At 43.5% G+C, this 144179-nt stretch overlaps 1 protein-coding gene across 1 annotated transcript; it reads left to right on the top strand.

The window, feature by feature from the left end:
* The first annotated feature begins 52545 nt into the window (after window positions 1–52545).
* LOC138492856 (galactosylgalactosylxylosylprotein 3-beta-glucuronosyltransferase 1-like) lies at window positions 52546–132707 on the top strand. The gene is made up of 4 exons (XM_069620188.1): window positions 52546–52566; window positions 96620–97045; window positions 106954–107247; window positions 121877–132707. The coding sequence occupies exons 1-4, from the start codon at window positions 52546–52548 to the stop codon at window positions 121955–121957; spliced, it is 822 nt and encodes a 273-aa protein (XP_069476289.1). The 3' UTR covers window positions 121958–132707.
* Window positions 132708–144179: the final 11472 nt, after the last annotated feature.

Genomic DNA, 144179 nt, shown 5'->3' with positions numbered 1-144179 from the left:
AAATTATTTATTTGATGTTTTCATCAATTACTTATTTATTACTGACTTGCATTTATGGAATACCATTTTCCCAGCTTAATCTATTAACAACCATAAAATATAAATAACAGTCCTAAAAATGATATCATTAATAATAATGTATAATAATAATTATCAATGTATTATTATTATTATTATTATTAGTAGTAGTAGTAGTAGTAGTAGTAGTAGTAGTAGTATTTTATGTTCCTAGCCTGGCTTCTTTTTATCAACAGAGGTTTTATTTCATGTATGTGCAAAGAAAGAACATACTTTATCACAGTTTCAATGCTGGTGAATTCCAGTGCAGGATGTCCCAAAGAGAAGATGTTATCCCTGATAAGGTGAAGCATGTCTGCTTTATTGGAGCATGACAAGTAAATATGGACTTTGAACAGCTGACGACAAGGCAGGGTTTTACAGGATGGTAAACTGTGCGCTCGTAGCCCTTCCTTTGTTTATCCTTCATATTTTCTGCCTGCCGTCACGTTGTCATACAGCATATACACATATTACAGAAGAGGTAGCGTTTGAAAGGTGTTTGAAGGCTGTGGTTGGTGCTCTCCAAGTACGAGAAAGGATCATGAAATCTTTTATTGTGGGGCACACTGCCTCTCTTTTCGGAAAGGAAAATAAAAGGGGTTCTGCCATAGTAGAATATTATAACAATAGTTAAACTCCCATACAAACCTGAATACAGTTGCAGAAGGACTGTCCATGCAATATACAGACTGTCCATGCAATATACCGTTCTGGTTTTGCTTTTCACGGCATGCAATAGTCTACTACTCTCAAAGAATGCATATTCACTAGTCGCGACATGACATGCCACATTTCCCCCCACAGCCGTTACATTGTGCAATAATAACAGCAAAAATTGAAGCGCTTAGAATCTGGAGGCTTCTGGGATGAAAAGCTATATAATTTATTCATTATTTGCATCTGATTCTAAAGGATCTTTACAAGAAAAATGTCATTATAACACATTTATTTAAAATTGACATATCATTCATACATTCAATTAATAAACTGGTATTAACACTTGGTTAATACCAGTATAACATCGATACGAATAAACAAGTTGTGTCTGTAGTATGCAGACAGAGCAGGAGCAAATACAAATTTCATTCTAAGACTATACATTAAATTGGTTAAAATCTATTAGATCAATGGTTTTTACGTTTAAAAATGATACCTTTCATGTTTCAATTATTGCGCCAGTCCAATCTGTACATACAAAACAGCACCATGATAATATTTAATATACCTTCATTATAACTTCTTAATCATACAAAAACTGGAGGTCTACAACATATTCCATTCACCATTATTTTCTCACAAACCACTCCGAGTTAGGGTATTGCTTTATCTACGCTTGGCCTCATGGCGCCACAGCCATTAGAGGCTGATATGAAGGCTTTCTAAGTCTGAATTGAGGCAATAAATCCAGAATGCATCACTCTTTATGGACTCATATTCACCCAAAAAAAGTCATATAAATATTTCCCATGGTTCGGCATTCCATAAATACATTTTCGCTGGTCTCTGTAACTCCTGGTTTATTACACTTGAGGCACACTCTTTCCCCCAAAGGGATTTTTGAGTGAGCTCCCACAAAACCCAACAGGGGTAGTTGGTTAATATGAAGTCTCAAAATGAGATTACGTACTGCATGGTAAGGGCTTTGTCGAAAAAAGGGTTGTAAACATAAGTACCTGTGTGCCACTCTTGCCACATGTACCAAGGACTTTAGTGTTGCTAGCCGAGTGTATTTGCAGGTCCAATCCGACTGGGCCAACTTATTTACGAACAGGCCTCTACGAGTTTCATATTTGGTTCCCCATTCAAATTTGGGATACCACCCTAGGTCATCGTACAAACCCTTGTGGGGATATTCATCATCGGCAGTTCTCCAGTTTTTCCCACTATCTTCCCCCACAAGTGCGAGCAGTTTCCATCTAGGATTAGAGTTGGCCTTGAGATGCAGGCCACCCTGATGTGTAAGAAATTGTCCCCGCAGGGATACCAAACCCAACTCTAATCTTATGTATTCTACGGAGGCATTCTTCGCCAACCTCAGGACTCCCTTCCAAAAGTAGCCCTCTAATTGGTCGAGCCATCTTAAATATGTCATAGCTATTGCCGCCTGACCATATAGGACCATAGGGCAAAAGCTTTGCTGATATAATGTAAGAATTCCCACCAATGAATAGCCAGCAGTCTGGTGAGCAAACTTCTCTTTCATATTAGCCAGTCTACGTTCCTTAGCCATTTTGGGCTTGATAATATGTTTGTAGGACAGGCTCTGACTCATGTCGAGGCCCATATAAGGATATTTACTCACATATTCAAAGTTACCCAAACTAGTATTAATCTGGAGGTGGTTTATCTTCTTTGTAGAGATCAGCATTATATTAGTTTTTGACACGTTGACAGTCAATTTATTTTTCATGGCAAAATCAACTGTTTTATTACATATTCTTTATTCCACCTAGTGTATGGTTAAATATGACCAAACCATTTGCATAAATCAAACCCAGAATGGGCACCACACTTATTTTTGGGCAACAGCCAGTAGTCTTTGCTAGGGCAGCAGGCAGGTCACTCATATAGAGATTACACAACAGGGGAGCAACGCCACCTCCTTGCTTGACTCCCCTGTTCGGACTCATCCTCCACCCATAGCTGAAGATGACCCAAGAACAATGAAGAAAAGACCTTGCCTGTTACATCCAGCACGGACAATAACCTGTAATTCGAGGACGACAGTCTATCTCCTCTCTTATAAATAGGTAGGAGGATTGACGGTCGCCAGGATTCGGGAATTTGCCACTCCGCACAGACTCTACTAAACAAAGCTTGTAGAAATCGTGCCCACCCATTTGGGTTCTCTTTCAAGACTATACTGGCCAAGCCATTTGGGCTATTGCTCGAAAGCCCTTAAGGTTCTTAATAGTAGCCTTGATGGACTCTATAGAGAATATCAATGGCCACTCGTGAGCACTACGCATTGCCCTTGGCTGGATTTCATCTTTCCCTGCTCTGTCCCGCAACTAGAGCAGCCAGTCTTTTTCCTTTATAGGGGTTAAGGGTTGTCTCATTCTATCCCCTTTCGCACGTGATAGAATCTGCCATAAGGAGCTACTCTTTTTACTTCATAGTGAGACAATTATATCTTGCCAGTGAATGTTTCTGGCTGAGGTACGCTAACGTTTTAGCATTCCTCAATATTCATAAGCTGTATAAATCTACATAAAGAACCTGCTGTTTTTTTTAATTTCACTTTTTATTTCATAACGTGTCTTTGTGGTTTTTCCAAATACCCAAAAAAGAATTCAATATTATTTTTGGGAAAACCAGATAGAAGCTGAGGGGTCACCGATGGCTGAGACAAGATGGTGCCCCACTTCCAGGGCCAAGAACATCTCCCTGGTTGCTCAGAAGTGAGTTGATGTCGACTTTATACAGCGTCAACGGGGGCCCTATCACCCCCAGCCTCCAGCTCATTCGAGATGACATACACCACAGTATCTACATGTAGACTGCCATTCCCCCTTTGCCAGCAGACCTGCACTCTACCACAAGACTCCCACATGGGATATCACCACCCACATCCTGGGTGGTACTTTAGCAAGCCATGGGTGCCCTCATATCCCATGTCCGACATTACATCTCCTTCCGAACCACTCTAGATTACCTCAACAGCCCCAAAGCAAGTTGGTGGTGCCATTGCTAGCTTCTCATATGTGCTGGGCAGAGTGGTCTCAATCAGTGTTTCATTTTGACTCTATTGCATACAGTTTGTGTTCCCACTATGGCACAAAGTGTGTTGTGTTGTCATCCTTCTTTGGGCAATATATTGATTATGAGCAATATCAAAAGTTTAAAGGCATATTAATACACTGTGCACCATGATGTTTAAGGTGATAGCTTAGTGGGTTTAGTACCTGTGACAGGGACCTGTGTTCATGTAACAATATTCTTTTTCTTATATAGCATTTCATGACAGATGTCTTTTGCACAGTAATAACAGTATGTTTATACCCACTTTAATGGGAGTCAATTTATCAACCTCGGAATAATGAAGGTCTTAGTTGGCCCTATTGTGGTGTATGAACCTGCGAAGTGCAGGGTGATCCGTGTCCAGGTCGAACACTGACCTCATGAGCTGTCCTCACAGAAGAACATTCCATATCGCTTCACCAAATCCAAGCAAGGAAAATTCTTCCTTTTCTTTCTCTGAGGTTAATAAAGTGAGTACGTACACTTTGGTGATAGTAACATTTACTATGCTGAACAAGGAGCCTATCCACTCCATAGCATATTAGTTATCAAAACTACCATCATGGGGGGGCGTGGCCTAGAGCGCCAGTGATGCGGTCGCTCTTCTGATGGCCTCCGTGGGAAGCCTGTGGCACCATCTAATTATCACAGGTTCCAGGGGAACCATTTGAAAAATAAATGCCTGCCGCGCATTGGGAATGCTGGGACTTCAGACGGGGCAAAAATTAGCTACTGAAACTCGCTGGCAGCCCAGAGCGGGAGCGAGGAGGCCCGCGGGCCTGCACCTGCATCAATACAAAATGGCGGACGGACCCGAGAGGTCCCTCGGCAGCATCTAAAGAGAGCTGTGAGTGGGGGAGCTCAGTCCGGGTGGCGGCGCAGGAGCGCCCTGGCTGCCCTATAGCCTGCCCACATGACTTCTGGAGGGCATTCGGGACTTCCATCCAGCCGCTCGTCCGGGGCATGAAGAGTGCCTGCTGTGTCTGCCGGGAGAGAGATACACGCCGCGTCCACACGCAGCAGCGGGACTCACGGTACACTCCGCGAGCTGTGGCCGGAAGATTGAGGGGGAGCCTCGGAGGCCCAAGTGGGGTTGCAGTGAAGAACGGGGAATCTTGGGCCCGCAGCAGATGCATTATATTCTCCCAGCCCCCCACTCAAGGGCATATCAACCCCCCCAGAGCGCTCCGATGCTTTAGAGGACATCGAACACCTGGTCACGGAGTGAATCCTTGGTGACGCTCATGGGGGCTGCCTAAAGCAGTGAGGCCCGCTTGGTGGGAATAGATTGGGGGCGGGGACTGCCTGGCTTCCTCCCTTTCGGCGCTGGGCTGCGCCTGGACCTGCATCCATTTCCTGGGGCACCCCTGCCCACAACACAACTGCCCCCACCTGTTCCCCCCCTTTGCAGATCTCCGTCTGGCTGGCCTCCTCTGGTGGGGGCTTCGACAACTCTCGATTTAACTCTCAGAGACTACAGGGCGAGGGCATCTTAGGCCCCACACAGCCAGCAACAGCATCGATTTGTCCACCTTGGTGCGGCCTGGGAGCCCTTGCCCCCCCTTACGATAAGTTCACCCCTGCGCCTGCGGGGGATCAGGCCTTCCTGTGGTCTCCCTGGGGACCCCAACAACATATGAGGGACCCAAAACAAGGCAGCCCCCCCACCTAGCCAACAAATACCCGCCGCATTGGAGGAAGCTTGGCAACCGCACACCACAGGAGGTGAACTACCCTTCTGACCAACGGAGCAAAGTGGACAGCGCCAGGTCCTCCCCTCCACACGCATACCTCCGCCTTAGGGACCACTAAGCTCCCCCCTCCACCGGACAGTGGTAACAATGTCCAGCAAGTCAAATATCCCCAAACACCCAGACATCGCCACAATGTTTCTGTCGGCGGATAAAGGATAGAAGCTTAAGCTGCCTAAACTCACACCTCAGAAGGCCTCGGAGGAGAGGGGCTCCTTGGCCACCAAGGGAGATATCCAAGTCTTTATGCTGGATGTCAAGGCAGAGTTCAGGTCATTCATGTCAGAGTTCACCACAAAATTGGAACAGACTGATCAGCGGGTCACAGAAGCAGAACAGAGACTGGGGGAGATGGAGGACCGTTCTCAAGACCATTCGGTGGCCTTGGTGGAGATTCAACGCTCGATACGAACTCTCCAGGACAAGTGTGAGATCCTTGAATTCAAGCAAGAGGACCTTGAAAATAGGGAACGATGTAACAACCTGTTAATTCGGGGGATCCCATCCTCAGTGCCGGACAGAGACCTGGCGGAATATGTAGGGGACTTCTTTCAATCCCTGCTGCCACAGCTAGACAAATCTCACTTGCTACTGGACCGCACTCGCAGGCTGTGCCCCAGACAGGGGGTGGACTCAGATGCCCCCCCTGATGTGATAACAAGGGTGCACTTCTACACCATGAAATAAGCCATATCAGCAATAGGCCGGTCCCGGTACAAATTCACTTCTCAAGGCTCCCCCTTCAGATATATCAAGATCTTTCCCTCCTTACTCTGCAGAAGAGAAGAGCACTCTGACAACTGACTCTCTTCCTCCGGGATCATCAAGTTCAGTACCGATGACTGTTCCCAACGGCCTTGCAATTCTCCTACAAGGGTACCCTGCGAAGAATTAGTCACCTCGAAGATGCGGAGAAGATCCTACACCCTGGCTCCCCCAGGGGTTCCGAGAATCCGGCACCTGAGGAGGCGGGCAGCGGGACCTCCGACTCCCTGCCGAAACCAAGGCGGGCATCCTGGTTGAGGGTACAAAAGAGCCGGAGGGTGAGGTTACCTACCATGGAAGGGGCGAACCCTGTGAGGCACTGGATCCCGGATTGAGTAGAGCAACTTTGCACAATCTTGAACGGCTCAGGCCTGACTCTGGGGAGCACCCCCTCATTGCGCCCTCGAAGATTATGTGCTGCCCTGGAAGAACTTCGCCGGAACTGATACACAGAACTACAATCACTCGCCGCGGGCTTCCCACGGCCTATGCCCAACTCCAGGGTACATGTCATCAAAGTTTCCTTGGAGCGAAAGGCAGATTTCATTTCCTGCCCCAGCCCGGTTGGCTGAGGGTTTAAATTTGGCCCAGTTGGCCAGGGGGGTTGCCGGATCCAAAATGTCGGCCCCTGTACAGTTAAAGTTTCAGCCTCCAACGTGACATCAAGCCAATTACTCCCTGAAATGTTGCCTAGTCCGCACTTCCTTCAGTCCCCCTGCCGAAATCCCATGGGGGCCTCGGACTCCTCCCTGACTCGTTGAAGGCTGACATTTGTTTCTCTCAACATTAGGGGGCTGAACTCTGCAGCGAAGCGCAAGTCCATCTTGCAGAGACTGCAGGACGAAGAGGCCGCAGTAACCTTCCTACAAGAGACCCATCTACACCTGGCAGACTTTGGGCAGCTCCGAAACAGACACTTCCCACTGCAATTCTTGGCCTCTGGTGGCACCAAAAAAGGGAGGAACAGCAACACTTTTTGCAAGACAGCTGAACCCTCAAAACTTGGAAACTAAGCAATGCCCCGAGGGCCGCTACATAGCAGTTAAGTGCCTGCTGCTGGGACAACTGTACTCGCTCATTTCAGTGTATTCCCCCAACGAAGGACAGGCTACCTTCTATGCGACTTTGGCTGATGCCCTCCCTTCCTTTGTGGAGGGCCAAATCATTATCGGAGGGGATTTTAACGGGGCTCCCGACCCGACTAGGGACAGATCACGCCCTCCTGCCCCCAAAGACTTTAAACTTGATGTCAGCCTTCTCAGCCTTTTCAGGACTTTAGATGTGGTGGACTCATGGCGGGTGCTCCACCCCACCAAAACAGATGTCTCGTTTTACTCCTATGTACACAGGACCTTCTCGAGGATCGACCTTTTACTAGCATCGCCGCATGTATTGGCCTATATCGATGGGGTTTCCATCGGCTCCAAAATTCTATCTGACCATGCTCCTATAATCCAGGCCCTTCGGGCACATGACCCAACCCCAGATCTGCAACGCCGATGGCATTTGTATGACCCCATTCTCAATGAGATGCCACTAAGAGAGGCCTTGCTAAAACAATCCATAATTTCTTCAAAGACAACCCAAATGAAGACACATCCCAAGGGAACACCTGGGGCGCCATGAAGGCGGTAGTGCATGGAGAACAGATTGCGCAGGGAACAGCTTATCATAAGCCCAAACGACAGGCCTGCCTGTCCCTCGAGAAGGTAGTCCAAGAAGATGAAGAAAATCATAAGCAAAAAGGCTGGTGCCCAAAAACCGAGCGAGCACTACATGCCGCCTGGAAAGAGCAAGAAGCCCACTACCCGGAAAGCACGGCACACCTACTGGCGAAATCCAAACAATTTTACTATGCTAGGAACAATAAAGCAAACAAACTTTTGGTGGCAAAGTTGGCCATGGCAAAGAGGAAAAATATGATCACTGGGCTCTGTGACCAACACGGCGTAGTCCAATACGCAGATCAGGAGAAACTGCGGCTAGCATCGGCTCACCTAGCAGAGGTAATGACCGTGCCACCCCGAGACCAAGGCAAGCAACAAGAATACTTGTGGGCTGCAGCATTTCCCCAGCTGAAAGATTCGGTCCGAGAGAGCCTGGATGCCCTGATTTCAGGTGAGTAGGTTGACCCTGTCATCAAGTCCCTCAAGCCCCGAGCTCCTGGCCCAGACGGATACTCTACTAAGTTCTACAAGGTCTTCCGGCCCCAACTAACCCCTTCACTGGTCAACCTCTTTAACTCTTTTGGGGAATCAGGCTCAGTAACCCCTTCCATGCAGGAGTCCATCACCATTCTTTTACTCAAGTGGGGCAAAGACCCCAGGGACAATGCTTCCTATAGACCGATCTCCCTTCTAAACATAGACACAAATATCTACTCCAAAGTCCTTGTTGACCGATTGTCAAACATATTGCCCGAGATAATTAACCCGGACTAAAGTGGCTTCATCAAAAACCGATCCACAGGGTATAATATTTGTAGAGCCCTTAATTTAATTGACATTGCCTCCCAAGACTCACAGAAGCTGGCGCTTCTGGCCCTGGACGCTACCAAAGCGTTTGACAAAGTTGACTGGGCCTTCATGCGCCTGAACTTAGAGGCATTCCGCTTCAGACCGGCCTTCCAAAAAATGGTCCTGGCCAAATATAGATCCCCGAAAACTCTCCTCAGGGTCAATGGCTCCCTTTCCAGCCCGATTTCCTTAACCTGTGGAACCAGGCAAGGATGTCCTTTATCCCCCTTCCTCTTTGCATTGGTTATGGAGCCTTTTGCGCAGAGAATTAGATCAAACACTAGTATTAAGGGCCTGCAAATTGGCCCCTCCAAGCACAAAATAGCTCACTACGCAGATGATGTGCTGCTAAATATCACAGAAATTGACACCTTGCTGAGACAGACTCTCTCTGAAATCGATAGTTTTGGGAGGGTAACAGGCTTCACCATTAATTTTGCTAAATCCATAGCCCTGGGAATTGGCCTGGAACCTGGGGAAAGGGAATCCTTTGACTCTCTCAGGCCTATTCACTGGGAGGAAAAGATGATCCCCTACCTGGGAGTAAACATTCCTGCGAGTCCAAGGGAGGTGTACCGAGTAAACTTCCCCCCACTCTTTAAAGAACTCGAGAGGGACCTGGATCGCTGGTCATCACAAGAGATTACACTTATGGGGCGCATTACAGCCTGTAAAATGAACCTCCTTCCGAGGTTCCTATACGCCTGCTCCTCCCTGCCCATGGCATTCCCACTCCCCGCCTGCAAAGAATGGTGCTTCGGTTCATCTGGAGGGGTAGGAAGGATAGGATTTCCCAAAAAACAATGATGGGCATTGCCAAACTAGGTGGGTTGGGGGTCCATGATCTACGGGTATACCAGATAGCCGCACAGTTGGCTCACACACATGCTTGGTTCATGGCCTCACAGCACACCAGATGGGTGGAGGCTGAACAATCTCTTTTACCCCTCTGCCTTAAGCTTCCTCCCATACATCCCTCCCCCAAAGCGCCGCCGATGGGAGAAACTGCTATCCTCCACTAAACAGACTCTCTGCATATGGGACTGGGCCTTGAAGCGCAGGGGTATTCCCAGGGGCCTGAGTCCATCATCCCCAATCTTCCATAACCCGGCATTCTCCCCTGGGGCCCTGCCCCAAAACTTTAAAAACTGGATTTCGGGGGCCTTGAAACTCTCGGACAACTTTTCGAGGGGGGCCAACTTCACTCCTTCGAGCAATGTAAGGTATCCTTTCAACTCAGGGAAACGGATAGATTTCCCTATGCTCAACTCCTCCATTGGTGCTCCCACCCTATAACCTGACAAGCCACGACACGTACCCCCACTTCCCTGGAATTTACCCTACAGGACTCCCCATTTCCGGGAAAGATCTACACCTTATATAAGCGCCTTCAGGGAGACTTATTGTCCACTAGAGCTCCGTATATGTCACTGTGGGAGGCAGACTTGGGACACCCCCTAGAAGATCAGGAATGGGTGGACATATGGCCACGGACGCAATCTTTGTCCTTGTGTATCACCAACAGGGATGTGCACATAAAATATTTTGCGCTGGTACTATTCCCCTCTTAGGCTCCACCATATGAACCGAATCTTGGACCCCTCTTGTTGGCGACTTTGTGGTCAGGCAGGCTCCTTCTTCCACATGTGGTGGTCGTGCCCAAAGATAAAAACAATCTGGAGACAATGCCTAGCCACCATTGAATAAATTACCCAAGCTGTGATTCCATTGGAGCCGGAACCTGTTCTCTTGGGGGCCCCGGTTCCGGGGTTTACCCGAGATCTGGAAGGAGAGCTAAGCTGCTGACCCAGTGTCTCTTGGCTGGGAGAATTACGGTCACCCGCACCTGGAAAACTACGGAAGGACACTTTATGCCTCTCTGGTGGGGGAGGATGTGGGATATCCTGACTGCGGTGAAACTGTTGGCAGCCAGGGCAGGGCTGCTGCACCGTTTCTCAAAAATCAGGCTCCCTTCTTGGACTACGATAAAAACGTCCCTGCTCTGACTTATAAACCCCCAAAGGTTAGGAGGGTCCTCGGAGCAGAGGCTGACCCCCTGAGGGCTGAGGCCTGGAGACTCGGGACAGGAGGGGGAGGAGGCAGTTTGTGGGGGGGCCCTAGCTGAAGCAGTAGGGACAGACTGTTGGAACGCTATCGGATTTCAGTAGACAGATGTGGGAGGGGTGAAAATGGGGGTTATTTATATAATATATTTGCTTGCTCTGTCCAGTGTCACCTGTGTATGGTTTAAAATAAACAAGTTTAAAAAATAAAACAAAACTACCATCATAGCATCAGTCCAGTAGAAAGCCAAAGCTTCATCCTTTCCAGGACGGGTTATAAAACTGGGCACCAGGAACAAACATGGCAGTATATTGCACCAGCCCCAATGAAGAGCGTAATATATTAGTGGGAGAGTTGGTTAGGCAGCCAAAACGGGGACCACAGAGCCAAAGTGTCTCAACCGATTTTAAGACCTTGTCTCCAGACAATAGTGTGATTCTAAAGAGATATCTCACTGTATAGTATAGTGCTGTTTTTGGTGGAAGGGGTTGCTTTCTCACATTCCGATAGGATTCTTTAGCCTATTGCCTGATCTTTCTTTTAGTGGAGGCCATTTGAGTAGAATGGGTCTTAGACAAGAGATAGCTACCAAATGACATAGATCTCTGAAAAGCTTATTTTCAGGTCTTCTTATGTGACCAAACTGTTACTTTATTAAAGAATTTCAACTGTGCTGCAGATCTTGAAGAACAATTTGCAAGTCTATGGCCCTCATTATAAGTATGGCGGTCTGGAAATATGGGTGCCGTTAGTAATGTACCGGCACCATTTCCAGACCCTCATACTTCAACAATGCCGGTAGGGGCCACGGATCCGCAACAGGCCTGACCTGTTGGGTTTTCTGGCCTCTACTGGCTTGGTTGTCACTGAAGCACTGGCACCGTTAGCAATGGGGCCAGTGCTTCAGTGATCCCATTTCCATCAGGTCCTGTAGCACTCCATGGAAATGGGGATTTTCCATTGCCGCCATCGCTTGTGATATCCCGGTGGCACTGGGATATCAGGCGGCAGTAAGGGTGCTACAGGGTTACCGGTACCGGGCGGCCTTCTGGCAGGTTTTACCGACAACCCTGTAATGAGCCCCTATGTCAACCATTGACTATAAGCAGGTGACCTTCTCAAACAGTTTATTTTTATTGAGTGCATTTAAATCATTACAAAAAAGTAGATCATTGCAAAGAAATATTTATGCTCACATATGTTAGGATTCTGGATCTTTCTGACTTTCCTTTATAATATGGAAAATAAGCTACAATCATGCTCCGTTTATATCGTTTTTTTCTGTTGTTTTTTACAACTTGAAGTGCACTTTTTAATGTCAAGATAAAAACTACAACCCTCTAGTCAGATGGCAATGTATAACATAAGTAGTTTGTATAGTTAAAGCTTATTTATATAATAATCAGCAAGCAACTCATTCTATTGGTTAGATGCCAGAAAATAACTCATGCCCGAATACATCAAAAACGGAAACCCTACGCTCCTTTTATATAGTTTATTTCTATACTTTAAAAAAATATTGTCATGTTTGTGTATCATGTGGCAAGTACATTCCACGTCAGGTATACAAGGCAGAGTATTGTTTTAATTCTTGGCAGTGAAATATCCACACATAATTGTAACTTTCTGTACAAATACAATTGGGAAAGAGTGTGGGCAAGTGAAAAATCAGAGACTAGCTTGAAATAACAGTTCCAACAATTGATTAAACTGTGTGATCATGAGTAATTGATCAAAACACAAAATGCTTATTTGTCACCATTGGCAGTTTCTAAATATTTCACAATTGACAGTCTCTAAGAATAATTATATAGGGGGCGTGGCTTGGCGCTGAGGACAATGGCCACCTAACTGTGCCACTCCGACCCACTAATGCCTTAATATCAGCACTTATATCCTTACCGCCTCCTCTCCGTTCTGTTTTTCTCTTTCCTGAGCTGGCGTTCTGTGGAGAGCTGCTTTTGTTCAGGTGCCCGCTGCTCCCGCAAGCACTTATGGTGTGTTTCGCCGGCTGTGGAGGTCGAGTGATTGCTGTTACTGAAAGCATCCGTCTCTCGTGAGGAAACATCTGGCTTTGCTTGTGACGCGACGGGCTGGCTCGGGCCTTGTCCACTCTGTTTGGCATTTGTGTCGTCACCTCATGCTTCTCTAAGTATATTACACCTGATATGAATGAGTTTGAAGTATAAAGAAATGTGAAAAGTTATTTTGGACTGTAACACATAATAAAAATGAAAATAAATGAAAATTAATAAAAATTCATTAGAGGTCAACAACAATGGGAGTGCAGGTGGGTCGGAATATCTGGCCTGCAAATTAGGTGGAAAAACATGGAGGAGATACAGGATTCTTAGGCACAAGCCATTAGTTCAAGATGGCCTCCATATTAGATATTGAAGTAAAACAGACAAAGGACTATCCTTACAGGGAAAAATGCAATCGAACATAAATAAACAGGAGGATCTCCTCTCATTGCTCCATTCCAGCAACTTGAAGCTGCTCTCTTTGGATTCTCCCCAGACGTTCTGTGATGGCTTTCCACCTTCTGTGCACTTCCCATTTCAGTTCAGAGCGTTTTCCTGCTTCTCTCCTTTCTTCGCACCTTCAATTTTCTCTTGCTTCCTCCTCAAAATCCTGTTCCATTGTACCTTTGCTTTTGCCTCTTTCTGTGCGATCTTTCACATGCATGCTCAAACTAACTTCTGCCATCGGTCCGTCCCCAAATGATGACCTCTCTGTAGTGTTTCTAGGAAACCTTTCCTTCCTTGATGTCTGTCTGCTCACTCACTGTTGGGCACCCTTTACTCTCTGCTGTTCTACCTGGTCAGGACTATTTGTCCTTCTCTCTAAAGGTTCAGACAACAGTTTCTCCTTGGGCTTCCAGGATTTTTCCTGCACTCCAAGATTACAACAGAAGACAGGGAGGGGCTAGTGCTTGTTGACTGGACACAATACTTTAAGCACTTTACTGGGAATGTTCTTTGTTGCAGTCTTATTATTCTTTGTTCTTACAAATCTACACAGGCAATTCATCTCTGTCCTTTTGTTCAATATGGGGAACCTATGAAGAACCTACTCCTTATGGTCCCTTGCTTTGCCTGCCAATCTTTTCCTTGGCATTAGAATTCCAGGGTGTGGATCCCATCCAGCGGTTCTAGGGTCTAATGGAAGGAAGAGAGTAGCATCCGAGTACGAGTTAATTCAATTTTTAACATGTCAGGGGACACAAATACACCCCTACATTTTGCTGCACTTCCACAGGAGGGTATACACACATCTAATTGTTGCCAGTCTTCCAAAGAGTAGGGGCTGTCCACACCTACTTGTTTTCACACTCCCACAGAGAAGGGGATGTGCGCAAACACACACACACACTTTCATAAGCCCACTTAGTAGTCCATCCAAATAGGGATGCTTTCTACCGCCCTAAGAGGAAATCAGATGGAAACCCGGCATTTTGTCCTTCTCAATTTACTAGGCCTAGAGGCCGGAGAGAGTTGCATGTCTTTACACAGGATCCTTTAAATTGCCCACAGATAGCAGGCATATATCCACAAACCACATGCCTTCATCAGCCAAGGATTGAAATGACATGCCTTCCTAACCATTTCATGGGCACACACTACACAGGCACTCCTTGCTCTATTGAGATGCCCAGAGCTGGATGGTGCAATGTTTACCACCTCAGCCAATATCTGGGGACAGCTAAAACATGCAAATTAATTGTCTGTGCTCTCCATTGTTCCCTGGATGCCTAAAAGCCTGTGGATACAGAGAAAGCATTCCCCAGATCTTCCATGTGAGTTATGTCATTGTGGAAGCAAGGAACTGGGGGCCCCTTCCACCAGAGTTTTGGTAACCAGTCCAGCCCTACCTGACTCTCCTCATCATCTTGGGGCTCAACCGAAGACATATTTACACGTGGAAGGCTTGCAAGCATCATAGGGTTCCAATGCTTCATGGCTGCTGACTTGTTACACCAGAATATAATCTGTTGCCCTGCCACACACCTTTCAAAGGCACCAGAGGGAGCTTCTGCATACCTCTGAGGGGTTGGAGTTAAGGGGAAGGGAAGTGCAGTCAGCAATGTCACTTGACTGTCTGCCTTGCATCAGGTAAGATGCCCACCTAACTGACCCCAAAACATTTGTTTTCATAGATTTCTTGGCATGGCTTTAACATGTTTCAGAAAACATTGTTTCTTTATTAATACAGCATGTTATGTGTTGTGTTCACTCCTGTTGGGTCTCAGAACATGAGCCACTGTGATGAATCAAAAATACCACCATCTGCCACTGCATGGAGCAGGATGTACTGCTGTACTGTCTTCTTTAGCTCCGATATTCGTTTAACATGTACAAACTGGAGTTCCTAGAGCCAGAACAATTGTCCAGTTTGTGGTGCGCATGTGTGTGTGTGTGTGTGAGAGAGAGAGAGAGAACATTTTTTCATAGAGCATCCTTTTCTGTGGAGCAAAACTACAATACACAAGTATACACCAATTCAAGCTAGTCAATGACATTTCATTACATACTGTAAAACATCAGACAGTCATTTCTCTCACTCCTGCTAACGATAGTACTTTATGACCACTTAACTTAGATCACTTATTTGTCCAGATAGTGAGTCTATCTAACAATGAAGGTGTCAGAGACAGGTTGTGAGGGGACCAGTCGTGGACATAATAGTCCTTGGATCTTCTGTTGGATGTGATAGATGACCCTTAGCAATTTTTCAATGCAAGTCTTTCGTACAAGCGATAACGCTTAATTCTTCAAGGTTCTTCTTTCGCACAAAGGTTGATCCTTAACATTTTTAAAGGTGTTTCTTTCATATAAGGGAAGTCCTAACAATTTTCTTAATTTTTCAAGAAGCACTTTTTTTACTAGGGAAAACCTTTCACAATTTCTGAAGGTACATCTTTCGCACAATGGATGACCCTTAATTTTTGAAGGCTTGTCTTTCATACATGGAATGACCCATGGCCATTTTTCAGGGAGTGGCTTCACTTTAAGGGATAACCCTTAATTTTTCAAGGAGCAGCTTTTGTACAAGGAAGACCATTAACAATTTTTCAAGGTACAACTTTCATGCAGAGGATGACAATAACAATTTTTCAAAGGGCAGTTTTGCTACATTGGATTACCCTTAATTTTTTTAGGAGTACCTTTCATACGAGGAATGACTCAGCAATTTTTAAAAGTGGGTCTTCACGACAAGGGATGACCCTTAACTATTTTTCAGGGAGAAAATTTGCTGCAATGGAGATGACCCAAAAGAACTTTGCAAGGCTTGTCTTTCAAACAAGGGATGACCCTTAATATTTTAGCAGCTTATCCAAAATGGATGTCCGTTAACTTTCTAAAGAGCAGCTTACAAAGTAGTGGCTTTGCTACAAGGTATGACCCTTAACAAAAACCTTGAGAAGCGGATTTGCAACAAGTGCTGACCCTTAATTTTTCAAGGAACGGTTTCACTACAATGGATGAAGCTTAATTATTCAAGGCACATCTTTCATACAAGGATCACCCTCAACCATTTATATTCCATAAGTGGCTTTACTCCAAGGGATGACGCCACATTTGTTTCAGGAGCGGCTTTGCAACAAGGGAATATCCATAAGAATTATTCATGGAGCAGCTTCACTACAAGGAATGATCATTCATTTTTCGAGAAGAAGCAACAGATAATCAATACCAAATAAGGGATTACCCTTATTATTTCAAGGCGTGTCTTTGATAAAAGGGATGCCCCTTAACAATGTTTCAAAGAGAGGCTTGCTGCATGGGATGAGCTCAGCTGGGACTTAATATTTCTCTGGATCCCTAAAAAGATAAGCCAAACCATGGTATTCTTTCTGGTCCTCAGAAAATGTGTCATATGTGCTTCTCGCTCAAGGTAGTCACAGGAGTTTCTATGACCCTAAGAAAAATGTAATCAGAAAATGATGACCTTTGAATTGGACAACAATAATAATAATAACCATTATTAAAGTGCTTAGAGGTGGGCAGAATCCAGCATGAAGTGCTGTACACATGCAGTTTTAGCTTTTTTTCATTTTGTAATTTTTATGGTGGGTGTTTTTGGTTTTGGGGAATCTTTGTGGCACTTGTCCCACAACATTGCAGAAACCGTTGTTATAGAAGAGAGAGAGAGAATGGGGCTTCTGCACTGAGAATATCTGGTTGACATAAAAAAACAGCATTGCCATGCCATGAAACTGCCAAATCACTCAAATCTTGTTTTCCAAACTCCTTTGCCATAGTACCCAATGAGAAGTTCCCTAACATTATTTGCTACATTCGGCAGCTTTGTAAGAAGAAGCGTGCCACACTTTCCAATTCCCAGCTGTGCACTGATTTCATATTGGGCTTTAGGGGCTAATTTGCAGACAATTGGAATATTTTTGGGCTACCTTTCACTGCAGATCTGTGTCTTGTCCTCCAGAGGCTGTCATTCTACAAATGCCCACTCTTTCTGCCCCCACCTACCCCGCTCCCACTCTCTCTACCCCCAAATTACTCGCATTGTGTCTGCTGGTTGGGTTTTGTTTGTGCTATGTTGTGCTACTTTTGATGAGTCCTCCTGAGACTGCTTTATTCTTCATGCTTTTTGCCCCCAACCAACTACCATCACCCACCCACCACACCCCCACTTTCCCTACACCCACACTAGGTCCACTCTCTCTACCCCACTCACCCACCCACCCTACCTATACTCTCTCTATCCTGACCCACCCCACCTCCACTCTCTCTACCCACACCCACCTGCCCTACCTCCACTCTCTCTAAACCCACCAACCTGCCCTACCTTCACTCTCTACCCCACCATCGTACTGCCACTCTCTACCACCTCCCACCATACCCCACTCTCTCTTTCTCCACCCTACGCCTACTCTCACTTTCAATACCCCCACTCTCTCTTCCCCAAAACACCCAACCTACTCCCACTCTCTCTACCCCGACCCTACCCCCACTCTTTCTACTCCACCCACCCTACCCCTACTCCCTCTACCACACCCACCCTACCCCACTCTTTCTACAAGTCCCTACTCTCTCTAACTGTATTCAACCACCCTACCCCCACTCTCTCTACGTCCACCCACCCTACCACCACTCTCTCTACCACCACCCACCCTACCCCCATTCTCTCTAACCACGACCCAACTACCTACCCTCCCTACATCCACTCTCTCCACCCCACCAACCAACCATCCTACTTCTACTCTCTCTTCCAACAACCAGCCACCCTAACCCCACACTCTCTTCCCCAAACCACACACCCCATCCCCACTCTCCGAAACCCACCCACCCTACCCCCACTCTCTCTACCACAACCCACACTACCTCCACTCTCTCTACTCCACCAACCAACCACCCTAACTCCACTCGCTCTACACCACCCCACCCACCCTACAACCACTCTCTACCACCACCCAGCCTAACCCCACAGTCTTTACCCCAACCCACATGCCCTATCCCCTCTCTCCCAAACCCACCCACCCTACCACTACCCTCTCTTCCCAGGCCCACCCACCCTATGCCCACACTATCTCTACCCTGACCCATGCACCCTAATCCCACTCTATCAAACCCCACCTACCCTACCCCTACTCTCTCTATCTCCACCAACCCACCCTACCCCACTCTCTCTACCCCGATCCCACCTACCCTACCTCCACTCTCTTTACTCTATCTACTCTCTGTGGAAGTGATAGTAGCGGCTGCTGTTGAGGCACGTGCAGAAACATTAACATTATGTTTCCCACCCAGGTGCCTCAACATGCTTGTGGTTGTAAAATGTTGCTTGTTTTCCCTGTTTCACCTACACCATCTCTGCAGCCTTTTTGTTGGATGGGCATCCCTGTGGTGGTGGTGAAGTCCTGCCTCAATCCTGACCCTGAATCCCTTTTTGGACCCATTCTCCCCTAATGTATGGGGTCTTCTAGGGCCCACCTCCTGCAGTACAGGTGTGGATGATGGATGCGGCTGCACTTCAGCAGCCTGAAGTAGTAAGTGCTGCTGTTGCTCCTGACCAGGGGTCTGCTGGCTCGGGGCAGTGTAGGAAAGCAGCACCCTGTAAAGTTTAAACTTCATCATTCATTTTCCCCTCCTGCTCTCCTAGCCCCCTCACTGTCCCATTCCAGGGTAACAACAGGAAACAGGAAGTTTGTCATTACTGTCATTTACTCTGCCTAGGTTGAGCCAACTCAACACGCCTTAAGTCATTAGATTTCTATGGCTCAAAAAAGATCGAGCTATTTCGCATGAACATGTCTACATGAAAAAGCGTTCATCCATTTCTATCAATAGAGACATATTAGCTTGAAGTCCATCAAGCCGATTAACACCGCATTTTTGTTTTTCTCCTTTTAAGTTTGCTACTTTCTTCTGCCATAATTTGGACGCTCTCCTAGACTTTCCCGAGATTCTCTTCTTTCCTGCCCCTTCTCCTTATGTCTGTTTCCTGCTTTATCCATTTATTTTCATTCTGATTCTATTTCTTTGTCTACTTCTGCTTGCAATTTAGGTGTTCTCTTTGACCCTTGCCATCAGGGGTGTTGCTATGTCTGGAAAATATCTGGGGCTACGCTAACTCTGGGACTGTCAGGACTGGGGGCTAATTAGGCTTTTTGGTTGTTACCCCTAAGCTTCTATGCTGGGCTATAACCAAAAGACTCTGGGCAATAGACCCCTCACCCCCCCCACCCTCCAGCAACGCCTCTGCTTGCCATTTTTTCCTCATGATATCTCTACTCGAGCTCGTTCCTGCTGCTATCAGCTCTACACCATTGGCAAAATCCAACAATGTTTTCCTTTTTTGGATTCTAAGACCATGATCCTGACTATGGTGTTCTCTCACCTTGATTACTGTTCTTCTCGTCTTGTTGGGCTGCCTGTGAATGCCCCCTCTATCTTAAATCTATTTTCAATTCCGCTATCTGCTTACTATGTGACCCTCTGCCCCACTTCTATTGCCCCTTCATTAGCTGCACCCTCTTGGCTTCCCTTTTCATTCAATCTTCAGTTTGGTTTGCTCTGCATTGTATTAAAATGTATCTATGTACTTGCCACCTTAGCTCTATTCTCTGGTTTCTGTCTGTACGCCCTTTCAGGCACTTTGCTCTGCTGTATTTCTCTTGAATGTCCCTTGGCCTCTTTGTGCACAATCTCGTTTCTATTCTTTTTCTCTCTTAGCCACTAAACTTTGAATTGCTCTCTTTCTATCTTTACGATCTTCCCCCATGCATTCTATTTTATGCTCTTTCCCTAACATCAACTCTCTAGATCTTGAATAAAAGTGGTCTCCCTGATGGATCGCTTTGTGAATCCTTTTATTCTTTTGTAACTGTTTATGTTATTTTAGGGAGTGCTCTTTAATCTTAAATAAATAAATAAAAAATGTGGTGTTTTTGTTAAGAAGTTGATAACATGCACAGTGTTTAGGTAAGTGGTGAAACAGATCTCCACCAATTTTAAAAAGCGGTCAACTCGGACGGAGGCATACTGCATCTCAAGCTCTAAAATATGGAATTGTCCTTTGAAAGCAATGGACCAGCCATTGCCGCCATGAGAAGGAGCGGTGCGTGACATGCGGCTTGGGATTTATCCGCAGAGTGACAACCAATAGCTGTCTTGCATCTTGCACTTCGTCAAGGGGGACCCACGAATGCCCTGAATGTCCATGCTTAGAGATTTTGTGTCACAGGGGGAAGAACGACTTTGTCAGATTGGAGCATAACACTACCCTTGATGTATAATTCAGGTGCTAGTTTAGCAGACTGCCGCATCTGGGTGAGCAACTGATTCTCTCAGAGACAACCGTCCTTAACCTAATGGGCCACATTACGAGTCTGGTGGTAATTCGGCAGTACATTTGCTGAATTACTGCCAAACTCAATTACTGCTACTGCCACTTGGTCCTGTGGAGTTACCATGAGATTACAAGTGGTGGTAGTCTCCCCTTAGGAATCCATGCAGACTTTTGGTGGAGTCACCGCCGGCAGAATTACTGCACAGTAAATCCCGCGATTTTTGGCATTAAAGAGGAAGATTTACCTAAAACATCCCTAATTCCAAACTCGTAGTATGTGGTGCTGTAATGCAGCGGTAAAGTGAAGTAATGGAATTGTCCCCAATTTTCTATCATTTATATCAACACCACGCTACTTGCATTGAGGCCCAACGTATCATGTACTCCATTTCATAATCACTCTTCAAGGATTTCACCCATTCATCAGAGCATTCCCAACACACTGCTCTCTAGAATGTCCTGTGTCACAGCTCTCAACCATTTGTGTCGCAAAGGCGGTTGAAATCACCCGATTTTGTTTTTGGAGGGTGAGACGCCCATTGGAATGAATGAGCCTGCAGGAGGTTTGGCGGGTGAGTTAGCCCTCTACAAGGCGAGTGACACCCGCCAAAAGCGTGTGAGTTGAGAGCTATGCCTGTGTGTTGATCAAGGAAAGGCCTTCCCCGGCTTTTCCGGGTTGGCAATCTCTGGAGGTAGTAGGTGTGAAAAGCACTCTTTGGTTCCTTCCTCCAGGAATATGCTGAATGGAAAAGTTGTATCCATAGAGCTTAGCCACAATTTGGGCCAAGCATAGAGAACCTCTATCTCCATGAAGACAGCATATTGACAGTGGTTTGTGATCATCATTTTTATAGCTAATTGGCCTAATGCAGCTACCATCGGGGGGGTGGGGCGGGGGAAGAGGCACCAATGGGATGGGTGGTGCTTTCACGGGGCAGTCCGATTGGAAAGCCAATCGGTTACCTCTACCATTTTTCCACGTCACAGGTCTGCCTCAAGGCCATGTATTGAGGAAGGATGAGCAAATGGAGAATTATTTATTTAGAGGGGTGCCGCACCACCTGACACTTTCTAATGCCCTCTGGTCAACTAACACGAACAAATGCACTTCAATATTTCAATCACGCATGCGCCACCAAGCATACTGAAAGACCAGGGCAAAATGAGGGCCTTCAGCACTCATGCGTGCGACACAACACCACATGTGAATTTTCTCATAGAGCTGCAGCAAGAACAATATTCGCTCAGGAATATAACTTGGGCTCGGCACCGTTACCAGTCAAACCAGCCTGCGGGAGAGGGTGTTATTGCCACTAGCACCCCAGCTTTTTAATCCATGATGCTGATAGCAATATGTTTGTTTAAATAAATGCATTGCATGCTCGTGGCACCCCATTCAGTCAAATAAATACTCACCTAAGATGGCTGCCATGGAAATGAAAGGCAGGACTGCATCCGGAGCCCCACTTCAATTTATATGGAGGCCTAGGATGCGGAAGCTGTAGCGGTGGTGGCACAACCGCCAGAGGAATCAGCTAAGTGGGGTGGAAAAGGGTGGGGGTGAAGGAGCAGAGACTGGAGCGAGGGGGAGGTAGGCAAGTTGTTGGAAAGATGATAGGGCAGTCGATCATAGCTCCAAGCTTACTCAGAATGCAGGCTTGGATTGTGAATTTAGCTCACCATCTAAGCAAGCAGATTGACTGCAGAGCCCGCCCTGTTTGCTAATAATCTTAACAGTAGGGAAGACAATGGACAACTCAGGTATCTTGTTCTATTGGAACCTTTTCTGAAAGTACACAATTTACTCTGACCTTTCATAAAATGACTTCATTAATTTAGTCCCAAAACCAATTAGTTCTAGAGCCACAAATAAAAAGGGCCAAACAAGATTGTCAAAGGAGTTCTGAGTGTAAAAAAACTGAGCAGGATAGTGGGTGATGTATGTAACCCCCTGTGGGAAATGAAATAAGAAAAGAAAGAGAAAACGAATAAAGGATGGTAGGCACAAACCACGAGGAGGACCCTTCACATGAGAGGAAGGGATGCACCGTGATAATTGTGAAAGGGCCAACCCCCTGCCAGGAGGCCCACAAAGACTCACACTGCAAGCAATGCCGGGCCTCACAAATAAACGGACTTCTGCCTATGCTGCTTATTTCTGGGCTATGCATGTCTCGTGCAGAAAGGACTTTGGGGCCCCCACAAGCACTGCTGTTGCCTTACCTGCCAAAACACGATCCATTAGGAGTAGAAGAAAGAACTACAACAGAAATTACTTTCAAAAAGCCTGGGCCAGCCTGTCTGCAAAATAAGGTTTTCTTATACATAGTTACAGTGCACTGCATGGGGACTCTTTGGGGCCGATTCATGGAAATGTGCACAGAAATCCTCGAAGGGGCGCATGCCGAGAAAGACACTGCACGAGGCTGCGCGCAGAATAAAAAAGGCGCACCCTGCGTATTCCTGAAATTGACTGCGCAAAGTAACCATATTCGCAAGTCGCACCTAGAACGCCCCCTACACGCCCACATGCACAGCAAAAACAGCCAGAACAGCTACCTTTGTGCGCTCCCCCAGGTGCAAATACACCCACCCTTCAAACATTACGTGGGGTCCTCCGCAAGCTGGCCTGCATCTCAGGGACCCTGTGCAGGGTCCCCATAACTGTTGCTGGCACCCCGACAACATGCGTATGAAATAACGTAACTCGGTCTGAACTCGGAAAATCTGCGTGAGAACCCCCATTAACCATTTCTGCACCCTGCTACACTTCATATGTGTACCCTTAAGTTAGATCGGAACCCCGGCTGCTACACGCACCCCTAAATCCAACATGCAAAGCCACACCCCGCCTTACGAATCCTAAGCCAAGTGTACTTACGCCTGCCTTCAGGAGGTGTAGTGATCGAGGGATTTGCATGGCCATTTCTATGCCAAGAGGCTGCGTGGGTGTTTCCAAGAATACGTGTCGTTTGGTGCAAATGTGGGCATGCGAGGCACTGCCTGAGGGCCTTCCCTCATAACGCCTACTTTTTTGCATGTTCTTCCTCATTTTCTGAGTTCCGCCCCCTTACCAGCCCTCTGCACAAGCCACGCCCATGCTGTGCATGGTGTCTCGCGCAAGGCGCTCGACGGCCTGTGCAAGCTCCACGCAAGTCCCAAGAAAGTCCTCCGCAGTCAGTTCCATGAAACAGTGAGTGTGGATTTGCGCACAATTTGGTGTGCAAGTCCAATATTTCCCACACAAATAATTACATGAATCAGGGCTTTTATATTTTTAAAGGCTTTATTTTATTTTTTAAAAGCTTTTTATATTTTAAAAGGACTCCTCACTATTATTTTTAGTAATGACGATGCTCAGGTGTAAATAGTGTTGTGTGATTCCCCTTTTGCATATAAAATGGTTTAACACTGCTGGTGTACAGGGAGAAGTAAAGATCAACTAAAGAAACCATACACCAGTATTTCGTTGTCTACCTTTTATTTTGTGTGCCGCTTCCTTATATCTCAGTGTTTCGTCCCTAGGGGTTTGGGGGGAATCCAAACCTAACAGTTGCCCTTTCATCCCACGTCTAATTACCAGAGAGGTGCATCAAGGTGGAAATTACTGATTCCCTCTGAGATCTACAGGCCTCAAAATGGGGAATAACGGAAGGGTTTTCCTGACATGACAAGCTGACCTTTTCTGTTTCCACATGAAAATTGCACAGAGCATCACTATTTTCATTTGGCGGTACTACCAGAGATAATGCTGCCAAACTCTTAATGAAGCCTTTGGTGTCAATTTTAAGCAAAGAGATCACCTGTCAGTTGAGCACAACTTTAGAGTCCATCACTAAATGTCTTGCCTGTGTTAAAAATCTCCTCTTTTCCGTTTCTTCTCTACAGTAATCCTAATGAAGGGAGATTTTTTGTTTTATTTTCGCAGCACCAAATCATTTGCATAAATCAAACCCAGAATGGGCACCCCACTTATTTTTGGGCAACAGCCAGTAGTCTGCACTAGGGCCACAGGCAGGTCACTCATATAGAGATTACACAACAGGGGATCCAAGCCACAATCTTGCTTGACTCCCCTGTTCAGACTCATCCTCCATCCATAGCTGAAGATATCCCGCGACCAATGAAGAAAATACATTGCCTGTTACATACAGCAGGGACAATAGCCTGTAATTTGAGGGTGACAGTCTATCTCCTCTCTTATAAATAGGTAGGAGGATTGACTGTCACCAGAATTCGGGAATTTGCCACTCCGCACAGACTCTACTAAACAAAGCTTGTAGAAATCTGGCCCACCCATTTGCGTTCTCTTTCAAGAATATGCTGGCCAAGCCATTTGGGCCATTGCTCGAGAGCCCTTAAGGTTCTTAATAATAGACTCAATGAAATCTATAGAGAATATCAATGGCCACTCGTGAGAACTACGCATTGCCCATGGTTGGATTTCATCCTTCTCTGCTCTAGAGTGGCCAGTTTTTTTCCTCTGTAGGGTTTAAGTATTGTCTCATTCTATCGGATAGATTCTGCCATAAAGAGCTTCTCTTTTTACTTCACAGTGTGCCAATCATATCTTGCCAGTGAATGTTTATGGCTGAGGCACACCAATGTTTTAGCCATCCTCAGTATTGTGGGATGCATTGACACACTAGGCTCTGCCCTGCGACATCACTGTGTGCTGGTGGCACCAGAACCAACAAAATGGCTGCAAAAAGCCCTATGCGCGCGAAACCTCTGAGAATTGCGCTGTGAAACCAGAAAGTTGGCTGACAATCTACATTGCCTGTGTCAGTGGTGGAACAGGAGACCACACTGCTGAAACCTGTCATTGAGCTGCCCACAAAGTGCAGATGGAAACTTCATGAAAGGCAGTGGTTTATTGCAAGGAAACCCAAAGGTGCTCTGAAATCCTTTTTTCCTTGGTTGCTGAAATTACAAAATAATGGTTCCAAAACATCAGAAAAGATCCAACACCCTTGCTGGGTGTTACCCGTCACTTTATTTAAAGAATCCATATAAGCACGCAATGTCAGGAGAAGCAGATTTCATCACAAGTATATCCACATTAAAAAAGGTGCTTGCCTGGGAAAATCTGTCAGATATGGGCGCAGTACCGCTGGCCGCCTGTATGAAAGCTGTCATTTAATTATACTGGCAGTTTAAACTTGTGCAAGAAAAACAAATGGTTGAAATGAAGTGACTTGCCATAAAAAGAAATATAGGTTGCCACTATTCAATCTCTATGTTTAAAAAGACTGGAATTAGAGATCTGTTTGCCTATTGTTGAAAATGTAAGTTTATTTTATCAAAGACAATTTTAAACAAATTGAGTTAAAGTAACCTCTGAAGCCAGCCACAAAAATTCAAAGCAAATTCCACAGCGTGCCCCAAAGAAAAGGTACCTTCCTTCTGCTCTCTGCCCCAGGAACTCTCAGTCAGATGTTAATGAAAAGGGGAGGGGATTTTGCTCTGCTTCCCATGAGAAATACAAAGGACTCCCTTGGCTGAAAACAATATGCAGATGCGAGTGTCAACAGAAACCCCTGCCTGAAACAAAGGGGCATGGTTTGCTCTTGACCCACCAAAACTTTGGAGGCGGGACAGACAGCTATGTGTATTCTTAAAGCACAAGAAAGTATGTTTTTGAAAGGGACGGACAGAGGACTGTGCAAAATTGTAAAAATGTGTAAAATGACAGTATTGTTAATATGGACATTATGGTCAGGTTTTGAAACTACTCAGAACTCTGTGCTATGTTCAGGGACAAGACTACAGAATTTGTGGTTTTGTAGCAATTGTGGTGATGCCAGAAACATGAAACTTCACATGATTATGCCCAGATGTTATGCGCACATATGTGTAAAAATGTGGACAAATCTGACATTGGGTACTGGACCAAAGGTGCGTAAAATTGACAAATCTAGACCCAAGCTCTCACCGATAACAAAATACAGCGTCATCATGAACCCATGTTTTCTTCTCGAATCAGGAGAGAGGAAATACCCTAACCAATAGAATCCCTAGGGGTGTGCATAGTATAATTCAGTCTACCCACCTTTTTAGAAAATAAATAAAGAGAGACAGCTTAGGACCTAGAGACACACAGATTCACCCATCAACTGATTGCTGGCGGAGCACTTTGCAAGAGAAATCCATATTCCAGACTCCAGAACTTTGAAAGCAGAAAGGCCCATTTCCAAAGCTTGGCCTTTAATAAATCCTGAAACCAGATTTTACCCCAGATCTCCAAGGGGGAACAAACAAAAGAACAGCCTGGCTGAGCTGTGCTGCTTTCTTGCTCGAAACTATTGCCAGAATTCAAAGATCCAACCCAGTAGAGCAGAGCTGTGACCAGATACCTGCCGTCAGATTCAGTCCAATTCTGCCGTGCAGTGTCCAGAGTGCCGAGCTGAGTGCAGAACCAGAGCGTCTTGAGTCCAGTCCGGTGTGCTAGCAGAATTCCAGTCCAGAAATCTTTGACTAGATCCCTGACGGGTCCATTCAAACAGTGGTAGTGAATATCCATAGCATAGGATTGTCTCTAGCATATGTATTATCCATAAGTCATCCCTATCCAAACCCATTCAAGTATATCCAGAACTGCATTGTAGAAAATCTTTTGCCTTACCTGAATCTTTCTCTCATCCCTATAGTTCTTTTGTAAAAGTAGTGTTAAAATCATCTTTGCGCTAATATATTTGCTGAAGAAAGACAAGCATCTGGGCGGGCAAAAGCCTGATCGGAGACGTCCTGATCTGGTGGCTGTGACGTTGGGTAGTTTGTATCTTCATAGACTCCCCTAGTGTAAGGAAACCTTGTTTGTTAAGTTTAAACTTTAAAAAGCGCATCTTTCTTTTACAATTTGCCAATTTTGACTCTTTCTGAAAAAAAACTACCTCTACAAAAACCTTCATAACTTCTTCACTGTGTATGCTAGAAATTAACATCTTCAGCTTTCCAACGAATTACCGCGCGTGGAAAAGTTTGCCGCAAATTTTTCGTTTGGCTTAAATCTATCTCGTGTGAAACAGCTGTACATTGAATCCGACCTCAGAATTAAGTTTTCAACTTGCTAGTTAGTCAATAATTATTGCTGGTGTTTGTTTGAAACCATACAAAGCAGCTCCCACTAGTATTGAATCCATTTTAGTGAATTAAATCAATTGTCTGTGTTTTTGCCATTCCATTCAAAGCCAAATTCAAAACCATTTTTGACAAGTTTGCAATCATTCCTGTTTTTCTCTGTGTTTGCGGGGGGAAATTGGGATTGATAGTATTGTGTTGAATTCTGTATTCCTGAAACCTGTTTTCTCTCCTTCCATCTCTTTATATTTCATTTTGGGGGGTATTGAGTAGTGTGCAGGGGGAAAGAGTGTTTACATTGCAATTTGATTGAACACACACAAAGTATTATTCTATGCTGCAGTATTTTCCTTATTATTACTCTGTGTGATTAAAGAGACTTATTGTGACATTACCCCATTGGTGATCATTGTATAAATATTAAATAGTGTGATATATATATTGTGAAATACATAAAATAAATCCCTTGAACTTTGCAAAACAGCCTGCTTCCTGGTTCAGTGTGACCGGGGGAGGGGGGGTATTCAAAGAGAGGGGCTTCATATAAGGGTATATCATTCCGAAATAAAAGAACTTATAGACATAAATAAATAATTAAGGGTTCCAGCTGTGCATCACACGCTAGGCATTGACTTAGGTGGAGTGCCGGGTTGAAATCACTTACAATATTAATAAGCTATATAAATCTACATAAAGAACCTGCTTTTTTTAATTTCACTTTTTTTTCATAACGTGTCGAAAACCAGATAAAAGCTGAGGGGTGACATATGACTCAGAGAAGATTGGCACAACTTCCAGGGCCAGGACAACCTCCCTGTCAGCTCAGCAGTGAGTTGATGTTGACTTTATACAGCGTTGACGGGTGCCCTATCACCCCCAGCCACCAGCTCGTTCGAGATGACATACACAGCAGTATCTACATGCAGACAGCCATCCCCCTCTGCAAAAGCTGCCAGCAGAACTGCACTCAACCACAAGAGTACCATATGGGATATCACCACCCACCTCCTGGGTGGTACTTTAGCAACGGTACAGGAGTACAACATAATCCTCATCATTGTTAAACAGTTATCTCATACACACAACCAGACTCTCCCTACAGGAAGAACACTCTTTCCCTGTTTCCATAACACTCTCCCTAGGAGATGAATGGTGCACCGCCTAACTTAAAAGTGGCAGGTCACTAATACACTTGTGTCCCATTACAAGTGTACACACTGGATTAGATGTGTCTTGTATGCTAGCGGCACGGGTATATCCTCTCTTCTGGAATTTTAACTATATTTTAATCACCAATATATAGAGGTATAGCTTGTCTGCTGAAAACCTGCTACTGTTATTAAAATATTTGAACTAGTCCTCAATTGATTAACACAGCCTCTAGAAGTAAGTCCAACTTTCTAGGGGTCTAAATTCAGTTTAGATGACGTGAAAAATGTCAATTGTAATTGTCATCGTCTTCTTCATTTGTTCAGACACTTGGTCAATTCAAAAAATGTGGTTGCTTTCGGATTGCTGGTATGCAACCGTCTGGCACCAGTGACCGCAATCCCGGGTGGTTTAAGAACGACTTTGTGAGGTTACATGCATAGTTAGATCAGATGTGTAGTTTTCTCTGATTCCCACGCTTTGGCATTCCCATGAGTTATGCAAGGCAATGTTTGTGTTATGGCAACGTTTTTGTTTCCAGAGCCCTGATATGGTATGCTATGCACCCATTGTAAATATCTGGCACACGCGGCTTCTGGTGGACACATACATGAAGTTTAGGCATATGTGAAATGTTGCAGTCCTGTAGTCATTAAGAGTTTTCCATGATCTCTTATTCACAGCCACCTTTAAACCAATGAGTTTCAAAGCAATACATTTTGGGAATGTGATTTAAATGCACGTTTAGATGAATATCCTTTTCCGAAAACATCTTGGCAGGGTCACCTCTTTGCTCCCAAAAAATCCCCTCTCCCTGAGTGAAAGGTTTGCCTGATCAGCTGCTCTCACACACTCCCTGGGTGACTATCGCCAAGCTCTAGGACTTGTTTGAAATGATGGCTATGCAGTGAAACCTCAGGAGGTGGGAGGCCCCTGGGCCCAGAGAGGCTGCTGGCATAAGGACCCTGCCACCTGGAGAGGCTCCCGGGCATCTCCCTGGGCTGCTGCCACTGTCAGGAGCATGTGTTCGACGTTAGCTGGAAGGAATTCTCCTCCTGCATGCTATGGCCAGTGTACACAAACAGAGGACTCTGTGAGGATGTTCCGGCACAAGAGAAGCAGCACAACATGTGTAGTTACTATGAGGAGAGGAGCTGCCATGTCCGCCTGTGCTCTATCCTCAGAGAATTGCGCAAATTTTTGGAAAACTAGAAACCGTGGCGTTTTAATTTTTCCCCACACCGGTGAGAATTCAAAACATTTATAATGGCCACATCATGCTTCATCAGAGAAGTGCAAACCTATGTCTCTGAAACGACTGAGGACCCGTGGCATGAACATTTTCAGTGGCACTGACCAGCATATAGGCACGCACAAAATTCACATGTAGGCGTCTTGTCTCTGAAAGAGTGGGTGTTTCTGGAGTCATGCCGTATGCAGCAAACGTTAAGCATACCCCAACATTTGCATATTAAGCACCATGCTTTGAACGTTCATGATGCGGAGGCCAATGTGGATATAAGGAACGTGTGCATTATCTGCTAAGACAAGCCTGCACTCCTCATCACCCTTTGCTAGGGTGCCCCACTCCATCAGCTTGCCTTCTGCCCCAGCTCGCCCTTGACCTTGTTCCCTGATGGTGCCAATCGTCCCATCTATCGGCCATCTCTGCGACTTCGAATCAGCATCTCCCTGAATCAGTGTTTTCCTGTTATGATGCCTTCTCACTGCCATAGCCTTCATGCCACTCTCCCGACCTATCGTCTGCCTGTCAACCTGTTTCTGTGGGTGCACTCATATTGCTATGGCACCAAGTGAGCAAGCCCCCAATGGTTCTCCTTTTTTACAAGTTGATCATTGCCTATTAGCAACCACACTCTTTCCATCCATAATGTGGATACTAACAGCAATAATGACCTTGGGGGAGGGCAATAAAGTGTGGGTAGCATCCCGCTGACCCCAGTAATGCCCTCTGTTTGCTCAGAGCACCAACTAAAGTGGCAGGCCATTACTAAACATACAGCTGCCTTCGAAGGCCATCACCATCGCCTTGACATTACTGTAAGTGACCTCACAGAAAATTGCAAAGCCAACAAGAGTATGTTATGTGGGGCTTCTGGCATACTGGCTGGACATGTTTTCTTATAGTACTATTACTTGCATTAAAACCAGCATGAGTATGTTTTTATATGGTAACACAGCACATATTTGTGCAGCCACCATGGACCACACACAACTACAAGTGAGGAATGTGAGCTTGTGTCAGGCCTTGGGGGAAACAAATGCGGGTCTCTCTCTCCTTGCCACACTCAATATGTGAAAACTGTTTAACAAATGAAAATGCTTCAGAAAACATCAAACACCTGTAAATATATATAACCTGTTGCAATCTTTTTTTGTGTGCATATCCTGGCAGGAGATGACTGTAGATTTGATTGTGTGCGAGACACCCTGGGCATCATGGGTCAGACCCGAGCCTGGTTGACCTCCTTCCTCTCCGATCGACTCTCCCAGGTCTAATTGGTGTCACTTCTCTCCACCATCTCTCTCTCCCCTTGTGTTGTTCCCCAAAGTTCTAACCTCTCACTCTGGCTCTTCAACAATTACTTGGCACCTATGGCCCTCCACATCTTTACCTTCTCTCCTAACATTCAGTGTTATGCAAAGGACACTCGGCTCTCCATCAAGCTCGCCTCAGCCTCCTTTCCTCTCTTGCACATTCCTGAATGTCTATCTGCGATTCAGGAATGGTGTGCCTCTAACAGTCTCTTCCTTAATGCCTGTAAGAGTGAGATCCTTCTCATTGGAACCCCTTCTCCTGCTTTCCCTCTTTCACTCTGGCTACTATTCCTGGGCCCTCTATCTGCACCTTCCTGCGTGGCAAAAAACCTTGGTGTCATCTTGGACTCCACACTCTCCTTCTCTCCTCACATCAAGAACACCTGTAAGAAGTCCCACCACCAGATGCACCTCCTCAGAGATATGTTTCCTTTTCTCACTTCCCCCATAAACTCATTGTCTCCAGAGCCCTGGTTCTCTCTAGGCTGGACTACTGCAACAGCCTCTTTCTAAATATGCCTGCCTCTGCTCTTCGCAAGAATTATCCTTGGCCTCAGCCCAGGGATCATATCTCTCCAACCCTGAAATCTCTCAACTGGCTCCTGGTGGATGCAAGGATCAACTTCACGACCCTCTGCATTGTCCAAAAGGCTTTCTGGGGTCAGGGACCACCCTTCATCCAATTCTCTCTTCCTAAGCATTTTCCTTCTTGAGCCCTCTTCTCATGCACCTCCAACTCTCTGAGGGTCAGACGCTTCTCCAGGCAGAGTGTGGGGGGCAGATCTCTGTCCTCAGCTGGGGCCTCCCTCTGGAACAGCCCACTGCCTCTCTCAAACTTGAGCAGGACCACATAAGGTTCAGAAGTAACTCAAGACCTTCCTTTTCGCTTCTGCTTTCTCTCTCTTTCTCCCCTACTGATGTACCTGTCTGCTGCGCTAACTGAATACCTGGCCACCCTCTAAACCTTAACGGGCACCAGGCTCCTGCACGGCCAGTAGCCTCTTGAACTGCCTCAGGGCCTCCCACGCAATTAGGGACTGCATCTGCAACCCGTATGTAAGATGCTAGAAATCAGGATGGGAGATCCGTAGACAGCTGTCTTGTTTTGAAGCTATTTTATTTTGCCTTCAAAACGATTTTGCACAGATAAATCGAATGAAACATTTACAGGAATTTCGATAAGCATGAAAGTATGGACAGACGTTTTTTCTTAAGGGAAATACAGGTGAGTATATCCTCTTCAATTATCGATAGACAATTTCCACAGTGGTGCACGAGTATACAATACAGGTAGGTAGTGACATAGAACTTGTACAGGGTGTGACCCAGGACTGTATTAGGTCTGGGGGTATTCAACAAAATAGTGTACACAACACTATCCATCAACACATATATACAAAGGTTGTGCCACAAAACATCGACACAGAGGTGTTTCAGCCAAACAGGGCTGGGTAAGGGCCCGTGGTGGTGGTGGCCTTCATCAGGATGATCACTGGTAGTGGTGCTGTCTGTATAGGTAATCTGTGGGGGAAGGGAAAGCTGTCAGGATCTCAGGGGATTGATGATTGATTAAAAAATTAATGAATAATGGCCGATTGGTGCCTCGAATACATCAATGGTGTATCTAAAAACAGCCTTACCGTCTGCAGTGGTGCAGCGGGGACGCTGTGCTTGGAGTCCTGTTATGGGTACTGGACTCTGGCAACCATGTCTGCAGTGAGCTTGGGAAGACTCGTATGGTTCGGGTCTCCTTGGCCAATAAATACAGCCTTAGGCCACTAGGAGCTGTAAGAGAAAGGATAACAGGTCGTTATCTATGCACTCGAGGAGGACCGTGCCAGTGAACAGCAGGGTCCAGGCACATCCAGCATGGGATTGTGCGGTAAGTGACTGGAGACACTAGTGGTGTGGGTGCCCCCTCAGTGGGTTAGTAAGGTCACGGTATAATAAAGGGGTCTCAAATAAAGTGCCTATTAGAGCCCTGTCGACTGTTGTGTGAGCTAAGTGCTAGGAGGCGCTGGCAGTGGTCTCAGGAGTGTTGATTTTATTTAAAAGTGTCAGAAAAACGTTCACAGGAAAAGCGAGTAGAGATTGCAAATACATCTCTTGGAGTAACTAGGATGTCTAATCTCGCCTCGGTGTGTCAATTAGTGACAGTGCCTGTCTGACCTCTGTGTGAGGTTGTGTAGCTGCCCACGGGAAGATTTATAGGAAGTGGCAGTGACCCTCAAGATAATAAAGTAAAATGAAGGAAAACACAGCCGCGCTGAGCGTGCTCCAGACTGTGGCGAGAATGCATTATAAAAGTCTAACAGTGCACAGAGAGTAATTTGGAATGTGAAACCAGCGAGGTTTTGTGGGGAGCGCTGGGGGTGCCTGAACTAGGTGCTGTATCATGCAGAAAAACGAAAAAAATGAAAACATGAGATAAGATGGCAGCTTGTCTTACTGAATGAAAAAATGGCGTCTGCACTCCTTGTGGCTCTGGATTCTACAGAGGAGTGTTGCAGTCAATGTTAAAAGCACTGTGCCAGCTCGACATCCAGCCAATGGGCAGCTGGCTGGGTGCAGGGGTAGGCCAATAGTTGCAGAGCAAGCAAACAACAGAAATGATAGGTTGGGAGTAATTGACCAATGGGATTCGGATGCATCATCAGTGTCACAACTATATGAGTGTAGCCCATGGAAATGACAGCAGGGCCCCTAATGATGGATGGCAACTGCAAGTAGATGGATGCAGGTGGTGGTGGACCCCTGAGGATGATATGAGGGGTAGCCTTCTACCTGATTGGTGGTGGGACGGCTGTTGCTATGCCTGTGTGAGCCTAGGGTGGTGGCTTAAACAATGTTGACATTTTCAACACACCGTTTTCTAAAAAGGTAAAGGAGAAAACATGGAGTCACTGGGTGTATAGTGACTATTGTAAGTAACCAAAAGCAGGACAAATTAGAAAAACACACCGCACATTAGTTCAATGGCTCACATATGTATGTTGAAACTTCACTTTACATGGTGCATGTATCTCAGCAATCAGAATGAACACGCAACTGTAAATAAACATTAGTAAACATTAGTGGTTCTTGTACCAGCTGGTTCTATAGAGTATATGACGCACAAAACATGGGCACTGCTGAATATGTAGCGTGTGCCTCACACAACAGTCGGCAGGGCTCTAATAGGCACTTTATTTGAGACCCCTTTATTATACCGTGACCTTACTAACCCAATGAGGGGGCACCCACACCACTGGTGTCTCCAGTCACTTACCACACAATCCCATGCTGGATGTGCCTGGACCCTGCTGTTCACTGGCACGGTCCTCCTCGAGCGCATAGATAACGACCTGTTATCCTTTCTCTTACAGCTCCTAGAGGCCTAAGGCTGTATTTATTGGCCAAGGAGACCCGAACCATACAAGTCTTCCCATGTTCACTGCAGACATGGCTCCCAGAGTCCAGTACCCATAACGGGACTCCAAGCACAGCGTCCCCGCTGCACCACTGCAGACGGTAAGCTGTTTTTAGATACACCACTGGTGTATTCGAGGCACCAATCGGCCATTATTCATTAATTTTTGAATCAATCATCAATCCCCTGAGATCCTGACAGCTTTCCCTTCCCCCACAGACTACCTATACGGACAGCACCACTACCAGTGATCATCCTGATGAAGGCCACCACCACGGGCCCTTACCCAGCCCTGTTTGGCCGAAACACCTCTGTGTCGATGTTTTGTGGCACAACCTTTGTATATATGTGTTGATGGATAGTGTTTTGTACACTATTTTGTTGAATACCCCCGGACCTACTACAGTCCTGGGTCACACCCTGCACAAGTTCTATGTCACTACCTACATGTATTGTATACTCGTGCACCACTGTGGAAATTGTCTCTCGATAATTGAAGAGGACTATACTCACCTGTATTTCCCTTAAGAAAAAACGTCTGTCCTTACTTTCGTGCTTATCGAAAGTCCTGTAAATGTTTAATTCAATTTATCTGTGCAAAATCGTTTTGAAGGCAAAATAAAATAGCTTCAAAACAAGACAGCTGTCTACGGATCTCCCATCCTGATTTCTAGCATTTTACATACAGGTATCCTCCTGGGCATATCAGGACTCTGCCAGGCGCCCTTTATTGAATCTTGCATCTGCAACCCTACAGTCCCCTGCCTCCTTGCACTTACTTCAGCTGGCCACCCCAGCAGCACTTACTTGAGCTTGCCCATTGATCTCCCCCTCCCCCTGGCACTTCTCCTCTCCCTTCCCTCTCGCACTTGCATGATCTGAATGACACAAGGCCTACTAAGATTGTTTCTTTTGTCCTCCCTTCGTCTCCCCTTCATTGTCTTGTCACGCCTAAAAAACACTTGTGTACAGGTGAGTTATAGATGACTTTTCATATCTTATCATATCATATTGACTCTTGCTCAGTTTCTAAGGGTTGAATTTGTTGACACACGTTCTTTCATTTCCTGCGACAGCCACAAGTATTTTCTTTCAATTGCATGACATCATTTGGCCTTGCACGTTTGCTTACATTCACAATAATTTGGTAAAATGGGCCTATACACACTGATATTCTTGCATGAAATGTATATCATATTACAGTGATATCATAACCATATTTTTCTAAGTGAACTGCGGAACAATGCTATTTGATGCCACTTCCTGCTTTGTCAAGGAGCAAAAGGTTATGTGCCATCACTCACTTCCTGTGATGACACTTGGGGGCAGTGTCAAATGACATCACTTCCTATGATATCAGATGTCAAAGGTCGTGTAATGTCACTTTCGCTACACCTGGCATTTTGGTAAAATTACGTCTCTTGCAGACTTGCCTTCTATTGTTGGTTCCTTGTTATTTTTTTATTTATTTATCGTGTGTTTTAGTTCATACGAACATTTCACAACAATCAAATAATTATGATAACAAGAAATATACTGCGCTATGCCAGAAGCAGGACTCTGACAAAAAGGTGGCATTTTGACTATGGACTTTTATTTTAAATAACAAAAACAACACCTATCTTTCCCTGGCTCTAAAGGGAAATGCCTACTTAAAGATAACTGGGTGCTCGTCATCAGGAGAAATATCCAACCAAAATAACCATCCTCTGTCCCAAAAATTGTCTTCTATCCCTACTACTAAAATAAAGAAATAACTAAGAAAGACAGGTCAGGAGGATGACTCCCTCCTTCTGAAATAGTGCACCACAATCATGTAACACATATCTAGAAAATAGTTCAAGTTCAAATGAAGGGCCAGGAGAATGATGCCCTTTTTATCAAGTTTCAACCAGGATAACAGTATCTAATAGACTGGTGATAATTCAACATAAACAACAGTCTTCTGGTTTTGAACCTGCTTTCAGGCCTTGTAGTTCCTTCCAAACTCCTTTTAGTGTGGACTTAAACTCCTCCTTTTCCTGGTTACTCTCCCAATGAGGAGACTTCGTTACTTTGCCTTTTTGAATGATATCCAGTGATATTTTCTAATAGAAATGACCGGGAACCTTTTTCAACTAATCCAAAATACAGAGAAAACACAAAATTAAAGAAAAAACATATATCGGCTGGGGTAAGGGAGCAAAATGAGTGGGGAGTGGGTTGGAGAGGTTAGAGACATAGGGAAACAGGGATTTGGGGGGCACATAGATCCTTTTGAACTTGATTGTCTCTCAAACAAGCACTGAGATTCAAAGGGCCACTAGGACTATAAATGCAAGTCTTGATGTGATCTTCTTCCTTTTGATACTTAGTGGAGAATTTTAACCAGGGAGGCCAATCTGATTGATTCTTAGGTATTTCTCTCTAATATCACACTTACGGTGATGAAGTGAATCACTCCCTGTGCATTTCATATTTAAGTTACTCTTATCACAGTGTCACTGAGGAGGGTGATGACTCCCATAGCTTCTCGCACTGGCTTTACATTCACCACCCGCTCTTAGACAAGAGAGTTCCTTCTTATTCGTATACACATTTGAGACACTTAGTTGATAGTCACAGAGATGAGTGAGATTACTACTGAGGTTTCCCAGACTTATAGTATTTCTGTATTTATCAATGAGACGAGAGAGATTACTCCCCAGACACTCTCTCATTTACTAAGCGATGACTTGACTACTGGGATGAGAGAGACAAGTTTGGATGCTGCTCTTGGCTGGCCCAACTCCCTTACCGGGTCTCCTGTGTTCCTAGTTACCTATGTTTGTAGCGGGACACGTCACCGGTTCTTCCAAGGGCAGTGGATCGCGTGCCAGCCTTCGTGACTGCTTGACTCGCTCTCCTGCCTCCCACGGCGACACCACAGGCCCCTCTGAAGCTGAACGTGTTAGCGCCATTCTTGGACCAGCCGGTCCACCTCCACGAGATTGTGCCACCGTTTTACAAGTTCAATCTTCCTGGTAAGCCCTCACGCAGTCAGGCTGCAGCGTACACCGTTGGTTTACTTGTGGCACCCTCAGCGGCATGGATCCTCTTCGACACCGTTCCATCTTCTTGCCCATTTTTTATCTGCTGGGCTGTGCAGGCTTCATACATGGTGCGTCTCATTTCAGGTAGTACTTTGTCTCTTTTTATAAAAAGGTAGGCTGGGTGATCCCCAGCGTATGGTCACAGTCCTTTCCCTGTTTCCTTTGGCCAATCTGCATCCTTCCTTGTGGCCACCTTGTCTCAGTACTAACTGGGTAAACACTCGATATGCTTCCTTGAGTGCTCTTCCTTGTCTCAATAGCTTCAGGGAAGATTTGAAAATACCCTGGGCTTTTATTGATTTTACTGTGCTCAACCTTTGAGTAAATATAGGTTGAAGAATTACAATACATAACAATAGTGCTTTCATATGGCCTGATAATACTTTGAGGAGGTCTTAAAGTCTAAGGGATAAGAGGTTAAGAAGGTTCCTGAACAGAAAGGGTGTCCCTAAACCCAGAAGTATAGTCTCTCCCTGTGAGGTGCTCCTGCTTTTTTCCACCCCAAGGCAGATTAATGATGTTGCCCGTAGTGCCCTCAGCAAATTTTTTCATAAAATAGTGAGGCTCATCGCCTTTTTATTTTTAGCAGCAATCACTTCTGAATCATTTTTGCCTGCAATAACTAGCAGCCTCAGGTAATTGTATGTACCGACCTGCTCAATTTAGCCAACAGGCATATTAATCGACAACATTATAATTAGTTTTCTCTGTATTTAAAACCAGACCATTTAACTTTGCATACTCACACAATTCCCTCAGCAATCGTTGCATCCGTATATACATGTGGTCGACTAAGGCAATATCATCTGCATACGATAACCAATTAAGGCGTGCTTGGCCAACTTTTAAAAGGTCAGTTTCTTAACGTCTCCAATCTTGCCTGCAGGTCGGACAGATATAGGTTGAATAACAGGAGCACTAGCATGCAACCCTGTTTAAGTCCCTTAGTAGGTAAACCATCTGTGCAGGTGTCCATACTACTTGACCTCACTTGTACCGATGTTCCCTCATGTAGTTGAATAATGAGATTTAGGAGACCCCAGGGAATTTTACAGCTGTCAGGTTTTCTCCACAAAAGTGTCCTGTCAATAGAGTCAAATGCTGCTCTGAAGTTGACAAACAAGGTGTATAACGGAGGACCCTTGCTATTTAAGGCTTTGCCAATCAATGAATTTAACAGCAACAAAGTATGCATTGTAGTGAAGCTCACTCAAAATCCTGTCTGAAATGTGCTTAATAACTGTGCAGATTCTACCCATGTTTGTTCTTAGCGTAAAGGAGTCAAAAATATTGCCAGGAACATTCAATAAGAACAAAAGCCTGCAGTTTAAAGAAATCAGTCGTGAACATGTTTTATACACAGGGATTAATACAGCTTGCTTCCAGGATTCAGGGATCATTCCCCCTTCACAGACCTTTCTGATCAATGTCTCTAATATAGAGGCCCAGATCTCCAGATATTTCAAGAGCCCCATATTGGCTAAAACGTCGGGCCGCAGGGGCCTACAAAGTTTTAGTCTATTAATGGTAATTTCAATACTATCAACATCCAATTCCATTGAATAGCTACCCATGTCATTATAATATAGCCTGTAACTCTGGGTACCATCAATTGTGCAGTTATACTGGATTTGTTTTAGCCATGCTGCCTTGCTAATAGGGTTATCAATCGCAGAGGCTTTGCAACCCTTATCTGCTTTCTATGTATTCCACATCTGCTTCACATTACTTTTTGCCAGGGTAGTTAGCGATGTTTGCCACCGCACATTTTTAATCAAGCATCTCCTTCTCTTGACCCAGCTTTGATATTTATTTTTAAATTTCTTTATCATCATAAAGTTCCTTGTTATATGCAGGAATCCTTGGAGTATTATTTACAGCGAGGTAATCCATAACTGAAGAAACAATCATTCTAGTCGGAGCCTGAATGCTCTAATCACAATTAGTGCCTCCCGGGCTGTTACAGGAGCGATTGTTATTGGCTGCGATGATACCAGGATAATTATCCCCAGTAATGAACCGTGTACTGTTACCCCCCTCAGTTGGCTAATAGATTGATGACATTTTGCGTCCAAGTCAGTTTTAGCATAGGGCCTGCCTATAGCAGGCAGAGTCATAGTTTTTTTTTTTTCGATTTCATTAGTGATGAACCCAGCTCGCTGTGAGAAACAGTTCAGAGTGTGTGTATTTTTAACACCAGATGGTCCACAGTTAGGCCATGCTACATGGTAGAGTGATGTACTTGACGGCCAGCTAAGGTACTTTTGGCATCATTCATTCTGATGTTTCTGGTGTTTCTTGCAGTGGTATCATCAAGTAAATTGTCTCATCCCTATGGGAGGTGGTGAATTACTTTAGGCAGACACTTGACATGTCCTTGCCGAATCCCTGAACTCAGACGAAGGACCTCAACTTGTCCAGTTTGATTTTGACCAGAGTATCCTTTGCCAGTGTGTAATTCACCAGGGCCAAGAAGTCTTCAACAGAGCAAAAGGACTCCATTAACTCCCTGAATGTGAAACTTTGCTCACCTCCCTACGATTCCATGGAATCTGTGGTGACATTGGGTGAGGGTTGCAGAAGAAAGGCCGGCGGGGCATCCGGTTGTCATTAGTCATAGCTCCAGCAGACCCAGTCTCAACCTTATCAAGTGTCCGGGCCTGGAGTGTGGGATATTGCATTGACCTTGCATACACAGGCTAACTTCTCCTGATGACCCAGAGGGGCCGCAAGCAGCAGCCAGTGCTTGTTCAATAGTTTCTAAGACAGTTTTAACATTGCGAGAATTGTTACTTTGGCTTCTACTGTGCAATACCCATCGTAGGATGGAATGAGAAGGAGTTGATGCTGCTGCACCTGCATAGTTATTCTGTCTCTGCAGTGATTGACTTGTGGTAGCGATTAATCTTGGCTAGTGGTACCATCTCTACACACAGACCCATGCATAGTGGAGGTATTGTTGGAACTTCCAACGCTTTTTATTTTAACGGTGCGCCCAGCTGCTTGCTTAGAAGTTTTGCAGTTTTGCGTGGGACATTGATGGCCTTGATGGAGTTAGTGCGTGTACCCATTGGACAATCCCTTTAAACCACCAATGTATTGTACTACAATGGACAAATGGATGAAACAAATGAATGTGTATCTGTGTGTATTAAGTAGGAGAGAATGAGACTGCACACCGTGAGCGATTGAGGCAAAACAATTGTTCTATGTTAAGCGATTTGGATAAAAGTGCTATATAAATAACAAGTTATTATCACTATTGTCACTAACTTCAAAGAGAATTCTTTCTTGATAGGCACAATGCTTAGTATCATAGGCACTATGAGGCTTCCTTTGGACTCTGGAGTCTATGGGCCTCATTATGACCCCGGTCGGTAGCCGTGCTGGTAAAAACGCCACGGCTGCCGCTAGAGTAATTTGTTTTCTTGCGGCCTGCAATGGGGACTTACCGGAGCATTATAGCCCCAGTGGCCCGGTAATTCCCCACTGCCGGGCACAGGAAAAATTACTCTCCATTCCCATTCGAGTCCCATTGGACTCAATGGGAATGGGAAGGAAGGTAGCACCGGCACCATTAAGAATGGTGCCGGTGCTACCGTCAAGGTCTGCAAGCGGGTGCCGTTCCGCCCGCTAGGTCAGACCTGGCAGGCGGGAAGGCACCCGCACACAGAACCGGAGTATGCCGGTCCAGTAGTTTACTGGCACTGTTTTTATCGGACCAGCATACTCATAATGAGGCCCAGAGAGTCTTGCATGGGAGATGCTTCTTCTTGAGTCCTCCTGTTGTGACTGCTTTTCCCTGGCAATCTGTATTCAGATAATACATAAAGGCAAGGTGACTCATTAATAAAGTGTGATAAGCATCAAAAGACAGGAGCTCCGAGCAAAGACCTCTATCTATCATAAATGCTAGAATAATCATTTATTTCTGACGTTGTAAAGAGTTGACTATAGGATTATTCTCAAATGTATTTAAATGTTACACTTGGTGGTTTAACAATGATCATATAAATAACAGACCTTGCCTCTATTTTCTGCTCCCCATTCTGAGGTCCAGAAATTTTCTACAATGCAAATGCTAATGTGTCTATTTGCTCCTGGCAAATGATACCGTTAACTTGGGCTCTATCAACATTCTGAGTTAATGCAATGTAGATTAGAAACAGAGCAATTGTTTTATAGTCCATATATTTTTAATGCAATAAATAGAGTGAATCATCAAAACATGTAATGAACTTTTTATTTTCCTGCATAGAGTCTGGCAGAGTGTCCCATTAATGAATTGGAATGTAGTACTGTGTTTTAAAGATTTGGAAGTTTCATGGAAAATATTCACCTGTAAATAACTATGTTTAATTACCATTACACTAAGACGGAAGTCAGGCTAATGAAACACCAGTGAAATTGATAACAAGGCTGTATTTATTGAGCCACATTTTTCCTTGTAAAACTAGTGATTGTGATATTTTATCTTTTGCAAAATTATTTCTTTGATGTTTTTATCAGTGTCTTATTTATTACTCACTTGCTTTTAAGGAACACCATTTTCCCAAATAAAGCTATTAACAGCAATAACATATACATGACAGTACTGAAAATGCTATCATTAATAATAATGTATAATAATAATTAGTATTCATGTTATTATTATCATTATTATCATTGTTATCATTGTTGTTATTATTATTATTATTATTATTATTATTATTATTATTATTATTATTATTATTATTATTATTATTATTATTATTATTATTATTATTCGCTCCTAGCCTGGCCTTTTTTTATCTACAGAGCTTTATTCATGTATGTGCAAAGAAAGACATACTTTATCACAGTTTCAATGCTGTCGACTTCCAGTGCAGGATGTCCCAAGGAGAAGATGTTATCCCTGATAAGGTGAAGCATGTCTGCTTTATTGGATCATGACAAGTAAATATGGACTCTGAACAGCTGACGATAGGGCAGGGTTTTACAGGATGGTAAACTGTGCGCTCGTAGCCCTTCCTTTGTTTACCTTTCATATTGTCTGCCTGCCTTCACGTTGTCATGCAGCATATACACATATTACAGAAGAGGTAGCGTTTGAAAGGTGTTTTGAGGCTGGAAGTGGCGCTCTCCATGTAGGAGAAAGGATCATGAAAGGCCATGCTTCACTGTGGGCCAAACTGCCTCTCTTTTCGTAAAGGCAAATAAAAGGGGTTCTGCCATAGCAGAATATTATATCAATAGTTAAACTCGCATGCAAATATGAATACATTTGCAGAAGGACTGTCCATGCAATATACAGACTGTCCATGCAATATACCGTTCTGGTTTTGCTTTTTATGGCATGAGATAGTCTACTACTCTCAAAGAATGCATATTCACCAGTCGCAACAAGACATGCCACACCTCCCCCCACAGCCGTTACATTGTGCAAAAATAACAGCAAAATTAAAACGCTTAGAATCTGGAGGCTTCCGGGACGAAAAGCTATATAATGTATTCTTTATTTGCATATGATTCTAAAAGAATCTTTACAAGAAAAAAGTAATAATAACACATTTCTTTAACATTGACATATCATTAATACATTCAATAAATTCATAACACTTGGCTAATACAAGCATAAAATCGATATGAATAAAGAATTTGAGTCTGTGGTATGCAGACAGAGCAGGTGAAAATACAAATGTCATTCTAACTAAGACTATACAATAAATTGGTTAAAATCTAATAGGTCAATGGTTTCCATGTTTAAAAATTATACCTTTCATGTTTCAATTATTGCACCTGTCCGATGTACATATACAACAGCACCATGATAGCATTTAGTATACCTTCATTATATCTTCTTAATCATACAAAAACTGGAGGACTACAGCATATTTCAATCATGATTATTTTCTCACAAACATCTCCGGGTTAGGGTATTGCTTTATCTACGCTTGGCCATATGGCGCCACAGCCAATAGAGGCAGACATGAAGGCTTTCTAAGTCTGAATTGAGGCAATAAATCCAGAATGCGTCACTCTTTACGGACTCAAAGTTATGGACATATTCACCCAGAATAGTCATATAAATATTGTCAATGGTTCGGCATTCCATAAATACATGTTTGCTGGTCTCTATAACTCCTGGTTTATTACACATGTAACACACTCTTTCCTCCAAAGGGATTTTTGAGTGAGCGCCCGCAAAAACCAACAGGGGTAGTTGGTTAATATGAGGTCTCAAAATGAGATCACGTACTGCATGGGAAGGGCTTTGGAGAAGAAAGGGGTGTAAACATAAGTAGAAGAAAAAACGGTGCACTAGGCTTGGAACCGTCCTTGCTAAGCTCTGTCAATTGTTGTGATACCCTAATAGTTCGTGCAATCTCACAGGGTGTGTTTTGAGGTGAAGCCCACACCTCTTTTTGGTACGATACAGGGTTTTTCCTGGATATCTCGCAGTTTTGTTCTTTTTTGAAAAAGTATAGATTATCCACGCTTGTTTTATTTCGTGATAAGTGCAGGTTTTATTTATCAATTGTAGTGCGGGCTCATGTTTTCATTTTTTATTTCACTTTTTATTTCATAACGTGTCTTTGCGATTTTTCCAAATACCCAAAAAATGATTCAATATTATTTTTGGGAAAATCAGATAGAAGCTGAGGGGTGGCAGATGGCTCAGAGAAGATGGGCCCCACTTCCAGGCCCAGGACCATCTCCCTGGCAGCTCAGCAGTGACTTTATACATGGCGATTGGGGCCCTACCCCCCCAGCTTCCAGCTCATTCGAGATGACATACACAACAGCATTTACATACAGACTGCCACTCCCCCCCCCCATTTGCTAAAGCTGCCAGCAGTCCTGCACTCTCCTGACACAGGAACTTGACAGCCAACCACAGGACTACCACATGGGATATCATAACCCACCTCACGAGTGGTACTTCAGCAAGCCTTGGGTGCCCTCTTGTCCCATGTCCAACACTACATCTCCTTCCCCACCACTTGACCACTTGCGATGACCTCAACAGCGCCAATGCCCATATGTGTTGGACAGAGTGAACTCAATCAGTGAATAATGTGTTCCATTTTCACTCTATTACATACAGTTTGCGTTCCCACTATAGCACAACTTGTGTTGTGTGTTTATCCTTCTTTGGGCAATATATTGATTATGAGCAATCCCAAAGGTTTAAAGGCATATAAATATGTGTGTGTGCCATGATGTTTAAGGTGATAGCTTAGTGTGTTCAGTACCTGTGGCACACACTTGTGTTCCTGTAACAATATTTTTTCTTATACAGCATTTCATGACAAATTCCTTCTGCTTCTAAGCACAGAAATACCAGTATGTGTAAACCCACTTTAATGGGAGCCAATTTATCAACCTCTCAATAACGAAGGGCTTACTTGACCCTATTGCAGGGTATGAACGTGCGAAGTGCAAGGTGCTCCGTATACAGGTTGAACACTGAACTCATGAGCTATCCTCAGAGAAGAGCATTCCGTATGACAGTACCAAATCCAAGTGAGGAAAATTCTTCCTTTCTTTCTCTGAGATTGATACAGTGAGTACATAAATGTTGCTGATAGTTACACTTACTATGCTAAAAAAGGAGTCTATCTGTGTCATGCAGGACAATGTCTTTAACCTCTTCCCTTAATTCCTCCTCACCTCTTCTTCTGTTGAGTCTGTGGACTGTTCTGTCTCCTTCTTACGGAGTCTTCTTCTCTTCCTCTCCTTCTTATCCTTCTTAAGATGCAAATAGGGGCGTGGCTCCTCAGAGGCCATCGTGACAGGATGGAACCAGGTCCCGGAGACCCCCGAGGAGCCAGTCCTAAACATGGAAAAAGTCGTTGGCGGAAAAAACCCTGTGAAGAGGTCTCTCTTTTCTTGAAGAATGGTAGGTAAGAAGACCGAGGTTGAAAGTGTGGCTTGGGTGGAATGATTTTAAGTAAACAGGAGATAGATAGCTCTTATTCAACAGTTAACAACATTAAACACTTAACTGTTTTTGAAATAATCAATTCAGTATTCATTAAATCGTAAAAAATACAAGTTATAAAAACTTCAACATTTATAAAACACTGTATAAAAATACAAATTCTAAATAGTGACAAACACTGCCTTTTCAACTTGGCTTCGATCCTAATTGATCAGGGATCAATATAGTTAGAGAGGTTCAAATTAGCTTCTCTTCAACACACACATCAATGAATTGACATATAACTGTTCTAAATGGAAAAAACATCAACCATTTTCATATGCTCGACATGTTTCAGTCCTCTGTAAGTAATTAAAGGGACCTTTGTCAGGAGTAGTGTCACTGGTAATTCTATTAAAAAATAGTTACAAGATCTACTCTAAATGTAAATAGCTGAAAGGCTTCTACAGCTTCTTGTAAAACAGTGTGGCTGTAGTTTTCTTCGTACAGTACCCATTGTAACTGTTGAAAAACAACAAAGAGAGAGGACATCAGCTATAAATGCTAAGTAGAATCTCTAACAGACTTTCGATAGTCTGGAACAGGCCTAATGGTCATCATACCTGGTCTGTTCTGTGGAGAATATTAGAGAAGGAGCCTTGAATGTAGCAAGAAAAAACTTCTCTTAGGTAGAAAATCCCTCTATGTGTAGAGATCGTTCACCTGTAAAGCAAATTTTATCCTAATCAGATCCTGAGTGTTATAGACCCCGGTGGGGCCGACATAAGAGGTACACATGCTCGTTTTTCCTAAATTCCAAATACTTAAAAGAGTTAAAAAATATAGAGAGAGAAATGAAATTTCATCTATATATAGCGGAAGGTATAAAGGATGTAAATACCTTGAGCAGGTAATGGGGTTCTCAAAATTCCTATGTTGTTATCGCTGAATTAATTAGTGGTCAGGGACTTCAGGGCGTCTATCTTGCACGCTGGTATTTACTTTCTAATTCTCCTCCTGTTTATAGGTGAAAGGGGAGGTAGAGAAAGGGTAAGCGGCTTGTCCTACGTTATTATAAAAAGGTTTTTTGTCATATCTGTTATCTAAAAGCGTATAAGTAGTATTACCTACATGTAGTACATCTCTCTATTAGTGAGCGATAGTAGCCGTGTCAGCGAGATGGAAATGGTCCTTTACTTCTGAACATTCAGTCTGCTTCCATTCTAAATAGGCACAGAACATGCAGAGGATATTATTTTACTGTTTCAAGCAGCATAGGTTGCTCGACCTTGAGAATATATGCAAATACATCTATAACATTAAGGTAGCATTTCATTAAGTCTTAAAGAGATTCCTACCTCTAATGTTACTATCTGTTGGACTACATCAGTTGGTGGGGATGCTACTAGTACTCCGCCTAACAGTACGCTATCAAGTGCTTACTGAGTCGCGTTCGCCATCTTGAGTGGACTATTTATAGGTAACAAAAGTCCTATTTTAGTGTCTATCTTAGCTGAGAGTTCTTTCATGACTAATGGGAATTAGAGGCGCTCTGTATCTCCGCCAAAAGTATTGTAAACGCTAAAATTCACGCGTAATTATAAAATCTAAGTCTGAAAGACTGAGAGGTCAACAACTTTTATATGGGATTAACTACGAAGGATTGTTATGTTCATAAGTAACCCATTTCAGCTTGTTAATAGTAGCTCAACCTAGTTTTAAATTCCAGTGACAAAGGGATTGGATAGAGAAATTCTAATCGGGGCTAAACTTTATGCCATTCGACAGCCTCATTGAGCCCGAGTCGATCACTTTTTGTGAGAAAGATTAATCTCTGTTCTTTTTCAATTAGAGTTTTTTTCTTTTTCGTACTGTCTGTGCCGGTCATAGTAAATAGAACAGTCCATGTGATGTCTTCTGATGTATGTTGGTTATCCATAAAATGCTTAACCATAGGGCTGTTAGAACTTTGTTGTTAATACAACTACGATGTTCTATAATTCTAGTTTAAATTTTTCTGTTGGTCTTGCATATGTATCTTTTTCCACATGGACAGGTAATCATGTAAACCATGAATTCCGTGTTACAGTTGAGTCAATAGTGACCATGATGGCGGTCTTTCCCTGTGACGGTGGCAAATCCACAATAAAATCCATGGAAAGGTCCTTCCAGGGACTTGTTGGTAGACTGGGTTGTTGTAAAAGACCCAATTGCTTCTGTCGGGACACCTTCCCAGTGGCACATACCGGGCAATTCTTGATGAAGGAAATGACATCGGACCGGACGGAAGGCCACCAAAAACTTCTTGTCAATAGCTCATATGTAGCATTCTGACCCTTATGCCCTGCTAATGGAAGGTCGTGACAAAAGTGCATTGCCTGATGTTGTAATTCTTGAGTGGGTAGGAAGAGGGCGGAATCATGGAACCACAGACCCTCCTTCTCCTGTAACTGTCCCAGAAGGGGGTTGTCTTTCTTCCAGGCCTTGCTCTCCTCCCTAACCCCTTGCAGGTAACGGCTTATGACTGCAATAAACCATTGCCGGGGTATTAAGACCTCCTCCTCGACCTTCGGGTCTTCTGTCATTGGCCAGCTTCGTGAGAGGGCATCTGATAGTGCCTTCTGAGTTCACGGTATTTAGGTAATCCGGAAATCGAAAGTTGAAAAATAAAAAGCCCACCTGGCATGTCGAGAGTTGCGACACTCCATCTGCTGGTGTACCCGCAGGTTCCTATGATATGTTCGATTAATAAATGGGTAGGTAGCTCCTTGTAACAGCTGCCTCCACTCCTCACAAGCCATTCTCATGGCCAGCAGCTCTCTTTCCAGGACCGAATAATTCTGTTCATTGGCTGTGAGCATCCGAGAAAAATAAGCAATAGGACGTTCTTGATCCTTCAGGTCCTCCTGTAAGAGGACTGCACCCATGGCTCAGCTAGAGGCATCCGTCTGAACAATAAAGGGCTTCGACTGATCAGGCTGTATCAAGATTGGGGCGGTAGCAAACAGCTCCTTAAGTTTGGAAAAGGCTTCCTGTGCCTTCGAGTTCCATTCGAAAGTGCTTCCCTTCTTAAGGAGAGATGTTATGGTTAGAACAATGTCAGAAAAATGGGGAATAAAACGGCGATAAAAGTTTGCCAGACCAAGGAATCTCTGAACCTCCTTGACTGATGAAGGTTCGGGCCACCTAAGAATGGCCTTAACCTTGTCGTTGTCCATTCGAACTCCTGTGGAAGATAGGATGAACCCTAGGTAAGGAACTTCTGAGGCTTCAAAAATGCATTTCTCAGGCTTAGCGTAGAGGTGATTCTCCTGTAATCTCTGTAACACCTCCTTGACCTGAGATCGATATTCCGTAAGGGCTGTAGAAAAAATGAGAATGTCGTCTAGATATATGACTACCGATACATTGAGTATATCGGCAAACATACCATCCATGAATCTTTGGAACACCGCTGGGGCATTGACCAGACCAAAAGGCATTACACAGTACTCAAACAACCCCAACGGTGTTCTGAATGCAGTCTTCCACTCATCTCCGGATCTTATTCTTAACAAGTGGTATGCCCCATGGAGATCTATTTTGGAGAATATCTGAGAATTCTTGACAGCGTCTAGTATATCTCTAATCAGGGGCATCGGGTATCTATCCCGAACTGTGATACTGTTGAGTCCTCTGTAATCGATGCAAGGATGCAGTTCCCTGGTACCCTCTTAGCTACAAAAAACAAGGATGATCCTCCAGATGACTTTGACCTTCTGATAAGACCATTCTCAAGATTAGATTCCAAATATTCCTGAAGAGCGATCTTTTATTGCTGAGATAACAGGTAAATACACCAAAGGGTACTGGGGTCAGCTACTTGAGATCTATGCCATAATCCTCGGGATGATGCGGTGGAAGTAGTTTGGGAAACTTGTCTTCAAAAACCTCAGAGAACTCTTGATACTGTTCAGGAATCGAGGAGACGGAAACACAAGACTGTCCTATCCGGTGTGCGGTGAGAACTTCTCCCTCGGCCTTCCTAAAGCAATGCGCCTCGCAATAGCTAGAATTGAAACTTTGGGCCTCATTACACGGATGGCGGTAAGGGTTTACCGGTACTGGTATTTTACCAGTACCGGTAAATCCTTACCGCCTTACTATGAGGTCCCTTTGCGGGTTGGGGAATGTAACGCCTGCTTTTTGCAGGCGTTAAAAACCAACCCGCAAAGGGACCCAGGGAGCTAATTACAGTACCGCAATTTGCGGTACCGTAATTAGCGCCTTCCCCATTCCCATTATGCCCTATGGGGCAAAAATGGGAATGGGGAAGGGCAATGGTGGAAGGGGGAATTACTGCCCCGCCAACCTTGGAATGGGGCGGTAATTCCCCTTTCCGCCAAGGCGATGCCGGTATTTTACCGGCATGAACCATGGCGCTAATAGCGCCATGGTTCTCCGCCATCCGTGTAATGAGGCCCTTAGTCTGTTGGCATACCAGTCTATGCAGGGATTATGTTGACGTAACCAAGAAATACCAAGTATTAATGGAAAAAGAGCTGCCCTATGACGTCAAAGACGATCTTCTCAACATGATTACCCATCGTGATCTGTAGAGGATGGCTTTCCATGGTTATTGGTCCTGACGAGAGAGCACGTCCATCTACTCCTTCAACTGGTATGCTCTTATTCTTTTCTTGGAGCAGAATTCCCTTCTCGTTGGCCCATGTCACATCGATAAAGTTGCCTGCAGCACCGCAGTCCAACATAGCCAATACAGGAATCGTGCTCCCGGAAGATACTGCAAGAGTAACCTGTAGCACCATCAGTCGGTTGTCTTCTATGCCTTCTCCTCCTGCTCTGGTTGTATTGCAAGGGTTTGAGCGATATCCCCGTTATCTCCCTTGCATAGATACGAGGTTGTGCGTTTCCCTGGCCTCTGGAAGGTATTTCTGTGCAATCCTTCAGTTGATGCTTCGAGGATCCGCAATACATGCACAGATTCATTGCTCGTCTGCGCCTTCTTTCCTCTGAAGTTGGTGGACCTTTGGTTGCCCCTATTTGCATCGGTTCTTCTATTGAGGTGTGATCGTTAGGTGGAACAGGAGCATTATAAACTGGTGGATGACCTCGACTTCGTCTCTTCTCGCTCCGTCTTTCGTTTAGTCTGAACTCTATCCGAAGGACTAGTGATACTAATTCAGAAAATGTCTCTGGTCGAGCGACTCGTGCTAGCTTGTCCTTTATCTCTTCGTGTAGCCCTCGGCGAAAGATTGTTTGTTGGGCCGTGTCTGGCCATGCTGCCATGGTAGCTAGGTCTTGGAACCGGGCCACATACGACTGAACATCCTGTTTGCCTTGTTTGACATCCATAAAGGCTTCGTAAGTCGAGTACTTCACCTCTGGTCTTTCAAATCGGAGCTTAAAGTTCTGAACAAACAGATCATAATCATTAACTGAAGGATCATCTGTGGTAACCAATGGAGTGGCCCATGCCAGAGCACGTCCCGTCAGGTTAGCTACCAGTTAGCCTACTCGAGCTCTGCCAGTCTCGAAAGTCCTCCTTCTGAAGGAAAAATAAACCTGACAGGCATCCAGAAATTCCTTCATTTCTCTTGGATTACCGTCATATTTATTGAGAGAAAAGGGCATGGGAGGCAGTTCGCTTCTTAACTCATCTGTGGCTTGTTGGCGCAGGGCCAGGTTCTCCGTCTGGAGTGTTTGCATATCTACTCTAGATTCTGTATGGCGTTGAACATCTCCTGAAACTGCTCTAAAGAGGCCATGGTTTCTCCTTGGCATTGTATACTGTCATGCAGGACAATGGCCCTCATTCCAACCCAGGCGTTAAGGGTTTAACGGCGCGATCGGCGCCGTTAACCATTAACACCTGATTTCCACCTTAACGGCTGCTTTTAGCAGGGGTTAAGTACCAAGGCGCTAAGCGTCCTTGGCGCTAATTACGGCACCGTAATTTACGGTGCCGTAATTAGCGCCTTCCCCACTCCCATTATGCCCTATGGGGCAAAAATGGGAATGGGGAAGGGTAAATGGGGATTGGGGATTTACCGCCCCACTCACCTTGGAATGGGGCGGTAAATCTGCCATCCACCATGGTGTAAACAAGGTTTACACCATGGTGGTAAAGTAGGGAACTTACCACCTGGGTTGGAATGAGGGCCAATGCCTTTAACCTCTTCCCTTAATTCCTCCTCACCTCTTTCTTCTGTTAAATCTGTGGACTGTTCTGTCTCCTTCTTCTTAGAGAGTCTTCTTGTCTTCCTCTCCTTCTTATCCTTCTTACGATGCAAATAGGGGCATGGCTCCTCAGAGGCCATCGTGACAGGATGGAACCAGGTCCCGGAGACCCCCGAGGAGCCAGTCCTAAACAGGGAAAAAGCCAGTTGGCGGAAAAAACCCTGCAAAGAGGTCTCTCTTTTCTTGAAGAATGGTAGGTAAGAAGACCGAGGTTGAAAGTGTGGCTTGTGTGGAATGATATCACTCTTCTTCCGATTGTAAATATAAAGTGACTGATGATTGTTCCAGAGTATGATATAGATGAAGTGTAGGTCTGCCGTAAACAAAGCAGTGCAGCTCCACCGTTGGCCGGGAAGGAAAGCCACCTTGGATCCACCTTCCCGCCAGGAAGGAATACTGCTGACAATCCTGCCGCCTGACCCAGATGGAAGCAGCCGGGTGTAAGGTAAGTGAAATGCTCGAAAAGAAGGAGGCAGAGGTACGCCAGAAGGGTGTGATCTCCTCCGAAAGAATGCTACAGTGAAGCGTGATAGAAAAACGCAAAAGCAGCAGAAGTAGCAGTAAGATGAGGAACAGAGAAGAAAGGAGGAGTAAGAGAAAGGGTAGCGTAGATAGTAAACAGGGAGAGACCGAATAACCCGTACCTCCTCCGTGTGTGTAGACAGAAAATCGATATACCCTCACCCGAATAGCGGAAAGCACCTAGGAAGTGCTAGAAATATGGAAAAGCAATGGAAATGGAATAAGGTAGAAAGATTCTGTTAGGGCTTGAAAAGTACGAGAACTGAGCGTTAGAAGTTTCCTACAAGAGAAAAAATGACGATACAATGCATCAGTGCAAAGATGCGTGTGACGTATATACGTCGCAGCGGCCATCGTGGAATAAGGCATAGACCGCTGACTGGCACTTCTCGATCCATTTTAGGTGTGTCTCCATCGGCTACATACCTTCTATGGTTGATACATTACAATCTGCTCCACAACGTATTAATTATCAAAACTACCAACATAGCATCAGTCCAGTGGAAAGCTAAATCTTCATCCTTTCAATGATGGGTTGTAAAACTGTGGACCAGGAACAAACATGGCAGTAGATTGCACCAGCCTCAATGAAGAGTGCAAAGTATTAGTGGGAGAGTTGGTTACAAAGTCAAAAAGTCTCACTGTATAGTACACTGCTGTTTTTGGTAAAAGGTGTTAATTTCTCACATTAGGTTAGTATTCTTTAGCCTATTGCCTGCTCTTTCTTTTAGTGGAGGCTATTTGAGTAGAATGGGTATCAGACAAGCGACAGAGACCAAATGACATAGATCTCTGAAAAGCTTATTTTTAGTTCTTCTTATCTGACCCAAACAATTTTTACTTTTTTAAAGAATCTCAACTGTTCGTCCGATCGTGCAGAACAATTTGCAAGTCTATGACAACCATTGACTATAAGCAGGTGACCTTGTAAAGCAGTTTTTTTTGGGGGGCATTTAAATCATTACAATAAAGTAGATCATTACAAAGACATGTTTTAGGCTCACATATATTATGATTCTGGAACTTTCTGACTTCCCTTAATAACATGGAAAAGAAGGTACAATATGTTCAGTCTGAATAGTTTAATAATACATACATTCAAAAACACCCATACAGACCAGAACCCGCCCTCCCCTATCTCAGCAGACACTGCCCATCCACACAATAACAAACATACAGACCCAACACCCTACACCCCCACATGTCAACATACACTGCACATGCATACAATAACACCCATACAGACCTGAACCCCTCCAACCGCATCTCAGCATTCACTGCCCATACACACATAAACAACACACTGACAGACCAACACCCCCCATCCCCACATCTCAACATACACTGCCTATCCACATAAATACAAACACAGAAAGACCCAACAACCCCCACCCCCACCCCCACATCTCAACATACACTGCACATACATTCAAAAACAAACACCCATACAGAACCGACACCCCCCCATCCCTGCATCTCAACATACATACAAAAACAAACATACAGGCAGACCCGACACAACCCCCCAAACCCTGCATCTCAACATACACACACAAACAAACAGGAAGGACAGACTCAACATCTCCCCCACCCCCACATCTCAACCCGACACCCCCATCTCAGCATACACTGCACATACATACAAATACAAACACTCATACAGATCCGACACCCCCTGCCCCCGCATCTTAACATACACACACAAACAAACAGGCATGCCAGACCCGACACATCTCCCCCACCCCGCATCTCAACATACACAGAAACACAGAGTCAGGACAGACACGACACTCCCCCATCTCAACATACACTGCACATGCATACAAAAACAAACACCCATACAGACCCGAGAACCCCCCAACCCAGCATCTCAACATACATACAAAATAAAAAACATAGTCAGGACAGACCCGAGACACACACACAAACATACAGCCCTCCCCTCCACCTCTCCCACATGTACTTACCAGACGTGCTGGAAGGCAGGCTTCCTGGAACGTGAGGTTTGCGTTACTACGGCTGGCATGGCAAGGCTGAAATGCCTCCATTGGTGCAGCACACATGCACTACATGGCTCGCAGGAGTGACGTGGTGCCTGTGCATTGAACCAATGAGGGTCACTGTTTTGTCCGGCCCAGAAGAATAACAACGTCTTTTCCTAATGGAGGGCAGCCGATGCTGCTTGCGGGCCGTAAGTTGTGCTCCCGTGGTTTAATTCTATATATTTGTTTTGAAAATTGTCATTTTGGTGTATCATGTGACTTGTGTACTTTCCAAGTAAGCGCTACAAAGCAGAGTATTGTTATAATTCTTGGAAGTCAAATATTCACACATAATTGTACCTTGCTGTACAACTAGAACTGGGAAAGGCCAAGTGCAAAAATTGGAGACTAGCCTCAAATCAAAGCTTCAACAATGAATTAAAGTGTGCGAGCATGGGAATTCATCAAAACTCGAAATGCCTTATTTGTCACCATTGCCAGTTCCTAAATATTTCAGCAAGAAGAGTAATATGTGTGAATGGAAACACATAACAAGAAGCAAGCAAGCACCAGATTTGCAAAACCTGCTAACCTCGTTCACTGTAAATTAAGCGAGCACACCCTTTCTGTCTATGTCTATAACACCCACACACACCTTATGTACACAATGGCTGCTGCCGCTTTTGTCCACAATACCCATCCCTCTCTTGAACCCAATAAAACTAGTTATATTTGCTATCATCTACATTCAAAAACTCTGTGCCCTCTTTTTCTGCCAAAGTTGAGTAGCAACAGGAAGGTCTGCAGTTCTTCAGGACTGCCTATTCAGGCTGGTAGTGGAGATGAGGGAGCGGGTCGACTAAGCTCACCAGCTGGGCCACAATCTACCCCATCATCTCCACGATGGCAGAGAGCAGGTTGCATCCAGAGTTTGTGGATAGCCTGGATCCCCTGATTCTCTAATTATGTAGAGCACTGTAATTGAGAATGACACATGCACTTGTAACTCTATTTTCCTGCCTGCATCGGCTGCTTTATCAACACTTACTGCAATTCCTTTGGGCCCAAATTATCCCAGAGAAGTGGCCAACACATCCTTTGAGGTGTTGTCTATGGTTTGGCCACTAGTTTCCTGCTTGTCTTCAGTGGCCATCATTCCTGCATACGCATGCTCTACTAGCAATATGCACCTTAGTCTTGGGCTGAGAGAAGGTTCATATCCTCCCAGACATGCATCATTGCTGGACTATTTCAGGGCCAGCAGTTATAACACTCACTGGGGAAGCACAGTGGTAGGATCTCTGTGTTCACTCCTCCTCACCAATGAACTCATATTGCTAAGTTTCCTCTCACGTTGTTATTTATAGTAATTCCTTTGCAATATAAACTGCTATTTGATTTTTCAGTGTACCCCAACTAGTTTTCCGGAGAGAATTATTTCTTTGTATTTTGGCACTTATAGTCCTGCATAAAGGGGAAATCGGGAGTACTTCAGTAGTTGTTGATGGACAAGCATCTGCAGAACGAAACGGGACATGTAGGCATGCACATCATTGTAAAATGTAATATTATAGCATGTCATTTCGACAGGATGCTGTGCAGTAAATTGTTCATTTTCTTGATTTCATTTCTGTCTCTAGTCCAATATCTCCCCTCCAGTGCCACATGATAGTTGCTTGCCCAGATGCTGCTCTTATATTCCCCCACAGCAGCCATCAAGGGTACTTTCTAGTTTGTCACAAAAAGACTGGAATGGCTGAGCCTGTAAAGGTGTTAATCCACACCATTGCTGCAAAAAGAAAATGTATTACATGATAGCACCTTTCTTTCTAGTTTTGCCATTTAGAAATATCTAACATAAGAGCTCCATTAGAGTGAAGCAATATATTGTATGTGTTGTTTCTAGTTTAAACACTATGGAAGTGTTTTATAATGGCGCAATCCCATAGGAAAACGTTCCATGAATCAGGCCCTATATAATATGAAGATTCGGGCAGGGCCTTTGTAGTTTGGGGGCAGTGGCTGAAGCCATAGATTGGCTCCAGCCTAAACATTTAACGAGTTCAATCCTCCTGGGTAACCAATGAACTTGGAATTAGTCTTTCCACCATTGGAATTGCCCAAGTTCAATCCCCTCAGATACCGTATGATATGTTACTTATATCTTAAAGCCTCACACACCATTGAAATAAAGACTGGATGCATGCATAAGACCGACTATTGTTAAATGATCTCCTGAATCTTGCCTTGTTTTTGATTGCATTGCTTCCTTTGTGAAAGTCATCAAATGGGATGTGAGCCCTGCAGTAAGAACTAAACATGTGTCCACAGAGGTGCAGATGCTTTTCACAGCCATCAGATGTATTTGGCAGGTATTTGGCATCATGCATACTCACTGCTTAAGAGCAGCTTCAGAAAATGCTGTCACTCACCTTGAAACCCACTCCCTTAAAACAGAGGCACAGGCCAGCTTTGAGTTACAGTACAAAAACCACTAAAAACAAAAAAAGGGTGATGGCTGGAAGGTTTGGAATGAATCTTACGTAACTTCTGGCTTCGCTCTGGGCAACCCTCCAGACCATCGTTCTTCACCTGCTAAGCCATTACAAAAGGGGAAAGCCCATATGTGAATCAGGCTTGGTCCCACCCCCAAAAGGGGCAGTCCAGCCCAAACTGATTGGTCACATCCCTTCTATCAAGACCACAAGTATCCCCAAACATGTTTCGGCCTCATTGGGCATCTTCAGTGAGGAGTAGTTTGGGTCTCTAGGCCTAGCAGGCACAAGACCAATGCCTGGGAATAAATGTTCCACTCAGGGTGACTATAGCAAAGCAAAAGGGGTGGTGGCTGGAAGGTTTAGAATTCATCTTCACCTCTGGCATTGATCTGGGCAACCCTCTAGACCATCGGTCTTCGCCTGCCAAGCTACAAAAGGAGAAATACCATATGCAAATCAGACTAATGACACCTAAGAAGGCCTAAACATGTCTGGGGATGCTTGTGGTCTTGTGCAGAAGGGATGTGACCAAGCAGTTTGGACTGAACTGCCCCTTTTGAGGAGGGTCCAAGCCTGATTTGCATATGGTCTTTTACATTTTGTAATGGCTCGGCAGGCTGAAAAGCAATGGTCTGGAGGGTTGCCCAGAGCTGTGCACTTGGTTAACATTAATTCTGAATGTTCCAGCCATCACCTTTTGGTCTTGCTCAAGAACCACAAATGGTAATTTGCACTTGTGTTACATCCAAAGCAAACAGTGTCAAGCGTGATTTACATATGGTATTTCCCCTTCTCTAATGGATTGGCAGGCTGAAAAAAGATGGCCTGGAGGGTTGCTTAGAGCTGTGTACGTGGTTACAATTATTTCTAAATGTTCCAGCCATCACCTTTTGGTTTTTCTCAAGGACCACTAATGGCCATGTGCACTTGTGTGTCACACGATGGACATTGATCTACAACAAGACCACTCTAGGGAATATGTTTACACTGATTTCATTTATAAATGTGAACAGAATTGAACAAAATAGCTGGTTGGGTCTAAAGGGAACTGAAAGCTGTTAGGATAGATTTTCTCCAGAGTGGGGAAGTGCTCCTGCGAAAATAAACAAAATGAATTGTCTGTTGGGGAAGTACATTTTTCCAACTAAAGATTCTGCCAGTGTTCAGTAAGTCGGATATCAAATGTCTCCTGACGAATCCACACAATAGTTAGTGATCCTCGGCATATTGAGAATTTATCAATATTTAAGATTCAGGATTTTTTTTTACAACATAGACTACCATTTGGAAGGAGAGTAGTTTGTTAGCCAGCTCCAAGGGAGGTGGGTCCTTATTGATTTGGCATATGTTGCTGAGCTTCATGTAGGTCTTGCATAGTTCCTTGTTTATGTCTGGGGTATCTTGCAGTCTGTTATGCAATGTTTTCTTTTTTCTGTCAGCCATGGGTCTGATGTCATGGTTGAGGTAGCACGTGCAGCTTTGTTGGGTAGTGAGTTTGTTTTGCACAACGTGGCGGGTTGCAGGTTATACTATTTGTTTGAGTTGTGTTTTTCTTTTGGGGGGTCATTTTCTTAGATATGATGGGGGCATGTTTCTTAGATATGATGGGGGCATGTATGTTGACTGTTCTTTCGTTTTTGTGCCAGAAGGTGTCTAAGAGTAGGTTAGGGTAGATTTTTGGTGAGGAGCAATGACATGCTATGATATATTGCCAGGTGTTAGGTTTTTAGTGAGTCTTGCTGTGTTTTCACCATTGCACCCACAAGAAACTGTTTGTTGAAGAGGGGGAGAAGGTAATGCTGCTATTAACAGGGTGGTGGTTTGACAGATAGAGTTGTCTGTGTTGGGTGAGACTCAAGTGATGTTTAATGTGAAACATGAGGGGGATGCATTCACCATTAGCAACTTCCACATCTTCCCCATCATCATAATCTGTTGTTGTCCGGCTATTACAGTCAAGATAAAAATGAGCAAGATCCTGGTTTCAGGCTTTTCATCATACCCTGCATGCCAGATTGTGACTGGCCTACACCCCAAAGGCAGTCTGAATACCCACCTGGGGGGTGGCAGGATGTATGGCAGAGAATAGTGCTGTCCCAGAAGCAAGGCTCTGGAGACAGTTCTGTCTCTGTGATTTAGTGCAAGGGAAACTATTATGCCTGAGCAACTGACAGGCTTACAATTGGACAGCAATATTGTTGCGTGCCCACCTTCTGGGTGAATCTATGTATTAATGCTCATTATCCTTGTATAATAAACCATATGACACTAAACAGTTTTATCACTAATCCAACAAGTGTTCTCACTTGCAAAATAGTATCTTTTATACTCATAAATAGAAACACATTAAAAATGCTCTCACTCTCACAAGAGAGTGAGAGCATTTGTATATTTATTCTCTATGTTTAGATACTATATGAGCATTAAAAATGTAATAGTTAAGCAATATACAGTTCCTAATATTAGCTAATATTACTGTCTAATGGTGAAGGCATCTGATAGCTGTTTGCTGCTTTTTCTCAAGGCAGTTCAGCTCTATAAATTAGTTGTGTCTCCAAACTATTGAAGCAAGATTAAAACAAAATCAGAATTCGGGGAAATTGGCAAATTGACGGTTTTTAGACCTAAAGACTATGCTTACAATATTGGTCTACCCATGCTTGCTTTTTCTTACCCAGGCAGGTCAACATCTTGTAGACAAGCAGTGTCCTGCAGCTCCTGCTCCTTCATGGTTCTGCACAGCATGTCCTTCGCTGAACTCCCTCTGGCTGCAAAAACAGCTTCATTTCCCGCCCCTGTTCCCTGTTAGCCAGTGATATTCTAAGAGACCGTGATGCCATTCAGGTAATCAGCAGGAGCGTTGAAACTAAACATCTTGCTTTTCCACATTAGAATTAAAGCTAATATTCCTGATATCTGTCACTTACATATTCTCTTCCGTGTTTCAAGAAGATGGAATTTTGCCAAATGATAAAATAAACATCTGTGGCTTTTTTCATAAAATTCAGAGCCTTTTCTAATGTCAGCATGTCCTAATTAAACATACACATTTGGTTAGTGTTTTATCAATTTTAGCTTGGACTCATGTTCTTTTTGTTTATATAAACATGTTCAAATGTGGATATGTGTTTTAATTCTTCTTCTCTCTGCTGCTATGTTTTAACAATAGTGCACACTAGTTGCTATGCACTCATTAAAACACTATTGCTTAGGCATGTTCTTATCTTGTGCATGCCACGTAGAATAGATAAATGTGTTCCCGACATCAAACTCCTTACCCCTTGCAATCTGTGTTTTCTAAACACCTTACAATTTTAAAATTTCCTTGCATTTTTAAAATTTCCAGTGAACACACAAATCCCATAATGCATTCTGAAATTACATTTGTGCATATTTCCAATTGTGCTTGAGGAGTGTTGTGTGGTTGTCAACTGACCAGGGTGTTGAGGCCTTCAGCAGATGCCAGGACCCGGTATTGCCATTTAAGAGGAGTGGGCAGTGTTGTTCTTTCTCACCAACATTGCTTGGCTCTCCGGCTTAAGTACAGGAAGCTCTGGGTGTTGTTCTTCCTATACATAGAAGAAGGGAGGAATAGCGGTGCTATTGTGCCAGGGGAAGACTATGCCTCTTCTAGGCTCCTCACCATCTGACATGACTGTGCCCAGCATCAAGGTATGAAAGAAAGGGAAAACGTGTGAGGATTGACCCACCGCGATGTCTTACGATGGAAATGGGAGTTGTTCCTCCTATTGGGAGGTAACTCCCTCCCTCTGCTGTTTGCATGGGGAGGAAAAGTCTGCACCCCTTTCCCTCCCCTACACCTTATGCATCAAATTGGAAGCTGCTGGAGGCAAGTAAAAGGGCAAGATGATCTCTTGCCTCACTCAGCAAACTCTTATTCGGTACTAACTTTGGAGGGAGTTACAGGGAGTGGGAACCAATGGAAATTAGCATGACTCTTGAAGAACAATGTTTGTTTTCTGTCCCTGGCGCTACCACTGGCATCTCTGACCCAGCAGAGAAAAGGGCAGAGCCTAGTGTAGCCACTCTTTGGTAGGTCGCTATTTTTGTTGTGTACCATCTGTATATGTTTGAAAGGAAGTAATCAGCTGAAATAGTCTCCAACTGAAAAAGGAGGGTCCGTCCTGCTTGCAGGCTCACAGCTAGCTGGATTCTCCATTGTCTTCCTGCACTAAGTAGGACTGATGCAATCCTTCCCCTGGTAACAGTCTGGAAGGAGTGGTGGCCCATTTACAATGGAAGGTGGTAGTGCCGACCTAAGCGTTTCAGAAGCAGGGTGTGGTGGATCAGACAGGGAGCAGTATCATGGCTCAGGGGCATTATTTGAGAGAGATCTGAGAGAGTTGGTGTTGGAGTGGTCAGGTTTGGTTGGAGAGAAGAGTTCAAATACAGATATTGCTGTTTCCATTTAAAGAACCATGCAAAACCAATGACCAGGGACCTCCACTTTAAGGAGTGCTGTGGGGCCCTCCATGCTAGGATGGGAAGTGCCCCCAAATGCTTTCAAACCCATCAGTGAAAAAAGTAAATGTGTCCAGTTTTGAGAGCCACCCAAGAGAGAACATGTCAGGGTTTAGTACTGGAAGAGAGCCTGCAGGGACATTAGGTCCCAAGGGACGCAGGTGGGTAATATTTGGATTAATAATATTTAGAATAGGAATAGTGATTCTGCCATGTTGCAAGCTTATTACATCATGTCACATAGACAGAACAAAAAGTAAGAATAGGCGGTAAGAGAGTAAATATTAACAATGGGTTATATGTGTTCCAAAGGCCTGTCTATTACATATCCCCAACATTTATCCAAATGCTCCTGACACTTGCCCAGTGTAATTCTATTGGGTTTGCCTTAGCCTCCCAACAAGGTGTCCTTTCATGACCTTCAGGCCCATCTCCCAGAAAGAGGTCTTATTCTTCATGCTGGAATTTTTCCGATCCCCTTACATTGGTATTTGAAATAAATATAATCTCTCATAGACATTTGAAGTAATGCATGCCCGGAAAGAAGGGGGATAGACATGTGCAATAAACAGGGGGTAGTGTTAATTATAGTTTGAAAAAATAAAAGAAGCAATGTAGCCTTTGTGTGATATAGATCTTGTGAGAGTATCCTTGGTTTATTTTTGAGTACATATATGCTGCTGCAAGAGATGATGCATGCATTTACTGCTAAATGGTTTCCCGTCTGCCTCCTAAGAGGGCATGTGGATGCAGTGCATTAAAGAGTGTGTAAGGGATTGGAAGAGTGAGATCACAGTGAGAGAGACTATGAAGCAGAGAGGGTAATGGACATGCACAGACACCCAGGAGGGCACTGAGGTAATATCAAGAAACAACGATACACAAGGATATTTAGAAGGTGCCAAAGATAGCAGCTGTTAGCCCTGGTGATCTACACATGATGTAACTGTGTATTGGAAATAAGTGCAATCACCTATTTAATTGATTCCTAAATAGTTTGTTTACTTTCTCGATTGTTTCAACAGAAATAAAAAATGCTGTTAGTAGATATAAAGAAGAAATAATCTACATAATGCATTCCATGAGCTCTTAAAGAAATGTATAGACAATTTAAATATTTTTTATGGACATTCTGCATAATTTAGTTTCCAAAAGAACATAAGAATCAGATTCTAACAAATTCAGGCTAGCAAAAATAGCTTAAATGGGGGAGCCCTATTGAGTCCTAACAAGATGGCCACACCTCTGTGCAGCTCCAGGCTTTGTACTTTTTCAAGGTGCAATATTCATGATAAATGAGGGACACTTGTGTGCTGCTGTGACCTTCGAAGTGTGGATCGTGCAGAGAATGGCTTGAGCAGGGCCACCTTACAGAGAGGTGACTTCAGAGTGGTGAATCGGAGTGAGGCGATGACGGAGGTGCCCTGCATGGCCTGCTAGCTGCTGGTGAATGGGTGACGCCCGGAAGAAGTGCAGACCGAGTGGCCACTGCCAGACACACTGGGGGAGCATTGAGAGCTGTCCACGGAGCTAGGCAAGGTCTCGGCGCAGCGCTGCTGGTATGTTTCTGCTGGTATGTTTCTGCTGGCAAGAAGAGCAGAGATGGGGCTAGGCTCCCAGTTGCTGCTGCACTGCTAAGGGCGAAGTGGGAACTGTGTTGTGTTGGCAACGCAGTGACTTTCTCCCATTAGGGGTAAGACCTTTTTGATAATGGCAGCAGATAAAATATATATTTTCGTGATAATGTCCAATGGGTAGCATTCATCTTTAACTTGGGCAGAGACATTTACCCATTCAGTGGCCAAGCTCTGCAAAGTACACGAAATACCCATGGTTGCTCACATAAAAGCATAAGCTTTCTTCATAGAATGTTTGCAATGTTATCTCGAGAAGCTCAGAAGTCCTTTTTGTATAAAAAAGAAAGCAAGAGGCATCTGCATACAGTCCTATCCGATACCCTGACTTCACACAGAAACGATGGCGACTGGGAAGGCAAGAAGAAAGATATACCCACTGACTTTTTCTGTCCTGTGATTCAACAAACAAGCAACCTGGACAGGGGAGGTCCAGACCACCCTCTCATTTGAGGATTCCTGTACTGGCTGCGCAGGAGCACATTGAAAAATCAGGGTCTGCCTAGAGAAAACATTTGACAAAATATTGGAGAAGGTGGCACAACTGGAGTCGAGAAATTCTGTTCTGGAGCAGAAATCTACAGCACCCAGTTATCCCCAGTGGTGAAAAGAACTGGCGACTTCTGTCAGGGTGCAAAGTGGCCTGGAAAGCTTACTTGAATAGTTTGAAAACATGGTTCGAGCAAAACAAATCAGGATTCCTGGTCTCCTAATGGCAGCAGGAGACGACCCAATCGCATTTGTATCCACTTGGCTTCCATAGAGATGCTTGAACCAGAAGTGGAGGAAGGCCCATATAGGTGAATAAGTGCTATCGGATATGGGCTCGCTCCTCCGATAGGATGCATGACCCTCAAGTGGGACCGACAATCATTGTGATACTATCTGATGCCTGGGATAGAGAGAGACTTTTAAAAGTGGCAAAATACAAAGGGAATCTGAAATACCAGCAGCATAGGGTCTTCCCCTTGCTGAGCTTGGCTCCAGCGACTGAGAAAAGAAGGAAGAAATTGCAAAACTCAAAAAAACCTTTCTCGAACGAAGGGTGAAAGCAATGCTGCCCCGGCCGGCCAAACCGATGGTCACCTGGAAGGATAAGGAATATCTCTTTTGGGATGCTGAAGGGTGTAAGCACTCTTAGGGTCTATTCCTGAGAAGGATAAGATCTACCATGACATGGGTTAAATGATGTAGGTTTCAGACTATAGCATTGAGACAGCTATCTGGTATTAGTCTTTGGTTTTGCTCAATATAGTTGAATGCTATCTCAAGGCATTTTTGGTGGTCATGGTAGGTCCTGCTTACTCAGCCGTGTTTACGTTAATCAGAAAACTGACTCCATGAGTGGCTCGGGTAAGTTAATTATCTGAGCAGGAAGCCCACCAAGAGTTTGGATATGCCTTAGGAGCTTTAGGGGAACTGTATTGCTGTGGAGGTGAGAACATGATGGGATTAGGACAATTGTCCACAATGGCTCAATTAAATACACTTATATGGGTCTGTTCCGATTACTGCTATGTCTTTGGATGGAGTACATGAGAATTGCGTATTTAAAATTAACTCCCAAGGCATTTGAAGTTTGGAGTGGAATAGACTAAGGTAAATGTGGCCCGAGCCATCTCGGCTCCTCTTGGAGTTAGAAGGGTTTCTTTCGTTGGGTTGATTTCTTGAGCAGGAAGTTTGTTCCTGGGGTATATTGCCTTCTTTGGTGTGGAGGCTCAGCGAGGGCTTCATTAATAGGTCAAATTGTACTTTCTGTTCTTCCCCCATGATTGAGAGGACTCTCAGAGGCCTTTTAAACTTTACCTATTCCTGTACCTTGTGTCTATATGCATAGCGTGGGGAGACATCTCACATTCTGCTTTGTATTGTTTTACATTTCAAACTGTAATTTAAAAAAAGTAATAAAAGAAATTGCTTCAATGATGCACTGTTTTAGATACTCAATTTTCGACAAGCAGTCATCTTATTCACAAATGTAGCATGCACATTTTCATGGGGCAGTGCACCAACACAAATGATGTGCTAACCAGTCCCCCTCAATACATTCGTTTTGGCGTGTGTACTCAGTGAAATTAATGTATAAAAGGCAAAATGTTTAAGGACAGTGAGCACTGTCTTTGGCTCAGCAGTGTCATTGTGAGCATTGACATGTTGAAACTAAGCCCAAATAAAAATGGTAGGCCCTTCTATAAACCGCCACAAATAGCCAGGTTCAATAGGCAGGAAAGTTGAAAGGAAATGTGGGCACTTTTAAATGAGGGTGGGTTATGAACCAATGATCCTCTGGGAGTAAAGCGTCTGACCGAGCTTCCTAGAGATTCTTGAGGCCTGCTAGGATGTTCATGGTGATGGGTATAGAGGTGTGTGAGGCAAGACTAAGTTTAAGCAGAGAGTGGGTTCTTATGGAAGTTCCTCTGGAAAATCCAGCCTCTGTATATCCTTCTCGACCTGGGCTGCAGTTACCTTATACTGCTTCTAGACAGCAACATGCACATCTTAAGACAAAACAGGGGTGTAGAGTCTGCTTGCCAGATTACATTTTGAGGCCTATTTTGGGTATGATTGCAAACCTTTTTTGTGAACCAAGTACCAGTCCTCTGTTTTTAGTTTGGGCTATTGGGTGGCGCTGAAAGCGCTACCTTAAAAGCCCAAACTATTGTCATTAACATAAGAGCTTCAAATATGGGCTTTGAAAGTGGGTCTGTAATGCTTTTCCAAAGGGCATGATTTTTGAGGAGGGATACACAGTTGTAATCACACCCATTTACCAGCCCTAGCCAATGCAATCCCTATGGCTAAACCCACCCATCTCTGAACTCTTTGATTTTGAGTGAGCTATACCATGGAGGCAGTCATCTTGGATGACTGCTGTCTAAGACGGCTCTCGGGAAACAAGCCAGCCATCTTTGAATGGTAAATATAAACAATGCATCTTCCAAATAAAATTATTCATTGTTTAAAATAGCTAGACATGCACCTGTATGCTTCTATAGCTACCTCTTTGTTATTACATTAATTGTACGTCCTATGTGTTAGGGAAAATTCTCATAAATGGCCGATTTCCCTTAACTAATGACTCCCTCAGCAGCTTTGCTGGATTTCTAGGGTTTCTTTTTTTCACCTGGTAAGAGTGTGAGCCTTTTTTCCCACTCTTAAATGTGTTTTGATGTGTGTATTTTCACTTTTTGTGTGATCTTTGGCACTGGAGCCTCACCTACTCCAGGAGCACCACTTTTTGTGTGTTACACAGCACCTTCAGTGCAGTGACACAGGGTTGTCTTTGAGACTTCCCACTGACTCCATTTTTCTGGGGCTACCTACTGTCCCCCAGAAACAGGTAAAGTTGCTATTAACTATATATAGTCACTTTAAACCACAGACCCAGTACACCCCATCTTCCATGGAGTATTGGAAAGGGTTAACTCTTATCCCTTTTTGTCTGTGCCTCTTGGAGCCTTGTTTCGCTCCCTTAACATTAAGACTTGGCTGGTGGCAGTGGTAACTACCCTAACTTTTCTACCGCGATTATATTATATAAACGTGGTATTGTTTTAGGCTATTTTAGTAGCCTCAAACATAAACCCGCTTGACCAAATACATTTTATTTTGGTTCTAGCTGGGTTTATTCGCCATAATATTTTTGTTAAAGTCTTTCTTGTGTTTTTCTCTGCGTGCCAAACCGGAGATGATTCCTTTGTTTGCTTTCTTTTCGCGGGCTTCTGCACAGAAGCCCTCTTTAAGGCACCTGATAGTCTAGGTAGGCAGGATGTGAGGGAGGGATCTTTGGACCCCTGCCATGGGTTCCCTTGGTAACCCAAGTCACACTCTTGTCTGATTGGCTAAGGGTACTGGCCTTGTTAGGCCAGCCACCCCGCTGTATGATTGACAGCCAGGCTGTATGAATGGGGGAAAACTGCATAAAAAGCAGGTCTCTGGGACTGGAAAGACAGAGTCGCCACTGGAATGAAAGAACCAACGAGGAACTGGAAGAAGAGGACCCCTACCACGACTGAACCGCCAGGTGAAGCCCCGCTGCAGGTCCGAATCGCCAGAATCCGATGATAGAGAAGATCCTCCAGGAAACTTCTTCCCTTTTGCTGGTTGGACCAACCAGTTCACCCAAACTACATGCCAGGACCCCTCCTCTGGTTGAATTCTCTGTACAGCGCTACAGTGGGCCGGATAGCCAGGAAGGTCGGACCCTGCTTGGGTTTTTCATGAGCACACCTTTGATTTGTTGTTTTGCTCTGCTGCTGGTTTCTTCCCTGGGTGGTGCAGGACCCTCCAGTCTTCCTACTTCGTGACAGTCCGACAGTCGCTCCAGGAACCGTGAGCCAGCAGGAACTACAAGGAACGTCCACCTCAGCTACAGCTCCCTCTCCGTTTTAGGTACTGTGCGAATCCGGTTGTCCGTTTCGTTCAGCTGTGGTGAAAGTGTTTGAAATCTTTCTCCAATCCAAGGGCTTGTCCTTCTCTTTTCTTTGAACTAACTTTTCTACCAACCAACCTCGTCCGGAATCTGTGCCACAAACCTTACTGCAAACTACACTGAATTGTATTATCTTGAGCAAAAGACTTTTGAACCATTGACTTTGGCCCTAAGCCTTTTCTATCTGATTTTAACCTTGTAGTCTCTCTTGTTCAATTGCCCTGAGTACTTACCTGTTGGTTTTGCCTCATTTCTAATAACTTTGTCTTTCCACCGCTTTTAAATTGCTGGAGTTCCATTTTGCTCCCACTTCATTTGGTGAGCCTAACTTGTCTGGAATTTAAGGGAAGTGGTGTGGTGTATTTATGATTGTGATTTTTAAGTTGCTTAGAATAGTGCAATGTTATACAACTGTTGAGTAAATAAATATATATTCTTTTACTTAGAAACCTTGAGTCAGTGTTTGCCTGAATCATAGTAATTGCTGTCCTTTGTGTAACTATTTGTGCTGCTCACTTACTCTTGAGATAAGTCTGGCTGCTCCACGACTGCTACCACTATAACTGTGAAGTACAGGCTTGTACCAAAGGTGACATTGTACTGTCACTTGTAGTCTTAATTGGGTGTAGTGTTCCCAAAGGGTACTGCATATAATTCTGCCTAACACTATGTTCACCGCATAATAAATGCCCCTTTGAAAATGTCACAGTACTAAATAAAATGCACACACTCTGCAACCTTCTCCTTGAGGTTAAATAATGATTAATTCCCCATCCAACCTGTTGAATCTAAGAGCACAGGCATGTTACAGTATGGAAATGCCAACCCTCCGTCCACTCTGTGGATGGCTGATCGGCTACTATGCATTATATATTACAGCCACTACAGAACTGATCAGAGACTCTCTGCAGACACCCTGTAAGAGGCTGCCAGTAGCACGTGCATCTGACATTTTGTCCTCGCTCAGCATTGTGGCCGCCGAGCTAGAATGTGATACTATAGCAGCATTGTGTTTTGTCACTGGACGTCGATGTGTATGGCAGTGGCATCTATTATTCATGCCTCTGTCCATTAAATAGTACACCTTGTTGTCAGTGTCTTATTCTATGGCATAGAAGACACAACACTAGATCGTATGTGCATGCGTTTTGTAAAAGACATCTCTCAGTGCGTATTTATGGTTCGCAAGAGGGTGCTGTCGTTGTCAGTTTGGTTGATTTTGTCAGAGAGGCATTGTTAACTCATGTTATCGCAAATATATGTACCTGCTCTAAAAAAAGAATCTTTTGTTGATAAGAGGCTCTTTACTTTCTCTGATGTGTTGGAGAGCCCTCTTGTTACTTTTTGCATAGTGGGTGATTAAGAGGCGCCGCTTGTAATTGGTGCTTTTCTGTGTGAAGAGTGACTTTGGAGTGTTTAGTCAGTAAGATGGATACTCTAGGAATTGGGTTGCTGTGGTCTTCATTAGATGCATCGCTTAAGCTTTCATGCCCAGATTCACCTCTCGCTGGAAAAAAATACGAGATTTTAGTGTGACTTTTGTCAGTGGCACCATTTCTTTATTTATTTGTATTATTTAGTATTTATTTCATTTTTAACCTGCTGAATGTCCCGCTTTGACTGCCATCTATGAGGCGGGCTATGATGGGGTTTGTGGAGCAGACTGGCACCCCGAACAGCCAGGTTTAGGATCTTTTCCAGTATTTTAGGTGGCTGGATTCATGGGATCGAGACTGGCAGTCAGGCACAGGATTAACAGAGAACGCGCTGCCTCTATTCTGTATCATGCGAGTACAGTGGCTGGAAAGACGTGTGCTTTTTGAATTCGGAAATCTTGTGTTTGGGCAAGGTCCTTAGAAGGCTTAGAGGCCACGAACTGAACATACTTTGTAGAGGAGAGGCGATCAAGAATGTCAAAGGAAGCTGAAACCTACTCCCTGTGACTAGCAGCTCGCAGCATTATGTATGTGCTGATTATACCAGGCCAGAGGGCAGAAAGGCGAGAAGGGGGTGCTGTTTGCAGTAGATACTCTTCCCCAGAAACAATGCAGCAGAAACTTTAAGCTGGCAGAAAGTGATTAGTTTGGGCTATTGGGTGGCGCTTATAAGCCAAAACTATGGCTTTAGAATACAGATAGGGAGACATGGCCTACGAGGGAGGGGGGCAAAAAGCTTGTAGATGTTGTTTGGTTATTTGCTGACTCATTGATTCCCAACCAGTTCCTGCCACTCCCCACCCAAAACACTTCCTCATAGAAAATCTTTGAGCTCGCTTTAATCAAGCCTTGCCATCAAACTTTGCACTCAAAGTGCCTGCCAGTGTTCTTTCAAAGCAGATGTGGGTGGATAGATTCGAACCAACATTTTGAGATCCTTCCTGGGTGTACCATTTTCGGTACCTGTAGGGGCACTGTGATGCGAACTTGCGGTGCCATCCATTCACTCCCTATCATTACTACAGCGGTGTAAACTGTTCCTTGCTATCTCTAAGTTCCCCATTTCTGCAATTAACATATTTATCTACCTAGCCTGATTATATATAATGGACATTGAGGTGACGGATTTGATCATCGCCCCTAGTGCGCACGCTGTTTTAAAAAAGAAGAATAACGATTATGACTTTATAGCAAATATTTTTTATTAGTATAAAGCCAAACTATAGTCGGGATCATCTTCCCACATACCTAACAAAACTACTATTGTCCAATACTCGCAGATTTATTATATTCCTGCCCTTTAATATGCTCCCCAGTAGGGAACACAAGGGCGGTGGACCAAATTGGCACGAAATGAAAGAACCTGTAGACTATGTAAAGTTCAAATTGAGACTACTCATCACCTCCGCACCCAATGTCATGTTTTAATGTCCCACTATATTAAGAGCTATACCCGTTAGGTACACAACCCTTGCTTTAAAAAGGATGAACAATTTGGAGCACCATGTATGAGCAGAGAGCACGGTTATAACTGCAGCAGTTTACCATGCCTGGAAAGTAGCACTACACCGAATTGCATTACTGAACGACTATTCATTTTAACTAGACACAAACGAATTTAAATGATTAACTTTTTAAAATAGTTATATCTGTTTTATTATCTGTTCTTAATGGTAGCTTTAATTTATATATTTTATACCGTTGTATTTATGTGATGTATATACATTTTGCAAAAGATTTGCTGAATAACTCATGCTTTACATTTAAAAAAAAAGTCTTCTGAGCGCTAATAGTTTTATTGGAGCAGTACATAACTGGTGCAATAAAAATGTTTTAATCAGGGCTGTCTTGAAATAGTTATTTCTGTTTTATTATATGATCTTAATGGTAGCATTAATTTATATAGTTTAAACTGTTGTATTTATGTGATGTATACACATTTTGCAAAAGGTTTACTGAATAAGCACATGGTTTACATTTTTTTAAAAGTCTTCTGAGTGGTAATAATTTTATTGGAGCAGTAATAACATTAATACAAAACACTGTCATGAAACATCACATAATACAACCTGACATAACATGTGGTGTACTACTAAATACGTCTCTGGAATGCAATATGAGAGGAGTATGTTAGGTGCGAGATTGTAAAATAATGCAGAGCAGGCCATTAGGACAGCACACTAGGCAGGCAACCACCCATGATAAGGCCCATATGGAGAGGCATTCTGGCACCTTACAATCAGCTCTGAGGCCTTCCCACGAAGTGACATGGCATTGCAAATAGGACATAACATGACATAATGTGGCATGGCATAGCACAATCTATCATAATCTTCTCATCCAATAAGGAAGTGAATTTTAGGTCATTCAGGAAACCACTGTAATGAAGAAACCGCATCAAAGTCCAGAAATGCCCTAGCAAACTTCAAGTCAATCCACACCTCCCCCGGAATATTGAGAATCTTGCCGAACTTTCAGGACTTATTAGGAGATGACCAGCTGCTTGACAGCTGCCAATCAGGCTTTAGACCCATGTGTGGCACTGGATCATGTTGCAAACTGTGGGAATGCCTCTTGGAAGATCTTGATTATAGTCACCCCAGTGTGCTAACCCTTCTGGATTTAAATGCCCCTTTGGCACGGTTAGTCACATCGATCTCCCTCATCACGTGTGAGCCTGGGTTGGCTCAGACGTGCCCCAATCCTTCCGCCCATGTTAAATTTAGCAGGTGGTGTCTAATGCCTGGTGTTATGCAGGGCTATGCAACCATTCCCTTGACATGCCCTTCTAGTAGGACTGCAGGACAGAATGGGGGCAGGGCCTGCTCATTTCTGGTCTGAAGGCTGATTAATTATAATCAGTGTAGCAGTAATATAGCCTTATAGACCGACGGCGATTGACCCCTTATTCGGTCTATAAGGCAGTTACCATGGGGTGATAATTGCAATGCATGTCTAGTAGTTTTTGTGGTGAAGTAAACATGTTACTTTAATACTGAGTAGAGTAAATAGACAAACTGAATTAAAGTGTTTTTTTTAAATTTGTAGTATGTGTTTATTTGATTATAAGGTTGTTTTCATAAGTAAAGTATTACAACTGCAAATGTGGTGAACTGGATAATCTCTCAAACAGCCCTTTAAGATGAGTAGCAGTACCCTTGAGATAGATGGGGATGCAGATTCATACTCATGCATCAAATAATTAAGACAACTCAATAGTTTGGCAAAGGGAGCCCGCTTAATGACAAGTTCATAAAACAGGGAGTACAACGAACATCAGCAACCACTCGATCTTCTCGCTCTCTTCACTTCTAGAAAAAACACAATATGTATCACAAAACTCATCATTGCTGACGTACAACCTGCGCACGTACTAACGTCATTTTACATGGCAATCTTAAAAACCTAACATGCAACGTGATTGGTTATAGGAAGGTAACTTAACATAGGTACTATATCTGTATATGGTAACGTAGAGAGGGGATTGGATAATAAATGTCAGGTGGGGCAATTAAGCCCTGCCTTCAAAATGGCCACTATGAACGTCACTAAGAGTACAACATCCCATTGGCTCTACTCACTACAGGACCCTAGATTACATGGTCCACTATGAGTGGGTTAGCATCAACCCCACTCATACTTTTCCTCCTACGTCCAGCAGCATGCAGAAAGAACATCCAGGTGCAGAGAAGCTCGTCTGCACCCCAGCTTCCCACCAATTATGTTACAATCAATCATCACCTCAGTGGTCATGTGTAAATTACTGCTTTGTAGTTTGGCCTTGTGTCTGCTCTGTACTCTGAGAACTTTCAAGGAGTATGGGCACAGCAGGGATCCATGCGTAGGTGTGAAAGTCTCCTTCTTCCAGCCTGCCTTTGTCACGTGACTAGACACCATGAAATCAGCTTTTCTCTGTGTCTTTTAATATATTTAATTTAATTCTACAAGTCTTCTGACATCTGTGGCTTATCTTGACCTTTCTGCACAGTATCCTCTGTTCTCTTCTCTCCTTAATTGTATCCAATGTCGGCCTATTCCAGTAAGTAAGACCTTGGTTTCTTGGCATGGTCATCCTTAGCTGAGTTTTGCTCTGTCTTGATTCTCGATTTTCATGCTGCGACACACTCCATCTAAGGCCTTTTGTAACCTTTGTTCAATTCTGCTTATGTGCGTAGTGGACGTACATTCATACATGAAGTGCTTCTTGAGGTAAGTACTTGTAAATGTTGGTGCTTGCCACAATCTATCAACTATAGAGCATAAGCAAGCTTCACAATTTCTTTGCCTCTTGCGGCTACTGTACACGTTTAAACTAACTGAATATCTTCATCATGTATGAGGCATAAGCTTCTTCATCTTGACATCAACCTCTTCACCTTAGGCTCCAGATGTCACTTATCCATGGTATTTCGTCTCTTTGTCAGTATTCTCAGGTCATTATATCTTCTATATGTGCATCAATCCAATTTCTAATGATGTCACCATTCATCTTTCTTCATTATCTTCTTTACTTCTTTAGGTATCTTATTCAAACACCCATCATATTGTTTAGGATGTAGGTATGGCTTCTTTAATGAATACCTTACTGTCCAGGTTTTATTAGGGGTTGGTATATTAACAGGTGCTGTCATCCTGATAGGTACTGGGCAGAGCCCAAGTGCTGCTCTTTGCTGTTTTAACTGTTCATCATACGTCACATACTTTGGTGTAAATCCAATAGGTAATAAGAGGGGGGCAACTGGAGTGGGGATGATACTCAACACTTCCTCTTCACTCCCCCCTATGGGCGATTCATCGACCACTCTCACTTCTTTCTTTGCATTCACTTTTTCTTCATCCTCTGGATCTAGTCATTTTGGTCTGAAGAGATGCTTCTTTGGGGTCCATATATTTATGACTCATTTCAAGCATGCTGCTGTTCTTACGTGCTCATCCTTGTTCCGTGTCATCAGTTGACATTCTGAAATTCTCCACTTGGACTGCAATAGGTCAATTTTCCCACATATTTTCTATGATTTCTTGGATATAGGAACTTGGTTCCCTCTGGTGCATAAATGCTGGTCTTCACAAAGTATCTTATTTTTTCATCAGTTAGGTCTTTGTGCTTCCATCCTGACTCAATATCAATCATGATCTTCTTCCTATGGCTTTCTTTGCATTCTTCTGGCATTGTGAGATCATTAATTTGATCACACAGAATCCAAGTAATATCATCACCAACAGAGATCCCAAGAACTTGAATGCATCTGCAATCCATTGTGGAATCCATGAAAACAGTGCAAAACCAACTGTCATCATCAACTTCATCAGCTTCATATATCATCTGATTCTGTAGTTTTTTCAGCATGTCTATGGCCTCTGTTAAGGTTCCATTCTCATCATCGTGTGAAGGTTCAAATGTGCAACATGATTCTCTACATTTTGCACAAACACCTCCATCCATAGCTGTGATCATTTCTAAGACATATCTGTTCTGGAGTGTCATCAGTCAGATTGCTCTCAACTCTTCTCTGATTGCATTGAATCCTTTTATGGTCGTTTTGATGGTCTGCAGTAACTCCCATCTGGTTATCTGCAACCATTTAGTATTTGCTCCAACCTGAATTCTTGTCATCAGGATCATTGTGAACACTGATGAGGTCAGGCTGAACAACCTGTGTTCATATGGGATAGAATTGAAAGCTTCTATGGATTTTGCAGAGAAATAATGTTCCCTCTTTGTTCTTTCCATAAGCTCCAGAGATCTCTTCTTTCTTAGGTGAGCGTCTGCTTTCGGGAAACTATCAATGTTCACATCACTTTTCGGAATCACGAATTCTGGAACATGGACATTTACCAATGTACATATACCTCCCCAATTCTTCGGCAATCTGATATATGCTTTGGTTCCACAAGGCCAATAGTGATCCATGATCACTGCAGTTCCATGCATCATTCCTGCTGCATAGAATATTCTTCCACAGTTCTGATTCTCTCCCATTTTTCTTGTACCATTATTTCTGAAGCATAGCTTGGCACTATCCAATGGCACTATCTGTAAAGGTCATCCTCTGTCTTCGACCCATTTCAGTAGTCTGGCAAGTCTTGGCCACAGTGGTTTGCATATCATCTGTGCATTTTTAATAGTTTCTTTGTAGTAACCAATGATCATCCATGCTCTGCAGATCATCACTCCTTTCTCCCAATCATCTGGCGATAATACTGTTCCCCAAATTTGCATTTGTCCTCTGTTCTTCCATCTGTGAGTATCTTCTGTAGATTTTCCTTTGATATCACGTTGTTTCTTTGCTTCTCTTCTGATCTCTGCTCCTTTCACTCTAGGTTTTTCGTATCTAATCACAGTATTCCTCGTTTTGCCATTGTTTTTCGTCTTTATGCCTTGGACATAACCATCTTCGTCTGGATCTGTTTTTTCAGTCACCCATTTCAGAGAAGCATTACTTCCCATGAACTGACCTCTGGTTTTGCACATTGCTATATGTGACAGACAGTGTGCTGTCTGCACATCTAACTAGATCGCTACAAAGATTTTTGACTTTCCTATGCTGTAGGGCAAAAGTGCACATACAAAGCACTCTTCATCCGAAGTTCGTCTTCTAACTTCCTTCATATGTTGGTACCATATGTTGTTTCCCAAATGTGCTGTGCTGTCCAGGTAATCATTCAGTTCATTATTGTCGTCTTGTGTGTTTCTTTTAATTCTCAAAGTCATACTTTTCCCTCTGCTTCTTTCTGGCTCTGTTTATAAACTGCCATATTGATTCTGCTATTATCTCTGCACGTGATTGTCTTGTGGGACTTGTACTCGGGCGTTTTGTCATTGGATCAGGTGTGCTTGCAAATATTGTCTCTATTTGCTTATTCTCCAAAGCCTTTTGTCTCCTTAAAAATTCAGCTTTCTCCATTTGTCTCTCAACTTCCCTTGGTGTAAAGCTTCCCATCGTTGTTTGTCCAAACTTCTCCCATTCTCTGGAATGTGATTCTGAACTCATTGACACTAGACTAGGTGTGATTGTACTCATTATCTGTGTAAGTGTAACTCTCATCGATCTCTTGTCTGGTTTACTTTGCCGACCCTGTCTCCGACGTTTCAACTCATTTGCTAAAACAAGTGTTGTGTGTGTGTCATTGCTTACCACATCCATCTCAAGCTCAGTCACTCTATCATTCTTTCTCGGAACATTAATGACTATATAAGGTCTGGGCACCATTGCAGGTCTCATGCGTACATCCTTCGGTGGATGCGCGGGGATCTGAATGATTTGTGCACCTATGAAAAATGCAGTTCTAATCGTTAATGACAACAGTATGATAATGAATACAAACCATGTATAGATGATGGATCGGTAGGTGGTCTTACAGTACTTGCTCCTTGGGCAATATGAATGTCTCTCCTCGTGGGGGAGAATGATGCTACTACTCTGGCTCCCATCTCGATCATCTAAGGAAGCAAAAACTGGTTCTTTAATACATTTTCATCATTATCATTTTTTCTGGATTCTGCTGTCTCTGCTTCACAGATCAATAGTTCTGGACCAGTTGTCCTCTGACTCTGGATAATGGACTGTCTCTTATCTCTGGAATCAGTTCTGTTTTCAATGTAATGTTCCAACAATGAACGATGACCTTGGCAAGTCTATAATACATCTTCCATGTAGACTAGATCCCAGTCTATCCCTCGAATCTGCTTCATTCCAGATGACATGTTGCTGCCCTGTCAGCAAAAGTGTATTTTTTGTCAATACTTCCACGATCTGTCCCTCAAATGAAAAAGTCTCTATACTCTTCTGTGATTGTGATGAGAAGAAAGTGAAACCTGCACTATTATACTATGTAGAAGCATACTCAAGTTAGTAGTGTTGGCTGGATCGTGGATGAATGTGAGCACATCGACATTGGCATGTCTCCCAACAAGATCTTGAAAGTCTTCAATTAAATTAGAAAACACTGCATTTGCCAGTTTATTATTCTCTGGTGATAAGGACATTTGTCTTGTCCTTGCTGTACTCTGGTCGTAAAAGTAACTGTTCTGCAATCACCGTGAGCAGTCTTCTTATTATCAGAATCTTGAAGAAATTCTGTTATGCTTGTAAGTCTCCACACCAACGACGGATAGGACCTCAGTACCAATTTGAAATAGGTCAATATGTGCCTAGTGAGGTTACTATTGTGTGACACCATAAGTAAGTCCAAACAAAGACTCTGTGTGGAAGGACTCAGGATATTGTATTCTTTTCCAGTTTATATATCCTCGATCACATTTTGGCATAGATTCTCTTAGCAAGGCTTTAGTGTGCCTCAGTCCAAAGCCAACAAGCTACTTGTGGCTCAATAACTGCAATTGTTATTTTCTTACCCTGCAACTATGATGCATGAGTGTTTGTATTTGTGTCCTTTTTTTTCTTCCTTATTTTTCTCAAAGGAAATGTCTTATAACTTGGCCACAACCTTATCAGGAAGGTTTCCTGGCTTTTTTCCCTTGACTGGTCATGCGTCCTTCTTCCTCATCATGGATCTCATCTGCATGTGCTGTGGTTCTTCCTCATTGTCTGTAGTTTCTCCGGGTTGGGGTGTGGGCAGAGGGGTCTCTTTGATATATGGCTTGATGTCTCCAAGGAAGATCCAAGGAAGATCCAAGGTCTTCTTCCCTGTAACTTGACTGCAGATGGCATAATATCCTCCACAATGAAAGGGCCATGGAACCTTGGCTCGTCCCACCTTTTTCTTGTGTCATTCCAAACTAAGACGGTATTCCCTGGGTATAGTTGAGGTATAACTAGCTCTGGAATCTTGTCAGCTGTAGTATCTCCTTCTGTGTTCTGTACTGCCCTACACCCTCCCTGGCGTTGCTGCAGCTGTCCTGAAATTACAGAAAAACTGGAAGTCATACAGTTGAGGTACTTTTGCATTTCCAATCCTAACACTTCTCCTGTTGGGTGAGCATCACATCTAGCTCTAGTTCAAATCATTAATGATGTCCGCATTCTTCTACTCATCACAATTTCATGTGGCGTAAAATGGTGATCAGAACCAGGCAGGTTTCTGAGTGCATACAATGCCAGTGGAAATTACCTCTCATTACTGGGTCTAAAATCCCACTCTAGTATGCCAGGAGCTTGTACCCCAACGTGGTTTTCTGTGTACAGACTGCTGTCATAGCAGTACCATCTGTGTGTGAAAACAGGAAGAATTCCTCTGCATAATTGGGAATCCCAAAAACTGGTGTCTTGCAAATGGTCTTTTTTAGTTCATCAAACCCTTCTGCCATGGCTTTAGACCGCACATTTTTTTCTTTCGTTGCCTGTGCTTTCTTTAAGGCTTGTAATAAGGGCCTGGTACAAGAGCTGTAGTCAAAGACCCATGCCCTGACGTAATTACATAATCCTAGAAACCTCTGCATCTGTTTAATCGTGTGTGGCTTAGCTGTTTTCAAAATAGCTTCAGCTCTTTCATCGGTAACCTTCTTTCCTTCATGTGAAATCAGTTGGCCTATGTACAACACCTCTTGTTGACAATACTGTAATTTCTCCTTGTCAACTTTACATCCTTTCTAAGCAAGTATAGTTAATAACTCAATGGTATCACATCTGCACTTTTCCTCTGTTGTGCTGCAGATTAAAATGTTATCCACGTATTGCAGAACAACACTTTCTAATGTAATGTTGCTTAAGTCCATCGGCAAGACTCTATTGAAAATCAAAGCAGACTCACAATATCCTTGGGCAACCTTGTGTTTTTCAGACTAACTTGCCTGAACGTGACAGATGTCAAATCTTGTGAGTCTTTGTGCAATGGGATTGAGAAAAATGCATTTTTCAAGTCAATCACCGTGAAATAACATGCTTTAACAGGTATTTTACATAGATTTGTAGATGGGTTAGGGACTAGAGGGAACTCAGCCTCTACTATCTGATTTATCGGTCTTAAATCTTGTATTAAACGCCAAGACCCTCCCTTTGATTTTTTAATCGGATTAACCGAAGTATTGCATGACGACTCTGACGTCACTAAAATACTTTCATCCATCATGGCAGAAAAATCCCTTCATCTGCCTTCCTAGACATGGGATATTGTCATGCTCTTGGTAAAATTGCTCGTGGTTTCAATTTAATCTTCACTTCTCCAACTCCCTTTAGTGAGCCTACGTCATAGGGGCCTGTAGTCCATACTGAGACAGGCACCTTTGCTATGTCGTTATCAAAATATTCAGGACTTTTTTGTGCCAGCATCATCCTCTGGGGTACCTCTCTTTTAATCATTTTCACCCAATAAATGAGATTAACCTCAAATGTCATCTCGTCCTCACCTATTTGATCTTCAAATAGATTGTCATCAGTGACGTTAGTCAATCTGTAACCTTCTCCAATGGCGATTACTGCGCACCATTGTCCGCCTTCATCATCACAGCCATCAAGCAGAGCCATCTCGCCTCGCACTATGGCTGCATGTATTGTTAAGGGAAACACTCATCCCTTTTCTTAATGCTAGGTATTCTTGGTCTGAACAGAAACTCATCTGTGGCCCTCACTGTTCTGTCTGCAAGGCCTGGTAGCCATGACATTAATATGCGCACTCCATATGCGAATATCTCATTTTCTAATGGAAGAGCTCTCATGGCCTTTCGTCCTGCATATGCTCTGATCATTTCGCACATGTTTAAATAATGCATTCCTGGAGTTGAACACACTATGCCTTCCTCAGTGAACGAGATTGTCATATTTAACTTTTTCATCAAATCTCGTCCTAATATATTGACATCTCGTCCTAATATATTGACGGGCGTCTGTCTCGAATATAATAGTGGCACTTTCATGTCACATTCTCCTATAGAAACTGGAAGTTCTTTTGTGAAAGGAATGCAGCTTGTTGCTCCTGGGAATCCTTGGGTATTCATGGCATCGCCAGATAAAGAAAACTTACCTTCACGTATACACAAGGGTGTCGCACCCGTGTCCACTAGGAACACATTTTCTTTATCCCCTATAGTGTCATCAACCCTTGGTTCCTCGTGAGGGTTTGGTGTCACTGATAAGATCGAACACATCAGGTCTCCCAGTGAGCTGTCCTAGTCCATGTACAGTTTTGTCCCACAGTTAGTGAATGGATTTCCTCCATCACCCGTGGCATTTCCTGCTCTAGAGTTCAATACCTGTCCTGTAGTCTGTAGAAGTTGCATTGGGGACTGTAGAGACTGTCCTTGTGGAAAATTGGTCACAGTCTGTTGTGGCTATAAGCTCTGCTGCACTCTCGGCACTTGCTGCTGTACAGTTTGATTCTGCACAAATCCATCTCCACCCTGCTGTGAGAACACAGGTGGGTTCATCATCCCCCTTCTTGTAAATTGGTCATTTTGTACTATCCCTTGGCTTCTGCACATAGGCGCTAGATGCCCTGTCATCCACACGTCCAACACAATGGTGGTGGTCTGATCATTTGCCCATTTTGCATATTCAGATTTCTGCCTTGCATATTCTGAAGACCTCCCTGATTATTCTGCCATCCCCTTCCTCGGTAGCTTCTTCCTCTTGGCTGAACCCATTATTGCTTTGATTGAACTGCCTTTGGTTACTAACCTGCTGCATATTGGATCCATCTGGGCTAGTTAACATTGCCCCTTCAATGGCATATTTTGACAATTTTCTTCTGCACTAATTTAGCTTCTTCACCTTTTCTTGCGTCATTCTTCTTGCGATTTTTCTCTTGCAGCAGCCTGCAATAATGCGTAATGGTCAGTTGTATTTCAGGCCATGGCTTAGGTTCAATTCCTACCAACTATTTGAGCCGCTTCTGTACCTCTTCTGGCAGCCCTTGACATAATATATGGTAAAACGCAGGTATAGATTTCCCCCAAGATTCATGAGTTTCCAGCACCCATGCGTCTTGAAAAGTCTGAATGTAAAGCAATGGATCAACTCCATCTTTCATCTTACACGTCATTATAGCCCATGTCAGCAGTGTCCGGGTATAGCACTCGAAGCGCTTTCCATACCGCGGTTCTGCAATTGTTAAACGGTGCTGTGTCATGCGCAGTATTGACTGTAGTCACACTAGGGTAACCTGCTCATGTCCAAACATCGTCAGCTCTGTCTCCAAGTATGGCAATCAAAAGACCCTTGATATCCCCTATAGCCAACGTGTTTCCTCCCATTATTTTCTCTCATATATCCATTTCCCAGCTCCAGATGTCAACATTGGGAGCTTGCTTTTTAGAATCGCTCTATCCGTCTGTGGCCATGGTATATACTGTGGCCTTGTCCCTGCCTTCTCTAATAAGGGAAACTGTGACGCACTAAACTCCTTTTCTTCTCTCATCATTTGCCTGTCTATTGCAGGGGTAATATTCCTGTATCGCCGTCTGCCTGGCAATGTCCTTAACCTGCTTACATATGGTGGGGGAAACACCCCCCCTCTGACCGTGTGGTGATCCTTCATGCCGGTCTGACTGTGTCACTGACTCTGGTACCTTAGATGTGGACCCAGTAGTGTGTGACCATCTTATACCATTTCCCCTAGAGAGACATCTCTCGCGACCTCATTCTTCGTCTCTCTCTCTTCTCTTTCACAGGCTTCCCTTTCTTTGTCTGATATTGTCTGTATCCAAATCATGCAGCTTCTCTCATCTTCCTTATTTCTATTTTGAGTCAGTCGATCTAACGACAGCTCTCTATGCCTGCTGCTGCGTGAAGGGTCCTCAGTGTCATACAACTGAGTGCTTTCAAGGTGCTCATCCTTTCCCTTTCCTTTGGGTACCTTTTCTAGTCCCATCTCATCATATATCTTATTGATTGTCTCTCCAATACTTCTGGTGTCGAAGTCATCTTCTAGAATCATTCTAGACGTGTCTGGTACTGAATGATACTCAGGAAAGAATTCTTCTATATCTTCCCATTCTACTGCTGGATCGGGTTTTCTAACTTCCCTTTCCAGATATTCGATATCACGTGTTCTCTGTCTTCTCTTGCGTTCTATGTCATCATCAAATTCTCTTTGTTTCCTCGCTTCCTCTCTAACTCTATCTTTTTTTTTCCTTGTATCCCTTTGTTCATTCACCCTTTGTATTTCCTCATCTTTCTGTCTTTTTCTTCTCTTCTCTCGTATCTTTTTTTCTTCTTCTTCTATTCTCCTTTGTTCTATTCTTTTCTGGTCATCAGCAGTTCTTTGCTTATTATCGTGTTTTCTTTGTTCTTCAGCCTTTTCCTGTTCCTGGCCTGTTCATCAAGGTATAACTGCTCTAGTTTCTTCCTATCCTTTTTTCTCGCTCCTTGGTCTCTCAATCGCCCTGCCTTTTCCTTATCCCTTCTTTCTTGTTCGTCTTGTTCTCCCTTTTGTCTCATGTTCTCAATGCCTTTACCATTGAGTTTAAAAAAAATATGACCTCCCATCCATTCGTTCAGTGGGAATGCTATCTCATCAGGTCTATCATCATCTTCTTACCATCTCTTTACCTCTCTTCCAGTACCTAGAGATGTACTTGCTTCTGCTTGATCACCTTTTTCTTTTTCGCGTCTCTCCTTGTCCCTCAGGATTTCGGAGGTAATATTGCTTTCCCTGTACTTCTCTGGGCTTTCGTCACTACTTTGCGTAGGTGACTCATATGACGGGTCGCTTTATCCGGTTGCTGCTCTCTTATTGGATACAATCCTTCATCTTTACTAGTTTCGTTTTTTATTTCAGACGGGGCGGGTCGCGCAGAGGACTCTTCACCCCCTCTTTGCATATATTCAGTATCCAATCTAACGGCGGCTCCTCCTCCCTTTTTTCCTGGTACATCTTCCAAAGTCCTAAACTAGCCAGGTGCTTGTCTAACTTTTTGCCAGTGTACGTGGCATGTAAATATGTTGTCATGTGCTGCAGCACTGTTTTAAATAGCGATCCACCTTGGGGCCACGGCATAAACATTTTATCCGCCGTCCCTTTAACCCATTTCACACTGTACTGTTTAAGCTTCGGTGCGTGTTTTGGCAACTGTTTGCACATGTGTACTAACAGAGTAATGTGTTCCATGCTTAACTCGTGTATCCCTTATTCATATAACACTTACTTATTTTTTCACTTCACACTTTATTACAAGCATGTCTCAACAATCAACAATATGAGCGAGCACCAATCGTCGCAAGCTCCAATCCCGTTATTTCAACAATATTTTTATTTTAATCTTGCTAAAAAACAACCATCAATCCATGTCATGCAATAGTTTCCCTTGACAATCATGCAATTTTCATGCTCTTTTTTCACAAAAAACTGTTTTCAACTATGACGTCACGAGTTAACTAAAAGACATAAAACAAACAGACAAACTCTGGCGAGCCACATGAACTTTATGCCGTCTGCTCTCTCAGATGCATCTTACCCCTATGTTTATTCCGACATGGAATTCAAGCCTATCTCTTTCAGCTCGTCTTTAATCGATCTGGTCTTCTACGTCATCCAATTAACAGGACTTTAGAAAAGGGCTTCTGCTAGCATTCTTTAAAACCTAGGCACTGGGTGTATACTCTTATCGCGGCCACACTCAGATAACTCTTTATATTGCTCGGCCACACTCGAGTCAGTTTCTTTCCCTTTATATATACATTAAATTCTTATTCTGACGTTATATGTTATCCCGCCTCCCTCCGTTACCTTACCTTTACTTGTTTTCTATGCATTCATGCTTTTGCTAAAACATTCAGTCTTTTTTACTCACGTGCACATGTCTTTCATCTACGGATGCTCGGGTTCATCGCCTTAATTACCGCCTCTCCGTGCCACTCGCCCGATCCGCTACTCGTAGAAGTGTGAGGTTTTTTTTGGGAGAAAGCAAAGATTTCCCTCACACCTAACCTGCAGGGTTTTTAGTTAATCTAACCACAATCTACGGGGAGCTTCTCGTTCTATCAGCCAGATGGGAAAGGACGTGTGATATTGCCGAGGACCCAACGGTACTTATGTCGACGGTCGATGGTTATCTTTACTCTGCTCAACTGTTAACTCAAGCATCTCTTTAAGATGAGTAGCAGTACCCTTGAGATAGATGGGGATACAGATTCATACTCATGCATCAAATAATTCAGACAACTCAATAGTTTGGCAAAGGGAGTCCATTTAATGACAAGTTCATAAAACTGGTAGTACAACAAACATCAGCAACCACTCAATCTTCTCGCTCTCTTCACTTTTAGAAAAAACACAATATTTATAGCAAAAACTCGCCATTGCTGACGTACAACCTGCGCACATACTAACGTCATTTTACGTGGCAATCTTAAAAACCTAACACGCAATGTGATTGGTTATAGGAAGGTAACTTAACATAGGTACTATATCTGTATATGGTAACAGAGAGAGGGGAGTGGATAATAAATGTCAGGTGGGGCAATTAAGCCCTCCCTTCAAAATGGCCACTATGAACGTCACTAAAAGTACGACGTCCCATTGGCTCTACTCACTATAGGACCCTAGATTACATGGTCCAGTATGATTGGGTTGACATCAACCCCACTCATACTTTTCCGTCTAAGTCTAGCAGCACGCATAAAGAACATCCAGGTGCAGAGAAGCTTGTCTGCACCCCAACTTCCCTCCAATTATGTTACAATCAAACATCACCTCAGTGGCCATGTGTCAATTACTGCTTTGTAGTTTGGCCTTGTGTCTGTTCTGTACTCTGAGAACTTTCAAGGAGAATGGGCATGGCTGGGATCCATGCGTGGGTATGAAAGTCTCCTTCTTCCAGCCTGCCTTTGTCACTTGACTAGACACCATGAAATATGCTTTTCTTTGTGTCTTTTCGTATATTTGATTTAATTCTACAAGTCTTCTGACGTCTGTGGCTTATCTTGACCTTTCTGAACAATATCCTCTGTTCTCTTCTCTCCTTAATTGTATCCAATGTCGGCCTATTCCAGTCAGATAAGACCTTGGTTTCTTGGCATGGTCATCCTTAGCTGAGTTTTGCTCTGTCTTGAGTCTCGATTTTCATGCTGCGACTCACTTCATCTGAGGCCATTTGTAACCTTTGTTCAATTCTGCTTATGTGCATAGTGGACTTACATTCATACATAAAGTGCTTCTTGAGGTATATACTTGTAAACGTCGGCGCTTGCCGCAATCTATCAACTATAAAGCATAAGCAAGCTTCACAATTTCTTTGCCTCTTGCAGTTACTTGCATCTGTACACGTTTAAACTAACTGAATATCTTCATCATGTATGTGGCATAAGTTTCTTCATCTTGACATTGACTACTTCACTTTAGGCTCAAGATGTCACTTATCCATGCTATTTTGTCTCTTTGTCAGTATTCTCATGTCAATATATATCTATATATGCGTCAGTCCGATTTCTTATGACGTTGTCAATCTGGAAAAGTGAATACCCTTCATTTGGATGATAGACGTATATTGATGGCCGAAGGCCAACCGTCTTATGCATAGAATTATAGAAATACAGACTGCTATGCTTGACCAACAAGCAGCCATTTTAAACGTAGCAAGAATCGCCATTTTGCTTGTTAACCATTGCTCATTGCTTTCTGTCTAAACTGCTTTGCAGCTTGCAATTCTTGCGAATTCTGCTTACTCTGCTCAACTGTTAACATTGTTGTCTGAATATGAAAGGGCAAGGCCGCGGGACTGAGGAGTTCGTTGAAACTCCTCATGAGCAGCCCAGAAAGAAATGCCCACGCTCCCTCTCTGTAGCCTTGAGGGAGAGCTGCAGGGCATTTAATCATTTCACAGCTGCCAGCCAGTCACGTACTGTGGAAGAATATGTAAGAATAAAGCAGCTAAAGGCTTGAATTATGTTCTTTTTACGGCCCCCCTTCACAAAACCCTTCAGAGCGTGTCAGCTCCCAGGACACGAATAGCACCTCATAGAGAGCAAAGCTTGCAATGTGACTCTTCCCCCGTGTGCAGCTTGCTTCCAAGAACAGAACCACCGTGTTCTGTTCAACAACTAGAAGATGCATCAGCACTTTCTAAATTGCACATTGTTACTAGAATAGACATTGAAAGTGTCATAATTGTCATACTCGTCGGAAATGTCCATCATCATCCCGAGTTCAAAGAAACTCAATAAAAGGAGGGTGTTAAACATGTCATAGCTGATTGTATGATATGCATTTTGTATATATGTAACTGATGTACGTAATTCGCTCTCTTGCGTCCCTCGAGGTCTAGAGAATACACGTCGTGGGGCGTGAGACCACAGTTGGCCAATTGGGACTGTTTTGCTTGCAATAAACCCTAGCATTGGGAATTTTAACCTTGTGTCTGGCGCATCATTTCGTGTATGGTTATTGCCTTGTTTCCATATCGCACGGGACCCCTAAGGTCCCCTTTCAAGATGGCGCCCGAATAGGGACCCTCCCCCACTTGCCCCATCGTATACGTTGTAACGGAGTAAAGGCGGAAGAACGGCGAGAACGGGACGATCGAGCCGGGATCAAGAGGTGTACGGGGCACCCTGTAGAAGTGAAGAGAGATTCCTTCGCAGATCTGCACACATCTGATCCCTGATTGGCGTACCGGGCCAGAGGGCAAAGGAGGCGAGGGTCCCGAAACGAGGCAGAAGCCAGAGAAGCGCAGACACGACGTTGGGAGGGGTTGCGTTAGGACACAGGCGACTTGTTTTATCAGGTGAGTCATTCCCCGATTCAAACGAAACCCTGATTATTGGTAGAGCGTTGATTTTGCAAATTCAAACATCCAGAGTAAGGTTGGTTAACCAAGGGGAAGGTTAAAAACATGCCTGGAGTACTGTGCACTTTAGTGGGGCTTTTCCGCTGCGGTAGACAGTCCTTGGAAAATGGCCAAAGTGCACCGCCTGGGGGAACGTCGGCTTATGACATGTATGCAAAGTATGATGTGGGTGCGATAATAGTTTGTGAAATTTGGCATAGGCAAACTAGAAAGCAACAGCACCATCAGTGGCCGATTAATGGTAGCTTTGAGATTGCGAGGATAGATAACCTAGAAAGGGTGTTGATAAGGGAAAAAGTGCGACCCGCAGCTTTTGAGACTATCAAAAATTGGAGGAGGGAAGCAATGCTCCGACTTAGGAGTAGAGAGAAGCATGCGCGTAGGCACAAATCGAAGCTTGAGGTAGCAGAAGAAAAGGAGGAGGAGGAGTGGACGGCAAGTCTAAGACGGGAAGGGAGACGTGAGCAAATGAACATAGAAGGAATATACCCGCAGCGGGAACTACACATAGCAGACAAATTAATGGAACATTTGTTAACCCATACGGGTCGAGGCCCAAAACCAGGATCGAAACCAAACACGCCAGTAGTGATTGCGCAGGCCCAATCAGTAGCTCTCATACCCCCACCCGCAGCCCAAGCACTTCCCCTCACGCAAGCATTAACCCGATCCCCACCCACAGCTCGAGCCCTTTCATAAGCGCAGACCGCAGACGCGCAATTTCCCAGCACCCAGGAAGCCCCTTCACAGATGCCACCTGTGTCACTTGTGCCATCCGCACCTCCCGCTCCAGAGACAGATTCAGCACCATCCGCCCCTCCCGAAGTTGAACTTGAGACTGGGGAGGCGAGAGGCGGGGCTGAAGGAACAGGATTTGGACGGGTAACTCGCAGCGCAATCAGCAAAGAAAGAAAGGTTGAATTACAGCAAGAGGCAGAAAAGTACATAGAAGGAAATGATGGGACGGCAGCATTGGCCTCATTATATGGGTACCGAAGAAGCAACGAGAGACAGGTAGTGTTGAAACACATGGGGGAATTTTTGGTGGGAGAATGGAAAAAGTTACTTGGGAATTTACAGCCACACGATTGTTAGATTTGAATAAGTTAGCACGCAGTGAGCAAAGAGATGAAGATGTAAGAGAACATATGTACAAACTCATTGAACTGATAAATGAAATGGAAGATAGATATGCTGAAATGTTTGCTACACCTGAATATAGTCATGAGTGTATTAAAAAAGGTAGGAAGGAGGCGTCGAGAATGTATATGCAAAAATCGTGGCCAACAGTTTTTCCAGGTGGTGCAAAGCATTTTCCGGCACCGGGACAAATAGGTGATAAACAAAGATTGCAGGCATGGATGGGGGAAACAATGCTATGGATGTCGAACAAAAGAACGTCAGTGGAGGAAGTAAGTGAGATGTGTAATGGGTACCCACTGGAGATGAGAAAAGAAGCGATGCGAATGATGGTAGGGGTGTTACTGCAGCAGGTAATTGGATACAACGGAGGTAGAGGAAATGCACAAGGCAGGGGAAATTTGAATAATATGCACAGGGTGTCATTGGGATTAAATCAATGTGCGTACTGTAAAGAGAAAGGACACGGGAGAGCGCAATGCCCGCACCTACAGAATAGAGGTGGGTTTGGCCAGAGAAGGCCTCATAGAGGACATCAGGGGTCAAATGGCCCAAGCAGAAATAGCATGCAGCAGCAGCAGGGATATACCAATGGAGGTAATCAAAACCAATCCCATGGTCAAAACCAAGCTCAACAGAACCAGGCATTGAACCAAAGTGTTCCGAAGCAAAATCAGGGCGGGCAGGGCCAACAGAGAAATGATCAGAGTGGAGGACACCGAGGGGGAAATGGGAATATTTTTGTACACAGCCAAACACGTATTATAGGAACAGCGGTGACTACACATCGGACGATGTGTTATTTTTGCAATAGGACAGCCGACGGCAGGGGTCGGAACCAATGTCTATTCCCGTGAATCAGAGAGGACCCTACGTAGAAATGAGAGTCGGGAATAAGGAGCACTGTTTCCTTGTAGATACAGGGGCACAAAAGTGTTCGATAGACCATCACTTGGTTCCGGAGATCCCACTGTCGGGGGCAAAAGAATGTTCCTGTAGGGTTTGCAGGTACACCAGTAATTAACCCCATGTCCGAAGCTGTCCCAATTACAATAGGACCATTTATGGAAGAGTGTCCATTTCTTCTGACAGAAAATTGTGGGGAGAACTTGCTAGGATTAAATTTGTTGAGAAAATTGGGGGCAGCCATACATTGTACGGCAGATGGGGTGTTCCTCACGATTTGGCCTCACGATGCACCAGTGACGGAATTTATGTCAGAAGCGTTACCAGAAGAGCTAAGTAGAGTACCAACCTGTCTGTGGGCAATGCATGATAACGATGTAGGATGCTTGAAAATAGAGCCAGCAAAAATAACTTTGAAAGAAGGTGTTACATTACCACGAATTCCCCAGTATAAAATTTCTGTTGAAGGTGAGACGGGATTAAAGAGTATTGTTACTGACCTGGTGAGATTGGGGGTGGTTGAAGAAATTGCAGGTAGCACGTGCAACAGCCCGATTCTTCCAGTTTACAAGAAAGGAGGCAATGAAGTACCATATAGTTTCATAATTGATCTGCGCGCATTGAACAAAGTGTCAGACCCATAATTCCCTTTGGTCCCAGATGTCACAACAATACTGACAATGATACCGGCCACTGCAGAATACTTTAGTGTAGTTGATTTGAAGAACGCGTTCTTTAGCATTCCAGTGGATAAAAGCAGTAGATATCTGTTCGCGTTCACTCTAGGAGGTCGATCATTCACATTCACGGGTATCCCACAAGGGTACACTGAAAGCCCGACTATTTACAGCAGAGCGCTAAAAGAGCAGCTAGACATGCTAGAATTACCCGAAGGTTGCGTACTCTTGCAGTACATAGATGAGTTGTTACTAGCTGCTGACACAAAAGAGATCTGCAAAGAAAGTACTATATTACTATTGACACACCTAGCGACCCATGGTCACAAGGCAAATTTGAAGAAATTCCATTATAATGAAAAGGAGGGGTCTTATTTGGGTTACCTACTTTCGAAAGAAGGGAGAAGATTAACATCAGAATGCATAGAAAGTATTTCTAGTATGCCTATTCCAAAAACTCAAAAAAGGAGTGAGAGCTGTAATAGGCATGGCCTCTTATCGTCGGCAGTGGATCAGTAATTTTGCGTTGATTGTGAAGCCGATGATAAAATTAACTAAAAAGGATGCAGTGATGCCTTTACAGTGGGATGAGGAATGTCAGAAAGCATTTGAGCAATTGAAAGCTGCATTGAGTGCTGCGCCAGTTTTAGGCACTCCTAACTATAAAAAGATCTTTAGACTATTTGTGAGCGAGAGTGAAGGATGTGCATTGGCGGTTTTGACACAGGAACAAGGTGGAAGAAATAGGCCGTGCGGCTATTATTCTTCCGCGCTGGACCCTGTAGCGCGCACTACCACGATGTTTGCCATCTGTTGCAGCGGCTGCTGCGTCAGTGAAACTAACGGAAGGAATGGTATTGGGGCATACTTTAATTCTGATGGTGCCACATGCCATAGACATTCTATTAAACAGAACACAGACGCAACACCTCACCTCTGCTAGACTAACAAGATATGAGCTCATCTTGTTTGCACCCAACATCCAAATTATGAGGTGTAGCACATTGAACCCTGCAGAATGAATGCCATTGCCCATAGCAGAAATTGGTGACAACGAATCACCACCCCATGATTGTTTAATGGTTACCGAGGAAGAAACGAAGGGAAGAGTTGATCTGAGTGACACCCCACAAAAACAGCAGGATGGGGAGTTGTTTTGTGACGGCTCTTGTTTCAAATTTCCAAATAGCACGTCAACTGCCGCGTATGCTATCACTACTCTAGAAAGGGTTGTGGAAAGTAAAAGAATCCCATATAATTCAGCACAAGCCGCAGAAATTATAGCCTTGACTAGAGCTTGTGAACTCTCTGAGAATTGGAACGTGAATATTTATACTGACAGCCAGTACGCCTTTGGCGTGGTTCATAACTTTGGCCGACTCTGGGCTGAGAGGGGTTTTTTGACATGACATGCAGCTAGGATTCAACATGGCCCTTTGATTGTACGATTGTTGTCTGCACTTACGTTTCCAAAGCACCTAGCAATAGTAAAATGTGAGGCGCATAAAAAAGTAACATATAAAGTGGGAGAGGGAAACGCATTTGCAGACAGGATTGCGAAACAAACAGCCACTGATTTGAGTACTAAAATGATGACAGTACAAACAGAGGAAGTACCTTGTATGATAGAGAATGGAGTTGCCACAGTCAAAGAAATGCAAGCTGAGGCCACGACCGAAGAGATTCAGGGGTGGGCTGAGGGCTCCGCTGAGTTAGATTTGGAAGGATGTTGGGTGGACAAAGAGACCAAGAACTGGATGTTGCCAAATTGTTACGTAACCGCAATGGTTACAATGGCGCATAGCACTACCCACATTTGCGCGAAGAAGATGGTACATCATTTATCCACAGTATGGAAAAATGAGCACATAAAAAAAAGAATGCAGAAATGCTAGTGCAGAATTGTATTACGTGCCTGCAACACAATGTAGGGAAGGGAACCGTGACTCCAGTATGTAGTTTTGGCCCACCCTCTATGCCATTCGAGGTGATCCATTTTGATTTCATAGAAATGGGAAGGTGCCAGAACTACAAATATGTGTTAGTGGTGATTTGTGCATTTAGCAAATGGGTGGAGGCATATCCTTTAAAAGACTGTACTGCCATGTCAACGGCAAAAGTAATGTTGAAGGAGTATGTCTCCCGGTTCGGGCTGCCCCGTGTCCTGTGGTCAGATAACGGCCCACACTTTGTGGGCGCAGTGGTGTTACAGATCTGTGCAGGTCAACAGATAGAGAAACGATTCCACAGTTCCAGGCATCCCAGTTCTGCCGGGCTTGTTGAGAGACATAATGGTATCTTAAAGTCAAAGATAGCTAAAATCAGTGCTGGGAGCAAGTTGAGTTGGGTGGATGCATTACCCCTAGCGCTATTGTGCATGCGCACATCTGTGCAGGCTAAATCTGGGCTCTCCCCCTATGAAATTATAATGGGGAGACCGGCAAATGTATGGTGCGCACCGCAGCCCAAAAGATTATGTGAGGTCGAGCATCCTGTGTTAAGCACATACTGTGGCCTTTTAATGCAGAAATTGCGTTTGATTCATCAGCAGGTGCAGGAGGCGTTACTAGTGAGGTACACAGGCCCGGGGCACGCGCTGGAGCCAGGAGACTGGGTGCTGCTGAAAAATGTTGGGCGGAAGACAGCGTTAGCACCCAGGTGGAGCGGCCCCTATCAAGTGTTGCTGGTGACGCAGACAGCCATACGGGTGGACAGCCGCAAGGCCTGGATTCATACTACCCATGGCAAAAAGTTCCCAGCTTCACTGAAAGCTTTGCCTGATCCAGACGACCAGAAAGAGACAACGATCCTGGAAAAGAACAGCATCAGCCTGAGCGAGAAGTGGGTGTTGAAACAAAGCCTAAGCGAGAAGTGAAACTCGAAACAGAGCCTGAGGAGGCTGCCAGGAACGGGAAAGGGCGAAAAGTGCCCCAACGTTGCTCAGCAGAAACAACATCACTGCTGAGCGACACAAACTCTGCATTGCAAACACGAGCAGAAACAACGCGTGTACCCCTTTAGCGCCCACCAGCTTCTGCAAATGCACCAAGGCCAGAGAAAGAAACTACATCATTGCCACGGCGCTCATCGCTACCCATCATTGTGCCGCAGGCTGCCACTGAGCCTGATACTGGAAGTGCATCGGCACTATTTACAGATCACACAATACCAGGAGTGAAACGATATGATCTGCAGCCTCGACAGGCAAAGTGATCCACAGATCTTTGGTGCTTTTCTTTTGCCTTTGGCTCCACTCACGGACGGAGTAGGAACCACGGGCGTAGAGGAGAGAAGTGTAAGAGTTGTGCAAGTCGGACAATTCAAGACTCACGGCTCCTCGGTGCGCTTATAATAAAGTACATGTGTCCTAAGCCAGAGCGGGACAAGCTGGATGCACATAGTACTCCGTCAACAAAGAACTGTTCAGAAATAGTTTCAGCAGTGGAAGAAAAGACAACTAATGTTGCTTGGAGTGGATAAGTGATTGAGGCTGTGGGAAAGGGCTGGCAGAATTGAACTGTGACATTTTCATTGAACTTTTGGCATCAAGAACGAGAGAGATCTGCGACGAACTTTGTCAGCAAGAAGAAGGACGATGAAGAACAAATCAAGACCGGTTTCAGCCTCCTCCTGCACCCCTGCTGAAAAGATGATAGTTTTAAAGACTGTAAATTTAGGGAAAACGCATGGTAAAAGGAATAAGGTACTGATTTGGATATTGGTCCTGTGTTCTCTAAGTATGGTAGTACCAACAATAATAGCTATTACACTATGGTTCCTGGAGTCTGCGCACCCATTAGAAACACTTTTGCTAAAAGCAGCTACTGAAAGCCCGGTTCATGTAATCACTGGTACTTTGACCCCAATGGAAGAAAGACATAGAGAAGGATATGGCAACAATACATTGTTGCTCATCATGAAAATGACCCATGCGGTTTTAAAGAAAAAAGATTGCTGGGTTTGTGCCCATTTACCACAGCACGGTGGGAAAGGGATAGGCTGGTATGTACAACCGTTATCATTGGTTTATTCATGTTAAGTATCGTTGAGTGCAATGTTCTTTGGGAAATGGAACAAGAGTAATACGGGTCAGCTAGATGAGACCAATATGAATGAATTTGAGGAAGTGATCATGAGACCTGTGGGTTGTTCTATATTCCACAAAGCTTGCGTGTTTTCACCAGATCCCATGAGGAAAAATACACGACAGACAACAAGACTAGATAGATTACATAGGCAGAATAGACCGACCCCGCCAGCAGAAGAAACATCAGTAATGACATTTCGAATGAGGGATGAATGGAATAAAGATGCTGTGCCCCCTGCCTATACAGTGGATTACAGCCCCAAAACTGCTCCCCTATGTTTAAAGAAAAAAGGTTCCTATAAAGTAGGAACGTTTAGCAGCTGCCTTAACACAGTGGTTTTAAAGCACGAAATAGGACCCGTGTACGTAGGGGACCCTGTTTACTTTATATGTGGGGAAAAAGCATATCCATGGTTACCTAGGAACTGGGGAGGTACGTATTACTTGGATCTACTATTCCCAGGAGTGTTCCTCTTAGAAACTGCAGAAGTAGCCAGGCGGTTAAGAGGTAGAACCCGAAGGAGTAGCGAGGACGGAATGATAGCATTAGATTCAGCCAAATCTTTTATACCATTCTTGGCCCAAATAGAAAACTCTTAAAACATAAGGAAACTGTCCAGAATACTAAAAAATACAATAGATACAACAACGGATATCTTATACAACATGACGTTGGAAGAAAAAGGAATTAGGCTAATGGCACAACAAAACAGAATGGCTCTTGACATAATATTAGTTGATCGTGGGGGAGTTTGCAAACTCGTAAAAACTGCATGATGTGTGTTCATAGATGACTACTCCCCTACCATATTCAGAGCCATCAGGAAACTACATGTCCTTAGTTCCACACTCTCTACTGAAGAAGGGGGTTGGGGGATAGGATCCTGGTTTTGGGGACTATTGCAGTCCTGGGGATGGAAGCTAATTTTGATACTAGTGGTGGTACTTGGTATATTCATAACATGTTGCATACAATGCCTACCAATAGTTTGCAATGAGATAACTGAGGGATGCACTAAGGGATGTATGCACATGGTGTCGAGAGGAAAACAAACGCATGGCCGAAATAACAGAGACACTGATGAAACAAAAACAGTAAAACAAAACAATTCATGGCTATAAACATTAATGATGAAGATGATGCTTATGATACCCCAGACTTATCCTCATCAGAGGAGGATACAATGAATGAATAAAACGTTTTGGCATATGGCCAAAAGGAGGGTTTGTCAATCTGGAAAAGTGAATACCCTTCATTTGGATGATAGACGTATCTTGATGGCCGAAGGCCAACCGTCTTATGCACAGAATTATAGAAATACAGACTGCTATGCTTGACCAACAAGCAGCCATTTTAAACGTAGCAAGAATCGCCATTTTGCTTGTTAACCATTGTTCATTGCTTTCTGTCTAAACTGCTTTACAGCTTGCAATTCTTGCGAATTCTGCTTACTCTGCTCAACTGTTAACATTGTTGTCTGAATATGAAAGGGCAAGGCTGCGGGACTGAGGAGTTCGTTGAAACTCCTCATGAGCAGCCCAGAAAGAAATGCCCACGCTCCCTCTCTGTAGCCTTGAGGGAGAGCTGCAGGGCATTTAATCATTTCACAGCTGCCAGCCAGTCTCGTACTGTGGAAGAATATGTTAGAATAAAGCAGCTAAAGGCTTGAATTATGTTTTTCTTACGGCCCCCTTCACAAAACCCTTTAGAGCGTGTCAGCTCCCAGGACACGAATAGCACCTCATAGATAGCAAAGCTTGGAATGTGACTCTTCCCCCGTGTGCAGCTTGCTTCCAAGAACAGAAGCACCGTGTTCTGTTCAACAACTAGAAGATGCCTCCGCACTTTCTAAATTGCACATTGTTACTAGAATAGACATTGAAAGTGTCATAATTGTCATACTCGTCGGAAATGTCCATCATCATCCCGAGTTCAAAGAAACTCAATAAAAGGAGGGTGTTAAACATGTCATAGCTGATTGTATGATATGCATTTTGTATATATGTAACTGATGTATGTAATTCGCTCTCTTGCGTCCCTCGAGGTCTAGAGAATACACGCGTGAGACCACAGTTGGCCAATTGGGACTATTTTGCTTGCAATAAACCCTAGCCTTGGGAATTTTAACCTCGTGTCTGGCGCATCCTTTCGTGTATGGTTATTGCCTTGTTTCCATATCGCGAGGGACCCTTAAGGGCCCCTTTCAACGTCACCATTCATCTTCCTTCATTATCTTTTTTGCTTCTTCAGGTATCTTATTCAAACAACCATCATATTGTTTAGCATGTAGGTATGGCTTCTTTAATGGATACCTTACTGTCCAGGTTCTCTTAGGTGTCAGTATATTAACAGGTGCTGTCATCCTGATAGGTACTGGGCAGAGCCGAATTGCTGCTCTTTGCTGGTTTAACTGTTCATCATACGTCACATACTTTGGTGTGAATCCAATAGGTAATAGGAGGGGGGCAACTGGAGTGGGGACGATACTCAACACTTCCTCTTCAGTGGTTATACTGGAGCTGGTTTAACATAAGCGTGCATTAGGTGTTATGCAAAAGTAAAATATTTCTCGATAAGAAAGTAAAACCATTTTCCAGTGTTTAGCTTTCTCTTTGTTGTGTTAAATAGGATGTTGCAGCACAAAAGTCCCTTCTAGAAAGAAAGTGTCTTGTTGAAAGAAATCTTGTCTGAAAATTGCATTGTTGCTTCCCTGTTTACTTTTCAAGCCACAATATTCTGGATGCAGTCAATAGCGGCAGTTACTGACTGCACTCTGAATATTCTGATTGGCTGAGGGGAGGTCATTAATGATCTGTATGTGCTAATAATTATTAATAAAAAAACAATAATGATAATACAAAAAATAATGATTATTTATAACGAACGTCATTCTCAATTAAAAGTGACAATGATTTGAATAGAAAATTAATATTCCAAATTGCAGTGCACAACACATGGTTTTATGTAATATGGTGAACGAATTTGTGAAATCTATGTGTGTTTATTCTACTGCATTCCAAGAGCTTCACTGAAAACCCGTTCTGGCGTTTCGCCACCTACTTTTCAGCTCTTCAGATTAGACAAGCGGAAGCAACCAGACTCCCAACCATCTTCACCATCACGCCCACCTATACGCGCCTGGAGCAGAAAGCAGAGTTGACTCGGATGGCCAGCACTCTCCTCCACATCCAAGCCCTTCACTGGATTGTTGTGGAGGACTCTGTAAACAAGACTGCTCTGGTGTCTTCTTTCCTGGTAAAGAGTGGGCTACCATTTACCCATTTAGCTGTGAAAACCCCACCCAATGTGACCAAGTCCAGGGGCGCTTTGCAGAGAAACCTGGGATTAAAATGGCTGAGAGACAAATATGGCGCAAGCCGCCCAGCGGAAGGAGTTGTACATTTCGCGGATGATGACAATACCTACAGCCTTGACATTTTCCAAGAGGTGAGAAAAACTTCAGATGTTTGCAAATGTGCACTCTCTCCTTCAGATGTCCCAGTTCTGCTCTGTTTGCATTGTACTTCATCAAGACGTTTGTGCCCAGAAAGCAGAAAGTCTCTTTTAGCATTTTACAAGAGTACATCAGCTGCCACCAGTTCCGCCTTATAGTTCCTAGACTTGGTCCACAGCGTAGACAAAAGCTGAAGCCATTGACTACTGGGTATATGAAAAAGTCAGTTTTGTGAAATGCCACTTAAGTGGCATATAGATTAATTAGCCCACTGAGCTAACTTGTTAGCTCAAAAGGTCTCTTGTCTTCTAGTCAACGGCTTCATTCCAACCCATGTGATTTCTGAATATATATCTCTATCACGAATTGTTTTGAGGCTCATGTGCATTGTCTGTGGACCCTCTTGCCAATGTCCCCATCATTTTGAGCAATGCTTTTGTATGGGAGTGCAAAAACATAACTCTAGCAATGAAAAGACACCTCAGTAACTCTCAAAATGTCATGAATCGCAGGGTGCGCCCCTTTTGGGCTTCATGGTCCCTGTCACAACGGGCTTGTACACATTAATACTTCCAATATGGCCGTCCAGCGTATTCCTTTCTCGCTCCATGCGTTGGACGTAGTCTTTTTCTATTTCTAGACAACGCCTTCCACAGCTCCGCGCGTCTCAATGCTATTGCGAAATAGCGACCAGACGTGTGCTCTGTAGCTCGCGGTTCTTCTCCTTTTCTACACCCGCTTTCCCTTCCTTGACTTCCCCCTTCTTCTTACCTCCTGGATTCGAGTTCTAGCGAACTTGCTTTGCCTCCTGGATTCCTGGATTCAGTCTCCTGGAAAACTGAACGCATTCTGGATTCGGCAGAGACACGGGCAGCCTTCTTCAAAACCCGCTCCATCCGTAAGAAGGCATCAACCAAGGACGCCGATAAAGAATGGACTCAGGTGAGAAGGAGGGAACTCCTTGACAGTTTGAGACGGCACCCGATCGAAAGCGATATCGACATGGAGGCTGCCGTGCAGGACCTGATGCGCCGTATGCAGGAACTATCAACCGAGGCACAGAATCTGAAAGCGGAGAACGCCGCTCTCAAACAATTGGTCCTAACCCGGGATTCGGCTACTGGGCGGCATCGTGGATAAATACGACGGTTCAGCAAAAACCCTTCGTGCATTCTTGGATTCGTGCTTGGTTCACTTTACCTTCAAACCTTATTACTTTGCGACCCCCAGGGCCAAGGGCGGGTTTTATAATCTCTCACCTTTACGGGAATGCCTTAACTTGGGCCACTCCCCTCGTTAACTCTAGTGTTGCCCTCTTGGACGATTATGATGGGTTTATACGGGCCCTTAAAGGCATGTTTGACCGCCCTGAGCAGGTCTACAGCGCACAATAACGCTTGTTAGATTTTCAGCAAGGGGCCCAGGATATGCTCACGTATGTGACCCGATTTAAACAACTGGCAAAGGAAGCTGACTGGTCCACAGAGGCAAGTTTTACCCTGTTCAGGAGAGGATTGAATGAAGAAATTAAGGATGAGTTGGCCAGAGTGGCACGACCAAGCTCGTTCCAGGCACTAATGGATCTTGCCATGCAGATTGACTTCCGTATCCAGGAAAGGAAGTCAGAAAAGAAATAATCCAGGGAAACTCCTTCCAAGGTATCACTTGAGGGTACCCCCAGACCGGACATCAACCCAAGCCCAGTCACGGAATCCGAGCCCATGTAAATTGGGGCTTTTTGTGGACCCATATCTCTGCAAGAGAGAATGAGGAGAATTCATAGGGGCTTGTGCATGTACTGTGCTTCAGATAACGATTTGGTTAGGGAATGTCATTTAGCACCCCCTCGGCGTTCGGGAAACGCCAGCTCCCGATCCTAGATGGAGCAGAGCTTCGGGAGAGAGATGTTTGCTCCACATCCATTCCATCCTTGAACTCTCCTGGACAAAACAATTTGGTGGTACTACAGGCCTTTTTATCACCATCCAAGAATACGAAATATTCCATTTTGGCCCTGGTAGACTGCGGAGCTATGGGAATATTCATCGATCATGAGTGGGGTGTTAAACATCGGATTCCCTACGAAACACGAAGCACCATGCAACCTGTGGAAGCTATCGACGGAAGACCCCTCACATCAGGGCCCATAAGCCTGCAGACCAAGGAGATCTAGCTTTCAATAAATCACCATCAGGAGCTGATCAGGTTTGACATTATTAAGTCAGCTCATTACCCCATGGTATTGGGAATGCCCTGGCTACAGAAACACAACCCATATATCAACTGGTCTATTCCTAGGCTCGGAGTTTTGCATGTCTCACTGTCTATCCCTAGAACCCCCATTAATACACCCAAAGGAACCAACAAAGGAACAACAGACACCACTAATGGTATCCAATGTCATGCAAGTTCCTGAGGCCTACCAAGCATATGCTGATGTGTTTTCGACTGCCATTGTCCAGGCCTTACCCCCACACAGACCTGAAGACTGCGCAATAGATACAGAACCCTCTGCAGTGATTCCCTTCGGCAGGAAGTTCATTCTTTCCGAACCCGAGAAGAAGGCCCTAAGAGAATACCTGGATACCAACCTTGGAAATGGCACCATAAGACCTTTGAAATCTCCTGCTGGTGCTTCTCTATTCTTGGTTCCCAAGAAGGATACCAAGGAACTCAGACCCTGCCTTGATTATCGCGGGCTAAATCAATGCACCCTCAAGGACCGGTACCCGTTACCCCGATTTCGGCTATCCTGGAAGCCGTGAGAGGCACAGTAATATTCACCAAGTTGGATCTCAGGGGCGCCTATCATTTGATCCGTGTCAGGGAAGGGGATGAATGGTAAACCGCCTTCAGAACACCCTTTGGCCATTATAAGTATTTAGTCATGCCCTTCGGACTGGCTAACGCCCCGGCAATTTTCCAACGCTTTATGGACAGGGTGTTTTCTGACATGCTGTTTCTCTTTGTTATTGTATATCTGGATGACATACTGATCTTCTCCAAGGAACCTATACAACATGAAGAGCATGTGAAGGCAGTGTTGCAGAGACTCCGAGATCATAAACTCCTGGCCAAACCTGAAAAATGCTTGTTTCATGTAACCTCCGTTCATTACCTAGGGTTTATTCTTAGCCCAGAAGGAATTGGTATGGATCCTTCAAAGGTAAAAGCCATATTAACCTGGCCTGCTCCTACTTCCGTGAAACAAGTTCAATCTTTCCTGGGACTTGCCAATTTCTACCGGAAATTCATATCTAATTTCTCCGAGATAGTACAACCGATTGTTGCTCTCCTGAAGAAAGACACTCCTTTCCTCTCGTCAACACCACAAGATATGGCGTTCCAGCGTTTAAAGGCAGAGTTTACACAAGCTCCTATCTTGGCTCAACCCGATACTAGCCATCTCTTCCTGGTAGAAACGGACGCTTCAAATTACACCATTGGCGCAGTCCTGAAACAAGAATTAGGAGATAAACTGGAACACCCAATTGCTTACCTCTCATGAACCCTGACTCCTAGTGAAACACATTATTCAGTCCTGGAAAAAGAATTGTTAGCCATTAGCCAAGCCTTCACTGAGTGGTGACATTTACTTCTGGGAGCTAAACACCCAGTTCAGGTCCGTACGGACAACCGGAACCTCCAGATTCTACAGTCTTTGGAGTGTAGGAACAGTCGTCAGGTGCGTTGGACATATTTCTTCGCCCAGTACCAGTTCCATATCACTCATGTTCCAGGATCACAAAACCTAATTGCTGATGCCTTATCTCGACGACCTGACTACGAGCCCACTGAAGATAAGACAACTCCTCAGATGTTTTCCCCCACGATCTTTGTGGCCCAGGCAGTCAACCTCCTTGAAGAAATCCAAGCCCAAACCCAATCCTCTGATCTGTGGAAGGACACATCCAAAAGAAATCAATGGAATATAAAGGTCTGGGAAGGTTATTTGTCCAAGGACAATGTATTGGTCATCCCTACAAAAAAACTACAACAGAGAATAATGAATCTCTGTCATGATACCCTACACTCCGGACATCGTGGTGTCACCAATACCCTCCGTCTGATACAAAAGGCAATTCTGGTGGCCTAGGATGAGACCCGACGTATGGCAGTACATTCAATCCTGTGTTGTCTGTAGCCAAAATAAACATGATAACAAGAAACCAGCGGGCCTTCTACTACAACCTACACTGCCAACAAGGCCTTGGGAGATTATCGTAACGGACTTCATTGTGGAACTGCCACCTTCCCGTGGGTACACCACCATCATGGTTACCATAGACTTGTTCACTCATATGGCTCATTTTACGCCCCTGCATAATTTACCATCCTCTTCTGAACTAGCAGGAATCTTCCTGGAACACATATTCCGTTTGCATGGACTCCCTTCCAAGATCATATCGGATCGCGGACCTCAATACATCTCACAATTCTGGAAACATCTCTGTCAATGCTTAGGGATGAATGTGCCCTTTCGTCAGGTTATCACCCTCAAACCAACGGAATCACAGAACGTGTCAATCAAACCCTGGAACAGTAAATTCGATGCTTCACCAACAAGGTCCAGGATGACTAGTCACTCCTGATACCCGTGGCTGAATTCGCCTACAACAATTCGGACCATTCAGCACTTATGATCAGCCCCTTATATTGCAGTCAAGGATTTCATCTATCGGTCCTGCCTTCTGTTCTTCCTCAATCTACACCAGTACCTACAGTTGACTCCTGGATCGAAACCCTTGTCAACATACATAAGGAAGCCAAGGAATTCTTGGAGAAGGCCAGGAAATAGACCAAGAAATATGCAGATTCCAGAAGAAGACCTGGCCGTTCTTATGCAGTCGGTGATCAGATCTGGTTATCCGCAAAATTACTACCCGGACATCTACGGCCTAGTAAACTGGCCCCTCGGTACTATGGTCCATTTTCCATTAAAGAAATTATAAATCCTGTTTCTTATCGGATCAAATTGCCAGAATCCTGGAAGAAAATACACCCAGTCTTTCACACATTTTTACTGAAACCCTACTATCCATCCTCCCGAAAATCCTCCAGACCTCCTCCTATACTGGTCGATGACCAATTGGAATATGAGGTATCTCGGATTTGTGATTCCAAGTATAGAAGGGGCCAGCTTCAATACCTGGTTGAATGGAAAGGATATCCTCCTAGCGAAAGAATCTGGGAGCCTATTTCAAACATCAAGGCCCCACGGCTGCTCAGAAGGTTCCTCCTCATCCACCTGGGCAAACCAGGAGGGAAGGGTTTTCGGAGGAGGCATGCTGTCATGAATCGCAGGGTGTGCCCCTTTTGGGCTTCACGGTCCCTGTCACAATGGGCTTGTACACATTAATACTTCCAATATGGCCGTCCAGCGTATTCCCTTCTCGCTCCATGCGTTGGGCGTAGCCTTTTTCCATTTCTAGACCACGCCTTCCGCGGCTCTGCGCATCTCAATGCTATTGCGAAGTAGCGACCAGATGTGTGCTCCATAGCTCACGGTTCTTCTCCTTTTCCACACCCGCTTTCCCTTCCTTGACCTCCCCCTTCTTCTTACCTCCTGGATTCGAGTTCTAGCGAACTTGCATTGCCTCCTGGATTCCTGGATTCAGTCCCCTGGAAAACTGAACGCATTCTGGATTCGGCAGAGACACGGGCAGCCTTCTTCAAAACCTGCTCCATCCGTAAGAAGGCATCAACCAAGGACGCTGGTAAAGAACGGACTCAGGTGAGAAGGAGGGAACTCCTTGACACAAAAGAAAGGTGATATCAATCTTATGGTTCTAGTAGACTATTTCCCTGCACTTGAGGTTGCCCAAAATCTACCTAAGTGTGCCTTCTCTTTGTGCACCATTGTGCCTGGTCTCACATCTTAGTGCTATCATTTCTGAGTACAGTAACTGGTACTCCAACTCCATCTCGCTAACATCTCTTCTCATTGTAACTCACCTTCCACTTTATATTTTGTATCTCAATTATGTAGATATCCTGAGCAATTTGGGGGATCATTTGATTTAAAGTTCTAATTGTGTGTTCAGTGCATGGTGTTATAGCAGTGTTGTATTTGTATTTATATTTGGTTATTTGCATAGCGCTCTTTCCCCATTTGTATGGTGTCAATGCGCTTTGTGGTAGGAATGCCCTCTGTGACCATAGTCAATGTCTTTGAAGTTATAGGATTGTTAGATTATGAGATGCATTCCTCTTTCTTCTTTTTTCCTTTCGTTTGTTCTTTTTCGACATAGTATCTCTCCTAATGAACCTCAGACAACACTGTGGGGAAACACGTGTTGGGAGATAATGAGAGAGCAAATATGCATGGAGACAAATAATGCATGAAAAATTATGAGAAAAGAGTAATGTGCAAGATACAGTTTTTGTTTTGCATGTATGAAACCAATACATCAAAATATTTTTGGGGAAAAATAAGGAAAATAAAAATACCAGTACTTGACAAACTGGATTTGAATTATAAAAAGAAAAGATTTGTGATTAATATTTTCTATATGGGTAGCGCACTCTGCTTAAGTACCATTCCAAATGAAAATGCATGAGATGCATGTGTGCATTTTCACCGGACTAGGATTTAGGTGGCTGGCTAGGCTCGACTAAGCAGCCCAAAAAAGGTCAGATCGTGCGTGGGTGCTGAAGCTGGTTTGTGATACGGTGCTATTTTTTATTTTTTTATTTATTTAAATCAGCTTATTACAAACTTTTTTAAAACAAACATTTCATTCCTCCACTAATTTTAGTTTTCGCACTTCATCAGTAATGAGTCCAATTCCTCCAGAAAAAACGTTAGTGCAAACGTCAGTTTACCATCTTCTCCATTATGCATTTTTTTCCACCAATCTTCTTCAGTATAGGTGGAGAATTTAGAAAGCTCTGTTCCCAAGAATTTAGTTCTCATAGCTTTCAGTTTTGGGCATGAGGTTAGGAGATGTTTTAATGTCTCTATTTCATAGTTGCAAAATCGACAGTTAGTTTCCATTATCACGCCCTTCTTTTTCTCATGTTTTTGATCTCGGACGTCTGGAATAGATTCAGCCTTAATTTTAGGAAAATGTGTCTTCTCCTTGGGCACGGAAACTTTTTAAAGTACTTAGGTATCACGTTTAGTGCCTTACTTTCCCATGCATAATCTTTCATGCACAAATGTTTTGCACGCTGACCGATCGTGTCTATCCAGTCAGTCTCCCATAGTCTGCCGGTGCTATTTTTGAGAAAGTCAATGTGTGGCCAGCTATACGGAATTTCATTTTGTTGGTAGTCGCTGTATGCTAGTAGCAGAGATGTTGAGGTACGTCAGGTGTTTCAGTGTGGACAGCTATATGAACCGCTAGACTGGATGAGCATAGCCATAGCTGCATTCTATGGTGTGTGGATGTTTCTACTCAAATAACTTTCTCACTTCAAAGTGCCTTCAGCTAACTAGTTATTGGGAACATGTCTTAAGAGTGGCCAATGGAACCCGATTAATAGAGAAACAAACACTCTAAAGGGTAGTGTAGTCAAGCAAAACCCCACAAATAACACCTGGTAGTGGCGTTTAACACATTGAAAATACATCCCTACATGGAAAAAGGAAGACAGCTATGGAAAGCAACCTGGGGCAATTGCGCTTAAAAGTCTTTGAACTGACAGGAGAAAAAGTAATCTTCTCAGAGGACTTCTAAAGCGGTACTTTCTGTGCCCTAATTGTCCACCCCTTATATTGCAGGCGTGGGAGGTGAGACTCTAAAGCACTGCTTCATCCACCACCTTTTCCAAAGACAAGACCATGGTGGTAACCCCGGACACTGCACTGAAAGCAACTCTTGGCTCAGGCTCCAGGGCAAGGCTCAGGTACAGAATGGTTGACATCCTATAAAACAGAGGTCTTGTCTCCAGAACCTGTACATGCTGGGGTTTAGAAAGTATTCCCTTTAGTACTGAAGAACAAAACATAGAGTGCATCTCCCAAACAATGTGTGTTTCACTATGCACCCCATTAGTTCAGTCTTCACCCACCAATCACTTGATCACCGCCGGCTCTGGCACGGTCATGAAACCTTCAGTACATGATGGTGCCCGGGTCTCTAGTGACAGCCATGCAGGAGACCCTCTCGGGGAAATGGCATCAGCCACAGTGGGGTCCCACAATGCAGAGATGGCTGTGCTATCAATCTGTAGCTCTCCTTCCAAACTGTAAACGAGAATGATTTGAGACCAACCAGTCTACCTTAAACATTCTTGGCATCACTTCAAGTTTCTCCACCGATCACTGCAGTCCCATTTTCCTTCTGCAACGAATCAGCCAGATTCCCTGCTTATGCCATTGGGAGACAATCGTGCGCAATTTGGAAAGTCCCTTTCACTGTAGCTAATGCTAGCAGAACTTTGCTCAACAGCCCTGAATCTCCATCACAGACCAAGGCTGCCTTAAGGTGGAGCGCTCTCAGCACAAAGCTGTGCCACTCCCCATTCCCTCACTAATAAAACCTTCACAAAAAGTCGGCAACCTCTCACCTGCCAGAGAGACTCTACGAGTTTGCCGCAAACTGTGCCCAACTTTATTTGATCGCACTTGACAGATTTGGTGCACAGTGATTTTGACAATTGTTTACGACGCATTTAAAAGGTACATTACTGATGGAAAAATTTTGATTTCAACATATAGATTAGAAAAGAAAATGTGCGTAAACAAGAAAAGAAAAGATGGATTGAGACCAGCCATTGTGCCTTAACATCTCTCACAGTTACTTCATAGTTCAGGGCCAATAGCAAAAGTCCAGTTTTCATTCTGCAGCAGAGCAAACACAGCACTCGGTTATGCCACTGAGATAAAAGTCTAATCAGTTTGGGAAGTCCCTTGCACTCTACCTAATGTTGCCAGAGCTTCGCTCAGCAGCCCCAATACTGACCAATATGGCCTCAAAAGGTGGCACGCTCCACCCACAGAGCATGACAACTCCTCATTCCCTCACAAACATAGCCTTACCCCCCCTTAAAAGGCTACCTCCTCTTAAATGCAAAACAAATACTACGAGTTCAACACAAACTTCACACCACCTTTTTTTAAAGCAATTTAAAAGGTACACCAATGACACAAAAAATCGTGACCACTTCAACAGAGAGGATGGAACATAAGATCCATATTGTACCAATATTGTACCTATGTCATTTGAGTATTCTGTAACAGCGCCTCGATGCCCGAGGGCAGTTTGTGCGCTTTAAAAATGCAAATGAATAAATAAATAAGATGGGAGTAAATGAGATAAGAAAACATGGTTAACTTTAAACCTAGGCTGAGAGGAGGAGGGTCAGGTAAGAGGGTTTAATTTGAGGTAAGGAGAAGAAGGAATGTGGACACCCTACCACCATGAATTAAAAAGGAGTTTGAAAAAATATAAACAATTGTGAAATAATGTACACAAATGTTCTGAAACACATTTCATAAATGTCAATTTGTCGCTATCACACAACCAGATATCGACCAGATACCTACCCCAACTAATCACAAATATCCTGGCGACAGTGTGTCCTCTTTGCCCCCAAGTCAAGGTTCACATGATCATGTTATGTCACTGTCTGCCGAATATAAGTTTTGAAAGTAAGGGTGCCACATCCGTTTGTCTACAAATGAATGTTTAAGTGAACAGATTGATTGATTTGTGATGAAAATAAGTGTAGCCCACCCAAGTTGGCCCCAAGAAGGTAAGTGGTATTGCACCAAGAAGGCATACAATAACCAGACTCATAGTTATATAGGATCAAGGACTTGGTTGTAATCTGCTCCCACTTCAAAGAAATAGCAGGCATGATCCCTGAATTAAACATATTGTTGTTGTCACTTCTGTAATGCCTGCATTTCTAAAGCCTGGGGTACTATATCTTCTTGCTTTAACTCTTTCAGATGAGAGACACTAAAATGGTGTCTGTGTGGCCTGTGGCCTTTGTGGGTGGCCTCCGGTATGAATCCATAGACCTGGATTCGTCTGGAAAAGTGAGAGCATGGAAGGTTAAATACGATCCCGGAAGGCCGTTTGCCATCGACATGGCAGGGTTTGCTGTCAAATTGGACCTTATACTTGAGAAGCAACAGGCCTGGTTTAACCCATATGCCAAAGGCGGATACCAAGAATCAAGCTTGCTAGAGGATTTGGTCATGTTAGAAGAACTGGAACCGAGAGCGGACAATTGCACCAAGGTGAGAGTGCAACATTTCTTGTAAAGTAATCAAAAACATCTAGCTTTGCAGACAGATGTAGACTACATTGTGTTCTCAACATCAGTAACATCTAAGTTTAATGCTATAATAATAATAATTATAGTAATAATAATATTAGGTTGCTATATAGTGCATCATGCCAGATTCCTCCCACTTCTAAGCACTGCAGTCATCATCAAACTATCTAGAGATGAGCAATCCACCTCCAGGTGGTAGACACTTCCAACCAAGCCCTCTCTCTCTCCTGGTCAGGAGCCAAAAGTCAGCGTTCTTAATGCCTGGTTCTGCTGTGAATGGAGGAGAAAGTCATGTGCATCGCAGTACAATCAGGATCCCACAAGGCCCACCACCTGGCATCTCCAATAAAGGGTAATGAAAAAAATGGCAAGTATTATTTGGCTCCTTACCATCCTCCTGATCCAATGACCACCTGGACCTTTCATCTCCCCCCTGCGTTCAACCTTTTACGTGACTCCCTTCCCACTGAATCCTCATTGCACCCATGGATGACTTCAAACTGCCTCACATCCCTTATGCCAATCAACTCCCAGACCCCCCCCCCCCACAAACTCCACACTCCCACTTAAGGCAATACCTAGGCCATGTTTTTCTTTATTCTTCCATCATCCCATCTAATATCACCATTGAACCCCACATTTGACAATTTCCTTATTCACTTACCCATTTCATTCCACCTCCAGTTTCCGTACATCCTTTAATTCCTATTTTCTAATGCAATTCACAATTAACACACTTGCCCCCTATCTAACTGAGGAAACCTTTCTAAAAGACTCATCCCTTGCCCACATCTCATCTATTCACCATGCATTCAATCACCTCAACCTTGCTCTGAGTTCCCTATTTAAAATCACTGCCCTTCTTGCACGTTCTCATCCTCCAACCCTTACCACCAGCCCTGGCAAGCTCCGGATATCCATCAACTAAAAACCGCCATGTGATTTCACACACACTATTGGTAGAAATCTCACCCCTATGCTCCCTTTGACATAGAAACAGCCCTCCAAAAGATCAGTTTTACCCTAGACACTGCCAAATCTCCTACTTCGCTCATGTTGTTTCCTCTCTCTTCTCTCACAATTGCAGCCTCTTCTCTATGCTCCATGTCATGCTCCCTCGCCAGTCTTCCTACTATATCCTGCTCCCTCTAAAATTTCTAAAATTTGGGACACCTCATCTATCCGTCTCTCACTCCCATCCCACTGCCTCCTCCTGCGTTCACTCAATCTATTTCACCTCACCTTCTGGGTTGGCTCCCATCCTCAAGATTAAACCCCTTTTTGCCCTCCAGTTGATCCCCCACAGACCACCAACAAGCTTGTACCAGTTACCTGCTCATATCTCCCATCCCTCTTGAAACTATTCCTTCTTTTTTACTGTAATCTTTCCCATATGGTTCAAGTTAATCCCAGTCCTACCTATTATTAAGGTGCCCACTGTGTACAGTAACTGCCCTGCCATATATCTGCTTTTTTCTCTCCTACTGCACTACCTCACTATTCATTAATCCTGCAACATGTTGTCTGCTGCATTTCATACAATTGACTAACCCTCTCTACTATTAATCCTCTTTAACCTGATAATACAGCGCCCTGCCCTCACGGATTAGGCTTCTACCTTTCTGACTAGTACCTCTGATTCTACGTCCCTCCCAGTATGTGTCCCGCAAGGCTCGGTTCTAGGCCCTATGCTCTTTGAGACCTACTCTTCCTCCCTTAATGAACTATGCTCCTCCTTCACCTTTTCCTCCCACCCATTTGCAGATGATGCTGTCCTTCCTCCTCCATCCCTGCCCTCTCTCCAAGGTTTTCCAACTGCCTCTGTGCCATTCATCCCTTGGGAGTTCTCAAATGTCTTATGCTCAACTCTTCTAAAACCAAAGTCAACTATCTTCATGCCTCAAACCCTCCTTCTCCCCCATTTATCTCTTTCACCCTGACCTCCTCTCACACACCACCAGGCTTGCAGTGTGGAGTACTCTTCAATAGTGATCTTAAGCACCTCCCTGAATCACCTCTACAACTACTGTTGCCAGGATTAACTTTCTGAACATCCGATCAGCCTGCATCTAATGTAGAACTGGCCCAAATTCCTATTTCAGACCTACTATACTACTATTGACTACATCTCAAGCATCCTCCAACTTTACCATGCGTACCATCTTCAATCTACCATACTTTACACCTGCATGATGGCTGGTGGGTTTCCACACACAAATGGTTTATGTACAAACATCTTCTTACCTTCAGATCTATTGAAGGCCAAACCCCCGTACATGTCATCCTCTGTCTCCTTCTACTCCCCTTCTCTTACCCTGTGATCTGGCACCCACATCAATGTATTTGGACCTCACCCCCCTCCATGTTCAACCCCTTGCTTCCACTCCTGCTTCCACTCCTTCTTCCCCTTTGCCCCCTTTAGTAGAACTCCCACCCTTCTGATATTAAACACAAAATCACCATTCACTAATTCAAGTCAGCACTTAAGCTCCACCGCATTCTTTTCGAAGGGCCCGCCCACACTCTCACTCACATAACTCTCTGCCTAACGTTCCTAAATTCCACACTATTATTCCTGTTGCCTACTCCCACCCTGAGTATGAGTAGAGGTCTTACTCTGTATTTGTTTCCATCTATGTTTGGTAGCAGCCTCTATCACCGCCATGTTATTGCCAACTATCCATTTCAAGTAGTTATTATTATGTTTTCTGGTAAGTCACTTGGCTCTAGAACTACTGCACTCATGCTGTTTTGATACTGTAGAAGTGTTTCTGTTCGAGACACATGTTCCTCCTCATCACATAAATATGAATACAATGCACACAATTATTTTTTTTAAATGACTACATGTTTTATTCACTGCCTCTGATGAAACCATATTTAACACTCACTCCAATCCCTGGCAGTGTAATTACTAACGGTATAGCGTTCTTTCTTCGATGGGTGAAATTTCTATAGGTTTTTTCCCCCCCCCCCGAGTACATTTTACTGAAAAAAAATAATTGAAATATTTACGGGGGGGGGGTAGAAAAAAATATATATAGGGTGGGGGTGGTCAGGAATAGGTAGAAAAAAATAATAGGGGATAAAAGACTTGGGTGGGAACCCCCCAAAAACAAAAATACATACATTTCGATGAATTTTTTTTCGGTAAAAACCATTCAGAATTTAACCCATCGAAATTTCACCCATCGATGAAATAACATAGAACCATTCCTAACGTATGAAATTGTTGTCACTCTTTGTGCGCCCATGAGATAATTTATGTTTACTTTTTTGTAATACTATTATGCAGCACATAATACGAGTGTTGAGTACCCATAGGCCTGCTTAAGGAGTCTCCTTAGGGTACATTGTCCACAGTCTCCAAGAGGATCCTTGCCATGATTTGGAAGCCATACGAGCAGTAACTACATAAGTCCAGGCTCTTTCGCAGGCTCTGCATTGTGAGTCATAGGCCTGGTGGCGGTGTGGTGCTCCCAAGACTGATAATCAAGATGGTGGACTCGTATAGGCGAGAGGCCCTAGTAGCAATAACAATACAGGTAAGAAGCCACCTGACTCTGGGGTGGTGGCTTTGTGTGGCTTGGTACAGCATGGTAGGTGACAGATGGTTTCCAGGTTAGCCCTTAATTGATGAGAGGTTTAAAAGTCCTGGCACTTTAGTCAGCGCTGCAATAGCCACTAAAGGGAAGTGAACATGGCTGAACCAGAGCTCTACCTAAGCCAGTTTCTATTCAACACTCAACCAGAAATGTTTCCCAGCAGAATGTTCGAACCATTAGGGATCAAATTGCAAGAGCTGAAATCCTGGGAAAAGGTTTGCTTCATCCTTTCCTTTCATAAACAGAATTCATGCAGCATCTTAGAGTGTATTTGGGTCTTTCTTGGGTTGCAGAAAATACAGACCCTGGCAATCCTTTTTGAAAGAAGTAGACTACTGAAGTAAATGTCATTTCCCCACTTAAGTCTACCCACACGAGAACATTTTGAATGAACACATGGGGAGGCTCGTTTTTGCTCCCTTATTCTCCATGTGTTATCAGCTTGAAGGTTTTGGCATCAATTTCCGTTCAGCATCTCTGGAATATTCTTGCTGGTGTGATTCTTAGGCTTATCAATTGTTTCCTCCAACGAGATGACTATGGCCATGCAGACATGTACAGCAATTAGATAAACCAATCTAACTAATTGAACTTTATGGAGATTCATCTGCAAAAGTTCAAAGCCATCCATGGGTACATAATGAAGGCCCTGAAAGGGACGACACGCTGCTGCCATCCCTCACATGGCTGCACAACATGCCCTACTGGGATCCAGTAGGCTCCATAGGACAGTTGGCCATATTCAACATGTTCTTCTATTTACAGTGCTCTTGTACGGGAAATAGAAAAAAAAAACAAGAACTATTCTTCTGTCATTAGGAAAGCGGTAGGGACACCAAGGGTAGCAGTGGGGTTGTGGAGAGGGGCATAGGGATGTTAATGAAGGCTGCATAGGGGGCTGGATTATACTCTCAAAAGTGACCCGCCAAGGTTTGCAGATAAATTGACAGGTGGCATGGTGGCCCTCAACATTTTGTTGGTCGAAAAATGTGTCAGTCACATTTTGAGGAGTATATCCACCCTGCAAAAAAAGGGGGGTCCTGGGAGTCCCTCTGCCGGACATTAGTCCCCGTTATGAGAGACTTACCCAGAGTCTTTACCTCACTATCTTTCAAAGAGAAGAAATATCTAAAACACATCAGTCTTTGTCCTGCCCTAGGGCAGTCTAGCACTGAAATGCTAAGCAATTCTCCTCTGAACAAGAGTAACAACAGCAACCCCAGACTCACTGGTGGGACCTCATCAGTAGGGTGGACTGTGCCTCTCTAAGAATAGTGAGCAAGGGGTCCACGTCTGGATTCCCCTAGTAATTTAGGGTGAGACCAAAAGTTACTTAAAAATATGCAAATAACAAGCGGGGGCCCTGGGAGACACTCTGCCAGACATTAGTCCTGGTTACGAGAGAGTTACCTAGAGTCTTTAGCTCACTATCTTTCACAGAGGAGAAATATCCCAAACATATCAGTCTTTGTCCTGCCCTCGGGCAGTACAGCACCGAAATGCTAGGCAATTCTCCTCTGAACAAGAGTACCAACAGCAACCACAGACACGTGTTTCAGTCTGGTTGGACCTCATCAGTAGGGTGGAGCTGTGCTTCTCTAAGAATAGTGAGCAAGGGGTCCACGTCCGGATTCCCCTAGTAATTTAGGGTGAGACCCAAAGTTACTTAAAATATGCAAATAACAAGCGGGGGCCCTGGGAGACACTCTGCCAGACATTAGTCCTGGTTACGAGAGAGTTACCTAGAGTCTTTAGCTCACTATCTTTCACAGAGGAGAAATATCCCAAACATGTCAGTCTTTGTCCTGCCCTCGGGCAGTACAGCACCGAAATGCTAGGCAATTCTCCTCTGAACAAGAGTACCAACAGCAACAACAGACACGTGTTTCAGTCTGGTTGGACCTCATCAGTAGGGTGGAGCTGTGCCTCTCTAAGAATAGTGAGCAAGGGGTCCACGTCTGGATTCCCTTAATAACTTAGGGTGAGACCCAAAGTTACTTAAAATATGCAAATAACAAGCGGGTGCTCTGGGAGACACTCTGCCAGACATTAGTCCTGGTTACGAGAGAGTTACCTAGAGTCTTTAGCTCATTATCTTTCACAGAGGAGAAATATCCCAAACATATCAGTCTTTGTCCTGCCCTCGGGCAGTACAGCACCGAAATGCTAGGCAATTCTCCTCTGAACAAGAGTACCAACAGCAACCACAGACACGTGTTTCAGTCTGGTTGGACCTCATCAGTAGGGTGGAGCTGTGCCTCTCTAAGAATATTGAGCAAGGGGTCCACGTCTGGATTCCCCTAATAACTTAGGGTGAGACCCAAAGTTACTTAAAATATGCAAATTTCAAGTGGGGGCTCTGGGAGACACTCTGCCAGACATTAGTCCTGGTTACGAGAGAGTTACCTTGAGTCTTTAGCTCACTATCTTTCACAGAGGAGAAATATCCCAAACATATCAGTCTTTGTCCTGCCCTGGGGCAGTCCAGAACCAAAATGCTAGGCAATTCTCCTCTGAACAAGAGTACCAACAGCAACCCCAGACACGTGTTTCTGTCTGGTTGGACCTCATCAGTAGGGTCGAGCTGTGCCTCTCTATTCTTAGAGAGGCACAGAGAGGCACAGCTCCATCCTACTGATGGTAGCACCATAGGTGAAAAGCCATCCTGGTGTGGCTGGTGAGTGTGTCTTTTTGTGTCAGGGTGGTTAGACTTTCCAATAACCTCAGCAACAGTTGAATGTCAAAGATGTGAGACTCAGGGTGGCCAGAATTGTTCAGCCTTCTGCAACCCCTTGAATGTAGGCGTTTCAGTGAGTCTGGTCCTTCAGGCTAAATTGGTGTTACATATTTTCATGAAATCTAGGGATAGAGGATTTGTTTCAGGTTTGTCAGCCTAAGCAGGCTTCCGCAAAACCTGATTGTGGGCCTTGCATTCCAAGACTCTTGATGACAATATTTTTGTGTGTGAATTTCATCAGGAAGATGCATGCGCATTGCACTTTTGAATTGAATTTAATTGAATTGAATTTAATTGATGTTTTATTTACATCGCGCTCATAAACAAGTGTTTCACAGCGCGACAAGGCAATGGAGGGGAACAGGGGAGAACAAAACAACAATCTTACTAGGCCCAGTGACATTGAGAACGTGCAAGTGCATGGGAAAGGGAAAAGGGGAAAGTGCATGGAAGAGGGGAGAAGTGGAAAGCGCCGAGCAGAAAAGAAGCAGATAAATAATAAATAAAATAAATAAATAATAAAGGCAATAAGCGGTGGTAGTGCAGCCAACAAGTGGCAAGTGCTGAGTTAGTCAATAGGGTATGTCGGATAAGTGCAGAAGAAAATACAGGGGGTGGGGGACTGCACGGGTACAGATACAGACCCCAGTGCAAGGGGTGGCCCGGAGGCAGTGCAGGAGGGTGGCAGGGTGAGCAGGTACCCGAGCCCGGAGGACAGAGGGTGGCCAGGTGCACAGTGCCGAGAAAAAACAAACAGATCAGCAGGGGAGAAGAGGGGCAAAGGCTGAAGCAAAGAGGAAGGTCTTGAGGTGCTTCCGGAACTGGAGATGGGTCTCCTTAAGTTTCAAAGTGGCAGGGATACTGTTCCAGAGGGAGGCCCCAGCCGAAGACAGAGATCTACCCCCAGCTAATTTCTTTGAAAAAGAACTGACTCTGAGAGAGTTAGAGGTAGAGGAGCGAAGAGCTTGAGAGGGGAGGTATTTACGGAGGGATAGTTGAAGGTATTTTGGACCCACGCCCCAGAAAGCCTTGTGGACAATGCAAAGGGTTTTGAATTTAATCCTTGCATCCACTAGGAGCCAATTAACGGATTTCAGAGCTGGAGAGATATGATCCCAGGGCTTGAGGCCAAGGACAAGTCTTGCAGTCCTGTTCTGGATAAGTTGTAAGGGGCAGAGAGTAGAGGAAGGTAGATTTAGAAATAGGGTGTTACAATAGTCCAACTTAGAGAGAACCAGAGCTTAGGAGACAGTGAACTTCTGGGGGAAGAAGAGGAAGGGTAGAGTACCTCTGAGGAGGTTCAGTAGGAAGTTTGGCTTTTCAGGGATGTCAGAGATGTGGGCAGAGAAGGAAAGTGTGGAGTCACAGATGGTTCTAAGCCTCGCAGGTAGGACTAAGAGGGGGGCCAAGAGAGGCCTGCATAGTGGAAAGGATGGTGAAGGTGTACCAATGAGGAGGATATCAGTCTTGTTGGCATTTAGACAAAGATCGTTGGCGGCACATCAATTTTGAATGGCAATTAGGCAATCTGAGATGAAGGAAGGAGAGGAGGTGGCTGAGGGCAGCCTGAAGATGAGTACAGTGTCATCAGCGTAGCACTGGACATATGAGCAGAAAATGGCAATGCAGTGGGTGAAAGGTGCCAGGTATTGGTTGAAAAGCCAGGGCAAGAGGTTAGACCCCCTGGAGAACACCACAGGTAGAGAGGGAGTAGATGATAGGAAGGCCCCAGGTTGGACCTGGGAGGGTTGATCAGAGAGGAAAGAGGTCAGCCAGGCCAGAGCCTGATCGTTGATACCCAGGTTATCATGGAAACGGTTGAGCAGGGCGATATGGTTGACCGTGTCGAAGGCAGAAGAGAGATCGAGTAGGATGAGGACAGAGGGAATGTTAGAGTCAAGGTTAGAGAGCAGGTCTTCACGGATGTTCTGGACAGCAGTTTCCATGCTTCTGGCTTCTCTGAAGCCAGACTGGTGGTCATGGAGAGAACAAACAGAATCAGAATGAAGGTTTACCTGAGAGATGACCAACTTTTCAAGGAGTTTACTCAAATAGTGAGTAATGGAAATTGGGCAATAGTTATCCGGACAAGTAGGATCAGCTGTGGGTTTCTTGAGAAGAGGATGAACCAGGGAGTGCTTCAGAAGGGAGGGGAAGGATCCTGAGGCAAAGGAAAGGTTGCAGAAATCAGTAAGAGCAAGAGTGAGGGTATCAATGTGGTCCTTGATGGTTTTAGAGGAACAGGATGAACCTGTTTTGACGAGGCTTTCATAGATCGGACTTTTCTAGCGACCTCATCAGGGGAGAAAAGAGGAAAGGATGCGAAAGAGGGGGGGTGGCTGAGAGAGGGTCAGTGAGCACAGACAGAGAGGGGAGAGGGGGGAGGGGAGGTGAGGGTGGACAGGATGTCCTGGGTTTTTGAGATAAAGTGGGTGGCAAGGGCATTGCAAAGAGTCTGGGAGGTAAGAGGAGGGGTATAGACTGCAGCATTGTTGACTGGCTCCTTGCAGATTTTAAAGAGTTCAGCCAAGTTGTTAGATGCCGCAGAGACACAGGATTGAATGTGGACTCTCTTCTTGGTGAGAACAGAAAGTCGGTATTTTCTTTGCAGCAGGCGACATGCCAGTTTGTCAGAGGATGAACAAGAAGCCCTCCATTTCCTCTCAGCCGCCCTACACTTATGATTAAGTGTAGCTAGATCTGAGTCATACCAAGAATTGCACTTGGCTTTGGACTTCAAACAGATCCTCATGACAGTGGCAAGAGCATCAAGAGTATCAGAAATAGAAGAGTAGAGCAAGGACAGGGCTGTGTCAGGGTGTGGGTCAGCCAAGGGTAGAGGAGGGGAGAGAAGGTGGCAGCGAAAGCCTCAACTGACACACTTTAGCATTGGTGCATTCTTCAGGGAGGCCAGGTGTCTCTGACGCCTGTGTGGGATGTCTCTCTGTGCTAAGAAGGGAATTGTATGCGTGTTTTCTGGGTGCTCTGTTTCTTTCTAAATGGTCAAACTAGCAGGGCTGTGTAGTTTGTTTTAGGGAGGTACTGCTTCCCAAGTTCATCTGACACCTTAGTGTTGGTGTCAGTCTCTTCCCTCAGGGTGGTTGATTATGGCAAATATTTGACCATACTATGGGGGGGCATTGGGACCCCTCTCATACTGGGGTAGTCAGCCTATCAAAGAACAGCAAGAGCAGGTCTTGCCCCAGACTTGTGTAGAGGAGTTGAGAGGGACCCCAATCCCAAGACCCCCAGAGTGTCTGAATATGAGCAGGGCTTTTGGTACCACTCTCTCTATCTCTGTACTTAGACACCTCTGTCCTAGCCAGATCTTTTTTTCTGTCATTTCAGAACATTCCAAAATGCCAGCGGGATATGACCAGCTTGGGAATCCTGTACAACACCTAGAACCTACAGCAACTAATCATTGTTGCACCCTCTAAAGGAAAGAAACACCGGCTAAAGAAAAATTAGAGCAAACCATTGTATCCACAAATTTCCCTACTAGGAAGCAGTGGGCCAGCAAACCAAGAACTGTAACTGACAAGCCACTGCAGGGGAACAGGGGAGAACCAAAAACCCTACTCAACCCTTGTTTACACAGAAACTCCCAAAAAATGCAAGCAGCCTGAGCACATGACTAATGGCACAATAATGGAAATGGAATGGAGGTTGGACTAGAGGCCTTCTTAAAGACTTCTCGGGGATGTCCCGACCCCTAGAGGAGTATCTCAGGTACAGATTGGCTAAGGAGAGCAGCTGACATACAGAGCCTGTGGGGACCAAGAGTATCTCCACAACAGGAAAGGCAGGGCTATAAGAATAGCTGTTTGAAAAGGGTATGAAAGGTTTATGGGTGAGGTCGGAGGAAGCTGTGATAGACCCAAAGACTAGGGAGGAGTGCTGAGTGGTTGCAGTAGAACTTGCAGAGGATATTTTGGCCTCTTGGGAGTAAATGAGGTAAATTGTTTGAGATAAGAAAGTGGTTCCAATTATTGATTGTTTGGATGAGAGTGAGATGTGAGTGGGGTGAGAATGAATAGGAGGTAGTGAGACAGAATGTTGGAGTAGGGAGAGAATATCGTAGGGCAAATAATAGGCATAGTAGGAGGTATTTCGTGAAGTGAGATAGACAGGGTGGAATTTGAAACTAGATTTGGGGTAGACTGTGGGTCTGAGTTTATGTGTGTGCAGGAAACAGAGATGTAGGAGTGACAGGAGGGTAGCGGATAGTAGAGACCGGTATAGTGGTGGGAGTCAGGAGTAATGATTGGAGGGAAGAACAGTAGGGAGTTGGTGGGTAGAGACAGAAGAATGGAGAGAGAGAGAGAGCGAGAGAGAGAGAGAGAGAGAGAGAGAGAGAGAGAGAGAGGGAGAGAGAGAGAGAGAGAGAGAGAGAGAGAATACACATTAGAAGTGCACTACCTCTTTAGGTCATTTAGTATCTTAGTAATTCCCTGAGGAAGAGAGTTAGATAAGGCCACAGTCGTTGAGATCACTTTCAGGAGAGGGATAGGCCCAGGTGGTAGGGCACCTGGCGGTAGTCTACCAATGTTTCAAATGATTGTGGTGCAATTGAGACGCCTGAGCTATGGAGCTGGAAGCACTCTTAGAGGGTGAGTTAAGTTTCAGGGACCACACCTCGTATGTACATTTGTGATGTGTGAATGACCCTTAGACCCCTCAGGAATGTTCAGAAGGCTGGAGAATGCATACAAAAAGTAAAAATGAAGCAGTAAAACAGGTATGAATATGTTCTGTGCAGCATATGCAGTGTGGAAGTGCAGCGTGCTGTGAGGAAGGCATGGTGGCATGGTCTTCAAAAGGGTTGGACAAGTGGCAAGGGAGGGTGGAACAAAATAGGAAAGGAGAAGGGCACAGAAAGTTGCCATACACATCAACATCGTTATCATTCAATTCAAATTAAATTCCCCATGTAAATATGGTTCTGTGAGTTACTAGCATGTATAAGTAAATTAATTCAATCTATAACGAGTTGCATTAGACTCTAGATGTGTTAGCTCTGATAATGGCCAAATCACACTGAATTACAGGCTCAAATACCCCAGTACTTAACCTTAGGGAACAGCACAAGAAATCACTGACCTGGTCTTCGGCACAGCCTGAAGAATGAAGAGCTCATCAACCTGACCGCAGTGAGAGCGCCAGGGAAACCCTCACGAGGGAAAAAACCTTGTGATGCTTGTGAGCGTTGGGTGGACGTGAAGGGAATGCTTGGCGGCTAGAGAGCGTGGTATGCTTGCATCCGATTGGTGGCGGGATGTCCTTCCTGATCCGAAGCCCTGCTCGGAGTGCTGATAAATGGTAAGGAAACAATATGGTTAAGACCTGGCGGCTGTGTTTGTTGACATGTCTCAGAATGTAAGAGCGGTACCCTTTAGCTGGGGCCATTAGAATCCACGTTGTGAAGGAGTCGCAGGATCGTGTGCTGTCTCATGTCCTTAACATTCAAAACAGAGCAAAAGTGGACGGAGCAGAATACAACAAGAATAGAGAAATAAAGGATAGGCTAATGGTCCTACCGGGAGCAGGAGACTGCTTTGAAAAGGGATACGGGAAAGCAAAGGTTGGCGTCCCGCCGCGGTGGCTTATGGGCGATGTAGTTTGTTGGAAGAATGTTGCCATAGCGGACTGTAAGGAAAAAGAGTGGGGTTATGCCTGTGAGGGTATGTGATAGTAGACAGAGAATGTATCTCGGGATACCTACTGTGTAGAGGATGGAGAGTTCTTTAGAAAATGGGAAGTGGCTTTCAGGAGATGCGAATGACCGGGCTGGCAGCACGAGAGGATTCCCTAAATAGAGGGAAGAAAAGAGTTACAGATCAGAAAAGCAAGAACAGTGGGATTCTAAAGCTGCAACGTAGGGATCTTCACTAAGTGAAAACTCACGAAGCGTGGCTGCTCTAGCAGTAGCAACACGCTGAACACCGGAACCAGGCATCAGGCACTAGAAGTACTGGATCCGGACGTCGGGGAGGAGATACACAATCCACCCTATATCGGGAGAACTGGACTGCTACACGGCAGAACAGGTGCCGTTTTGGAGCGAGGCACATGCAAACCCAGTACACAGCGCCATCTGCGCCAAAGAGACCAACCATGAAGGCGATGCATAACAACATGAGTGTTTTAGGGGCAAAATGCAATCAATTTGGAAAGCACAGTATATTGGTTCATCCACTCAAAAACAGGAGAAATGTGTAATTATTTTCTAGTAGGGGAATGACTACCCCCCCACTTCACTTTGCAGTCTGGGACCCACTGGTGAAGGATCCTTCCCCTATGGTGTAATGTGATCGGTGAGGAGTGACAGTAATTTACAATAGCATCATTGTTTTAGGGTAATGCAAGTGGCATTGCTCAAACCCCTTTCATATCCCAATGTATCTTTTTTAATATCTATGGCTTTCACAGGTAGCAGGTTATAAAGCAATTCTCTGTTAGGTTATGAAATGTGCACATTTGAAACAGAGCCTACGTTATTCACTACACCTGTGAAAACATGCTGGATACAGTTTCATTGGATTTAATGCAAAGAGCTTTACTTCATCGGTGCCACAATGTATCTGTTCTACGCTGTGCACAAAGCCCAAAAAAAAGCTGTTGGTTCTCATTGAAAGTAAATCTCACTTGGCATTTCATAAAGGGAGGAAGCAAGGTGCCTTTCCCACTTCAGAATGTGTATATTTTCTTTGGAATGAGCTCCCCATAGTGGCACCCTTCATTCTACCAACACCAGGGACTTAGCTGATACATTGTTCTAGAGGGCATGTCTAATTTAATTCGGGGCATTGGCATGCTCACATTTTGGATATTTCTTTGAATTCACAGTGCCAGCATGGACCCTCAGAGCTCCCATGCAATTCTCACAGCCAGCTAGGCCCCCCAGATCCCTGCGTTTAGGGAATCAAATCTACCTCAGGTGAAATATACTTCAGGTTCCCAGCAGGACAAGGCCCATTCACCTCCAGATATTATCCAAGCTCAGCACTCATCCACTTGGGCAGATTCCCTCTTTGGGAGCCTTTTAAAATCCCAGCTCTTCAGTTTTCCTTTTCCTTTTGTGTTCCCACACTATGATATTGCGACCTCACACTTTTTGATTGGTCAAACATTTCCATTGGCTTGCTTAATAGGTAGACAATCCCAAACCCTCACAGGCGGTTCACATTTCAGGACATGAAAAAGGGTGGGGGCTGTATACTTTAGCCCTTTTGAATTCAAAATCATATTTTGTTCCCTATTTTATCATAGCAATGTGTCATATTGAGGAAAGATGGATTTCTGGATTGGCGCAGTCTTTACAAATGCTGGTACATGCAGCATAGGCATGTGTGATCATTCTTTAATTGACTTATGAACATTCATAATTGAACAAATTATTAATAAATATAGGCAATTGGACTGATGTACAGGAGATTCATGTGATTTTATAACACCTTTCCTTTTGATTTTAAGTCACATGTTTGTGGAGTTACACTGAAAAAAGCATTGTATATCTGAAAGTTAATGCTGCAAGAACATTCTGTTAATCTGTGCTTTCAAATTGGGCATGGGCAGACACAACCAGGCTTGCCTACAAACAATGATTAGCATGAATCAGCTGACAGGGGCAACCTTTGAAGTCAGACCTGGCTTCCCACAGGCTTGGATGTCATGTGAACAGCTCTGTTACTTATCACCCCAAGCTCCACATTTCATCTTCTGCTGGAATTCACTAAAATGTATTTATTAGAAATATTCCCTTGTAAAGATGGTGCTTTGCTCTGTGCCTTAAGGTGTTTGCATGATGAAAGACAGCTAAACCTATTCACTCCAGATGGCCAAGGAAGCTCTAATGCACTTGTTGGGTTCATCAGGAGTTTAACTTCTTGTCACGTTACATGAATGATGAGCAAAACCAGCATTGGCCGTGCTACAGCAGAGAACCATTCTGGACATGAAGATTAAACGTTAATCACTTGTATTTGGTAAATGTATCACAGTATTTTCAATCATATATTTTTGATAGAAAGGTTTCAATTGTTGTGCGAAAAGAAGGTTACATGCCACTGTGCTTATAATGTGCAAGTGAATACAGTAGCTGGTGTGGCTTTAAAACTAGAAATTCAGTAACAGAGGAAAGAGAAATCAGTTCAGCCTCGCTGCTTTATCTTCATTTGTAGCTATGTGATAGTCATTTGGCTCTTTTTTCTGATTTCTTGTATCGCTTTCATGATTGACTCCCACAGATCTTGGTGTGGCACACAAGAACAGAGCATCCCAGCACAGGATTGGACAGAGGGTTCACTGACCTGGCAGTGGAAGTTTGATAGATCAGACGTTGCCGTTATGTGACATTTACTGGAAGCACAATGTATGCAACACATGGAAAAGCATTCAGGCAGTGGTTACTTCCGAAGGTGACAACCCCTGGCTGGTCCTGGACTTGCGTTATGGCCACCAGAAGTGAATAACTATAGTGTTCACGCTGTGCACTGTGAATGTATCCAATGAGCTGGCTAAAGTGGATTGCGCTGTTCCTTTGTTTATGTTTATGTTTAAGATTTGTAACGCACACCAGGTACCCTAGGGCTTACGGGCGCGGAGTCACATACATTAAACTGACAACAGAGAAGCATCGTACACGCTCCCAGGGGCAGAGAAAAAACGTCTGTTTGTATGGGGACAAAATAGTCCCCTCTAGAATAAGACAAATGTTGTTTTCTTGTGAAATGAAAAGGGTCTAGAATGAAACTATCCATGTGATTTGAATGTCCTTTAAAGATAGCTTAACATTTGTATAGTTCTTTTTTTCAAACTAGTTTATTCAGTTTACTAACATATAATCAAGCAATAGATACAATCAATTCAATTGTATGTTTCCAAAACACAACATAAGTCAAACGATAACCTCACCCCTTGCCCAAGAAGAAAGGAAAAAAATAACAACTCAAAAAGGCATTTACCCTCTTCTTCCTTCTTTCACGGATAACATCGTACATTTCCATTAAACTTACATTCTTGTTGTAATTATCATATTGAATTGCATTTGTACAAAGAGTCGATGCAGAGCCCCATGTTGCAAACTGCAAAACAACGGTTTCCAATGTGCATTCATACACAAAGCCACAGTGCCCAAGCACAGCAACTCTGCGACTAGAAGCCTTTCATACTTCTGTCAGTAAGTGAGTAACACAGTTAAAGAAAGAGGAACCGAAAATCACCACACAAACCGGCAATGATCTTCATTGCTCAAAATATGCAAGTCCAAAATCTTTCACAAGCCCAGGATGGAATGAAACGTCGAACATCAGTGGATCAAGAGATCATTACACTCTACTGGTGTCAGCTATGAAGCCACGTGTGTAGTCTACACCACAGGCAACATAGACAGTGTGCAGGACATAGCCTAACCTCCTGTGCAGTCAGGCTTGGGATCTGTTTGCTCGTATGCAAAAAAAGGGAGCAAACGACTTAAGCACTCATTTTGCTGCTTAGATAATAGAATGGATACGTGTTTGCTACATAACATGAAGAGAAGTGCAGTAAACACATGTTTTTATGTTATGCAGCAAACGTGCTACAGAAGCGGTACAATTCTTGTTTGCCTAGTGCACATTTTTTTTTAGATAGTACAGATTGTGTCAAAACATCTGGGTTCTCTTCTGTATTATCTAGGCATTTTCTCAACGTTTGTTTTTACACAAAAGCCGCGTTGTTATAATCTAGCCCTGAAATTCACTGCATGTGCACAATGAAGGGTGTGTGGGATCTTTCAATGCACACATGATGGCAAGTCAGCGCCATGTCTGCCATGTGCACAGCAGAGATGATCACTGACACCACCATGCCCCCTTTTAAATTCAACAGATTTCACTTGCCTTTTCATTGTTAAAAAAAAGATGGCGTCCACAATAGTACTCGAAGTTCGAAGGCCAGAGCAGAAACTCTACACAGAATGGGCTGATGCAGAGAGAGGGCCACTTTCAGCATGTTTTCTTTACATATACCCTCATTTGAATAAAGGGTCTATATGAGTGTCACAGCCATCTAAACAGCAACATAATTCTGTTGTGGATAAGGAGCTCATTGCTTCGAGTGCCAGGGAAGAGAGTATTTCTGAGCAATGCACAGTTCTAAATTTCTGCTCTGAGCCTTGGACATTATGAGAACGGTTGCGTCTAAAACCTAGGCTGTGTGTAGCAAACCTATTTGCAATGAGGTTCATAATATACATTGTAGAAAAGGGGGGATAAGTGATGGCAGCAAGTGGAGGCAATCTGCGGCAGTACCAGTGCTTTGTGAATTGAGTACAGACCAGTTTGCTGACTGGGAGCTGCACCTTTAACACTAAGAGGGAGGAATGTGTGTATAAAACACCAGCGTAGCGCAAAGCGCCAGAGCATAAGTGGTGGCAGCAAGTGGAAGCAGTCTGCGGCAGTCATTCGGCAGGCAAACAGAAGGTGGAAGCACCAATGCGAGACTGATGAGCAGATAGAAACTTAGATTGATCTTTGCCATATCATACGGTTATACCTTAGGAAGTAAGGCGCCTGTGCCACCCACATCAGCATCAGCTGTGCAAGCAGGCACTTGTATCACTTGGGGAAGCTGGCTCTAACCAGAGGGGAGGCCCAGGTGAGCCAAGCGTACCCGCCCTAGCCATCCAAAGGGAGAACATTGTAAACCCTAAAACAGAGAATGCTAGGCTTTTTACATCAGACCTGCAGCTGAAGATAACCTACCCCTTTTGCCCCATCCCTAATGCATCTAAAACAGATGCAGCAGAAATTACAACTTATTTTTATAAAACCATAACTCCGATGTCAGTTTCGCCGATTGTAGAAGGGGAAAGAGCAATACAGGGTCATGAAATCCTAGATGCAGCTCTACTGGTTGAGTTACAGGCCATGGAATCTAACTTGAAGGAACATGAGAAAATTATGATCCCACAGAATTCTGTTAGATGAAGAAGGGCTGAATTTGCTTCATACTCCAACCAAGAGTATGAATGCATTGAGTTCACAAATTGGTGATATTGGAGATACTTTCACACAAAAGGAGAAAGATCAAAGGGTAATGCTACAACAGGTAACTGATTCTGGTCCTTCGAAAGTTAAAGGTTAATTGCGAGGGAAACAAAGTAAGCGGCGAAAATGCTCTTTCAGCCTTGCCTGTGCTTTACTCGAACTCTTCATCTAGCTCCTTAGACTATTTCGACATCTATTTTGGAGCTAGGTCCTTTGCATCTATGTGCCTTAGTTGCTCCAGGGATGGTTGAGTCTCCAGCAGCTATGGCCATTCCAACCATGAATTTTGCACTTATCACTTTGGTTAAGCTTTATGAGTCCTTAAATCTAAAAACCCAAGACCATTGGTCTCTGTTAACTATGCTTAATTCAAAAGTATTGTGGATTCAAGGATCTTAACGGCTAATAAACATACTCTGGCACAAGTATTTGATGATGGCAAGCAAGGACAAAATATGGGGGAAGAGAGGCGGCCAAAAGTCTATCCGGATCCTGTAAGGTCCGGGGTGAACACATTAGAGGAAACCTATAGTATCCAGATAAATACTACTCAATGTAGGAATTAATTAAATCTAACTGTAGCAAATGTCCATGAGGATCAAGCCTCAGAATAGGAGATACATGGATTAGCTGCCCCCCTTCCCTAATCATAGTATCACCAGAGGAGCAGACAAATTATTACATTTTATATCAGCAGAAGAAGCCAAGACCTAAGGGGAAAAAAGGTAGACAAATAAAAAAAGAAGAAGCAGAAGTCACTGCCTAGATCAATAAATTGTGGTTCAAGAACATTTCTCTGAGCCTGACTCTCCCTCAACAGGCAGTGACATAAGTAGCGAAAGAAAATAGATTTGGGTCGAAAGTCACAACGTGATCCATTGAAAAAGGTTCACCTCCCGAATAACTCCATCGGACAGGAGGTAGTGGAGATGGAAGAAAACTACGATGACATAATGAACTTCAGTGTGTATTCCACGGACTCTATTGAGGAACAAATGCCTATTGTACAAACAAGAACTTTGGGTGAAATCGCATCAGTGGTACAGGCTAAGTCCCCCTTTGGTCTATCTAATAATGTGGTCTGTAGACCTCAGTCTAAAGAGGCGCAGCAGGATCAATCAGAACTGGAATGCTGTATTTTGGAGCAGAGACATCAAAGATCTAACAAATAGCAGGGGAAACAAGAAAGAGTGTAGCTTGGAAAGTCTCAACATTCTGCCACACAGAGGGACTTACATAGATTTCTTCTTTTTGAACAGCTTCCTACATCTAATGAAATCATATATTTAAATCAAGCAAATGTGCTTAATCTGTTTTATGCTGTTCCACAGATAAGGTCCATCCAGTCACGAGGTATAGGCCATGTGGAATTTTGCTGTGACTCTCAACTAAAGTATTCCAGCATGTTGGCTGTAAACTAATTAGGGACAGTATCCTGTTGGCTGCCTCCTATCTACTTCCAATAGGCTTTGACCGCGTGGAAGCATGTCAAGCTGATCACATGGTATCTCTTGAATTAGAGCTAGGCGAGTGCAATGGGGAGAACAAAAGGAGACCATACCCTCCCTTGAAAGTGACATGCTGATCAGATACCAGGCCGAAAGAAGACTTAGAACGGTCTCTCCGATGGTTCAAAGGATTGGTGGGCAAGAGGAGTCTTGGTCATGGCCTGCTAGTGCTTTAGTTCTGAATAAAGATCAGCGCTAACTAGACTAGGTAACTACCCAGACAGAAATTATAATGGAGTCATGGAACACCAGAGGCTTTTCGCATTTGCTCAGTCGCAAAAAGGTAGCATGTTTCTGTCATCTGATTTAGTATTTTAGCTATCTAACCACTCCACAATAGATGGCTTTGCTGTTCCTCTAACCCTGCAATGAAAGAAGGAAAAGGGAAACCTCTGCCCTTGATTCATGCTCTGCTGGCCATGAGGAATAACAAGGGGATGTTTATCCAAGATTGGAAATCGCCAAATAATTGTATTCAGACAGAAAATTCAACCTGGAATAAGGCGGAAATGTTTATTGGAATCCCGGGCGAGTTCTACTTCTGAATGTTTGGATTGTGTGGCTTCTATAGTGAGTGCATGTTTGATTGATGAATATTTCAGCATTCGTTTTATGTGGAGATCTGAATATTACATGCCCTGAACAAGACACCGACTTGCTCATGCAGGTCACTGCGCGTTCAGCTGCAAGAAGCTGCGGAAAGAGATGAGCAGCTTTAATGAGATTGAGATGCTCAATGGATGTATGAACGGGGATGAACCGGCTACTCCGACCTCGGGGAAGGGGTACGCAAGAGACTATTCTTGAATATGTGTGTTACGGATAGCATCTTCCCCTGTATATCAAAGATGGAAATGGTTTGCTCCCCTTTTAGTGATCATAAGCTTATAGAAATGACATGACTATTTTCCACGACCCTTAGGTCAAAGGATAAATATATTTCTCACCTGGAACTCAATCGGGGCCAAAACTGCATAAGGTGAAAATAGGTCACTGTGATTAATTTAAATAAGCAAGAAAGAAGCAGGTCCCAAGCCGATATACAAGCATAGACATCAATATAAATATAGTGGTTCCCAGTTTGAATGTGCAAAACGACAAAACATCCTTTGAATTAAATAGCATCACATAGATTTGGTGGTTCACTTTCGCCTTTAATGAAACCTTTTGTAAAATGTCAATCAAAGATTCAATTGACTTCCAAATTGCTTCATTACATCTTTGTGAAAACTTTAAGAATTCAGTTTGCTCCTCAGTATCGTCGTTAAATCAACTCTGTGACATCTTCAAAAAATATAGTTGCCTCCTTAATTCACTTAATAGATTGCATCAGTGCCAAAGTGAAAGATTCAATTTGCTATTCAGTATCCTCTTTACATCACCTCTACACGTGTTTCACCACCCAGTGGGGTGGATATTCAGGAGGATTTTGCAGTTAGTGGTCTTAATTTAATATTACAGAAAAATAGAACAATACAATGATGATGAACTTAATCCTATTCCTCCAAGTTGAAAATTGAATAAAATCCATCTAATTGTGTCATTAAGTTTGAAGAAGTGCAAGCCTTTAAGGTGTTTCAAAGCTAGTGTCACAGATTATGGTGCCTATTCTGACTTAAAAGGGTCTTGACATGAACTGTTAGTAAATCCACAGCAATATAAATGTGGTGTTAAGATTAATAGTTTTTTGCTGTGACACCCTTATAACATGGAGTTCATATAAAAAGCCTATATCTCGTTCACAAGCCTACCTTTGTCTCTAATAGTACAGTGGGATTTTCTTGTCTTCTGTAACCATATCTGATTTGCTCATTTCATTTAAATTGCTCTGGTTTCTTTGAGCATTATTCAAAGTTCTGTAAAAAGACAAGAAAGAATTGGAATGGCAGTACACAATTCTTCTTCTAAAGGTCGACCTATGGTTTAAAAGACTTACATTTCCTTGCTTACCTTTTGAGTTTTTATTAAGCCGGATTCAATTGTCCAGCTCGGTCTCTTTCACTGCATGGTTTCCCATGTTTCAAGATGGCAGCTGTATTTATATATATATATATATATATATATGTGGTGTTATCATCATGTTGAACGTCAAGCGCGATGATGTCACAGCCCAATTTTCCTGGTGGCCATTTTGAAAAGTGTTTAATCACTATACCTGTTATGCGTCATAACATATGTATATATGGTGGGCATACATAAGACTGGCAATGCTAGTAAAACCATCAACAAAATAATAGCAATCCATCAAATCCTCTTTTGCTGAATTACAGATTTAGAGATTTGACCATAGTTCATTGTCTCGGTTTAAACCAGTAAAACATGTTTCCATGTACATGATCCACTTGGCTTCTTAATGCCGTAATCTTAGTTCTCTGCTACCACCTCTTTTGGATGCTTATACAGTTGCAAAATCCTTGAATTTTAGATTTGTAATTGGTTGTTCCAAATGTTCTTTCAGATAATGCATTGCCATTGGCTATTTTTCATCTGCATTTTCTATAGCTTGCATGTGTTCCATAATTCTTTCAATTTTCTCATTGTGCTGCCAATGTACATTTTTTGGCAGTGGAATTTAATGCCATCGACTACATACTTTGTATTACAGTTGATGAAACTTTCTATTTCTTGTACTTTTCCATTCGGGAATAATATTGACTTTTGATTGTCCTCCGTCTTGTCTCCATTGAGCTTCAGCCAATTGTGGTTGAAGCAATCCTGCACGGCTTGCAGGCATCGACGCAGGCACAATGACATCTCTGCCTGAACAGATCTAGAGGATCAGGATCTGAGTATCGTCGGCATGCGAGTAGTACCTGCGGCCGTAGGAGTGGAGGAGACCCAGAAGAGACTGGATCTAGACATTTAAAAGCATTGGAGACAGAGCAGGTCCTAGAGTAACACCACAGGAAAGTGACAAGGAGGGAGAATAAAATGGGAGGGGGGAAGTATTTGACTTCTATCACCTAAAAATTAGGTAAACCAGTCCAGAACTGTACCCTCAAGGCCGGCAGAGGCTAGTCAAGACAGTAAGGTATGATTGGTGATGGTGTCAAATGCCGCTGAGAGATCTAACAATATCAGGGCACCTACAGCAGCCTTATCAGCCAGCCTGGCCATATCATCCATTAGAGAGACCGGGACACTCTCAGTACCTCGGTCAAGAAACAAACTAGACTGAAAATATTCAAAGAAACCCGAAGACCCAAGAAAAGAAGAATGAAGAGGGGAAACCAGTGATTCCAGCAGCTTCATGAAGAAAGGTAACAGAGAGATAGGCCGAAAACTAGAGGGGAGTAGAGGATCCAGTGAAGGCTTTTTAAGCAACGGAATAACAAGTTAAACAACTGGTGCTCCACTGATAACACTGACTGTATTGTTGTTGGATGTGGCCATAGCTCTCTTCCTCTGTTTTTGAATAGGATGAAAAATGTGGACACCAATTCTCCCTCCAAGTTAAGAATTGTTCTGAACTGATCTGATTACCCGTTAAGGATATTGCTGTTTAACATAGTGTGTTGCTGTCTTCTTATGCAGCTATTTTGTCAATTGTTTTTTGTACTATAGACTTTCTGTTTTTTTAAGTCACTTATGTATTCTGTTATTGTTTGTATGTCGGTGCTCTTAAGCCTTAGGGTCAGTGATGCACGATATATATACATTTCATTCATTCATTCAACAATAGCTTGCTTCAGCTTAGTGGGTTTGTGCCCAGACTGACAGGACATATTAATGGCTTGGGTAGTCCAAACAATATGCCAGATGAGATGTCCTTCAGAACAGGATACGAGGCAGCTGTCGATTTAAGCCAGCCAATGGTCATGCTAATAGCATTCTCATAAAATAACTGCGAGCATTTGAAACGGGGCTCATCTACCCCTGAGGCAGAAACTTGAGCCATGGAAGAAGTCACTTGAGTGGCTGCGAGAATGTTAAGAGGATAAAGCTAAAATATAAGAACTGGCTCTGGGAACATAACAGCCAGATGGTAGAAAAGGACACGGAAGCTATGTTAGCGGCCATCACTTCTTGTCATCCAGCTATGGTCTGGAATTTAATGACACACAACAGGCTGCGATATTAATCAACCAAGAGCCAGAGGAGGTATGGTCAGAGCATTTTACCGGCATCTATGCCTCAGAGTACCATACTGAAAAATGTTGAGTGAGTGGCAGTTGGAATTTGAAGTAGAGGACATCATAAGATTGATTAACAACAGTAACTCAAGGGCTCCCGGCCCGGGCGGTTTATGAAACATGATTCTTACAGTATATCCATTACTCTGGAAGAAAGTGCTGGGTACAATATTTGCTCTGATTTCAAGAACTAAGCAAATGCCAGCCTCTTGGAAAGGAGCGATAATTGTCCAGAACTTTTAAAATGGAGAAAGATCACGTCCTAGGGATTATAGGCTGATTGCCTTATTGGATGTACCGGGAATTTCTTTGCATCATTGGTTTGGGAAAACTGAAACAGTGGGTTAAGGAAAGTGAGCGATTCAATTCACACTAATCTAGATTTACACAATGGGCAGGCACTGCCCTGAATGGGTTGATCTTAAATTTGCTCAAAAGAAGGCCATTGAAAGAAAGAAAAGTATCCTACCTGGTCTTTATAGATTTTGAATTGAATTTTGAAGCTTTGATCGTAACCGCCTGTGGAAGAAGCTTTGAGGCTGGAGATGTCTGGAAAACTTGATAGACATCATGGTGCAACTCTATAGTGGAACTTTGTTGAAAGTTAGGTTGAGTCAGCAGGGGGGTCTATCACAGAGGATGGCAACATGTAGGGGTTTAAAGCAAGCAGGGGTGCATTTTGGCCCCTGCTTAGCTTAACCTCTAGATATCTGACATAAAAGAACAATTAGACACTGTACAATGTTTTCAATCACGCTCTAATGGACACCCAGTGCACAGATTTCTATATGCTGATGACTTGGTCTTGACAGACCAAACACCAATTGGGCTCCAAAGACAATTAACAGCATTACAATCCTATGCTGATGAGAATAAGTTGAAGATGGATGTCCTTAAATCCAATCTTTTAACTTTAAACCCTGGGAAAACAAAGAAAAGAGTTTCTATTAAGTGGTGAATATACGATTCTTAGGTTACTAGTGTGGATACATATTGTAATTTGGTTTTTAATTTGAATAATAATGTAAGACACTCTTTTAATGTGGTAACCTTGATACTAAGAGTGGATTAATTAGCTGCACAAGGGTTGGTTTGCAATTTTATACCATAACCTATGATATGGTATGATATTTTATTTATAGCGTGCCCATACACAAGTGTTTGAAAGCTCAACGAGGTAGGGGAGGGAAACATGGGGGGGAACAAGACAGCGATCTTACTAGGCCCAGTGACATTGAGATTGCGCAAGTGCAAGGCAGAGGAAAAGGGAAAAGTGCTGAGGGAAGGGGAGGATGAGCAAGTACAGGACATAGGATCTACACATCAGGAAACAAGAAGTGTGGCCAGCGGGTGACAGTGCAAGGTTAAGTGCAAAAACAGCAGGTGATAGATAGTGCAGAAATCACCCTGATTACCCCTAAATCTGTGTGGAATCAGATGGGAGGCTTGTTCTGGAAGAGTCTTAGTGTTACCACGATCTATACCAATCCAAGTCATCCTTTGGGAATTAGGCCTGTTATGCCTGCATGCAATGATTGGCAGGAAAACACTATCCTTAAACAGGAAATGGGTAATGGCAGGGAATAATTCTTTATTCTTTGTTGTAAAAGAAACTTTGGTGGCCATATCTGATCAATCATTGGCTGCATGGGCTGGAAAGTGCCAAATGATGTGTAGCCATGTGGACTTGGATATTGATCTCCTACTACAAAATCCTGGAAAGGCCAAAAACAAAATATGGACAGCGGATTTGATAAGTACTCAAAGCGATTGCTCCGGGGTATAAGTCATTTGACAATTTTAAAGGAGAGATTAAAGCTTTTAATATACTACCAAACTATCTTAAGAAATTCCCAAATGCTATGTATAGACATATTTCTAAGAATGAGGCTGATTGTCCTGCCCACTAGGAAGATATTGGGCATAAGAGCCCGGCTCAGTAAGGATGTGTGCAGCTGCAGATGTGGTTCTAACATGCAACCGGAAACTATGCAACATTTGATGACTGATTGCCTCTGTTTGATAGAAGCAAGATTAAAGTTATTGGGGGGGCGTTTATGAGCCAATATAAGGTCAGAACCAGTGATGAATGGTAGAGGGTGCTTGGTGGTGGGTACTCTATAAGTACAACTCTTGCCGTTGCAAAACAATTTCTATTGTGAGGTTGAAAGGTGTTTTAGGATATGATACACTCTGGTTTAAGATTGGAGGTACAGTGTATTTTAAAGTGAGGGGATAATGGGTGTCCTTTTTTCCTCTGACCCATAGAAAAAGTTTTATAACACTAAGGCATAATATTTAAAGAACTGGTGGGAGGATTCATTTGTAAATATTATATTGTGGTCTAATTGTAAAGATTTTAGCAGATCTTCATAATTGTATTCTCTTTTCTGAATGTAATAATGTGACTAATATACTTTAAATTTTGTTGACAATCTCTTGTAAATGAGTCATTTATTGTGTGAAATTAGGCAAACGATTTGATTACTCACACGAAACGCTTAAGTGGGCATACCACAATGTTTTTTCTGATTAGAAAGTCTTCCAAATAACAGGATGATCAATAAAAACAACTGCATTGAGTGTTCCCCAGTGTAGCTGACATGGTTGATCAGGGAACTCTGGAGATTTTCAGGTAGGCCTCTGCACCCTGGGACTCTTTCCTGTGGTATTTCCAAATGTTTCCGTAGGAAAAGGTTTCGGCTGTTTGAATATGTATGTCATAGGGCTACTTAGAACATTATTTTCTGGCCCTCTTTTGGTCCCAGTCCACCCTTGGTAGCTATCTGTTGTGTATTTTCCTTAGAAATTCGACTACTTCCGCATTTCACGAGATTTGACAATGTAACACATGACATCATATTAATTGTATTACTCTTTTTCAATAGCACTTCAAGTCAGACTCCTCCAGCTTTTCTGCAAAGTAACTGCTGGAGTAAATATCGGTGCTTGTTTTCTTGACACTAGAAGGAGAAAGGATGAGTTGGCCCTGCCAAGATTCAAACCTGAGACTGCAGGCTGCACAGTGGGATCTAAAGTAGGCACTCAACTCGATGAGCTGCGCTGTATGGAAGCAGCAGATCTCCTTCCCTGCTGTAAAACAAGGGACCTCATTACGACCCTGGCGGTAGCCGTGGCGGTAAAAATGGCACAGCTGCTCCCAGGGTCGGTTTTTTTCCGGCACCCAGCAATGGGGACTCACCGGGGCATTACAGCCCTGGCGGTCCTCGTAATTCCCCATTGGCGGGTGCCGGTGAAAATTACAACCTATTCTCATTCGATAGCCATAGGACTCTATGGGAATGGGGAGGACGGTAGCACCGGCACCATTCATTATGGTGTTGGTGCTACCTTCAAGGTCTGCGGGTAGGTGCCGTTACGACACCCGCCCGCAGAACTTGTTTGTCGGTCCGGTAACAACGATGCTGGTAGGTTACCAGCACCGTTGTTACCAGACTGACAACCTTGTAATGAGGCCCAAAGTGTTTTGGACTTGAGTATTATGCTTCCAGTTGCAGTACTGCAACAACCACAGCAAAAGCATTTGAGAAAATGTAGGAATTTCCTTGTAAATATGTTTTTAAAAGTTCAATCATTTCTAAAACAAAACTTTAAAATGTTATCAAGGTAATAATCCATCAGAGAGTGACTGCATGGAGAAATGTCCCTGCATTCCTCGTGGTAACATAACTCCACAACATGTGATTTAGTATTTTCCCCCAATCTTGATTAGAACACAGGGTTAACTGAATTCCTCCTTTTAACAGCCTGCCTCTCCACTAAACCATTTGCACTTAGGTGATATAACGCTGTCCTGATTCCATAACTTTCTAAGAAAGACTTCATTAATTGTGATACAAATTGTACCCCATTATCAGATACCAACTCAGATGGAAACCCTTCCCTGAGAAATACTCTCTATAAAAAGGAGACCAGCTCTTTGGCAGTTACTTCTCTGGACACATCCCATACCACCCACTTTGAGTGGAAATCAACTAAAACAAAGAAATATTTGTAACCATCTCCCAATCCTGCAACTGGTCCTAGTATGTCGATAGCCAACTTTTGCAAAGATTGGGAAGGTACATTATTTGGTATCAGGGGAACTTCACATAGACACGTGGACTTGTCACTCGATTGGCACGCATTGCAGTTTTTTACAAAGCTTTCTACCACCCTATCCACTTTTGGCCACCAATAGCTCACCCTAAGTTACTAGGGGAATCCAGACGTGGACCCCTTGCTCACTATTCTTAGAGAGACACAGCTCCTCCCTACTGATGAGGTCCAACCAGACCGAAACACGTGTCTGGGGATGCTGTTGGTACTCTTGTTCAGAGGGGAATTGCTTAGCATTTCGGTGCTGGACTGCCCCAGGGCAGGACAAAGACTGATATGTCTGGGATATTTCTTCTCTGTGAAAGATAGTGAGCTAAAGACTCTGGGTAAGTCTCTCGTAACCAGGACTAATGTCTGGCAGAGAGACTCCCAGGACCCCCTTGTCAATTTAAAGACTAAATTTTACAGCGAAATGTATAAACTAAGTGATGAGCATACCAACTATCTCAATTGAAAAATGTGTACTGTGCTACGCAGTGAGATAATGCCTGCTTGGTTAATGTACTGGAAATCGGTTTGTTTTTCCCTTCTGTACCTACTTTGGGATTACTGATCTGAAAAATAAGAATCTAAAAAAATAATAATTTTGTTGATGGTTACTTGATTACTACATTGAATATTTTTGAGAATGAACCATTGGAGATCTTGAAAACTATGGCCCATACTCTGATAATGTTTCACCAATGGGGCATTGTCAATGTTGTTTTTAATACAACTCTGATCTTCAATTATCCTGCTTTTGCACTTCATTATAGTCTTACCAATATATCTGCAGGTGACTATGAGCTGGACAAGAACACCCTCAACTCCATCTACGCCACCATCCAAGCCTGGATGGCAGACAATTGGCTTTGTCTCAATAGCGAGAAGACTGAGCTTTTACTTATTGGGTCACCAACTATTCTAGGCACCCTTGACAAACAATACACCTCTTTTACCATCGACAACATACCGATTACGGTATCCCAAACAGTCAAGACTCTAGGAGTCTACCTCGACTCTAATCTCACCATGGACAGGCATGTTAATGCCATAGCCTCCTCATCGGCATACTACTCCAAACTCATCTACGCAGCAAGACCCTTCCTATCCTCACAAAATGGCCTCACTATTGCTAGGGCCATCATAGGATCCAGGTTGGACTACTGCAACGCACTCCTTGGTGGGACCTCCGATAAAAACATTGCTAAACTCCAGCTTGCCCTGAACACCGCCCTCAGGGCCGCAACAGGTTTTTCCAGGAAAGACCACATTTCCGACCTTAGGAGGCAGGTCCGCTGGCTGCCCATTAGGCAGAGGATCATCTTTGAAATCCTCTCCCTCACCCATAAATGCCTCCATACCTTGCCCAGAGAATTTCATGACCCACCTCGGCCAGGCCCACCAGATCTGCCTACACCAACCTGATTTCTACCCCCAAGACTTGTAGAGTACGTGCGGGCGGTTCGAGCTTCTCAGCCCTAGCAGCCTCACATTGGAACGCCCTAACTTCGCTCCTCAGGGGGATTGACTCTCACCTAGCCTTCCGCAAAGCCTTAATAACTAGGCTGTTTGTCTAAACCTACCTGCCTTTATATCTACAGGCATATGAACGTCATTTGTAACTATGCTCCGCTCCTCTCTCTGTAACTAAGTACCTTATGTTTCCTATGTTTACATAATCTTGCTGCTTACGCCTTCATGTAATAGCGCCTCGATGTCTATGGGCTGCAGTGCGCTCTACAAATGTAAAAAATAAAAAATAAATAAATATCTTAACCCACAAGGGCAGGTGATCATATAAATTACAGTATTCCCCAAAATAACGAAATAAAAATACAGAATGCACTTTTTCGGCATAGTTGAAAACACTGAATCGAAAAATGCCAAACTAGGGTAGCTGGGGTTTTCAGAGTCCCCCCCCCCCCCGCTTTCCTAGTTCGACATTATGGGTTGTGGGGGTCCCCCTGCATGCATTAAAGGGAAATCGGGGGACACATGCAAAGATACCCAAAAGCTAGTGTTTAAAAAATGTGAGCAAGTCGGCTTTGCAATTTTGAAACTCATGTTTTAGGGAATGCATTGTTTTAATGTAGATCCATAAATTACATTGGTACTGTTACAATTAGTAAGATCATGCAATCTCCAAGGTTAAGACATACCTAAATTAATCGTTTTGGTCATCGTAGTATGATTATATACTGCGCAAGATCCACACAGGAAATGTCCTCCAATAAAATCCATGCCCCACATATCTGTTAAAGTAACTTGTATAGCAGGTTTGGGTGTGATGGCAATACACATAATAATATCCTGGATGAGTACTCTTCTTAAAGGCAAAACTACCTGGCTTCATTCATTATCTTTGCAGGGATATTCCTTGAAGTGAAGCCAAGAAAACAGAATTAGGTATTTGCTGTGGTTGGCTCTGTATTAAGCTGTTAATGCCTCAGAAGAGAACTAGAACTGAATTGTGGTTACATTACCTAGCATATTCTTTGAAGTGTTATTTTCGACCCATTGCGATTGACAATTAGGGAATGTGTTTGCTATATGCCATGACTGCTGCTTTTAAGGGTAGGGGAGATATTGCTCACAAATGTAGGGCTAGTACTGCCTATGCGTTAATGTCTTATATACATAAAATAAAGTTTCATACAATTAGACAAAAAGAACAACTTTGCAATGTTATTGCGAGAAGCTCAGAATTCTGTTTAGGGTTTAGGGGTCATGTCCATGAACTATAGTTCTGATTCATTGTGAAACATTTGAAGGCCACATGGAGCAAGTAAATGCAGTTCTGATCTAGATCCCCGAGAAGGTAAGGAGACTGTGCTTTAAACTCTGGGAGTATGATTCCAAAGTGTTGCCAGTGGATTTGATCTTCCAATGTACTGGGAGATTTTTGTGAAACAAAAATAAATAACAGTATCCAACTAAGAAGACATGATTAGCCATATGATGTAAATAGCCCATCTTCTAAAATATACATCACAATATGTTAGAATATTGATGGTATGTCAGAATGTGTTCATCAGCTCAAAGGATGCATTTCTCACATTCACAAATTACTTCTTGAATTCTCAATATGCTTCTTGTTCTCAAAATGGTCAATAATTAATTACAAAAGCATTTCCTTTTTAAGGTAAAAACATGTGTACAACCTTAAAAAATTACAAAATTCTAAAATGTTCCTTTATTTTACAATTCCTGTTTTCTGTGTTATGAGTTTTACAACAACATTTTTACATTAATTGAAAGTTACATCAATCATTATTGATTTTGACAGAGAAAAGAACTTGCTGTGTAATTCATTGTGTTGGATATTGATACAACCTCTTGCTGCTTTTACTGTAGCTTTGATTGCAATTATGACCACCCTTGGACATTTTGATCCATCTATTTCTTTAAAAGTTGGTGGCTCTTCAGCAATATTTGTTGGAGCCGCATTTTTATATTTTTTAGGAGGGTCTGCAGTTATAAATACACCAACATTGTTACTGCAAAAATTGATTGAGGGTGGGGCAAATATTTTTCCAAACTTTCTTCAATATCTATGTGTCTTGATGAAATGTGTTGTGGATAATAAACAATTATGGGTACAACCTACCCTGATTACTTCACTGCCGTTTAAATGGGGGCGGGTGGCAGGGCAACTGCCCTTACATACAAATTAATTTATTATATTATTTGTGGGCAAATCCCATTGGATTAAGAAAATCCCACTATTCTAGTTATACGGACAGAGGAAAGCGGTAAAGGTTAGAAGGCTATGTTGTTGAAGTAGTTTTACTAACAGCTGCCATTTGTTTTGCTTTTGATTTTTCCCTTTTTTAATATTTAGTTTTACCAATAGAGCAATCGTATAGGGTGAGCTACAGACCATCTTCCACTTAATAACATTTGTATGCTCCAGATGGCTGTTCCCTTTATCATCTGGTTTTGGCAACTACTAGTCGGCCCAACCCCTTCAAAGAAGAAAAAAATGCCCTCTTTAAATTGATGATAATTTCAGCATTGGATCATATCACGTATTCCCTTACTGTCCCTGGGGCATATTGCAAATCTGCTTGTCCTATTTTGAGTCCATCCGTTGTCTCTGCATTTTCGTAAAACATTTTCCTTATGTGGTTCGCTGCTACTGGCATCACCATGTCTAGCAACCATTTCTTTCATGTTAATTGACCCTATGTTGTTAAGTCTACTCCATCCCTGATAGTAAGATGCCTTTGGAATGCTAAGCTTTGTCGTGAAGTTTCAAATCACAGGCCATTTCCATACTTTGTGCCCCTATTTTTTTTACTCAACCATTTTTGCTAATGCTTGTTTTTTTTTCTGTATCTTGGCATTTGTTTCCCGTTTATACTTTTAGGCAATTCAAAACAATCAATGAAAAGGGCACAGTCTTTCACATGCAAAGAATGTAAAGCAGATTCTGTAGTGTAATTAATACTTATTATTTTTATTTATTTATTCATAGTGTGATATAGTTTAATGTAAACTGTACTTTACAATACAAATTATTATAACAACATTTCCATAAACATTTAATTGAATCACATTCAGCACAGTACACATAATAAATTCCATAATCATAACAAAATATTTTCGATTACATGTGCTATCCATGCTTCTCGAATATTATTTGCCATATTCATGACCTCCTGCAAAGTGCAAACTACAAGTGCATAGATGAAAAAGTGTGTCACTATAAAGAGCAAAATGCAACAGCCTAATGTGCATACTCTATAGTCATTCAGCAAATACTAAAATCACCACAACAATATTATCTAAAATCAATGTGTATAGAAGTCAGTATAGCTCACTAGGCACACTAAATGATACAGCATCATTTTTATCACAATATAGATCTGGTACTGATCCTATGCTTGTCAGCCATATCATGCACCTCAATATCCTTGAGTTTCCCCTCAGTCCTCAACCAAAGTTCAATAATGGCCAGTGTCAATGACCTATTTGAGCCAGTCAGACACTAGAGCCAGAATGCTTTAGATGGAATATACTCAGTGCTATGCATGTATTTTCCAAAGCTACAGTATACCAAGACTGTTGGTTATAACATAACTAGTGGAAAAGCCTGTGTACACTGGCTAATGTGCATAAAGGAAGACATTTTCAGAGTGTAAATATGTTATGTGGTGTTTTTTAGCATAATTTATTTTAATAGAAACAACAAGTTTTGCAAAGGATCTTGCTCCTTTTACATGGAGGAGTAGTAACATCAAACACAATCTCACAGAATCCGTTGAAAGTTCAATATGGTACATATGGCCAATTGTTGTATCTACTCCTCATTGTCTTGGATTCCACTTACGGGTTTTAGATTCAAATATATAATGTTGAGGGGTGTCAGAGTAATACAATTCTCAGGCAGCATGATTCGAAGTAGACATTAGGTCATAAAATAAACTAAATTGAAGTCAAATACAGTTTAAAACATACATGAAGAATAATATTGATATAATGCATACCAAGGAATATTACAGTGAATAATTACATAATACACAAGTACATAAAAAAATGTATTTATAATTATATGTTATTATTGTCGAGAGACACATTTTGTTTGCCTGGAAGATGAACTTGAAGTCTTATTGTTGTATACGTAAGCCAACAACTCCCTCTAGTGGTGTTATCGTTGAAATACACATTTTGTTCGCCTGGCAGATGAACTTGAAGTCCTATTGTTGTATGTGTAAGGCAACAGCTTCCTCTAGCTGGGATAATAGGTGAAGCGGGCCAGACGGCTTTGGACAAAGATACATCTGGGGCCTCATTACGAGTTTGGAGTTAGCCATGGTGCTATTAGCGCCATGGCTGCCTCCAAACTCGTGTCCGGGTCCGGGTTCTTTGAATGGGGACTTACCGGGTCATTCCTACCTTGGAGGACCCGGTAAGTCCCAATTCAAAATACCCATCCCCATTCCCATTCAAACGCCCATAGGGCTCAATGGGGAGGGAGCTAATAACGGGCCCGTTAATAACAGGCACGTTATTAGCTCCATGGTCCCCTTGCGGGACCGCAAAGGACGTCTGGTCTCACCAGACCTTCTGAGCGGGTCCCACGAGGGAACCTCATAATGCAGCGGTAAGGGGTTAACAGCACCGGCATCCTTACCGGTGCCTTAAACCCCCTACCGCCGTACTCATAATGACCCCCCCTGGTCTTTTATTATATAGTATGATGTTCGAACATGTTGATTGTTTTCAGCCTCATCCTTGTTGTTACATAACCTACAGTACCTATACTCTACCATGACGCCCTTCCAAGCTCCACACACTGCTGTCATGGGCGTTTCCCCATTCATAGAAGCATAAAGCACATCGCTACTGCAGGGAGGAGAATTGGTTCAGGTAGGTTTGCTTAGGAACTTATGCTCTTTAGTGCAGTTACGTGCTAGTGCGTATTAATCCAATCACATTCCCTGGCTTTAACTGTAAATTCCTTTATGAATACATGGAAACCCTTACTCCTCTCTGGTGACCATCCCATGTTGTGAAAATATGACTCAGAGTTCCTAAACATTTCTGCTGCATGGCAGTTAGCACCATTAAAGGCTTCAGCTAGCAATCACAGGAGGGGACATCCCGGAAGGCCAAAGCTTTGATATCTATAGGACCTCCATTGATCATAACACAGGTATGTATGGATTTTAGGCCCAGCTCTAATCTTACAGCTTCAAACGGGATACATTGTGACAATACCAGCACTCTCCTCCATAATGAGGCCTCTAGTTTATGCTGCCAATGAGCAGGTTCTGCATAGCTTGATTCCAAGCCATACATTACCATCAAGCTATGTTTATAGGCCAGGACTATGCCTTTAAAGCTGTATCCAGCCATTTTGTATAAAAAAATTATTAATCGCTACCATCATATTATTGACTTTCTTATGTTTAGAAAATATCAGCTCTTTACATCACCTCTTACTAGTAACTTCCTGCCCCAAATAGGTATAAGATACCACCGAATACCTAATACTAGTTTTGATGTGTAAGTTCTTGAAAGTTACATGCTCAGTAACCTCAAAGAAGGATATATGTAAGGGGATTCCAGAGTGAGGTGGCTGAGATTGAGGGCGAGGCAAAGAGCAGCACATGCAGCAGAGATAAGTAAGTTACACCAAGTAAAATGTCAAGGTTAAATAAAAATGTAAGATGCTCTTTCTGTGTCCACCTACTCTTTGTAACACATGAATAACCCACTCTTGTTCTGTTTTCCTTTCCAGGTAGTTTTGTATAGAATGTAAATTATCATGGAAAATATATAAGTTCATTGAAATGTATAGCGGATAATAATATTTATATTGCAAGTGACTTTCAAGAGACCATCACCTTTTCCATGTTTTCCTCTTTTTAACGTTTTTTCCTGTGTCTGTTGTCAAAAAAAGCCTTTACATTTTACACCTTACAGACAATCCATAACCAACTTTTTCTCTTTTTCCTTTTATGAAGTCATGTTTGCCATGTCTTCATTTAGCATTGCTGCATTGCTTTGACATTCGAAAATTAATCACTCTTTCTTCAGATTTAAGAGATTTTGCATATTTTCTTTCAGACACCATTTTTTGTTATGAAGCACCATCCTTTTTATTTTTTCACTGTGTGTATATTCTCTGAAATGTCAAACCTTTGGAGCTGTGTTGACTCTATCCTCTTATACACTACCATTTCTGCTGTTTTTTCAACTTACATTTTGTTAGTGTGCCTGAAACAAACCTTTAATGGGTACTGCAATTATTGTATAGAATTCCAGAACACATTATTTGTTATTCCTATTCTTTCTCATTTAGGGTCACTGTTCAAAGTGTTACACTTTTCGAACCCCATGTTTTTTTAAGAGGCCTGAGCAAGAAAGCCAGCCACTCCACATGGCACTGGCCACAGACCAGGAGCTTACATTTAAAACTAAAAAAAAGAACATTTTAAATATTTGTTTTTTTAGCAACGGAGGCCAAAGGGGTAGCAACAGAGACCACAGGGGGGTGGGGGACAAAATGATGTCCCTGATTACATTCGCTGTTAGTGATATATGCACATATTTCAATTGAAAAAGAGATCTGTGTGCATTAAGTTGCATGGCACCATGATAGTGAAATACTTAATATGGAAAACATTACCGCATGTTATAATTGTAATGAATGAATCAAGACTCTTTTTGGACCATTATCCATTTCTCATTTATTGGTGCCATATAACCATAAAATGCAGCCAAGATTGGCTCATACTGATAATAGACATATCAAGGGAACTGGCAAAAAAATCAAATACCTTATTACGAAAGAATTGGGCATCAAAGCATTAATATGGCAATCACCCTGTAAGGGTATATATGGGGTTTTATTGCCAGCATATAATATACAGCATTTTATTCCACCATACAATGTACAGTAGAGAAACACAGCCAGGCCCAGTTTGAAACTACAGGCATTCAGAGCACACATAAAAAAAACAGTGTACTGTCAGGTTAAAATAATGAGATGCACAATATGTGAAGACTACATGGGAATACATAACTGATTAACATTACTAACAGTACTAAAGTGTTAATTTCTAACATGATAATGCAGTCTATGCACAATGAGGCAAAATCCATGTTTTGGGTGCACTGTTTAAAATTCATTTTTCTCCAGGAGGAAGCAAAAGGAAACAGTAGCTCTGGAATCAAGTGTTCATTGTATTGTAAACGAAGGCTGACACAGGGCACATTCTTTTTATTCTGATGGGTAGAAATTGTAGGCAGACAAGCCACGTCAACAAAGGGCTGAATCAGAGTTTTCTTGAAGAAGAAAAGTGAGGAGAGTTGGCAGTTCGTGCTGGGTTCAGAAGACAGACAGACGGGGTTTTCAGAGGTTCGAGCGCTGACTTTGAATCTAATCAGTTGGTGCTCCCAACACACGTATGGAGGAATTGGAGTGGGACTGCAAAACACAGCGAGGTCGTGCAGGGACTTCAAAGATTACTGGCCTTGGTAAGAGATTTGTGCCAAGTGAGGAAAAAAATAAGCAAAGTATGGTGCGCGTGTATTGCTAGAGTCCATTGGCAGTGCAGAGAAGTTATAAATCATTGTATGTTTATTTATCTCTCTCTATATACATAAATTCATGTTTGCAAAATATCTGCTTGTTCTGTTTTGTTCTTTTATCTTGCAGGTGATGCTGTAAATATTATGTTGTAAGATTCTGTGGATTGTAAATGGCATGTAATACAAAATGTATATAAAAACAACTGAGACTTTAGTGTCATTCATGCATCTGTGAATTATTTATGTAAGTGAATTACAGAGAGAAGGTTTATATCAGTACAGTAGTGCATTTATCAATTTACCACTGTAATTGAAATAGAAAATAAGAGAAAGTCAGTAGTAAATATCTACAAGGTAAAGGATGTGTGTGCAATGTAATGAGTGAGTCCTACCTTGCATGCTGATGGGAAGGAGTGCCTAATCTGGCACATAGGTTACTGGATGTACATAAGCCAGTAATGCCTAGTCTGGCACATAGGTTACTGGATGTATATAAGCCAGTAATGCCAGCCACAAACTATAGGTGGTGCCTTGAATAAAATAATTGGGTTCTCTGGAGTGTTCTAAGTCTGGGGCTCTCTACAGGTGACTAGATGGCATTCTAATAGAAAGGAAAGGTTTGTTTTTTGATGGGGTTATAGTATTAAAAAAACATGCTCACCATATATCATAAGAATAAGTTAATCCTGAAAATACTGCAAGTAAGATACCACTAAAATTACCACCAATACAAGCTAA

This window comes from Ambystoma mexicanum, chromosome 10, assembly GCF_040938575.1.
Source record: "Ambystoma mexicanum isolate Mex_15411 chromosome 10, UKY_AmexF1_1, whole genome shotgun sequence".
NCBI classification, from domain to species: Eukaryota; Metazoa; Chordata; class Amphibia; order Caudata; family Ambystomatidae; genus Ambystoma; species Ambystoma mexicanum.
This window is presented reverse-complemented; position numbering and strand designations above follow the sequence as displayed.

Coding starts and splice junctions, on each gene's coding strand:
- LOC138492856 (XM_069620188.1), top strand. CDS start 52,546: ATGGAAGCAGCCGGGTGTAAG. Junction 52,567..96,619: donor TGGAAGCAGCCGGGTGTAAG/GTAAGTGAAATG, acceptor CTGCATTCCAAG/AGCTTCACTGAAAACCCGTT. Junction 107,248..121,876: donor GAGCGGACAATTGCACCAAG/GTGAGAGTGCAA, acceptor TGACTCCCACAG/ATCTTGGTGTGGCACACAAG.